The 122,478-nt window shown below is 40.8% G+C and overlaps 2 protein-coding genes and 1 long non-coding RNA gene across 3 annotated transcripts; 2 read left to right on the plus strand and 1 right to left on the minus strand.

The window, feature by feature from the left end:
- Positions 1 to 12,654: 12,654 nt before the first annotated feature.
- On the plus strand, positions 12,655 to 62,372 carry galm (galactose mutarotase). The gene is made up of 8 exons (XM_072265686.1): positions 12,655 to 13,058; positions 16,232 to 16,386; positions 38,896 to 39,102; positions 42,909 to 42,990; positions 44,349 to 44,490; positions 57,343 to 57,517; positions 57,838 to 57,922; positions 60,152 to 62,372. The coding sequence occupies exons 1-7, from the start codon at positions 12,872 to 12,874 to the stop codon at positions 57,916 to 57,918; spliced, it is 1,029 nt and encodes a 342-aa protein (XP_072121787.1). The 5' UTR covers positions 12,655 to 12,871; the 3' UTR covers positions 57,919 to 57,922; positions 60,152 to 62,372.
- Positions 61,719 to 95,478, minus strand: LOC140201494 (serine/arginine-rich splicing factor 7-like). Its single transcript, XM_072265687.1, has 9 exons — positions 95,371 to 95,478; positions 80,029 to 80,209; positions 74,145 to 74,321; positions 73,146 to 73,220; positions 72,987 to 73,064; positions 70,250 to 70,303; positions 63,382 to 63,429; positions 62,682 to 62,717; positions 61,719 to 62,130 (listed from the first exon to the last, which is right to left on the minus strand). Exons 1-9 carry the CDS (start codon positions 95,396 to 95,398, stop codon positions 62,076 to 62,078), a joined length of 732 nt encoding a protein of 243 aa, XP_072121788.1. The 5' UTR covers positions 95,399 to 95,478; the 3' UTR covers positions 61,719 to 62,075.
- A 456-nt stretch (positions 95,479 to 95,934) lies between these two features.
- Positions 95,935 to 104,485, plus strand: LOC140201495 (uncharacterized). Its single transcript, XR_011886880.1, has 3 exons — positions 95,935 to 96,201; positions 101,697 to 101,978; positions 104,437 to 104,485. It is a non-coding gene; the product is annotated as an uncharacterized lncRNA (long non-coding RNA).
- The last annotated feature ends 17,993 nt before the right edge of the window (positions 104,486 to 122,478 follow it).

The raw sequence follows: 122,478 nt of genomic DNA on the forward strand, positions 1-122,478 counted from the left end.
AGTGAGTGATGGTCGAAGGGTGTTTCTCAGACTGGAAACCTGTGACTAGTGTTGTCCCTCAGGGGTCAGTGCTGGGCTCATATTGTTGTTTATCATCTATATCAATAACATGGAAGAGAATATATATGGCATGATTAATAAATTTGCAGATGACACCAGAGTAGATTGTGTAGTTGACAATGAAGAAGGTTACCAAAAATTGCAGTGAGATCTTGATCGGCTGAGTAAGTGGGCCAAGGTATAGCAAATGAAGTTTGATTTGGATAAGTATGAGGTGTTGCATTTTGGAAGGACAAATGGAAGTATGACTTTACAGTGAACAGGAGGGCCCTGGGAAGTGTTGTAGAACAGAAGCACTTTGAAACACTGAAAGCGGAATTACAGGCAGAGAGAGTAGTGAAGAAGGCTCTTTGCATGCTGGCCTTTACAAGACAGGGTAGTAAATATAAAAGTTGAGAGGTCATGGTGTAGTTGTATAGGATACTGTCGAGGTTGCATTTAGAGTATTGTGTTTAGTTTTGGTCACCTGTTATAATAAAAATGTTATTAAACTGGGAAGTTTGCAGAAAAGATTTACAAGGATTCTGCCAGGTCGAGGGATTGAACAATAAGGAGAGGTTGGATAGGCTAGGACTTAATTCCTTAGGGCATAGGAGACCAGGAGGTGATCTGAAAGAGATGAATAAAATACTGATAAGGTGCGTGCACTCAGTCTTTTTCTTCCCGAACTGAGGAATCAAAAGCTAGAGGGTATAGGTTTAAGGTGAGAGGGAAATGATTTAATAGGAATTTGAAGGACAACTTCTTTAATTACACAAAGGGTGGTATCGATGTGGAATCAGCAGCCAGAGGAAGTGATTGAGGCAGGTATATGGATTGGACAGGTTTAGAAGGACGGGGGCTACATGCCTGGGTGGGGCACCTTAGTTGGCATGGACTATTTGGACTGAATAGTCATTTCTATGCTGTATACGTGACTATGGTTCTGAAGTGCAAAAACTGTGGGTTAAACAATTTCCCATTAGATATGAAGTCTGGATCCACTTGAGGAACGGCTTGCTGGAGGGTGGTTCAGGGTATGTGTACTACCATGCTTTACACCCTGGTTCGGAGAAACATTGTCTCATTTCTATATACATTATATGGTTATATACAGGTTATATATGTTATATACAGGTACAGTATATAGTTAAATGACAATAAACTTGACTTGAGTTGACAGTAGTGCCATTAAGAGAATTGAAGAAAGGAGGTGTTAGGGAAATGACATAGCATTGCTCGACAGTGGTCTTCACTGAGATTGGCTCTGTTGTATATCCATTGGTAGGAAAATCGACAGCTTGTATGCCAACATGAAACAGGTAAGATGGAAATAAATTTCCACAAGAAGAAAAATGTTGGAATTATGTCCCTCTTGACTGATGGAGTTGAACTCTTTAGTGGGGTTGATAAAGGCTATACACTAAATGGTGACTTATGCATCTTTCTGTTTCTCTTGGATTGTTTACGCTGTGAAGAAGATGTTTTCTGTGTATCTAGATAGATGGAATCTGCAAACTATTCTGAGATTTTCTCTGTGGTAGTCAGCAGGGAGATCTCTCTGTAATTTTGTAAATGGATTTGCACCCTTTGTTGAAGGTGGCCATGTTTTTGGTGTTTGAGTCCAGATGGTAAATCACCCTCTTCCCAGATACTAGCAATGAGATTATGGGCTCATGATTGAAGTTCTCACTGTTGAGCTTTAGAACCTGGCAGTGAAAATACCACCTGTTCTCCAGGTGTTTTTTTTAATCTTATTTAGAAATGGGCTTTTCAACCTCATTAGTCAAAAGTTGCAGCAAAGCTGAGCTGAATGTACTGTAGTAGGGTATAGTTCACATTAAGAAAAAAAAGGCACAGTTGAGAAGATCTTAAAGTGTTTCTTCCCATAGGCATTGGCTGCCTCTCTATATACTTGATAAATTCACCTCTGTTCTTGATGCGGTGTTAACGGGGTGTCTGGGCCATGGAAGACTTTGGCAGCATTGCACACATTGCCTTTGGAAAGTTACTGTCTCCTAATTTTCTAACTCTATCACCATCAGTTCTTTAGGCCAGGGATTTCTGTTGGGCCTCTGCTTTACTGTCACTATAGACCTTGAAGAATGATGGAGGTTCTTGAACAGAAATGTCTTTATTTGCAATTAATTAGTCCCAATTTCCTGATCATTTTTACGTAACCAGTGCTAGTTCTTTCTGGTGGACCAACCAAGGTACTCTTCACAGATGTCAAAAACAGTAGACTTCAGGTTAGTACCGCTCTCTGAGATTCTTGTTGACTGGGCATCAAAAGATTATCTGTGGAGGAGTGAGTGAGTTTGTGTGTGTGTGTGTGTGTGTGTGTGTGTGTGAGAGAGAGAGAGAGAGTGAGTGAGTTAGTGTGTGTGTGAGAGAGTGAGTGAGTGAGTGGAGAGAGAGAGAGAGTGAGTGAGTTAGTGTGTGTGTGAGAGAGTGAGTGAGTGAGTGGAGAGAGAGAGAGAGTGAGTGAGTTAGTGTGTGTGTGAGAGTGAGTGAGTGAGTGGAGAGAGAGAGAGAGAGAGAGAGAGAGAGGAGGGAGGCGCGGCGGTCTTTGGCAAATTTGGCATTGCAGGTGGGTGTGCAGCTGGAGCCAGGGTAGAAAACAAGGGTCAGGTGTGTGCTGCTACAGCAGTGGGGGTGGGAATATGGAACAGACGTGTGGTTAGTGTCAGAGTTGAGAACATGAGAGTGCATAGGGGAAACTGGGGAACAGGGACACTGGTAGGTATGTGGCCGGAGTTCGAGGTTGACAATGGGAGTACGTGCACAACTGGTGTTCAGTTGGGAACATGTGTGAACAGAGTTTGAGTTCGACATGTGAACCAGGTGCACAGTCAGGATTACATGCCACAGCATGGGGGTGGAATGCTGCAGAGGCAGGAACTTGAGCTGTATGTCTTTGGAATGTCGGAGGAAACCAGAGCACCCGAGGGTAACCCACACAATTGTGGTGAGAACCTACAAACTCCTTACAGCTAGCAGTAGGAATTGAACTCCAATCAATCATCACTGGTGCTGTTAAACAAATGTGCTATGCTACCAATCCGCCATGGAAGGTTATCTTCCTCCCTAAGGACGATTATACTTGCAATGGAATGCAGCATAGGTTCATTTTCTTAAATCCAAGAATGATTTTGATGTACAAGGAGTGATTAAGCAGACTGGGAGAATACTCTCTAGAATTTAGAAGTACGCAAGGTAATAGTGTAACTTGCAAAATTCTTAATGGGGCTTGACAAAATAGATGAAATAATTGATGTTTTGACTAGCTAGCTTCAGTCACAATAAAAAGGAACCCCTCATTCTGGACTAGATGAGAACAATGTTCTTCTCTCACAGTGTAATGAAACTTTGGCCTTCAGTATCCAAGGGAGCTGTGGAATGTATTCAAGACAATTATTGTTAGAATTTTAGATATTAAGCAATATAGGGTTAGTACAGGAAAGTGGCACTGATGTCTAAGAACAGTCATCATCTCTTCAAATGGTGGCACAGGTAAGTGAGGTTTGATTACCAGTCTCTATTTCTATGTGCTGATGGAATTGAAATACAGGTCAACGATAACCTGACTGAATAAACAAATAGGCACCTGAGGTATGGTAACCATCTCCCGCTTTTAATTTCTCAAAAAAGGGTGGGCTATTGTGATTAATCCTACGTATTCAGCTCTGTGAAATCTCTACAATCCCTCAATTCTGAATATTTCCCCCCTACGTTCCCAGTTCTCTTCACTCTAACAAAAAGTAGCTACGCCTTCGAACAGCATTAGTACAAGTGTTTCCTTCCTGTATTTGTGTCTCGATTCTGCTTTAATATGCACCTTAAAACTTGCCCTTTTTGACAAAACTCTGAGCATTCTTTCCACCTTGTGGCTCCAAGATAAATGTTGCTTGTTACAAACTTGAAGTATTCCTTGGATATTTTATTAAGAGTGCTACATGAATCTAAGTTTTATTGAGTCCTGATTCAACTTTGATGAAGTGTTGGTCTCCCTGAACATACATTCAACGGCCAGTTTATTAGGTACACCCATATTCCTGCTCATTAATGCAAATATCTAATCAGCCAATCTTATGGTAGCAACTCAACATATAAAAGCATGCAAACATGGTCAAAAAGTTAGGTTGTTGTTCAGACCAAACATTAGAATGGGGAAGAAATGTGATCTGAGTAACTTTGACACTGGGATGATTGTTTGTGCCAGATGGGGTGGTTTGAGTATCTCAGAGGCTGCTGATCTCCTGGTATTTTCACACACAATTGTCTCTAGAGTTTACTGAGAATAGAATGAAAAACAAAATAAACATCCAATGAGCAGCAGTTCTGTCTGAGTGAATGCCTTGTAAATGAGAGGAGAATGGAAAGGCTGGTTCAAGCTGACAGGAAGGTGACAGTAACTCAAATACCCACCGTGGTGTGCAAAAGAGCATCTCTGAACACACAACACATCAAACCTTAGAGTGGATGTACTACAACAGCAAAGGGCCATGAACACCTGCTGTATGTAATAGAGTGGCCACTGAATACATTGTGAAAATTCCATCCTCTTACTTATGTGGCTGTTTCACTTCTGAATACAATTGCCTCAAAAAACAGAGAACTGAAACACACTTCAATGTGACTTCTATTTTCCTGTGAAAACCAACCACTCAGTTTAACAGTTTCTCTACAGACAGAGGTAGGGAGCTTCTTCTCACCTTACAAGTGTACTTGTAACAACTACCTCAATCTAGAATCAACATTAAGAGTGAATAAAGGCAAACCGCATTCAACCTTCCACTCTTCCTAGCTTAGTAGTTCTGAGCTTCTCACAATTTACAAAATATTTTTTGATTTGGCCAACCTTTTACATTCCATGCGTCAATTTTTTCACGCACGAGTTCTATATTAACGTATTTTTACAAGAATTAAATGGGGTTACAAGAGTTGTATGGCACATCTGAACTCATGCGTGAAAAAATTGACGCATGATATGTAAAAGGTTGGCCACCCCTGGTTTAAAGAATAGGAGATCACACTTCAACATACTAAACACCAATGCATCATAACTCTCCCCACATAGTCAAATCCATACATTTTCCTTGACAATTTCATGTTCCCATCTATGCATTTGCTGTGTCACAATAAAAGTTCATCACAAAATTCTGGATAAAAAATGAACCACCCCCCATATCTTAAAAGAGCAAAATTGCAGCAAAGGCAGTCGTCAGTGATGGATTCCCCATTGTCTTTGGCCTGTCTGAGGAAAGGGTGTTTGTAGATCAAACTCTGTTCTAGACTCATGGTGTACAGTTAATTATTGTTACTATCCTTCTGTTTGTATCTACAATCAGGATGTCAAAACACTTGAGAGAGGCCACCAATGCTGCTTCTGCAAACTCCTCCAGATTCACCTCAAGGACAGGTGAACTAATGCCACCAGCACTGAGGCCCTAATTGTACAGCTTTAGCTTCACTGGGCAGGCCAAGTCACTCACAGGCCCGACACCAGACTTGCAAAACAGACTGTTTATGCCACTGAAAGAGCTTACCAGGTGAAGAGAGGAAGATATTCAAGGAAAGTTACAAAAATTTGGAAAGTAAAGACATCCTTTAGGATGTATTTTTTGAGGATATAACTAGTGGATAGGGGAGAACCAGTGGATGTGGTATATTTGGATTTTCAAAAGGCTTTTGACAAGGTCCCACACAGGAGATTAGTGTGCAAATTTAAAGCACACGGTATTGGGGGTAAGGTATTGATGTGGATGGAGAATTGGTTAGCAGACAGGAAGCAAAGAGTGGGAATAAATGGGACCTTTTCAGAATGGCAGGCAGTGACAAGTGGGGTATCGCAAGGCTCAGTGCTGTGACCCCAGTTGTTTACAATATATATTAATGACTTAGACGAGGGAATTAAATGCAGCATCTCCAAGTTTGCAGATGACATGAAGCCGGGCAGCAGTGTTAGCTGTGAGGAGGATGCTAAGAGGATGCACGGTGAGTCGGATAGGTGAGTGGGCAAATTCATGGCAGATGCAATTTAATGTGGATAAATGTGAGGTTATCCACTTTGGTGGCAAGAACAGGAAAACAGATTATTATCTGAATGGTGGCCAATTAGGGAAAGGGGAGGTGCAACGAGACCTGGGTGTCATTGTACACCAGTCATTGAAAGTGGGCATGCAGGTACAGCAGGCGGTGAAAAAGGCAAATACTATGCTGGCATTCATAGCAAGAGGATTCGAGTACAGGAGCAGGGAGGTAATACTGCAGTTGTACAAGGCCTTGGTGAGACCACACCTGGAGTATTGTGTGCAGTTTTGGTCCCCTAATCTGAGGAAAGACATTCTTGCCATAGAGGGAGTACAAAGAAAGTTCACCAGATTGATTCCTGGGATGGCAGGACTTCCATATGATGAAAGACTGGATTGGCTAGGCTTACACTCTCTGGAATTTAGAAGATTGGGGGGGGCAGGGGGGATCTTATTGAAACGTATAAAATTCTGGACAGACTAGATGTAGGAAAATTGTTCCCGATGTTGGGGAAGTCCAGAAGGAGGGGTCACAGTTTGAGGATAAAGGGGAAGCCTTTTAGGACCGAGATGAGGAAAAACTTCTTCACACAGAGAGTGGTGAATCTGTGGAATTCTCTACCATAGGAAACAGTTGAGGCCAGTTCATTGACTATATTTAAGAGGGAGTTAGATATGGCCCTTGTGACTAAAGGGATCAGTGGGTATGGAGAGAAGGCAGGTACAGGGTTCTGAGTTGGATGATCAGCTATGATCATACTGAATGGCGGTGCAGGCTCGAAGGTCCGAATGGCCTACTCCTGCACCAATTTTCTATGTTTCTATCCTCATTGACTCCTCAGAATCCCTGGGCCAAGACTGCACAAAGTGGAGAAGAAGCATTCAGAATGGCACTGAGAACCTTGTCCATGCATTGAGTGCACACAGAAGCCCCATATAAACAGCAGGAAGAGCAAATAATTCATCCAAATACTGGCTCTTCTCATCAGGGACTTCCTGCTCCATTCTGGGAAGTTTCAGGGTTCCAGAATGGTCTCAGTCACCTGCAGAACTGGAGTGACCGCCTAAGTCTAGTTCTCCATACTGTACTTCCTTTCAAGTCATTAATAGATATGATGAAATGTTGAGGTCCCTGTACCAATCACAGGGGAAATGTCCCATATGTGACCTGTATTCTCGTAATCCTATTCTCTGCTGTGAACCTTCGTGTATTGTCAAAATACAGAACTAATCCTATCAATCTGAAGGTGTGTCATTAAAGCAAAATATGATCTATGTTAGTGATTCTCCGAAGACATTTGACAATCTGGCCTTGCTTCAAAAAAGATGCACTCCACTCATTTCATCCTCTCTCTCTCTCTCATTTTTTTCCTCCATCTTTTCGCTCCCAACCCCTCTCCATCATTCCATCCCTCTTAATTTGTTCCTCACCCCCTCTTATTTGTACTTTTGATTCAAATGGTGAAAGGAAAGGAATAAAGCTTCAGGATACAGGGAACATGCCATGATTTTAATCTGGGTCATTTCCACGAGACATTGTTGACATTGATTTGCATTTACATGGAAAAACTATAAGAACTTACCCAGATGAAAATGCAATGCAGAACAAATGACGAATGCTAGAGGAATGGTCTAAAAGTAACTTTTAATAATGGTCTTAAATGAGAGAGTGATGCAGAATGGAAAACAAAAGGAAGTAGGTATGACAAGAAACAGATTTCTGTCCTAATACTGAGTGAGCTTTGTTGAGCAAGCCACGTTAGTGAAAAACCTGACACCAGACTCCCCAAAACAAGACAGAATATTCTAAGCTTTGTCACATGAATTTTACCTCTGACTCATGGCTTTCTCTGGCCCTTAACCTCTTAAAAGAGGAAGAGGAGCATTTGAGATGATACTGAAAGCCTCCATTCCCTCATCAGAACCCAGAAGCCCAGCACATATAGTGAAGGAATGCCCAACCTCACAAACCACCCATTCACCCACCCTATCATGCACCCCCTGCCCCATTTACAATGGAGCTTGTGATCCCACATTTGTATCATCATCCACCTCAGGACCCATAGTACTTAATGCTGGTGGTCCGATGAAAAAGGACAATTGGATTAAATAAGAGTCTGAAGAAGGCAAAGCCCTCTCGACCATTAAGTACATTTACACGGATTGCTGCCACAAGAGAGTAACATCCATCGTCAAGGACCTGCACCATCCAAGCTATGCTGTCTTCTCACGACTAGCATGGGGCACGGGGCATGAGGTACAGGAGTTTTAGGTCCCATACCATCAAGTTCAGGAACATTTACTACTCTACAGCTCCTGAACCAGTGTGGATCATTTCCTCATCACAACTCTGAGCTGATTCTCCAATCTACATGCTCACTTTTTCAAGGACTTTACAACTCATGTTCTCAGTACTCTTTTTATCATTTACACAATTTGTGAAAAACATACTTAAACAAAACTGAACAACCAATGTGCAAAAGAAGATAAATTGTGCAAATAAATGGGCAAAGGGGCAAATAGCCCACTCCTGCACCAATTCTTATGTTCTTCTGATAGTATGGACTATTCTTTACCAAAGGATCTAATCATAATAACTGGGATGTCTTTCTCTACTTCCACAAATCCTGCATGAATACAATTCTTGAATGTTGTGTATAGGTTTGATCTCTTTGCCAAAGAAAGGATATGTCTAAAGTGAAAAGAGGATGAAATTTGCCACATTGATTCTTGGAAAGGCAAGCTGTTACTTATGGAGAGATTAAGTAAATCAAGCCTGCACTCTTGAGTCTAGAATAATTGTATCTCATTTACAATCCTTAAGGAGCTTGACAGGGTCGATGCAGAGCTGAGTTTTCCACTGGCTGGGATGTCTCGAATCCAGGTCCAGAACTCTACGTGCCTTTCAGAACGATGAGTTTATTTTTTCCATTCAGATTGTACTCTACCTAAAGAATGCAATTAACATTTATTTGCTGACTATATTAAAGAGAAAAAAAAACAACATATTTTTGGATGTCAAGGGATAATGCCATTACTGCGGGAAAAGAATGTTTTTTTTGAATGGTGAAGCAGGTAAGATAGGTTGTATCCTCTGCAGCAGCTTCTGAATAATAAATCAGAAGAAACAATCACAAACAAGAGAAAATCTGCAGATGCTGGAAATCCAAGCAACACACACAACATGCTGGAAGAACTCAGCAGGCCAGGCAGCATCTATGGAAAAAAGTACAGTCAACATTTTAGGCCAGAACCTTTTGCAGGACTGGAGAAAAAGAGATGACGAGTAGATTTAAAAGGTGGGGTGGCGAGGGGAGGGGAGGGAGAATCACAATGTGATAGGTGAAACCTGGAGCGGGAGGGGTGAAGTAAAGAGCTGGGAAGCTGATTGGTGAAATACATACAGGGCTGGAGAAGGGGGAGTCCCATAGGGGAGGACAGAAGGCCAAGGAGGAAAGAAAAGGAGGGAGGAGCACTGGAGGGAGGGGATAAGCAGGCAAGGAGAATCCCTTTTTCCCCCTTTCACTTTCCCATCAAATATGCATGCCCCACTCTAGATCGGTTGTATCACTGCTTTGCACAGCAATCCCAACACACTGGAATGCAGGGTTACCAGATTGGCTTTTCCGGTGCCAAATTCCAGAAATCTGGCTTTTTCCCAATTTGGTTGACGTCAGAAAATTCATTTGGCTTTTCCCTGGCTTTTTTACATGCTAAAATTATCTGCACGAAAATTACATACCATCCTTTCTCTAAAACATTTTTCTTTAAGAAAAATGTGTTTTGGTCAGTTACATTTGGCAATATTTCTGCCACCAAGAGTCTGGGCAAGAAGGCGCCAACTGGCAAGTCAGAAACATGGTCACGTCCGGGTCCAGTTTGTCTTGGACCTCCGAACTGTTTGGATGTGATTTATCATCATACAAATTGACTGTGAAGTGTACTTTCTATACGTAATAACATTTTGTGGTGGAACTGTGACACCCTCAGCTGTTTTTATAAATCATTTATTATCAACACCCATGGTCATGTTGTCAAAGAAATGGAAAGCTTCTTATCATAAGTACAGTAGCAAATGGGAAGAAACATTTGTATGGGTCCAAAAGGCTGCTGATGGATCGGAGGCAGCTTATTGTAAATTATGCCACTGCACCATTGTACCAAGAGCTAGCAACCTTTCAAATCATGAAAAATCAGAGAAACGCAAGCGGAGAACTCCATCAAATGGCCAGACACAACTTAATGTAACAAAGACTCCTAGGCAAGATAATGATAAAGTTAAGGCAGCAGAGCTGCAAGTTGCTGTAAGCATGACCTGCCATTGTGCGATACGTACAATTGACCACCTGAGTGAAATCATAATAGCACATGGGCATGGGAGCACACTGGAGCACATAAAGTTACATAAAACTAAATGTGCATGCTTAATCAAAAACATCATTTCGCCTGCACTGAAAACCGATCTCATTGATGACTTTCAGAACAAGAAATATGCCATCATTATAGATGAATCTACTGACATTTCAACACAAAAACACTTGTGTATTTTAGTTGGATTTTTAAATGATAGGACAAAGGAAATCGTAATTGGATTTCTAGGTTTAATTCTGGTGCAAGAGGCTACAGGAGAAAACATATTCAATTTGATTGACGAGGAATCAAGATGTGGCCAGAGTCTTGCAAACTGCGTTGGTTTTGCATCGGATGGTGCATCAAACATGGTTGGGTGCAACAACTCCATGTGGTCTAGACTAAAAGATGTGTCTCCTTTCTGTGTACAACTCAAATGTATCTGTCATTCGCTGGCACTGTGCATTCAATATGCAGTATCCAAGCTACCATCAAATATTGGATTTTTGCTGTCAGAAATACCCAATTTAGAGTGATGAACACAGCTACAGAATTTGAGCTAACCCGAACTGTCCCCCTACCCTTTGAAAAGCCTTCATCTACTCGGTGGCTTGTGCATGGAAAGGTCATGTTTAATATTTTGATGAACTGGGAAGAGCTAAAGGCTTATTTCACTTCTGCTGAACTAGCCCAATCAAAGTTTGATACAAAATTCAAAGCAAGACTCCTAAAGGAAATGTTGTCAGACTACAAAAACTACTTGTTCTTTGAGTTTGCAACACCTGTTGTGCAGGAATTTGAAAGACTGAACAGCCTTTTTCAGCAAACCAAAGCTGAACCTCATGAACTGTACCAACAAATATTCTTACACCAGAAGAGTCTTCAGAACAGACTGTATGATGCCAAAAGACAGAAAAAAAAATTCATGAAGTTGATTTTGGTATCAAATTCTTAACAGCATGTAATAAGTTCCTACAGCAGAACAACAGTGCTGAGGCCCATCTAGAAATAAAAAATGTCAAAGAAAGATGTATGTCTACGCTAGAAGCTCTCAGTCGTTACATGTTGACCTCTGTCAGCGAGAAAGACATTTGAAATTTTATCAAAACTGAGCCCTGCGGTAATTTTAAATCAAGTTTCAAGGCCCATGTTTTCTGAGTTACCCTTTATACACCTTGCAGGAAACAACGTCAGCACTATTAAAAAACAATACAGAAAAATGCCTTTTGTGGATTGGAAAGAAGAAGCTCCATGTAAGAAAGACGGACTCCCTACAGACACTGAACAGTTTTGGCTTGGTGTACTTCACCATCAGGCATATAAAGAGGTTGCCACCTTTGCCCTTACTTGCCTAATAACCCCTGTCAGCAATGCTATAGTTGAGAGGATATTTTCTCTTGTATCCTCCGTTAAAAGGAAGGCAAGAAACAGAATGCAGCTGAATCTTCTTGATGCTATTGTGAGAATCAGGGCAGAACTATTGCTTTCAAGCAAATGTTGCAAAGACTTCACTGCATCTCCAGAAACGCTAAAAAAAAAATTCACATCCGACAAGGTTTATGCTGAATGTTCCACTCATTCCAGTGAAGAGGATGACCTGGATCTGGAGCTTTTCATGTGATGTGAGTATGAAAATATATTGAAATTTGTTTGGCTTTTTTTCGTGTGTTTTTTCTAGTATTGTTTGGCTTTACATTAAAATTTCAATCTGGCAATCCTGCTGGAATGCAAGAGACTTCAGAATAGTGGCTACAGCCCAGTGTGTTGCAAGCATAGTCCACTCCACCATGCAACCACCTACACAAGGAACTGCCTCAAGAATGTGGCATTCGTCACCAAGAAACAACACCGTCCAGATAATGCTCTCTTCTCACTGTACCACCAACCAGGGGGTACAGAAACCAAAGTCCAACAACCCCAGGTTCAGGGACAGCCATTTTCTTCCAACCATCAGGTTCTTGAAGAGATCTACAACACCCTAAATCCCACCTCAGCAATGGAACACTGTAGACCACCTCGTGAACTACTACCACCGACTTGTCTATCTTTTTCCCGCAGCGCGGTCTTGTTTTGGCCACGCCCTGCCTCCCACCAACTTTTGTATAAATTTATTTTCTGTGCGTTGCTCGAAGCTGCGTGCCGGTGTTGCTACAAACTTCTGATTGCTCCTCCCCGTACTGGAGCAGGTAATTCCCACCGGGCTGCCTGGCAGGATGTTTGCCATGCGCAGACGTCAGCCCGAAGTACAGCAAGTGGGGCTGGACAAAGGGCATTGCTCCACGTCACTCTACGGAGATTTTTATACAGTTCCTGCTTAACTGTGGATAGTTGCTCCTCCAGTTTGTCTTAGGTCGAGCAGATTTTAATAGAAGTAAACTTGCGAACTAAGTCGGCCGGGCCACATCGGCGAGCGCTGGGGGGCCGGGGTCGCCGAGCAACGGGGGCTCGCCATGACGCAGGTCAGCAGCGAGGAGTTCGGCGCGCTGCCCGATGGCAGGCGTGTGCGCCGCTTCCTGCTGCGGTCCGACTCGGTGTCGCTCCGCGTTCAGACGTTCGGCGCCATAGTGACGGGCCTGGAGACCAAGGACCGGCGTGGCCATGCTGCGGACCTCATCCTGGGCTTCGACACCCTCGAAGGTGGGCCCCACCAAAGTCCCCCCCCCTCCGACCACTATTGGCATTACTCTGAGGGGTGGGGTCTTTTTGTTACCCAGCAACCCTTTATATATGGGTCTTGCACTCACCTCATACTGTCCCTATTCTCCAGAGTTGTTGACCATTGTTGATCCACCGTTGCCAAGAGCAACGTGATGGAGATGCTTTCATCTCTAGCACCTTCTCCAGGTCACGTGAAATAAAGCACCACTAGATCATAAGACCTAGTAGCAGAATTAGGACGTTCGGCCCATTGAGGCTGCTTCTCCATTCCATCGTGACTGGTTTATTTGCTATCTCAACCTCATTCATCTGCCTTCTTCCCATAACTTTCAGCACCCTTACTAATCAAGAGCCTATCAACCTCCGCTTTAAATATACTGAACAATTTGGCTGGCACAGCAATCTGTGGTAATGAATTCCACAGATAAAGAAATTTCTCTTCATCTGTTTTCTAAAGGGATGCCCTGTTCTCCTCTGGTCCTAGATTCTCCCACTATAGGAAACACCCTCTTCACATCTAGGCCTTTCAATATTTGATAGGCTTCAATGAGATTTCTTCTCCTCCCGCGCCCCCCCCCCCAATTCTTCTAAGCTCCAGCAAGTACAAGCCAAGAGCCATCAAACACTTACATTAACCTTTTCATTCCCAGAATCATTCTTCTGAACCCCCTCTGGACCCTCTCCAGTGCCATTGCATCTTTTCTTAGATAAGGGACCAAAAACAGCTTGCAATACTCCCAAGTGCGGTCCAACTAATGCCTTATAAAACCTCAGCATTAGATCAGACAACATACACAAAATGCTGGAGGAACTCAGCAGGCCAGGCAGCATCTGTGGAAAAAAAGCACAGTCGACATTTCAGGCCAAAACCCTTCGGCAGGACTGGAGAAAAAAAAGATGAGTAGATTTAAAAGGTGGGGATGAGGGGAGAGAGAAACACAAGGTGATAGGTGAAACCAGGAGGGAAATGGTTGATGTAAAGAGCTGGGAAGTTGAATGGTGAAAAGGTACAGGGTTGGAGAAGGGGCAGTCTGGTAGAGGACAGAAGGCCACGGAAGAAAGGAAAGAGGGGAGGAGCACCAGAGGGAGGCGATAAGCAGGCAAGGAAATCACGTGGGGGGCGGGGAGGCATTACCAGAAGTTCAAGAAATTGATGTTCATGTCATCAGGTTGGAGGCTTCCTAGATGGAATATAAAGTGTTGTTCCTCCAACCTGAGTGTGGCCTCATCATGACAGTAAAGGAGGCCATGGATTGACATATGAGAATGGGAGGTGGAATTAAAATGGGTGGCTACTGGGAGATTCCACTCCTTCTGGCGGATGGAGCATAGGCGCTCGGCGAGGTGGTCTCCCAGTCTACGTTGGGTTTCACTGTTATACAGGTGGCTACACTGGGAGCAAGCCGGCTGGTGGTGTAGTGGCATCAGCACCGGACTTCAGAGCAAAGGTTCCCAAGTTCGAACCCAGCCAGCTCCCAAGTTTGAACCCAGCCAGCTCCCTTGCATGTTTTCCACCCGTGCTGGGTTGAGCGTCGAGCTAGCAACTCAGCCTCATAAAAATAAGAAAGCCTGCTAAAAAACCGCCATCATGACGGCGTCCTGATGACTCCACCCAGAGTTGAGGGCTTTCTTCTTCTTCTTCTACACCGGGAGCACTGGATACAGTATATGACTCCAAAAGATTCACAGGTGAAGTGTCGCTTCACCCTGAAGGACTGTTTGGGGCCCTGAATGGTAATGAGGGAGGAGGTATAGGGGCAGGGGTAGCACTTGTTCCGCTTGCAAGGATAAGTGCCAGGAGGGACATCAGTCAGGAGGGATGAATGGACAAGGGAGTTGCACAGGGAGTGATCCTTGCAGGAAACAGAAAGATGGGTGGGGGGAAGATGTGCTTGGTGGTGGGATCCCGTTGAAGATGGTGGAAGTTCTGGAGAATTATGTGCTGGACGCTGAGGCTGGTGGGATGGTAGACAAGAGGAACCCTATCCCTGATAGGGTGGCAGGAGGATGGGGGTAAGAGCAGAGATGCAGTTGAGGGCAGCATTGATGGTGGAAGAAGGGAAGCCTCTTTCTTTGAAAAAGGAGGACATCTCTTTCGATCTGGAACGAAAAGCCTCATCCTGACAGCAGATGCGGAGAAGTTGAGAGAAGGGGATGGCATTTTTACATGTAACGGTGGGAAGAGGTATAGTCAAGGTAGCTGTGGGAGTCGTGCGTTTATAATAGACGTCACCTCTTTACTTCATCGCTCTCCCTCCCAGTTTCATCTATCACCTTGTGTTTCTCTCCTCTTCCCCACCTTTTAAATCTACTCCTCATCTTTTTTTCTCCAGTCCTGCAAAAGAGTCTCAGCCCAAAACATCAACTGTACTTTCTTCCATAGAGGCTACCTGGCCTGCTGAGTTCCTCCAGCATTTTGAGTGTGATGCTTGGATTTCCAGCATCTGCAGATTTTCTCTTGTTTGTGCTCAGCATTACATCCTTGCTTTCATATTCTAGTCCTCTTGAAATGAATTGTAACATTGCATTTGCCTTCCTTATTTAACCTGCAAGTTATCCTTTAGGGAATCTTACACTAGGCCTCCCAAGTCCCTTTGTATCTCTGATTTTTTGAAATTGTTCCTCATTTAGAAAATAATCTGCCTTTATTCCTTCTACCAAAGAACATGTCCATACACTTCCCTACACTGTGTTCCATCTGCCACTTATTGCCCATTCTCCTACAATGTCCAAACCCTTCTGCAGATCCTTGCTCCCCCTCCATCCTCAAACTTGCCCACAAAGGCATCAATTCCATTATCTCGTTCATTGACATATAGTGTGAAAAGAAAGTGGGGAAAAACATATAACATGATTTAAGAATCCAAATCCTGAAACTCCCTCTTCAACTACACTGGTACCTTCAGTAGAAGGATTACAATAGTTCAGGGAGTCAGAGCTTTACCTTCATTAGTGGGGCAAGTGATGGTTGATATGCATGGCCTTGCAAGTGAAGCTCAAGAAAAATCTGAGTGGCTCCCATTGCTCATCTCAAAGAGCTGTGGGACACAGTAACACTTAAAAGAAGGGAGGAAGGGAGAAAAAAGTGTAACTTGTAAAGAACATAAAATTGTTATTGTCAAAAACAACAACTGTTTCATTTGCCTTTGTAGGCTACATTAACAAGCATCCCTACTTTGGGGCAGTGATTGGCCGTGTTGCCAACAGAATTGCAGAAGGGAAATTCAGCATAGATGGGAAGGATTATCAACTGCCCATTAATAATGGGCCTAATAGTATACATGGTGGCCTGAAAGGATTTGACAAGGTAAGCCTAATTTATTACCATACTGGCTGATGAAATCAGGTGGCACTGTATAGATAAGAGCTGTTAATGTTATAGGATTGGTTTTGGTGTGCTGACCTCTATCTTGTAGAGGCCAAATGCCAACTTCCTCATAGCCCCCATCTGGACTAGTAAGCTATGTGTTTTCCCGCATAGCTGTTAAGAAGATTCAAGTGAAGCAGTGTAACTGGACAGAACTGGTTCTTGTGTGCGAAAGGAAGAAAGGCATGTAGGAGATGTGGGACAGTTAGGAAAAGAAAATTCAAGACAACCCATAAATAAAGGGGCCAACAATAAAATGTGCCGCAGATCTGAGTGTGGAATCCAGATATTCAAGTTCAAGTTCACTGTCGTTCAACCATAAATGTGTGTGCAGCTAAACAAAACATCATTGCTCTGGAGTCCAAGGTGCAAAACACAGAACAGATATCACAAAATTATATTATCACATGTATGTTTCAATGAGATTACCTCATTCTTCTAAATTCAAGAATGTAGATGTGGTTATCTTAACCTTTCGCTATACAGCAAAGTCTGTCTTCTCAAGAATCAATGTGGTAAAATTTCACTGCACTCACTATTGTAAGCATGGTCTTTCCTTTTGGGTATTTGGGACAAATCTTTAAGAACAAAAAGTAATTTGGGAAATCACCAGGATTTATTTGGGACACCATGCCACTTAATTAGGACAGGAGACTGTTGCCATACAGATTCTAACCAGTGTCAGTCATACGAACTTGTGTGGCTGTTAGATGTTACACTGTGCATAAAGTGAACAGTTTTTAAATAGTGTCAGTTGCTTGTGTTTGTGTTCAAAAACAGTGATTTTTGACACTGATTTTTTGTCGATAATGATTTTGTTGGTGAGAAATAAGCAGTAAGACAATTCCAAACAATCTTGCTTACTGTGATTTCAAGCATTCAGGCTTGGGGATGCCAGATACGGCTGAGAGTGAAAATGAAACTATTTCACTACTTCAACAAGTTAGGACCCGCAAAGAACTTGAGGGCATCAACAATCAATTTAAATGTTAACACTGAAAGTGAAGATGTGGAGGATGCAATCGCCGATAGCATTGTATGAAGGCAGTCCATTACCTGCTCTAGGTGTCTCCGCTGATTTTGTCAATTGTGTACACTGGATGAATTTCTAATTTAAAAATTAGGAATTATTACACAATTTTATGGTACTGTAGTACTGTTAGTAGTGTTCTAATTTGTTCTGTATTACATTTAAATATGTAATTTGTTACTCAGTGTGTCTTTTTTTTAATCACAAACGAGAAATCTGCCGATGCTGGAGTAATACACAGAAAATGCTGGAGGAATTTAGCAGGCCAACCAGCATCTATGGAAAAGAGTAAAGACATTTAGGGCCAAGACAATTCATCAGGATTGATGAAGGGCCTTGGCCTAAAACGTTGACTTTTTACTCTTTTCCATAGATTCTGCCTGGCCTGCTGAGGTCCTCCAGCATTTTGTGTGCAGTACTTGTCTTTTTTTCCTGTTTTAACTATTTCCATGAAACTTCAGCTAATTGGGCCAAAGTGTACTGGTCCCGATGTACAGTAGATTTCAGTTAATTGGGTTACATCAGGAATAGCTTAAAAAGGTTTAAAAACAACAAAATACAATTTAACTGAGTAACAAATTATGTATTTGAATGAAATTCAGGACAAATTTGAACACTACCCAAACTAATACCGTACTATAGAACTGTGTATTAGTTCCTGATAGTTATCGATGGAGGAATTCATTCAGTGTACACTGATATGTTCTTTTGATTGATTGTAAATGCCCTGATTAACCGATGGCCCAATTAACCGATGGCCCAATTAACCAGAATCCTCTGTGTGTGTGTGTATGACTCTAAATATACCACCAACCCTGGCCCCACCATTCTGTGCAAAAACAAACTTGCCCTCATCCATCTCCTTTGAACTTACCTCTGCTTATTCCAAATTAGAGCATCTGTTGTCTCATATCAATAAATTGAATTATGCCTGATACTGAGGAAAAATGTATGATATTCCTGACATTTAATTTGCTTACTGTACTGACTTAGAGCAAAAAGCATTTCCTACATCCATAAGTTTTACTCCCATTAATGTCCTGGATCTCTCCAGGAGTTCAGTAAGCTGAGCATATATGGGTTTGCATATAAATTAGCAGTTGGTTCCCTTAAACGAACACAAGAAGATAGGAGATAACCATAAGATATAGGGGCAGAATTAGGCCATTCAGCGCATTGAGTCTGCTCTGTCATTTCATCATGGCTGATCCAATTTTCCTCTCAGCCTCAATCTCCTGCCTTCTCCCTGTATCTCTTCATGTCCTGCCCAATCAAGAATCTATCAACCTGTGCCTTAAATATACATGAAGACTTGGCCTCCACAGCTGCCTGTGGCAAAGAGTTCCATAGATTCACCACTCTGGCTAAAGAAATTCCGCTTCATCTCTGTTCTAAAAGGATGCCCCTCTATTCTGAGGCTGTGTTCTCTGGTCTTGGGACTCTTCCACTATAAGAAACAAACTTTCCACATCCCCTCCATCAAAGCCTTTCACCATTTGATAGGTTTCAATAAGGACACCCCTCAATTTTCTGAATTCTAGTGAACAAAGGCTGAGAGCCAACAAGCGCTCTTTATTTGACAAGCTGTTCAACCCTGGAATCATTTTTGTGAACCTCCTTTGAACCCTCTCCAGTTTCAGCATATCCTTTCTAGAATGAGGCTCCAAAACTTCTCACAATACTCCAAGTGAGGCATCACCAGTACTTTATAAAATTTCAACATTACATCTTGCTTTTATACTCTAGTCCCCATGAAATGAATGCTAACATCGCATTTACCTTCCCCACCACAGACACAACCTCAAAATTAACCTTTAGGGAATCCTGCAAAAGGACTCCTAAGCCCCTTTGCGCTTCAGTATTTTGTACTTTCTCTGCATTTAGAAAATACTCAATCCTTTCATTTCTTTTACTGAAGTGCATGACCATACATTTCCCGACACTGTATTCCATCTGCCATTTCTTTGCCCATTTTCCTAATCTGTCTAAGTCCTTCTGTAGCCTCTCTATTCCTTAAAACTGCCTGAACCTCCACCTATCTTCATATTGTCGGCAAACTTTGCAACAAACCCATCAATTCCATCATCCAAATCATTGATATATTATGATGAAATGCATTGAGAGGTCGGTCATGGCTAGAATGCACCCCTGCCTCAGCAAGGATCTGGACCCACTGCAATTTGCCTTTCGCCACAAAAGATGGCAGACACCACCTCAATGGCTCCTCACACAGCTTTGGATTACTTGGATAATACAAACACCTATGTAAGGATGCTATTCGTTGACCTTCGCTCAGCGTTTAACACCATCAATCCTACAGTCCTGATCAATAAGCTACAGAACCTGGGCCTCTGTCCCTCCCTCTTCAATTGGATCCTCAACTTCATAATCAGAAGACCACAATCTGTGCAGATTGGTGATAGTATCTCCTTGCTGACGATCAACACTGGCACACCTCAAGCGTGAGTGCTTAGCCCACTGCTGTACTCCCTCTATACCCATGACTGTGTGTGGCTAAGTGTAGCTCAAATACCATGTGTACATTTGTTGGTGATATAACCATTGTTGGTAGAGTCTCAGATGAAGATGAGAGGGTGCACAGGAGTGAGATACACCAGCTCTTTGAGTGGTGTCGCAGCAACAACCTTGCAACATCAGTAAGACGAAAGAGCTGATTGTGGACTTCACGAAGGGTAAGATAAGGAAACCTGAACCAATCCTCATAGAGGGATCAGAAGAGGAAAGAGTGAGCAAATTCAAGATCCCGGGTGTCAAGGTCTCTGAGGATCTAACCTGGTCCCAACATAGCAATGCCGCTACAAAGAAGGCAAGACAGTGGCTATATTTCATTAGGAGTTTGAGGAGATTTGGTTTGTCAACTAAAACACTCAAAAACTTCTATAGAGGTACAATGGAGAACATTTTGACAGGCTGCATCACGGGGGATGGGGGAGGGAAGCTATTGCACAGGACCGAAAAAAGTCACAGAAATTCATAAAATTAATCAGCTCCATCTTGGGTACTAGCCTCCATAGCACAAAAGAGCAAGTTGTGGACAGATGGAACAAACTCCAAGTTGTGTAGTTGAGAGTAGTACCTTAGAGACTTTTAAATCTAAACTCGATAGTTATTTCAACACACTATGTGAATAGGGGAAAGGCCTGTTCTTGTCAAAAGGTTTTTTACTGTTCTAATGTTCCTCTGTCAGGTCACCCCCCCACCCCCCCCCGCCTTTTTTTGCACTGTACTGACCTGCTACTGCCTTTAGTATTTGGGTAGTGGATTTGATTGAAGTACCCTCCTCTCCAGTTTGGCCACTGGTCAAAGCTGTTTTTCAGCGTATGGACCCGCTGCTGCCTTCTGTACTCAGGAAGTGGTTTTAATGGAGGTATGTGGTTTGAGTGAGGACAGAAGTGGCATTAGGGGATTTTAAACAGACTTGTAACTGCACTCCCATAATCCCAACTATCTCATTTTTGGCTTTCTACTTATGACATTTCCCCTCCTCCAGAAATGTTCAGTTTCACAATTATCCCTGTACTTGATGCTAAAACCATTACTTCTCCCTGCCCCCAATTACTCTCCGTTATACAGTCATTATCTTCACACCTTTATACCTCAGAAACAGATTTGAATGGATATCTTGAATAACTTGTTCAATCTTTCACAATCACATTGAGCTAGTTCTGAACTTGCCTTGCCTAAAAGGCTAAGAGTTGATTTTGATTGATTGATTTGAATTATAACAGTGTGGGAGGCTGAGGACATGGAATTAAAGTAACAAGTGACTGGAGCTTGCGGGTCAAATTCACATTCTAAGGTCATCCAGAAATGAATGGATAAACGAGCATACTTTGGTACTGTCAGCCATGCTTGACCAAACCAGTGTGAGGATGGAAGAACAAAGAGCATTTTTCAGCAGGCTTGGTATGTCTACACCTGCTGAGTATCTATATGCTTAACTGAAAAAACAACAAACCTGAAGGTAAAGAGTAGAATGGGAAGAATGTAAGTGAAAGCAAAACATTTTCAAAAATCATATGTCTGATTTGGCATCACTTGCTGCGTGAGCATTTATTGCCCATTCCTAATTGTCCTTAATAAGGTGGTGAGCTGCTGCAGTCCTTAGAGTGATCCCTAATGCCCACAGTGCAGTGGGGTATGGAGTCCCTGGATTTAGCAATGGTGCAGAAGTATCATTAACATTTCCAAGTTTTTTTAGTTCATTCCTTGGAAGGGGCTTCTCCCAATGAGAGGAAAGTTTTTTTGGTGGGGGTGGGGTGGTATGAGCAATATAGGGTGTTGCAGTTATCAGTGAAAAGTCTTGTATTAAAACATGGCCTTTCACAACTGTGGGACATTCATATGTGCATTACAGCTAATTTGCCTTTTGCCCTTCAAGTGCAAACAGGTTGTATTTCATGTGCTCACATTGGAAAGTATCACAGAAGCACAGTGGTTCCTGGAGCAATTGAGGAGAGCATCAGGGATCACAGAGAGATTGGTCCCCTCTTAGAGGTCAAAGGAGAAGGCGAATGAGGATGTGATAAGTGGCATCACATTGTTAGAATTGGGAGTAATGAAAGATACTTCAATGTATTTGGAGACTGCTGGGTGAAGTTGAGGATCTCATTGAATTTTTGGACGCAGGGGTCAAAGTAGAAGAGCAGGCACACTGTCCACAGACTGAGAACGTGGTCAGATAAACGTAGTACTCTGGGCATAGCCAGGCTACAGACTCACTGCTTCAAGGCCTCTGTTTTGATTATGACTCTGTGCTTTCTGTGTGGAATTTGTACCTTCTCCCCATTTGTGTTCTGCTGGGTGTTCTAGTTTCTTCCCATATCCCAACCATAGGCTGACAGGTTGATTGTGTGCCATAAACTTAACCCTTATTGTCAAATAGTCAAAAGGAGTTGTAGGGAATGGGAGAGAATGAGTTGTAGGAATAAAGGCAAGTAAGGGGAGGAGGAAAGTGACAGATAGATTTGGATGTGATGGGCAGAAAAGCATTTCTAACCTCCAGCATCTTCCCATCTCTAATACTCGGGGTAAATGCTGTGCTAGCATTTACAGATGATTGTAACCTCCTCCCTCCAAACACCACCGCATGTATTTGCAGTTCAGAAAGCATATGGGTGCACATGTAGGGTTACATGACAATAAGAATATAGAAACATTGGCTCGACTCTATATCGGTGCTTTATGAGAACCTATTTCTAGAATCATTTTAAAACATGCAGTGGTAGCAAGTAATAGAAATGTCAGGCCACAGTGTCTGTGGCTTTGAGTCACTCAGAAAGGTTACGTTTATAAGTGCAGTTGAACACTACACCCACCTGCAGTAACTCTGTATTTGCAAGATCGGGCTGCATTTTGACGTTGAAGGAGCGCAGTTACCAGCAAATGTGCAATAATCTCGATACCACTTTTTAATGTATCAGAGCGAACTGTATTATAACCCTCAAGTCCAACATTTGAACAAACATTTGGAGTTAGATTTGTAGTGGTGAGACTACAAAGTAGTGGGTAATTCAACCTAATCGGTCCGTAATGAGTGTTACCTCTCAAATAATCAGAAGTGGCCATCTCATATGCTCAGCATGCCCTGATATCTATTTCTTCATTTACATGTTTAAACTTTTATTAAATGTTGGCATGATCTCAAAAGTTGGAGCTGGATCAGATGGGAGTGGAGTTGAGAAAGCATTTTTCCACAGGTGGGTAATAAAAATCGGCATTTGTCCCTCCGAAAGGATATGTTTTCACTGAAGATTTCAGTAATATTGACAGATTTTTATTGACCAAGGGATATTCAACTAAGTGGAGAAACAATACAGGAAAAATATGGAAATGGCCCATAATCAATTACAATATCCAGGAATGTTTGACAGGAATATTGTATATCCCAATCTCATATTTTCTCTGCTAAGAACGTATTAGGACAGACAATGAAAAATGTAGTTTTATTTTTAACAAGAAAGGTGGTTTATAAGAAATAGGAGAGGCAGTTAGGGATGGAATTATGGAATTTTCTAATTAATTTTTCTAAGCAGGCAAATGTTTGGCTAAGTATCTTACATGTAAATGAGAGTCAAGAAGTGAAGAATCTCAAAGGACTTTAATTTGGGAGAGAAGATGGGACAAAGTCATGGAGGAACTTTAAAACAAGGGTACAACTTATAAATTTGAGGCAATAAGAAGGCCAATGCAGCTGAGTAAAGTAACAAACGCATAGGTGAGGATTTCAGCATCAGTTAATGGAGGTGCTGTGGAATAAGGTGTTGTTCTGAAAATGGAAGGAGGTTTTCTTGTATGGAAGGGATATGGAGTTGGCAGATATTTTTGTCTTAAGTATGACAACAATGTTTGATTCACTTTCAGGGAATTGCCAGGCAGAGGGGTGGAATATTTGGGTAGAGAACTCAGTTTGGTTTGTGGCAGGGATTAGGACAGTGTATAGTGTATACAGTTGGAGAATATTTCTGTTTATCCAGTATTGTGTGTCAAAACATGCACCATGAAGAAGTGGAGAGAGTGGTGCAGTAGAGTTGTGTGCTGGGCTGGAAAAAATGCCTTCATTCTGTTCTGTTAAGTTCAGAAACACTAGGGGAGCCCAGGTACTGCAAAGGAGACAGGAGCTGCAGAGAAATTATTGACAGTAAAGATAAAGGGAGACTTTAAATTGCTAATTGAAAAATAATCTCAGAGATAACAAAATACTGGAGATAATCAGCAGCACAGGCAGCATCTGGAGAATGATCAGATTCCTGCATCAGACAACATGTCTGATGTTGGGCAGAAGCACGCTAGAATCGTGGTTGAAATGACTGCATAAGAAGGATCTCTCTCCACAGATTATTCCTGTCCTGATGAATGTTTCCACAATTGCTTTTATTTCACACAAATGTCAGGACCATGCATTGAACAAGTATCTGAACAGGTACGGCCTGTACACAGCAAATCTGTTGAAATCAATCAACCCTTAACTGCCCTCTAATGGTCTGTCAAGCCACTCAATTCAAAGGGAAGTTACAGCAGAACAATGAGATACTGACCTTGCCTGAGTCACCCACATCCTGTGAATAATAAAAATTATCCACCTGTCGGTATTTGCTTACCACATCCTCTGTCAATTCATTAAAACCAGTTTCTCCTGTTAGGTGTTTTTATTCTAGTTTCATCATCATCCTTCTCCACAATAACTTAATATTTCAATGCACGGTCCTGACAGGAACGTTGATCATTCATTTGCCATGCTACCCGGCCTGCTGAGTTTCTTTTGCATTAAAGTCAACTCATTTCCCAGCGGTATATGCTGCTAGTTAAGCATGTAAGGCCACACATGAAGAAAATTCTCCTGAACACGTTTTAGAAAATGCCACAGAATAAATACCGAATACTTGAAATCTGAAATAAAAGCAATTGTGGAAATATTCATCAGGACAGGAATAATCTGTGGAGAGAGATCCTCCTTATGCAGTCATTTCAACCACAATTCTAGAGTGCCTCTGCCCAACATCGGATATGTTGTCTGATGCAGGAATCTGATCACTCTCCAGATGCTGCCTGTGCTGCTGACTATCTCCAGTATTTTGTTACCATCTCTGAAATTATTTTTCAATTAATGAGAGAGTTCAGAGGAGAACGGCTAGACTAGTTCAAGCTGACTATAAGGAAACTGTAACTCAAATAAACGTGTGTTACAACAGTAGTGTGCAGAAGAGCATCTGTGAACACACATGTCGAACCTTGTAGTGGATAGACTACAGCAGCAGAAAACCATGAACATACATTCAGTGGTCACTTTATTAGGTGTTGCTTGTACCTAATAAAGTAGCTGTTAAGTTTTGCAGTTCTCCAGCGCCAATTTGAGGAAGACTTAGAGAACAAAAGCCACCTTTTTGCCCACAAAACTGCTGTTCACTGGATGAGTTTTGTTTTTCGCGCCATTCTCTGTAGATTTTCGAGATTGTTGTGCATGAAAATATTACTCCATTTGACTTGCCAGTGGTAGTAGCAGCAAAAAGAACCACAGTATTGTGTATGGCTTTTGTTTTAGATTACTGTGAGCATATAGTGGTCACTGTCACACAAGGGATTCCGCAGATGCTAGAAGTATAGAGCAACACAAAACAGTGCTTGAGCAGCTCAGCAGGTCAGGCAGCATTTATAGAGGGAAGTGAAAAGTTGGAGCTTTGAGCCAAGACCTTTCTTCAGGACTGATGACTTGATTTTGTCAGAACCAGTCAATGCTGGTAAAAAAAAAATCAGGCAAGAGTAACGACTTAAGGAGTTTACAAAAGGAAACGGTGCATAGAATCTTGTAAATGTCTCATGATATCCCAGATTTGGACAGATATATAAAGAACAATCTGACCTTTTGGTGCAACACTGAAGAACTCAGCAGGCCAGGTACTCAGTACCCGAAACATCGACTGTTTATTCCACACCATAGATGCTGCCTGTCGTCCTGAGATTCTCGAGCATTTTGTGTGTTGCACTGGATTTCCAGCATCTGTCTTGCGTTTATGTCTTTTTGGTCATTAAACAGGTATTGCAACCCTAGAAAGTGCACAATTAGAAGTAAGTTTCCATTAAAAGCATATGCTATTGGGATATAAGATCTGACAAACCTCTACAGTGTGTACCCCAGGTGCTTCAGATTGCATGCAGAGCCTGCTACAAATTGATTTTGCACATTGACACTGTGCTGTTGCTCAGTAGATTTATGTCAGATATCACATCTTTTACCACACACAAAAACAGCATTGCAGTGGAAATACAAGATGTTGTAGATAACATACCCAAGTGCCTTCCGCCTCATTGCAAACAGGATTTGCACATGTAGGCAGATTTCATTTACAAAGCTGTATTACATTGCTTTGCAAAAAGATAGATTGCAGTGCCAAAAAAACAAATCTTCCATTTGTCGTGTGGCTGCTTCCACAGCATGAAGGGATGCTGGAATTCCTAATAGCCAATGAAATGGTTTAGAGCAGTAGTAATGGATTAATGTCAGGATCACAGCAGCTAATTTGTACATTAAAAACTCCCTCAAGGAAGGCTAAGATAACGTACAAAATGCTGGAGGAACTCAGCAGTCAGGCAGCATCTATAGAGAGAAATAAAGAGTCGCGATGAACGATTTCAGCCTGAAATGTCAGCTGTTTATTCCTCTCCTTAAATGCTGCCTGACCTACTGCAATTTGTGTGTGTTACTCTAGATTTTCAGCATTTCCAGAATCTTCTGCATTAAAAATGAAATAATAGTCATATCTGGTGTTTTGTGATGTCAGTTGAGGAATGACTATCAGCAAACCTACTGTGGAAGCTGTCATGCAACGACAGAAATTTTCAGTGCCTGTACACAAGGAAGCCATTTGGTCTGTCGTATTATGCCACCCAAAAGTGAATGTCGGGCTAATCCCATCTCTCAGCCTTTGGTCCTTAGTCCCATAATTTATGACTCTTCAGATCTACATGTAGCTGCTTTAAAGATGTGGTGAGGGCCTCCGCCTGCGTCACCTTTTCAGAATCAGAAACAACGTGTGTCGTGAAATTTGTTAACTTTGCAGCAGCATTACAGAACATGTTAAATATAGAAAAAACCTGAATTACAGTAAGTGTGTGTGTGCATTGAATAATTATATTAAATAAGTAGTGCAAAAGAAAAATAGTAAGTTCTAGTACCCCAGTCCCTGTTGAGCATAATAATTTTCATCAGCTTTATTATACTCCTATCACCAATTAGTTTAAATCTGGGCTGCCTAATTATGGTTCCATCAGCTAAAGGAACTAAGCTCTTTCTAATTACACTGCATGGGCCCTCATACTTCTGTGCCATTAAATATCCTCCGCATCTCTTTTGTGCCAATGGAAACGAGCCCGGCTTAGATAATCTCTCTCTATAACAGTAACTCTCCTGCCCAGGTAACTTCCATGTAAGTGTTCTCTGCACTCTCTTTAATGCAATCATATCCTTCCTAGCGTGGTGATCAGAATGTGTACAGGATTTTAGCTGCTGCTGAACTGTATTTTTCTCTTGTTCTAGCATGACTCTTGTAGACATTGTCTTGATCAAAATAAGAAAGGATCCCTATGTTTTTATGACCAACTTATCTTTCTGATCTACTACTTTGAAGGATTGAGGACATGATACTTCAAGATCCCTCTGTTCTTTTGCACTTATTGGTACCTGACCATTTACCTTTATCTTGTTTGCCTTGTATTACCACACATTTCTCCATACTGAATTGTGCTTGTCGCTTTCATCTTCACTGAGTGAGTTCATTGATAGTTTTGATTGTATTGTAAAACTTTGTACCATCAAAACGCTACCAAGTTTCCTACCATTGATAAGCTTCATAATTACAATTCCTGTATTTAAATCTGGATCATTTATATGTATTACAAAGAGTAAAGGGCCTTATACAACTCTAATACATGCAACCCTCCAATTACTAAAATTCTCAACAACCATTAGCCTTTGCTTTCTTGTAATCTGCAGATTTTAAGTCACCTTCCACTTTCCTTCAAATACTACTTGCTTCCTTGATTGATTTGCCATGAATGACTTTCTCAAGTGCCTCACTGAACTCCATGAAGTCTACATCAAATGTTCTAACTTTATTCACACTCATTGTTAAGTCCTCAAAAATTCAATAACATCACCAGACGTGATCACCATGCTGACAGTCCTGTCTCTGTTTTACTGCTGATGTATGCAGTCCTCAGAGATTTACTTAGCAATTGTCCTGTGACTGATGTCAGACTGAGAGACCTGTTGTTGTTCAGTCCATTCCTTTCTCCCTTTTTAAACAGTAACCTTCCATTCCTATTACACTACACCTATAGTCAAACAGCACTGGATAATTAAAGACAGAACCCGGTCTCTTCCAGCATCTGCAGATTTCCTCGTGTTTCCAGTCTATTTCCTCCCTTCTTTCATTAGTCTAGGATGCATTTTGTCCCGGCTTCATAACTTATTCACTTTTAAACTTGCTGAGCACACTAATAAATCTATTCTCTGGCTATCATTTCCAAAACATCACATTCCTCATCGATATTAATGGCTTACACATCCCTCTTCTGTAAAGACAGATGCAAAGTGTTCATTCAGAATTATATGCATGTCTTCAACTCCATAACCAAGCTGCTGTCTTGCTCCTGCCTTTATTAACTTCCTTTTCCTCCACATTTTGCTATGATCTCTGATCGTGTCACTTTCAAGTGTACCCTTACTGTGTTTCTAATTTCCTTTATAATTTCACTCCTGCACCTGCTACACCTCTGCAGGCTCCTGCTAGACAAATATTGTGGAGTGATGTTCTAACAAACTTTGCATGTTAAACTGTGTCTATCCCCAAGATCTCAATTTAGCAATTGGATGTTTCCTTTGCACCTCACAGGAGACCTGGTCACAGCAGGACTATAAGTGTTTGACATTCAGTCTGCCAGTTATCCGTCCTGGAAGTCAAGCTTTCTCAATGCTGTGGAAGGACTAAACCCAAACCTACCAAAGAACTAGACCTTCTCTAGAAGTGGGGAGTCACTGCAACATGCAAGAGGAGTTAGAGTAGTTCACGTTGATAATCCAGCTAAGGGTTAACAAATGCTGTGGCAGAGACTGGTCAAATGCAATGGCTGTCCAGAGGCAATCGAGGAATCTCTGTTCAGCAGACTGGATAATTTTCCAAAGTTCTCAGACAAAGAACCATGGAAGCTACTAGAACTTGAAGATCTGTTGTTAGAACTGCAAAAAATGAAGGTTACCTACTAGGTCCGAGTTTCTTGGACCCAGCAAGAGGAATAAATCCTATAGTGGAGAAATTACTGAACCTTATGCAAGAACAGTGGATAATTGAAGGGTTCAAGTATAAAACAAAGCATTTTGCCCCCTATCCATCATTTTCATCCTTTGTGCCGCCACGCAGAAATGCGAAATGCCCTAGGTTTGTGCTCCACTTCCGGCAACACCTCATTCAAAGAGAGGTCTCCAGCAAATGCATGCAAAACCAAAACCCCTATCAAGGTTAACGGAACTGAAGTAGAAAACTCTATCATGAACCTTGATAGATGATGCTCAGTCCGTAAGAAACTTCAGACAAAACCCAGTCCGTAAGAAACTTTACCCCTTAAGGAAATGCAGAGTATTCAGAGAAATACTGCTTATATTTCTTGCAAAGATGGTTTCTAAAGGGGCACTAAATATGTTTTAAGTGCTGTGCTCAAACAGTACACCAAGCAAAAAACTGTAAAGCTATCATATACCGCAAGGCTCAGTGTTGGGACCCCAGTTGTTTACAATATATATTAATGACTTAGAGGAGGGAATTAAATGCAGCATCTCCAAGTTTGCAGATGACACAAAGCTAGGCGGCAGTGTTAGCTGTGAGGAGGATGCTAAGAGGATGCAGGGTGACTTGGATAGGTTGGGTGAGTGGGCAAATTCATGGCAGATGCAATTTAATGTGGATAAATGTGAGGTTATCCACTTTGGTGGCAAGAACAGGAAAACAGATTTATTATCTGAATGGTGGCCGATTAGGGAAAAGGGAGGTGCAACGAGACCTGGGTGTCATTGTACATCAGTCATTGAAAGTGGGCATGCAGGTACAGCAGGCGGTGAAAAAGGTGAATGGTATGCTGGCATTCATAGCAAGAAGATTCGAGTACAGGAGCAGGGAGGTACTACTGCAGTTGTACAAGGCCTTGGTGAGACCACACCTGGAGTATTGTGTGCAGTTTTGGTCCCCTAATCGGAGGAAAGACATTCTTGCCATAGAGGGAGTACAAAGAAGGTTCACCAGATTGATTCCTGGGATGGCAGGACTTTCATATGATGAAAGACTGGATCGACTAGGCTTATACTCTCTGGAATTTAGAAGATTGAGGGGGGATCTGATTGAAACGTATAAAATTCTAAAGGGATTGGACAGGCTAGATGCAGGAAGATTGTTCCCAATGTTGGGGAAGTCCAGGACGAGGGGTCACAGTTTGAGGATAAAGGGGAAGCCTTTTAGGACCGAGATGAGGAAAAACTTCTTCACACAGAGAGTGGTGAATCTGTGGAATTCTCTGCCACAGGAAACAGTTGAGGCCAGTTCATTGGCTATATTTAAGAGGGAGTTAGATAAGGCCCTTGTGGCTAAAGGGATCAGTTTGTATGGAGAGAAGGCAGGTACAGGGTTCTGAGTTGGATGATCAGCCATGATCGTACTGAATGGCGGTGCAGGCTCGAAGGGCCGAATGGCCTACTCCACCAATTTTCTATGTTTCTATGCACTGAGTGCAACAGTCACCAACACATAACAACTGTTCTTTCAGGGCCAACGCTTTGGGCTACTACTGGTTCTAGCACACCTGTAGTGGAGCACAGCGGTAAGCCAGTTGAGCATCCATCAAATGTAGCTACTTACTAATGTACAGAGGTATGCAGGAAAGGCTTCCAAGGCAAATCGTGCTCTAAGTGTTTCTAGCCAACATCTACCCAAAGGGAAATCCTCAGCAAAAAATAAAAGCACATGTGAGATTGGATGATCAGAGCATTGTGTTTTTGGCAAAATTAACATTCTATGACATATTCAGTATTCACCAAATTCTGTTTCCCCATACACTTTAAATACTTATTCTGGAAGATCAGAAGTGCCAAAAGAAAAGCCAATGGATTTGTCATGGAGTTAATAAGTGGGGAGGTCTACTTACCCTTAGCTACCCTCATTGAGTGCAACAGGAATGAAATTCTAATTCCTGAAGCTGCACATAGTCATTTACATCTTAACGACATATTCGACAAGCTCCCCTACTTGTCTGTGCTGCTGAGATTCTACTGTTGCTTGGCAGAGACACCATCCATGCACACGCGAACAGTGCAATAGTCACCACAGTGCATCTTATGCCCAACAACTGGGCCTGGGTTGGGTCATAGTGGGTGAGGTGTGCCTTGATGGTGCTCATCAGCCCACTATCAGCATACTTAAGCTTGGAGACATGGTCCCCAAGTAATTTCAGACATGTGAGAGTAGAATCTCTATGAAAGAAAAGATTGTTAGAAAGTCGTCTAAGTGCCCGACATATTTACCCCTGCACAAGCAGATTTAGGCAAGCTGGTCTTCTGTCACTTGGAAGATGATTATAAGCTGGCATCTTCCATTGAAGATGAGGTCTTCCTTTGAACCATAAAGAAAAAGAGTTTAGCAAAAGCAAGTCAAACTGTTGGGTAGCTTACCTTCCTTTTTGCTCGCCATGACAATTCCTACTAAGTAACAGGGGACGGGTCCTTAGTTGACTCATGTCCCTCAGTTGCACATTGAGAAGGAATCCAGAAATGAAAGATCATTACATGGAGTTCATGGAGAGTCTCTTCAGGAACAATTATGCTGAGTTATCTCCTCCACCAAATCCTAACAAAGAAAACTGGTGTTTGCCCGATGTTGGTGTTTACCAACCCCAGAAACCTGCTGAAAAACAAATTGCCCTTGATTGAAGTGCACAGTTCAAAAGCATATCACTGAACAATATGCAATGTGCTCTCGCATGGTTTACACCTCAATGACAGTCCAGTCTGCTTGGGGTCCTTGTGCACTTCAAAACTGAGTCCATTGCAGTGATGACAGACAGATATCGAACAAATGTTCCACAGCTTCCTAGGGAGAGATGATCATTGAGGCAACGTCAGATTCTTGTAGTTTCATGACACCAACTGGACAATGAGATCCTAGAGTACTGCTACTCCAATCAGCATCCAGGGATGCAGGTTGACCTCGGATACTTGTAGAAGGGATGTCCCACTCCCTCAAGAGAAGCATGATCAGTGATGGCAGTGGTGTTCTTCCCTTCAGGATCTTAAAGGTTTAAAGATTCCAAGAACCTACACAGCAATTCCACTGTCTGCAGCCCATAAGAAAGAAGTCTGCATTTTCTGTGATGTGTCAACAAAAGCTATTGCTGCTGTTGCATACCTGAAGGTCACAAATACACTGGATATAATAAAATCAGATTAATTGTGGGCAAGGCAGAGCTTGCTCACAGACAAGATCTCACCATACCAAAACCTGAACTTGGTGCTGCTATTCTAGCATCTGAGATGGTAGAGATAATAACAGAAGAGCTGGACAATGAACTAGATGATACAAAGTTCTTTAGCGACAGCAAGGTTGTGTTTGTTTATATATTCAATGAAACACGGAGATTCTATGTTTATGTACAAAGTAGAACACAACATGTCAAGCAATCAACTCAGAAGAGCCAATGAACTATATTCCTACTGACCTCAGACCAGTCGATCATTCCACAAGAGGGCTCTAAGCTAATGAGCTCACCCTCTCCTCACGGTAACTGGCTCAGCATTTCTTGTTGACTCCCACAAGGAACATTGTTAAGGCCAGTATTTTCGAAGTGGAACAGTTAAAGACTGTGTAGTAAAACTGTTTTCAAGACCAGTTTCCGAGACTATTCTTCTTTTGCTAAAGACTTAAGAAAGTGATCATTTGATTTTTAGTTTCAGTATTTAAGTTTGACATCTTATGGATGGCAGGTGGGAAGTGTTCTGACCTTAAGAGGCACAGTTCATTTTGTATGTAAAATGTTTTTTATATCATTTCTTGCGGGTAATTTGGATTCAATTTGAAGCACACAGTGGAAAGACATCCACGTTCATCCTCTCTTTATTTGCCCTTGAAAGAGCAATATCTTTTCACAAGTAAGATCTCAGTAAATACCCTGAAGAAAGCTTCCATATCGGGTGATTTTTGAGAAGGTGTGTTTAACTCACTGAATAGCTTTGTATATACGCACTGCGAGAGCAGTAGAGAAACTGCATTCAAACAATATATACTGCATCGTTTCCTGACAAGAGCATTCCCTACAAAATGACTGTATCATGCATATCAATTCTGAAGAAATTATTCAACCAAGTATGTCCAATACATCAACATGTAAGTATAACTTCTTTCCTTCTGGTACACCCATCTCCCATTTGAGTTCCTGCTATCCTTTCTTGTCCTTATCCCAACTTTGTTACCACGGTGATCAAATAGACTTTTTAATTATGTCTTTCATCTCCCCCTTATACAAAGGCACGACTCCATTTACATCCTTGATTTTAAGTGATTGCTTTGGCAAGAATGTCTGCCACCTCGTTTCCTTCTATACCTACGTGGGCAGAGACCCATAAGAAATGGTTCTCTGCCTAGATCCTGCAGTCTCAACAGATGTTATCCAATCTCAAGAAGAATGTTTGGCCTACAGTTTGAAATACATATTTTAATAGATGTCAAAACCAAGAACGAATCAGAGCTCAGAAGTATATAATCAGGGTGTACTTCTTCTACCCATTCCAAGGCTAAAATGATAGCAACCATCTCAGGCGTGAATACTGAGATTTTGTCCAGTAATCTTGTCTTAATAGTCACCTGAAACTTTGGAACAGAAACAGAAACACCAGAACGACCTGTCGCTGGAAGATATGTAAGAGGCTATAATGTCTGCCTTGAATATATTGCTGAATTTCCTGTGCCACTGATAAGCAATCATTCTTCACCTTGATCTTTCCTTGAAGGCTATCAACCCACAGGCAAAGGGGAAAACCATGGAGGAGCGACAGAAAGGGGTACACTGGGACATAATCTACATTAAACAACCCAAGACTTTGTGCCCATTCATTTCCCATCCAACCAAAACTGGACACCTTACGAATGCAGTGCCCCAGCTCTCTACTAACGTTGCCAATAATGGATGATCAACTTTATGTCGTCTTACACTAACTCAGTAATCCATTAGTAATTGTAACCTGTGTAGATGTAAAGGTACTTCACACACTTCTACCAATAATGCCAAAATTGGGGATGATTTAATAGCATCACAACATAATCTCAATGCTTGAGCTTGAAATTTATTTAGGGGCTTCAAGGCTGCTGGTGAAGCTGACCCATAAGCAAGACATCCATAATTAAAGAGCAATCTGGTTAATACAATATACATTTGTTTGAATGACCTCCTACTCACACCTCGATCACACACAACCTGAGCACATTAAGGGCTTTTTTATACTTATTTAAAATTTTATTCATGTGCACCTTCTACGTTAGCCTTTCGTCCATCCACCTACCTAGAAACTTTACCATTGACTCTTGTTTAAGAGATTTACCCATATAACTTCAGATCAATTGTGGGTGTAATGTTCCTTTTAGAAAAACAAATAATTTGCACCCCGCCAACATCCCCATTTTCTACTTCATTAAAAGTTGCCTGTGTTTTCCTAACTATATAATTTAAATTCTTGCCTCTCTTCCACACTACACCATCATCAGCATATTATTTGGAAACGTCTGAGCCAACATTTAAGAAAATATAATTAATCATAATATTAAAAAGGAGTTGGCTACACACACATTCCCCTGTGGAGTCCCAATCTCTACCTCATACTCCTCAGACAATGTTGTTCCCACCCTAACTTGAATCTTCCTGTCACATAAAAAATCTTGAATCCATTTGGACATTATACCACCTATTCCCTTCTTTTCCATTTTAAGCAGCAACACTTGTGTCCATAACATATTATAAGCTTTCTCTACATCAAAGAAAATTGCTACCACTGATTTTTTATTAGCCTTACAAATATCAGATTCCAAACTAACTGAACCACTTGACTATGTCTCAGTGCTTTTATGTATTGAGTTGCTGCCATATGATTGGCTGATAAGATATTTACATCAACAAGCAGGTATACAGGTGTACCTAATAAAGTGGCCACTGAAAGCGTATTTATCCCTTGTGTAATATTCCTAATCCAGGTTTGGAAAAGAAAAAAAAAACTATAGATGCTGAAAATCTGTGGGGAAAAAAACAGAAGTTGTTTGAAACACTCGGCAAGTCAAGCAGCATCTGTGGAGAGAAAGAAAAGCAGGTTAATATTTCAGATCAATAACAAGTTCAAACAAAAGGTAATTGACCTTTAGATATTTGTAATTTTTGTTATTGACATTTACTTTGTTTCCCTCTTCACAGACGCTGCCTGATCTTCTGAGCATGTCTAGCGTTTTTGGTCTATATTCTGGTTATTGTCAAACATTGCTGATTAGCAGCACTTTACTATGTGCAGATTTTATAGAATCAAAGAATTTCTATTCTTTCCTTCATCTTTCCTACAACTGCCACTGCACTACACAAGTGCAATTAAAAAGCAGAAAATGACAATGATCCTCAGTAACTTAGGGTCAGTGGAAACCAGGACAATTTGTTAAATTGGATCAAAATCGGCATGGCAAGAGGAGAGGGTGTGATGGTGGAAGGTTGTTTTTGCGATTGAATGCCTATAACCAGTTGTGTCCTATGAGGAGCGTTGCTGGGATTCTGTTGTTTGTAATGTCTGTGAGTGATGTGGTTTTGGGAGGCATGATCAGTAATTTGCATCAGTAATCAGTAATCCCCACCATTGAGCACATCTATAAGGAGCACCGTCACAAGAAAGCAGCATCCATCACCAAAGACACCCATCATCTAGGTCATGCTCACTTCTCTTTGCTACCATTGGGAAAGAGGTACAGGAGCTTTAGGTGTCACATCATGAGGTTCAGGAACAGTTATTACCCTTCAACCATCAGGCTCCTGAGCCAGTATCAAAATCAGGTTTATTATCACCAGCATGTGACGTGAAATTTGTTAACTTAGCAGCAGCAGTTCAATGCAATACATAATATAGAAGAGGGAAAAAATAATAAATAAAATAAAAATAATAACAATTATAAATAAGTAAATCAATTACAATATACGTATAGTGAATAGATTAAAAAACCATGCATAAAACAGAAATACTGTATATTAAAAAAAAGTGAGGTAGTGTCCAAGGGTTCAATGTCCATTTAGGAATCAGATGGCAGAGGGGAAGAAGCTGTTCCTGAATCACTGAGTGTGTTCCTTCATGCTTCTGAACCTCCTACCAGATGGTAACAGTGAGAAAAGGGCATGTCCTGGGTGCTGGAGGTCCTTAATAATGGACACTGCCTTTCTGAGACATCGTTCCCTGAAGATGTCCTGGGTGGATAACCATCGTGGATAACATCACTCACCTCAGCATTGACCTGATTTCACAACCAATGGACTCACTTTCAAGGTCTCTACAACTCATGTTCTCAGTATTATTTATTTACATTCTTGTTTATTTTTTCTTAGTACAAGCTGGTAAAACCTGATGTATGGTCAGAGCGAAACACACTCATTTGTCAATTGCTAGGAACTTTCAAACTATCCTAGTGATGTTTAGTATTGTGGCTTTCTGAAGATTTACATGGATATTACTGTGTAGTCCTAATTGTTTAATGTTATTGTGTAGTGCCTTTTGGATGACACCAGTTGTAGATATTACTATCAGGACAGTTATACCTTGTTCACATGCTGAAGTCTTTCAATTTCCTCTTTTAATTCAGCACATTTCTGGTGTTTTTCACTTCATGATTTCTGTAAATTATGTGTGTTTGGAATGGCTATATCTATTAAATAAGTTGTTCTTGCTTGTTTATCTTATATTACTAGATCCAGACAGTTATTAAGAATTATCCTATCTGTAATAACTGATTGGTCATAATTGTGGTATTCTGACTATAAAACTGAGTTGTATTTATAGTAAGGTGTGATTTCATTTATGAGTTTGTATTTTAAAGCAAGCTGTTGATGTGTGATGTTTGCCACTTGTTTGTGCCTGTGTAAGTAATCAGATTGTGTTAAACTGTTACAGGATCCTGCAGTGTGTTGGATTATTTCTGGTTTTTATCAGCGCTTTCTACATTTATCATCTTGAATTTGTTGGTCTTTTATTATGTATTTTTGAACATTTTTTGTGTTACCCACCTGGTTCTGTATTGCCACAAGGAACCCTTCTGTTTCAGGGACGAGATCTCCAACTCTGAGCCAGGCGTTCGACACCTCCTTGTCAACATCTAGTCTGCTCAGATTGTGGGGATGTCTTCCGTGGAGGGCCATGCTCTTCCATTGGTTAACTTTTCCTTGTGTTCATTTTTTTGTGTTGTGCGCTCATTTACGTTTAGTGGTGTATACTTCTTGTCAGAATTGCATATGCTTGCGTTTTCATTGATGAAAGTCTATCCTTGTAAGTTTTATCTGACTGTGGTGTAGATTTTTAATGTCTGTTATTCCTCTTCCCCCTTCTGTCCTAAGTAGAGTACATCCGAATGTACATAATGTTTTCTGATATTTGTCATTTCAGTTCTTATTTTTCTTTGTAAATTTTCCATATCAGTTTCAGACCAAGATATTATGCCAAGAGGATACGCTAATATAGGTACAGCAAAATGTTCATTGCCTTTGTTATATTTTTACTGATGAGTCCTGTTTGACAGATTTGCTTAATCCTTGAAGTAAATACTGTCAGGAGTCTCCTTTATCATGCTATGATCTATTTTCTTTGCTTGTTGATATCCTAGATACTTATATGTTTCATATTCATTCATCAGGTGTATTTTATAAAATACAACTTTATAAGACATTGATTGTACCTCATGTGGAGTACTGTGTGCAGTTCTGGTCTCTACACCATAGGAAAGGAATCATGGTATTGATGAGGTTGCAGAGGAAATTCACCAGGATGTTGCCTGGGTTAAAATCCATTTATGAGGAGGGAGTGGAAAAGCTAGGTCTGTTCTCTCTGGAGCAGAGGAGGGGATGTGATTGAAGTACATACAATTGAATATAGATAATATAGATCTTCACTTGAATCCGAGAGAGATAAAACCAGAGGACCTAGATTTAGGGTAAGGAGGAAGAGATTTAGATGGGGTCTGAGGAAGAACTTTCTTCACCCAGAGAGTGGTGAGTATGCAGAATGCATTGCCAGATAGAGTGGTGAAAACTGCGTCACTGACAACACTTAACAAATATTTAGAGGCACAGTTGAATTCTTAGGCACAAAGGGCTATGGACAAAGTGCTGGGAATTGGGAGGTTTGCCCATATGGATGGATAAGGCTGATAGCTTGACTCCATGCCATATGAGTCTGTGACAGCATCTGTGTGGTTGTGAAGTTAGACAGCATCTGTGGAAGAGAAACAGTTAATATTAACTTCAACAACATCCCTGTTTCTCCTTCCATACTAGAGCCTGACCTGCAGAGTATTTACAGTATTATCTATGTTTATTTCTAGTATCTGCAGTTTTTGATCTATACTTCATAATATTTCATTTGTTGTAATGTGCCTGGCTGGCTAGAGGTTGTAGGAAGCCTCTGTATAAAATACAAGTCTGTCTTTTACTGTTGCAAAGTGTGTTGATTGTATTTCCCCTGCACCTACATTAGATCCGAATCCAATTTTCACAGCCATTTTGTTGACTAACTTGGTAGATAATTTTGGTTTCTATTTAATTTCTTAGGGTGAATGCATTTTTCATTATTATTTTCACTGCAGGTCCTTTGGACCCCTGAAGTCCTACCCAATGGAGTGAGGTTTTCAATGACAAGTGCTGATGGTGAAGAGGGATATCCTGGAGAGCTTAAAGTCTTGGTGACTTATGTGCTGGATGGAAAAGAACTGACTATTAACTACAAGGCTGAAGCCACCAAGACCACACCAATAAACCTGACCAACCATTCCTACTTCAATCTAGCTGGACATGTATGTTCATTTGATTTGGGGCAGCGCAATGGCGTGGCAGTTATCATTTCACTTTACAGCACCGCTGACCCTAGTTCAACTCCCACTGCTGTTTGTACATTCTCCTTATTACCGCGTGGATTTTCTTCCACATTCCAAAGACGTACAGGTTAGGGTTAGTAAATTGTGGCCGTGCTATGCCAGAGCCAGAAACGTGGCAACTCTTGTGGGCTGTCTCCCAGCACATCCTCAGACTGTGTTGGTTGTTCACACAAACTACGCATGTCACTGTATGTTTCAGTATTTCGATGTACTTGTGACAAGTAAACATAATCTAATCTAGTAAATTCAAAAGCAATAAGTAATGGAGTGATTGGATAGAGTGAAGGTAAAAGTAACATGTTTTAACTTGGCCTATGATATTGAATATTCCACACTGTTTATAGTCCATCTGAATGCCAAACCATCAAGTAGTTTAGAGCGAGGTTCCTAACAAGCACAGTATCTCATTATAACTTTCCTTCCCATATTCTTTGCCTGGCAGTTCCAAGATAGAAAAAGTAATAACAGGGGGCAATAGCCATTGATTGTCAGAGATTGTTTCTGGCAATCAGAAGATACTGCGGTTGAATGGGACACAGGCTTTTCCCACTCACTGGAAATACAGATATTGTTCAAAATACTAAACACAAGAAATTCTGCAGATGCTGGAAATCCAAAGTAAGACACACAAAATACCAGAGGGACTCAGCAGGTCAGGCAGCATCTGTGGAAAGAAACAGAGTCAACATTTTGGGCCAAGGCCCTTCATCGGGACTGGAAAGGAAGGGAGAAGAAGCCAGAATAAGATAATGAGGAGAGGGGAAGGAAGAGAAGCTGGAAGGTGATAGATGAAGCCAGATGAAAGGGAATAAAGAAGAAGGAATTTGATAGGAGAGGAGAGTGGACCATTGGACAGAGGGAAGGAGGAGCACCGGGGGGGGGGGGCGGTGTAATAGGCAGATGAGGGGAAGAGAAAGACTAAGATGGGAGCTAGAATGGGGAATAGAAAAGGAGAGAAAGGGGAGGGGGCAGGAATTATAGGAAGTTAAGAGAAAGCAGCATTCATGCCAGCAGGTCAGAGACTACCCAGACGGAACGGAATAGGAGATAAAAAGTAAAAATACTATTGAATTATGGGTTGATTGATGAATGGGATTAGGAGTAGGTGGGAGTAGAAAATCACTAATCTTGTACATCTCAGACAACTCCTGTCTCCATTGTGACTTACGTATTTCCTTTACAACAGTGTATATCATTCAGTGAATATTGATTTGACTATTTTATGCTATCTCCTATACTCCAGGTCATAACAACGGATTATTTTTAATTCTCACTACCATTCAGAAATTCTGCAAGTTACCCTACATGTGTGTCCACTGATTATTGAACCTTTCACAAGGAGTTTCTCTTCTTTGATGATTTTCTTTAAAAGAATTATAAATCAGGCCAACAGTCAGAGAAATTCTATGTATCTGGGATCTTCCCTTATGAGGCAACGAAGCCTGACCCCAAACTACGCTGGTGGAGTAGGCTCTCCTATATGCCAGGGATACCAGTTCCCAGTCTTTTGGGAGCACTTAATGTCAAGTTTGCTGAGGTGAGTGTTTCAAATCCACTCACATCACTGGAGAAGTGGCTGTCCTTGGGGTATGTGGCCTGGATCTCTGCAGAACCCTTAATTATTTTTAAGATGAGGGGACAGCTTCCTTTTTAGGATATAGAACAGGCCCTTCAGCTAACACTATTGTGCTGACACATTAACCTAATCCAAGATTAATCAAACCCTTCCCTCCCTCATAGCCCTCCATGTGTTTTTTTTCATTTGTGTGCCATTTTGTGCTGGGAAGTCCCCTTCCTCAACTTAGAAGTAATGATGGAATCTAAATGCAAATTAACTCATAATTGTAAAAGATCAATCAAGTGTGAAAAATTTTGTAAGGTAGGGTATTTTACAAATTGGGTTTATTTTCCTTAGCTCATAGTATTTAGTTCTCCTCTCTGCCCAGTCTCCACTTTTGGCTGGTATTTCATCATATTCCAAAGCTATTTCCAGGGCTCCACATGAAGACAAGATTATCACTAGGTACCATGTGGGCTTGTCTATGCTTTCTTACTGTTCATGAATTTGTAGGACATTGGCACAGTATTGATGAAGGAGAAGCTTACAATGGTTTGGACTCCATCTGAACTATGCTGTGGGACCAAGTTCCTGGCGAATTGCAAACCTGGGGCTTTAAACTGAATAATAGGGGACTGGGTTCAACAGATTGGAAAATATAGATAAAATAAAAAGGAAGGAGGGTGCAAGAGATGTTACTGAAAGGTCCAGAATAAAAATATAAGGCAAAGTTCAGAAAAGAATAAGAATTTAACTTCAGACAAATTTGAGAGGTGGGGTGGGGAATACAGGGATGAAGATGTTATATTTGAATGCATGCAGTATATAAAATTAGATAGTTGAGCTTATAGCACAGTTAGAAATTTGCAGGTACTGCAATGTGAACATCACAGTGTAGATGTGGTCATCACAAAGAAGATCATAACTGGACCTAAACATCCAAAGACACACATCTATTCGAAAGGACCAGCAAGTGAGCAGAGGGGAAGAGATGGCTTTATTGATGATAAATTAAATCATATCCGGAGCAAGAAGCAACATGGCATCAGACGATACAGAATACTTGTGGGTAAAGTTTTTAAAAAATTATTTAAGGGTATAAAAACCCTGATGGGAGTTATATACAGGCCTCCAAATAATAGCCAGAATGTGGAGTACAAATTACAACTGGAGATAGAAAAGGCATGTAAAAAGCAATGTTACGATGGCCATGGGTGACCCCAATATGCAGGTAGACTGGGAAAATCAGGTTTTCAATCAAGGAAAATGGCAGTTATGGATTTGGTGTTGCTTGATAAATCAAATTTGTTTAATGGACTTCAAGCAGAGGAATCCTTAGAAGGCCATGATTATAAAATGCTAGCATTCACCCTGCAGTTTGAGAGGGAGAAGTTAAAATTGAATGTACTGTATTAGGATTACGATTGAGTGAAGGTAACTACAGTGGCATGAGAAAGGAGCTGACTAAAGTTGATTGCAAGGGAGCACTAGCAGGGATGACAGTAGAGCTTCTGTGAGTAATTCAGACGTAAGATAATTTCATCCCAAAGAAGCAGCAGCTTTCTAAAGGGAGGACAAGGCAACTGTGGCTGACAAGGAAAGTCAAAGGCAGCATAAAAGCAAAAGAAGAGGATATACAATATTGCAAAAACTGCTCAGAATCTAGAGGATCAGGAAGCTCTTAAAAGCCATCAGAACGCAACTAAAAAGCAATAAGGGTAGAACATCTGAAATGTGAAGGTAAGCTAAACTAATATAAAAGAGAGGTGAGAATGGATATTGGACTGCATGGAAATGGTTTTGGAGAAGTGGTAGTGGGGAACAAAGTAATGGCAGATGAATTGAATAAGTACTTTTCATCAACCTTCACTGTGGGTGACACCTGCAACATGCCATCAATTCAAGAGAATTGGGGAAAGTGGGTTAGAAGTGAGTGTAGTCTTCATTGTCTAGATGGTTAAAAGCTGCCAGTTGTTGGCTATAGAAATTAAGAGATCCTTAGAGGCCAGATATATAGAGATCCCTAAATCTGGAGAGCTGGACGGGGTTACAGTGTGAGGGAGGGCTGAGATTGTGGAGGTAGTTGAACACCAGAATGGGATGAAATGCATTTTGCTGTAATACTTATTTTCAGCTTCAACATTTCTCTTTCTTCCTTCTCATTTAGGGAACCCCCAATATCTATGACCATGAAGTATCAATAGAAGCTGATTACTATCTACCGGTTGATAAGACATCAATTCCAACTGGTAAGAATGTACTTGTTACTCTTTTCTTTTCTACCCCAAATGGTAGAGGAGTAGGAATGTTGAAAATTTAAGTTTGAGAGATATAATTGCCCACCCTTGGCTTAGTTTGGCTTTTTGTTTTGCTTAAATGCATACACATTCAGCTATTCCACTCACTATTTCTCCATTTTATTGATTCTGTAGTGGGTAGGTTACCAGAATGAACCAGGGAATAAAAATTATATCTTATGAGGCATGTCTGAAGGTTTTGAAACTTTTATTTGAAATGTAAAAGATGCAAAATTAAATAGATATATTTAATATATCTTTATATATTAGTTGTGATCAGGTGGGCTGCAGCAATTGGTAGTTGTTCACAATCCATATTGGCTTGGATAAGGTGATCAAGTAAAATATATCCATATTTACTGACAATACAAGGCAAGGTGACAGTGGGCTGCAAGAAGGGTGCAGAGGATTCAGAAATATAAACCTTAAGTGAAAGGACAAGGGCATGGCAGGCTGAATATACTATGGAAAAACACTAAGTCATCAAACTGTGAGGGATTTAAAGTTGTTGGTGCTCAGAGGAGCCTGAATACACAAATCATAACACACAGGTATGCCATGCATTAGGAAAGGCAAATGACCTTTACACAGAAGACAACTGAATACAAGATTAAAGACATCTTATACCTACAGTAGAGTCCTGGTAAAATTACATCTGGAACATTGTGTACATGTCTGGTCTCCTTGCCAAAGAATATTCTTGAAATTGGGAAAGTTCGGCAATAATTCACTTGATTAATTACCAAAATGGCAAAATTCTCATAAGAAAGACTAAGGAGATGGTCCATATTCCATTGAACGTAGAAGAATGAGAAGTAATTGCATTGAAGCATAAGAACATCTCAAGCAAAGTTCGGTTTATACAGATGACCTTTCAAGGAAATAACTAGTTAACACTGGGTACAAAACATTGAGAGTGCTTTACAGTATTTAAAAAAAAATTAAATGATTTCCATTTATCGTAGCATCACGACCTTAACAAATGAAAGACTTCTGATGTATCATTACATATGTGACAGGAAATCTGGCAGTCAGTATGAATCATGCAGCTTCTACGATGGCTGTTGATTGGTAACCGGATAATCTTATCATCGCGATGTTTTTTGAGATAGTATTGGCCTGGGTGATGAGAACTTGCACAGTGTTCTTCAAAACACCTCATGAGAGCAGGACGGATGTTTATGTCAAGAGAAACAAAATCTTTTTGTAACCTAGCAATGATATTTAATCAGAGGCTTTCTGTTCTGTATTACAAATGTGGGTAAGCTGATGGTGCAGAACTTTAACATATATATTTCTGGTTCATAAAGGTGAAATTGCCTCAGTCGCAAACACTTACTTTGATCTGAGAAAACCTGTAGTACTTGAAAACCTCATTGAGAATAAGCTAATGGAAGGCTTTGACCACAATTTCTGTTTAAGCCTCTCAAAGCAACGATCACCTTGTGCAAGGTAAGCAGCCTAGTAAAAATTAACATCACCTTGAACTTAACAAAAAAATGATCAGTTTGTTTTCTCATTTTTTTCCACCCATACTTGTAATTATGCATTCTGTGTATTTTCTAACATGTAATTTTATTCATGTTTTTAAACAAATATACATGACTTAAACCTGCAACTCACTTGCAGCCAGGAAAGACAAAAATACAGAACTAGTGATGTTTACCGAGGTTTGTGTGTTGGTCTTAGACCATAGGATATAAGAACAGAATTTGGCCACTTGGCCCATCGGGTCTGCTCCACCATTCCATCATGGCAATTTATTATCCCTCACAACCCCATTCTCCTGCCTTCTCCGCATAACCTTTGATGCTGTCACTAATCAAGAACCTATCAAACAAATACACCCAATGACTTGTCCTCCACAGCTGTCTGTGCCAGTGAATTCCACAGATTCATCCTCTGGCTAATGAAATTCCTCCTTATCCCTGTTCTAAAGAGATGTCCTTCAGTTCTGAGGCTGTAAACCTCTGGTCCTAAACTCCCTCACTATAGGAAACACTGTATCAAATTCCTTTCTATCTAACCCTCTTATTATTCGATAGGTTTATATCAGATTCCCCTTCATTCTTCTAAGTATCGGCAAGTACAGGCCCAGAGCTATCAAGCACTCTTTATATGTTAACCCTATCATTCTCGTGAACCTCCTCTGGACATTCTCCAACATCAGTATGTCCTTTCTTAGGTAAGGGGCCAAAACAGCTCACAGTACTCCAAGTGCTGTCTGACCAATGTCTTATAAAGCCTCAGCATTGTCCTTGCTGTTATATTCCAGTCTTCTAGAAATGAATGCTAACATTGCATCTGTAATCTCTGAACTTTCTCCCCATTTAGAAGATACTCTGTATGTATTCTTTCTATGGAAGGGCATGACCATACACTACCCTACACTATATTCCATCTGCCACTTACTTGCCCATTCTCCTAATCTGTCTGAGTACTCCTGCTTCCTCAATACTACCTGCCCCTCTATCTATTTTTGTATCATCCACAAACTTGGCCACAAAGCCATCAATTCCAAATCATTGAGGTATAATGTGAAAAGAGGTGTCCCAAACACCAATCCCACTAGTCACCAGCGGCCAACTAGAAAAGACCCCCTTTAATCCTACTCTTCATCTCCTGCTGGTCAGCCAATCTTCTATCCATGCTAGTATCATTCCTGTAATAACCATGGGCTTTTATCTTATTTAGCAGCACCATATGCAGCACTTTGTTGAAGGCCTTTTGAAAATTCAAGTAAACGACATTCTCTGATTCTCTTTAGTCTATCTAGCCTATTATTTCCTCAAATAATTCCAACAGATTTGTTGGGCAAGATTTCCCCTTAAGGAAACCATGCTGACTTTGGCCTATTTATTGTGTTCCTCCAAGTACCCCAAAACCTTATCCTTAATAATGGACTTCAGTATTTTACCAACCATTGAAGTCAGGCTAACTGGCCTATAATTTCCTGTGGAAAGAGCGGAATGGCATTTTCAATTTTCCAGTCCTCTGGAACTCTTGCAGAACCTGGTGATTTTTGAAAAATCACTACTAATGCCTCCACAATCTTGTTAGCTACCTCTTTCAGAACCCTGGGTGAATTTCATCTTGTCCAAATGTCTTACCTACCTTCAAGCTTTTAGTTTTCCAAGCACCTTTTCCTTGCTAAGAACAACTAAACTTATGTACCTCTGGCCCTTGACACTTTTGAATTTCTGGCATACTGCTGGTGTCTTCTAAAATGAATATTGACGTAAAATACTTATGGAGTCATCTGCCATTTCTTTGTACCCCTTTACTGCCTCTTAGTGTGATTTTCCAGCAGTCCAATATCCACTTTTGGCCTCTTTTACTCTTAATATATCTGAAAAAAAATCATTTGATAACCTCGTTTATATTATTGGCCAGCTTACACTCATATTTCATTATTCTCATTGCTTTATTAGTTGTCTTCTGTTGGCCTTTAAAGGCTTCCCAATCCTCTAGCTTCCCAGTATTTTTTTGTTATAATGTATGTCCTCTCTTTTGCTTTTATGCTGTCTTTGACTTCCCTTGTTCATCACAGTTGCATCATCTTCCTCTGGAAGATCATCTACCTTATTCCAATTACTGCGTGCATTCTTGTATAACACCTTTAGTCATCTATTCATGACCCTTTTCAATGTTGCCCCCATGTTACTGGAAGTTAAACTTTTATCCCTTTCTAAACACTTTGTCTTTTCATTTATTCAGGAGACCTTCGTAATCTCTCCCACACTCTCCTTCCCTTTTGCTTTATCTTCATTGTTCCATTGTTGAACCTACTACTTAACTTAAGGATACACTTCAACCCATCCCGCTGACTGCAATTTTTCTCATTAATAAGGTAATACAGTGTAATTCACAATGAATGTAGTGTGCAGCACAGGTAAACAGTAAAACAGTGCAGTAAAGTAAAAAGTAAACAATTTGCTGTCCTAGTGATGTGGCCTCAGTGCTGAGAGGGTATTCATTAGCCAGTCTGGCAGTCCTAGTCCTGGTGCTCCTGTACCCACTTCCTGATAGTAGTGGTTCAAAGAGATTGTGGGATGGTTTGTAGGGATCCTCAATAATCCTTTGGGCCCTTCATCTACAACACTCCTGGTAAGTGTGACAATAGTGGAGAAGGAAACGCTGGTGATCCTCTGCAGTTTTTACTGTCCTCTGGAGGGTCTTGTGGTCCAATGCCTTGCAGGTTCTGTACCACACTGATGTAGCCAGACAAGGTGCTCCTGTAAGAAGTTGTGAGAGTGCAGGCAAGGAGGCTTGCATGCCTCAGTCTCCTCAGAAATTATAAATGCTGCTGTGCTTCTCGACTAATGAGGTGATGTGTGGGTCCAGGTTAGATCGTCAGTTATGTACACACCAAGGAACTTTGTGCTCTTCACTCCCTCTACAGCAGAGCCATAGAAGTGCAATGGAGAGTGGTCAACCTGCACCTTCCTGAAGTCCACACTCATCTCTTTTGTCTCGTCCATGCTGAGACTCAGGTTGTTGTTCTCGCACCATTTGACAAGCCTCTCTACCTCCTCTCTGTGTGCTGACTCATCATTGTTGCTGATGAGGCCAACGCTGTAGTGTCATCAGTGAACTTGATGATGAGGTTTGAGCTGGACCTGGCTGTGCAGTCAGCAGTAGGCTGAGCACACAATCCTGGGGGGCACCAGTACTCAGTGTGATGGAGCTTCAAAATGTTGCTGTCAACTCGGACTGACTGGGGTCTTTCCATCAGGGAGTCCAAGTTCCAGTTACCGGTTGAGTCCCAACAAGTGCAGTTTATCTACCAACTTCTGAGAATTGATCATGTTAAAATGCAGAGCTAAAGTTGATGAACAATATCCTGGTATATGGGACATCGCTTTTCTAGGTGGGACAGGACAGAGTAGAGGGTCAAGGTTATGACGTCCTCAGTGGACTTGTTTGAGCGGTAGGCGAATTGGAAAGGGTCCAGTGTAACACACAAAATGCTGGAGGAACATAGCAGGTCAGGAGCACCTATGGAAATGAATAAACAGTTGATGTTCCATTCCGAGACCTTTCTTCAGGACTGAGAAGAAAGGGGGAAGGTGCAGCTGGAAGATGGGATTTTATAAGATCCATTACCAGCCATTCAAAGTATTTCATGATTGATTGAAATCATTGCCACTGGGCAGTCATCATTTAGGCCAGTTACTGTTGCTCTTTCGGGCACCAGAATGTTGGTAGCTGCCTTTAAGCCTGCAGAGACAGGGGACTGTTTCAAGGAGATACTAAAGATGTCCATTAAGACCTCTGTTAGCTAGGCCGCACAGTTCCTCAGCACCTGACCAGGAATGTTGTTGGTACTTGTATACCAACTACCCCATCGTCTGCCCTATCAGTCTGGTTCCCATCCCCTTGCCAAATTAGTTTAAACTCTCCCCAACAGCTCTAGCAAACCTGCCTGCAAGTATATCGGTCCCCCTCAAGTTTAAATTTAATCCATCCTTCTGGTATAGGTCATTCCTTCCCCAGAAGAGATCCCAATGATCCAGAAATCTGAAACACTGCCCCCTGCACTATTTCCTCAGCTATGCATTCATCTGCCAAATCATCCTATTCTTATCCTCACTGGCATTTTGCACAGGCAGCTATCCAGAAATTATTACCCTTGAAATCCTGCTTTTCATCTTGTTCTCTCGATCCCTATACTATTTCTTCAGGACCTCGTTTCTTTTCTTACTTGTTGTTGGTTCTAATATGTACTACGACTTCTAGCTGCCTACCCTCCCCTTTAGAATTCTGTGGAGCCAATCCCAGATGTTCCCGACCTGCCATCTGAGAGACAACATATCATCCAAGTGTAACTGTCACAAACACAGAATCTTCATTCAGTTCCTCTAACTATGAAATCCCCTATCACTACTGCACTCCTCTTCTTCCTCCTGCCCTTCTGAGCCACCGAGTCAGATTCAGTGACAGAGACCAGGTTGCTGTGGCTTTTCCCCGGCTGGTGGTCTGCCCCAAAATCTTTCTGCATGTCCATTGATATCCTAACAATGCTTCCACACTTTTCTCACTGTCTTCAGTTCAGTCTCAGCTGGTCAGTTTAAGGGAGAGTGCATCTGTATACGTCCTTCACTACGTTAGGAATCCCAAAGTAGTATATAGGCAGTGACTGTTGAACTGTGGTGACTGTTACAGTGTAGGATATGTAGCAGCAAATGGTGCATTTAGGATCTGTCATGATTATGTAGCAGAATTTTGCTCATAGATTAAAAACTGGCGAGGACAGCACAGCACAGTACAAAGCCTACAATGTTGTGCCGACCTTTTAACCTGCTCCAAGAACAATCTAACCGTTCCCTCCCACAGAGCCCTCCACTTTTCTATCATCCATTTGCCTATCTAAGAGTTTCTTAAATGCCTCTACCACCACCCCTAGCAGTGTGTTCCACGCACGCACCACTCTCAGTGTGATAAAACTTATCTCTGACATCCCCCCCATACTTTCCTCCACTCACTTTAAAATCATGCCCCATCATATTTGCCATAATACATAGGGATTTGCTACATTCTCATTGGTGTTGTGCTATAAACCGACATTTTTCCCCCAAGTTCTCCCCTCAAACACTCTCGATGTTCATTGTTCAGGTCAAGACTTGATCAGTCCGGAAGCAGGGACTCAATCCCTTTCTCCCACAGATACCTAACTTGCTGAGTTCCTCCAGCAGTTTGTTTGTTGCTGCAGGTAATTTATCAACTTACAGATGTTTCAGCTTCTCAAGCACCTCCTTAGTAATAGTGACTGCCCTGACACTTACAGATTTCCAGCATGCTGCTCGTGTTATCCACAATGAAGGCTGACTGAAAATGCTTATTCAGTTCCCCTGCCATTTCTTTGTTCCCCATTATTACCTCTCCCGTACCATTTTCCAGTGGTCCAGTGTCCAATGTTGATTTTTAAATCTTTCCAATCCTCTAGCTTCCTACTAACCTATTGCTGTTTTGTATTGCCCTCTGTTTTGCTTTTATGCTGTCTTTGACTTCACTTGCCAGCCACGGTTGCCTCATCTTGCCTTTAGAATGCTTCTTTGCCTTTGGAATGAACTGATCTGTGTCTTCTGAATTACTTCCAGAAGTTGCTCTACTGACATACTTGCTAGTGCCCCCTTCCAATCAACTTTAGCCAGCTCCTCACTCATGCCTCTGTAGTTACCTTTTCTCAACTATTATACATCTGGTTTTAGTTTCACCCTCTCAAACTGCAGGGTGAATTTTATCATACTATGATCACTACTTCCTAAAGGTTCCTTCACCTTAAGATCCTTAATCAAAACCAGTTCATTATAGAACACCCAATTCAAAATTGCCTTTTTCCTAGTAGGCTCAAATACCAGCTCCTCTAAAGTCATCTAATAGGCAGTCTACAAGTTCCTTCCCTTGGGACCCAGCACCAATGTGATTTTCCCAATCTGCCTGCATATTGAAATTTCCCAATGCTATCATAACATTGCCATTTTTTATATGCGTTTTCTACCTCCTTTTGTTAGTTTGTATCTGGTTACTGTTTGGTGGCTGATAAATAACTCCCATCAGGATCTTTATACCTTTGCAATTTCTTAAATCTATTAAAAAGGTTCTGCAACTTCTGATCTAATGTCACTTAGTTCTAAGAATTTGATTTCATTATTTTACCAGTGGAGCTACTCGCCCCTCTGCTTACCTGCTTGTCCTTTCAATATGGTGATGTTCTTTCAACAAAGATTATTTGCTGCCCACAACGTCGTACCTGACAATTTCTAACTTTGCTACAAGCTCATCTACCTTATTTCGTATACTGCATGCATTCAAATCAAAGGATTTCAGAATTGATTAAGCTCAAGGAACTATATTCCCACTCTAATTATGTTCTAGTCCTAGTAAGTTGTCCTTTGGTTCTATTAAACTAAATTTTGGTAGTTGTCCATTTGAGAATGTATGGAGACCCTGGTTCATTGTCTTAAGATATGGCCCATGAATGCAGCAGCATTGGAAACATTTAAGATAGCACGGATAGGTGACGACCCTTTACATGCAGATCCAAAGTGAATCATCAAATATTCTTATTTAGGATTCTGACAGATGAAATCCACAGTCACAGCCCTGGGTACTTCTTGCAACATCATTTTAAGACACTAAAAAAAAAATTGATACTCAAAATGGATGGACCTGGACGGTATACTCAGGTCGCAACTGCAGTTCCCTTTTAAGAAAACAATAGTGGGGAAGATGCGCTGGTCTACAAGTACAATTAAAAAATAGAGGCCTTATAGACCCCCACTCCTAGCTATCCTGCTGGCAAATCTACAATCTCTGGAAAATAAAATTGAAGACTTCAGAGCAAGATTGAAGCACCAGAGGGACATCAGGAACTGCTGTGTACTTTGCTTCGAGGAAACATGGCTCACCACCACCATTTTGGATGCAGCATTGCAGCCCAATAGCTTCACCATTCTCTGTAAGGACAGGACAGCTGAGGCTTTTAAAGTTAGAGGAGGTGGAGTATCCTTTATGATTAACTCATTGTGGTGTAAAAACATGGTAGTACTGTCTCAATCCTGCTCACCTGTCCTGGAACATCTAGCAGTCAAATGTAATCCATTTTATCTGCTGAGGGAGTTTTCTGCCATCATCCTGGTAGCAGTGTACATTCCGCCCCTGGTCTGCATCAGGCAGGCACTGGAGGAGCTGAGCACTATGATCAGTAGTCACAAAACAGCATACCCGGATCCCTTCACGATCATTGCAGGGGATTTCAACCAGGCCAATTTGATGAGCTCTCTGAATAACTCCCACCAACAAATAACCTGTGAAAACAGAGGAGCCAACACACTTGACCACTGTTATACCACCATCAAGAATGCTTACCGTGCCATCCCACAGCACACTTTGAAAAGTCCAGTGGGCAGAGATTAAAGACTGCAGCACCAGTGGTGAGGACAAAGAAGATATGTTGAAGGGAGGTGGAGGAGAGCTTACAGGACTGCTTTGAGTTGGTAGGCTGGATGATATTCAGGGATTCATCTTAAAATCTGAATAAATATGACACAGTTGTCACCAACTTCATCAACACCTGTGTGGATGAATGGGTTCCTACAAGAACATACTGAATATACCAAAACCAAAAGCCATGGATGAACCAGGAGATTCATAGTCTGCTGAGGGCTAGATCTGTCGCACTCAAGACCAGTGATCCAGAACTACACAAGAAGTCCAGGTACAACCTACAGAAGGGCTATCTTAAGAGCGAAAAAACAATTCAGAATGAAGTTAGAGGCAGAATCGGATGCACGTCAGCTGTGGCAGAGTTTGCAGGCTATTACTTCCTATGAGGCGAAACCTAACATCATGAACGGCTGTGATGCTTCACTCTCAGATGAACAAAATGCCTTTTATGCATGCTTTGAAAGGACAAATAAAACTACAGCTGTGCAATCCCTGCGGCATCTGGTGACCCTGTGATCTCTGTCTCGGAGGCTGACTTCAGATCATCTTTCAAGAGGCTGAACCATCACAAGGTGTCAGGACCTGATAGTGCACCTGGTACTGCATTAAAAATCTGTGCCAACCAACTGGTGGGAGTGTTCAAGGACATCTTCAATCTCTCACTGCTGCAGTTGAACATTCCCACCTGCTTCAAAGGGCAACAATCATACCAGTGCCCAAGGAGAGGAGGGTGAGCTGCCTCAATGACTATCACCCAGTTGCACTCACATCTACTGTGAAGAAGTGCTTTGAGAGGTTGATCATGGCCAGAATTAACTACTGCCTAAGCAATGACCTGGACTTGCTATAATTTGCCCATCACCATAACAGGTCTACACAAACTCTTCTCCCTCCTGCCATCTGGCAAAGGGCACCAAAGCATTCGGGCTCTCACGACCAGACTATGTAACAGTTTCTTCCCTCAAGCCATCAGACTCCTCGATTCCCAGAGCCTGGACTGACACCAACCTACTGCCCTCTACTGTGCCTATTGTCTTGTTTATTGTTTATTGTAATGCCTGCACTGTTTTGTGCACTTTATGCAGTCCTGGGTAGATCTGTAGTCTAGTGTAGTTGTTGTGTTGTTTTACGTAGTTCAGTGTAGTTTTTGTATTGTTTCATGTAGCACCATGGTCCTGAAAAACATCTCGTTTTTACTGTGTACTGTGCCAGCAGTTATGGTCAAAATGACAATAAAAAGTGACTTGACTTGGATGCAATCTCACTAATATGCCACTCAGCCTTGGATCACCTGCAGAACAGCAGTACCTATGTCAGATTGCTGTTGATTACAGCTCAGCATTCAACACTATCATACCCTCAGTTCTAATTTACAAGCTCCAAAATCTGGGCAACATCTCTTCCTTACTGACAACCAATACTTGCGCACTTTGAGTATGTGTGATTAGCCCACTGATCTACTCTCTCTGCACACATGACTGTGTGGCTTGGTACCATCTATAAATTTGTCGATGACATAACTGTTGTTGACAGAATTTCAGATGGTGAAGGGGAGGCTTGCATGAGGGAGATAGATTAGCTGGGTGAGTGGTGTCACAACAACAACCTTGCACATAATGTCAGTAAGACCAAGGAATTGATTGTGGACTTCAGGAAGGGAAATCACCCGTCTTCATCGAGAGATCAACAGTGGAAAGGGTGAGTAATTCCAAATTTCTGGGTGTCAAGAAAGAAAGATCTTCTGTGTGAAGATCTATCCTGGGCACAACATACTGTTGCAATTACTACGAAGGCACGACAGCAGCTGTATTTCATTCAGAGTTTGAGGAGACTTGGTATGTCACCAAAAACTTTAGGAAATTTATACGGATGTACTGTGGAGAGTATTCTATACCGGACTAGTTGCATCACCGACTGGTATAGAGGAGCTAATGCACAGGATTGGAAACAGTCACAGTAAATTGTAAACTCAGCCAACTCCATCATGGGTACTAGCCTCCTCTAATTGAGGACACCTTCAAAAGGCGGCATCCATCACTCAGGACCTCTTCTCATTGCTATCATCAAGGAGGAGGTACAGGAGCCTGTAGACACACACTGAATATTTCAGGAATGGCTTCTGACCCTCTGCCATGCACACAACCTCACCATTTTTTGCTCTCTTTTTGCACCACTTATTTAATTTTATTATATATACTGTGCGAAAGTCTTAGGCGCAGGTAAAAAATCTGTAAAGCAAAGATCCTTCAAAAATAATGAGAAGTTTCTAAATAAACTAAAACAATATTTGGTGTGACCACCTTTTATCTAAACTGCTTCAATTCTCTGAGGTACTTGGTGTGCAGTTGTAAAAGAAAATTGTTGCTAGGTTGTTCCAAGCATCTTGGAGAACTTGCCACAGTTTTTCTGCAGACGCTGGCTGTCTCACTTGCTTCTGTCTCTCTAGGTAATCCCAGACAGCCTCGATGATGTTGAGATCAGGGCTCTGTGGAGGCCATACCATCTGTTGCAGAACTCCTTGTACTTCTTTTCACTGAAGGTAGTTCTTTATGGCCTTGGCCATGTGTTTGGAGTCATTGTCCTGCTGCAGAATGAAAATGGACCATTCAGGCACCTCCCTGATGATATTGTGTGATGGATAAGAATCTGCTTGTACTTAATTCTAACCATTTGCAGAAATGCAGCCCAAACCTGCAGGGAACCTTTGTCGTGCTTCAATGTTGGCTGCAGACATTTGTCCGTGTAGTGCTCTCCAGCAATTCTATGCACAAACTGCCTTCTGTTTGAGTCAAAAATTTCAAATTTTGGCTCGTCAGCCCTGAGCACTTGCTGTTATTGTTTAGTACCTCAGTCCTTGTGTTTTTGTGCATAGGTGAATTTCTTGGCTTTGTTTCCACTTCAGAGGAAAAGCTTTTTGGCAGCAATTCTTCCATGAAGATCCCTTCTGACAAAACTGCTCTGGGCTGTACTTGGTCTCCAGTGTTCTGTGCTGTACTTTTTCTGATTTAGAAGGGACGTCAGTTTGATGTATCTCTTGTCTGCTGCAACAATTTCCTTGGTTGATCACTGCCTTTCTGGTCTTTAATCTTGCCAGTTTCTTTGTGCTTCTTCAGAAGTGCTTGGACAGCACATCCTGAAATTCCTGTTTGCTGCAAAATTTCTGCTTGGGAGAGATCTTGCTGATGCAGAATGACCGCCTTGTGTCTTGTTGCTATGCTCACTTTTACCAAGGTATAAGAATTGATGATTTGAGGGTTAAACTGTTACATCTCCCACACCCTCACCTTTTAGTCTGGTTGTCCTTCACCCAATTTGATTCCTTCTACATCCGTTTCTGTTTCATTTAATCAGTTTAGTTCATTCAACTCTTTATGTTATTGATCATTAGCATCCTGTTTGTTATCTTTACTTAATTATGCACTGGGCTGTACACCTACATTCAAGATCTTACTTGAAAAGTGGTCTATTACTTCCATTAATAAAATGCCAACATTTCTCGGTAACATTTAATTTTATCGAAAGTGAATGTTTGGAACTCTAAAATTTGCTCATTTCTACTAACGCACTAGATTAGATTAGATTAGATTATGAGGACACGCAGTCCTCTTTTATTGTCATTTAGTAATGCATGCATTAAGAAATGATACAATTTGTTCCTCCAGAATGATATCACAGAAACACAAGACAAACCAAGACTAAACAAAACTGACAAAACCCACGTAATTATAACATATAGTTACAACAGTGCAAGTAACACCGTAATTTGATAGAAGAACAGACCATGGGCACAGTAAAAACAATCTCAAAGTCTCTCGAAAGTCCCATCATCTCACGCAGACGGCTGAAGGAAGAAAACTCTTCCTGCCATGAGCTTCCAGCGCCGCAAACTTGCTGATGCAGCATCCTGGAAGCACCCAACCACAGTCCGACTCCGAGTCCATCCAAAAACTTCGAGCCTCCGACCAGCTCTCCAACACCAAGCACCATCTCTGCCGAGCACTTCGACCCCAGCCCGGAAACAGGCAATAGGCAAAGCCGAGGACTCGGAGCTTTCCCCTCCGGAGATTTTCAATCGCACAATAGCAGCGGCAGCGAAGCAGACATTTTAGAAGTTTCTCCAGATGTTCCTCCGTGCTTCTCACGGCTGTCTCTGTCAAATCAGGATTGTGCACGGCATTTTACTTCACAAATACAATATCAATTCAGAGCGGCCGCGCGTGCTGCGTCGCGCTGCCATCTTCTCCTCCCCTCCTGTTGCACTAATGCAGAAAACAAAAATTAAACATCTAAAACAAAATTTATATAAAAAATCTGGTGTGCTTAAGACTTCTGCACAGTACTTTGTTTCTTATTGTAATTTATAGTTTTTAAAAATTATATATTGCAGTGTACTGCTGCTGCGAAACAACAAATTTCACGACATATTAAACTTGATTCTGATTCTGATAACTGCCCTGGTAATTTTTAGCATTGCATTCTGATATCTAGAGTGGAGTTAGTACCTGATACTCACAGATAGTTTGATAATAGACTTACTTTATGTCACTATGTACTATCTTGAGATTCATCTTCATACATTCACAGAACAAAGAAATACAATAGAATCAATGAAAAACTACACACAAAGACTGACAAACAACCAATGTGCAAAAGAAGACAAACTCTGCAAAGTGAAAAATAAGTAAATAAATAATACTGAGAACATAAGTTGTAGAGTCCATAGGTTCTGGAATCAGTTCAGTGTTGAGGTAGTAAAATTATCCTTGCTGGTTCAGGAGCCCAGTGATTGAAAGGTAATAACTGTTGCTGAACCAAAGGCCGCTGTACCCCTACCCATTGGCAGCAGCGAGAAGAAGGGATGATATTGATGGATGGATGCTGCCTTTTTGTGTCAGTGCTTCTTGTAGATGTGCTCAATGGTGGGGAGGACTTTGCCTGTGAAGGACTGGTCTGTATCCACCACCTTTTGTAGGCTTTTCTTTTCTTGCACATTGGCAATCAGTCAGGATATTCTTCACTGTTTATCTTCGCTCTTCAATGACATGCTGGATTTTTCGCAAACTTCTCAGAAAGTAGGGGCGCTGTTATGCCTTCTTTGTGATGGCACTAACATGCTGGTCCCAGGACAAATCCTTTGATATGAAAACACCAAGAAATTTAAACTTACTGACTCTCTCCATCTTCAATCCCCCAATGACAGAGAACATATCTCCAAACCCTATCTAGGTTTTAATCATTTATGGCCATGTCACAAGTCTTCGAGCTACTGGTTGCTTAATTTCTTGAGGCATATGTCAGCTTGGGAAATAAATTTGAAATATACTTAAGAATTTACCAGTGAAAACTTGTTTACAGAGTGTATCATCAGCCAAGTGGCAGGCTGCTGGAGGTTGAGACAACACAGCCTGGAATTCAGTTTTACACTGCCAATTTTCTTGATGGGAGCTTGAAGGGCAAAGGAGGAGCTGTATACCCTAAGCATTCAGCTTTTTGCTTGGAAACTCAGAACTGGCCTGATGCTGTCAACAAGGTTAGTTTCTGGGGGTGGGCGGAAAGGTGAAGGTTGAGGAGGGAGAGGTGAGATTAAGTGAAACATTGAAGATGAATTAATTTTGTTAACCAAAGTATGTCCTAAAAAGTTTGTATTCTTACTTCTCGACAACTTCACCCTGCTAAAGTGAAAAATGAATGTTAAGTTTGAACCTATTGCAATGTGTTGTGCAGTGACTTGCATGATAGCAGCTCTGATACAGTAAAACACATCTTTCAGAAATTTTAAGTGAGGATATTTGTACAGATCACAGGAACCCACCCAGACCACCGATTCTTTCAAATGTTCTTATATTGCAGAAGAATTTCCCAGATGCATTGCTGAGACCTGGTGAAGAATATAATCACACAACATGGTTTACTTTCTCTACTGTGAAATAGTAATGTAAGTAGCTACTGTTTATTGCTTTATTTGAATAAAAGCATTCTGAGACAAAGAAAAATAAAGGTCATGCTTGGGTGGTGTGGATTTGATGGTGGGAGGAAGGACCTAATATTTCAACAGTTAAGAAACTGAATCACATTTCCTGATTTGTCCGTAAGAGGGAGCTTTTATACAGATATTTTTTTAAAGACTTCCTGTAAATACTTCACACTGCACACTACCTGCACTTCATGCTGTGGCCACTACTACAACATTGGCTTTTAACCATGGTCATCGCTCAGATCTCTCATCCACTGCCTCCTTACCCCACACTGCTCATTTCTATCTCCTACCCGAGATCCACAAACCTGAGTGTCTTGGTCTGCCCATAGTTTCTGCCTGCTCCTGCCCCAAGGAACCCATGTATGCATGCCTTGACTCATGTTGTTCTTCTTGGTTGTCTCTTCCCACTTATATCTGCGATACTTCACATGCTCTCAATCTCAACTACTTTCAATTTCTTGGCCTTGATCACCTCACCTTTCACTATGAATGTCCAATCCCTCTACACTCTGTCTCATATCAGGAATGCTTTAAAGGTCCCTGCCTTTTTTCTGGACATTAGACCTAACCAGTTCCTCTCTACCAACACCCTCCTCCATCTGTCGGAGCTGATCCTCACCCTCAAAAATTTCTCTTTCAGCTCTTCTGACATAGTTTTTTCACTACCCACAACAGTCCTTGTTCCAAGCCTACTCTGGTAGTGCTCCCCAGCTCATCCTGCGCTATATTGACAACTGCATTGGTGCTGCTTCCTGCGCCCATGTTGAGCTCAACAATTTCATCAACGTTGCCTCCAACTTCCACCCCACCTTCAGATTTATTTGGTCCATCTCAGACAGCTCTCTCTTCTTAATGAGACAGACTGTCCTTGCACTGCTGTCTTGACTACCTTTCCCACCCTGTCACGTGTAAAACTGCCATTCCATTTTTTCATTTCCCCCATTTCTGGATAAGACTTTCCATTCCAGAACACCACCTCCCTCAAAAAACTGGGTTTCCCTTCCTCCATCATCAATGTTGCCCTAACTCACACCTCCTCTATTTCCCAGATGTCTACCCTCACCCCATCTTCCTGCTGCCATAACAGGCATAGAGTTCCCCTTGGTCCTTATCTACCATCCCAGAAGCCTCTCATCCAGCACATCATTGTTTATATTTTCAATAGGATACTATCCCTCCCCCTCCCACTCTCTGCTTTCTGCAGGGATTGCTGTTTATGCAACTCGTTTGTCCAGTTGTCCCTCCCCAGTAATCTCTGTCTTGGTGCTTATCCCTGCAAGCAGGACAAGTGCTACACCTGCCTCTACACATTTCCCTCACCACCATTCAGGGCCCTAAACAGTGAGGGAGCATAGACTGGTTGAGCACCTTTGCTCCACCACAAAAGGCAGGTTTCTCTAGTGCCACCTATTTTAATTCCACTTCCCATTGCAATGTTGGTCCATGGCCTGTCACATTGAAGCTACTCTCAGGTTAGAAGAACACCACCTTGTATTCTGTTTGAGTAGCCTCCAATCTGACGCTGATTGCTCTAACCTCCAGTAATTTTGCTCCCTTCTCTTTTCTCATTCTGGCTCCCCTGCACATCACTACTTTCCCTTTCTCCCATAGTCCACTGCCATCTCTTATCAGATTCCTTCAGCCCTTTACCTCTTCCACCTATCACCTCCCCACTTCATTCCCCCTCCCCACCTAGTCTCATTAATCACCTGCCAGCTTGCACCCCTCTCTGATGAAGGTCTCGGCCCAACACATCGTTTATTCCCCATCAGACCTGCTGAATTGCTCTAGCATTTTGTGTTACTCTGGATTTCCAGCATTGGCAGAATCTCGTTTTTAAACCATGGTTCATTAAAAAGCCCCAACAGCAGAGGAATTTGGACTATGATGGGTCCTTTTTTGCAAAGGTGGCACTAGAACAGTGAGTTTGAATGGTATCATAGATAGATGTTCAACTTTAGAACATCTTATCCAGGTTCAGTTGGTTTGGAGTGTACTTCAATTCAGCTGATTACCATGTGCATTATTGCATCATGCAACTACAACAGCGGCCTATAAACCAGATTGACATTTATCTCCTGAAAAGGGCCTTTAAAAGTGTTACCTCCTGCACTTCGTTGTTTATTCATTCTTCTAAAAATACCCTTTTGTCTTTTTAAAACATCTTCTCTTTTTTTGTCTCTCCAGTTTGACTTGTGTACAGCCTGCAGATGTGAAGACAGATTTGCTGACTACTGCGGAGCTGTAGGCAACCATTGCTCGACACTAATTGAAATCTTGCCACGAGGAGGAGCCCAAGAATATTGTCTAGTTAACACATTGATCTCTATTTTGCAAATTCTTTCTAGAAACATGTAACAGTTCATTTTTAAAACCATCAGGAGCATTTAAAACCTCTAGATTTTTAAAATGTAATTATTGACCTGAGATGGGCTTGAACTAAATTTGCTAACTTTTTTTTAAGAATGGCAAAACAAGATTTTCAAACCATTCGTATGGATTGCTTGAGTTACTACTATGGATTATATTGGCAGTACTTGATCTCATGGATGTTTCTCAAAATCATGGTAAGGATAGCTTTTCTGTACAGTACAAAGCTACTTTTAAATCTGCAATCACAAAGGTGAAGAGCAGAAAAAAACTTGCAAGTGGTAATGATTTTAAATTAATCTTCAAAGGGGAATTGGATAAATATCTCAAATTTCTAGGACCATGGTGTAAGAAGAGATAGCCACTGGAAAATGAAATAGAATCAATCAAGAACTACAAAACCTTTTAAGTTAATGGGAGAGATTGGCTCAGCTAGGTCTTTATTGAACACGGGGGGGGGGGGGGTGGCAGAAGAGGGAGAGACCTTAAAAATGTCTAAGATTATGAAGGGCACAGCTAAAGTGATGATAAATCTTTTTCCCAGGGAAGGAGAGCAAAATTAGGGTGCATAGATTTAGGGGCATAATTGGGGACCTTTTCATGGAGTAGGTGGCAGGTATATGGAACAAGCTGCCAGAACAAGTAGGTTTTATCACTTTAAAAGCACATGTTGGGGCAGGGCCTAGAGGGATATGGACCAAACATGGGAAATTGGGATTAGTTTGATGGGCACTATGGTCAACCTGGACTCATTTGACAGAAGGGCCCGTAGTGTCCTGTGTAACTTTTTTCCCCATAGTTGCTGCCTCCAGCATTTTGTGTATGTTGCTTGTATGAGCGTGGTTGTTTTCAGTTGCAGGAGTCTGATCACATGTAATCATTGGTTTGATTGCACCTGTGATTTCTCCAATAACTTTAAGTAATTCCTAATACTTGATGGTGGGTGAGTAACTAAAATCTTTATCTAAAGGAAGTCAATACCAATACATAATGCATCATTATGTGGCCTAGTAATGCACAAAGTACAAGATCCTGTCTAGCCCTTCCCTACACTGATCCCAACAACTAGGAATATTGCCTCCCACATTAGTGCTGAGGCTAAAGTGGGTTTTCAACTTTCTCCAATACACATCAGCCCTTGGAAGTTACACTGAGTTACTATCCCAGAACCAAAGCTTCTACAATGGTAATACTCTCATCAGCATTACCAGATCTACCCTTGTGATCCTAAGATCTGTACTTGTTTTCTTGTCTGCCGTAAACATTATTGCTCAATTTCCTGAGCTACTCCTAATAAGGCAAACTTCCATTTCACTATCATAAGTAAGTGTATTTCAATGAATGCCATGATTCTGTGCTGGATACATAATAAGAGACACACACACACTTTTCAGGACAATTTGTTTATTTCTATTTCCAGATACAAAAATGTGATACACTTCGAATGGTTTGAGGAATCTGATATTACAACAAAAGAATACAACACAGTTATGCAGGGAAAAATGCAGATCACTCAATTTAGTCTCTATAGGATGTGTACTTCTTTAAAAAATTTCCTACCCACGCCATATTTCCTCCACAAAAGGGAAAAAAAGGAAGCATGAAAATTAAGTTAGAAACAAGCCCTTACATTTAAAATCAAATCCAAACCCCCACAAAAGAACCAGAGGTTGCCCGTACAACTTCAAAGAATGTAAACAAAAAAAACATTCATTCTAAAGTTTAGCTTTGCCAGTTGCACTTAGTCATTTCTGTCAGGACTTGCACTTCTACGAGAATTTTCAGATGGTGTGCGACTGAGGGAGGGAAAAAAAATTAATTAGAACAAAATTTTAGGGGTCCATTTTGTTTGCAACCATGTATATTTCAGTAAACTGTCAACCAATCAATCCCCATTGTAAATAATTATGGTCTTCTACAGTTAGTTATCTGGTACCAAGGTTTTTGCTGATTTATAATTTCAGGTGACAATGTTTTCAAAAAGTTTTTATTTAACATATCAATGTATATCGAATAAAAGCAACATTGCAAAATTCAATTAAGTCTATTAATATCAATACAGAACTTAAAGGTCACAATTACTTTGTCAATCCTTTTTGTACTACTAAAACAAATTATAGGTGTTAAGATTAAACAGATAACATTCATGCTATCTAGTAATGTCAGTTTGTTCAAAAAATATTAAGAGCTTTAAATATTCCTTGCATCTAAATAGATCTTACTGGCCTAAACTCAGACATCTTTATAAATGAGCTTACAGATGAGAACCTTAATGCAAATAATTATAGAGACATAGGGAAGTAAAAGCTAGTCTTTTTGTGTATAAATTGTTAGCATAATTCCTTACCTTCGCTTTGGTGAATGTGATCTAGAATTTGAGCGACTGTTTTTGGAATAGAAGATAGAGATTGAAGTTAGTTAACTATCCAAAAACCAACAATAAGATTACTAATAGGCAACGGAATAGAGCACTCCTAAGGCCAAGACCAACACAGCAGTCACAAATAAAGTTCTCTATTCAGACTGAACAAGCCTTAATTGCAAAGAGATTCTACAAATTAAAGATCTCCCCAGAATATCTTCATTATATTGAGTTACGGCATTTTGTAGGCAATAATGCATGGAACTATTAATAACTAGATTCAAATGCCTGAACTCAAGGGAAAGAAAACCTGAGAAGAACATGAATCCAGCCCAAAATGAAATCTCAGAGTTGAAGTAACATTCAGTAGGGACTTGGATATTGCAGGAAGCACACAACCACATTCAAAAAATTAACCAATTGCAAGTCTATCAGAGTTAGTCCATCTAAAGTATTTTCACCCTCAAGTGCTACAAAACCTGAAATAATCAATCCATACCTTGCAACTCACTCAAAAGCGATTTTAGATAGCTAACAGATCAACCGTTAAGGCTGTTGCCAGGGAATAAAATGCAATTTAAGAATACTGGGAATTTCAATGGGGGGGGGGGGGGCGGGAGAGAAAAGAGAAAAATATCAAAAGACAAGCATTTCAAATAGAATGAATATTGCTTGATCTTCTCACCTTCGAACAAGGGAGCGAGACTTGGATCTTCTCAGAGGCGACAGAGATCTGTATTAAAATGTTTAATTAATATTTGCTGTACATTATATTCAATACATATAATGATAAATTTTGTACAATTACACAAGTCTCAACAATAATTTCCCATATTTGGCATCATAAACCAACATAAAACTATCACCAAGTTTGCATAACAATGAATTACGTATACATGACCAGGATTACTGCAGATGAAAACTAGTAGTTTGTATCTGGTTTACAGTTCAAATAAAACCTAGTCTAAACCATAAGTCAAATTATTTGTCTAATCAATTCCAGGACTATGCAGTGTTTAGATAAGCTGCAGGTATGTTTTAAAAAGCCATTCATTGGTAAGTTAAGATGTGTGGGGGAGGGAGGGAACTACAAGATTCTTCATAATCGAGTTCTCTGTAGGTAAAATTCCCACTGAACCACCAATAAATTGTCCATTTATCAAAACTACAACGTGTATATGTTTCATTCAAATTACATTAGCAAAATGATGTATTTATCTGGCTTCTGCATAGTTTACCATACCTAAGAGAGAAGAAAAATCAAGATGTGGCATCAGAATGTAATTAACTATTGAGAATTGTTTCTTCCCCTACATGTTGAGGGGGTTTGCTCCCAGTAAGCAAAAGGTGCAACTGAAATTAGGACTTAACACCAAATCATTACCAGGGCAATTAAAAATTATAAATAGCCAGCTGGAAAACAAACTACTAATTAAATGAGGACAGACAGGGAAAGACATCTGACATATTGTAGCTGTATCATGCAGGAATTGAGACACAATGATTTCAGCAACCAGATCTGCAGCAAGTATCTACAATCTGCAGAACTCTGCCTTAGTCAAAATAGTCAGTGCTTTAGACTCTGCTACAGATGCAAGGGGGAAGCAACTTGACCATTTTGTTCCAGAGGACAGTTGCACCACTTTGGTCAACTACTGCAATTACTACAGAAAGTGACTGACAAGTAAAGCAGGTACGAGTGATGGGTAGGGAACAACAAAAGAGCCTAAACTCTCGTCCAACAATAAATGGTTCATACAGAATACATGAATGCGAGTAAGCTCAGGAAGGAGGAAAATGACTTAACACAATGGTCAGTCATGAAAGGGGAAACAAACAAAAAATTGTGTGGCAACAGTATAGTTAGGCACAAACTATTCTACAGGGCCATGAGAACAAGTCACAAAGGGTGTATTCTGTACCGTCAGGATCAAGGACACCCCAGACTAAAAAGCAATTTGCACTATTGCAGCAGTGCCTTTCTCTAACCTGTTATTAATATTGATTGGATTTAAAGGTTCTGCTGAGAAAGAATGAACAGCTAGATTTTAAAATAAAAAGCAGACTCAATGGTAATAACCTCTGCGTTATTACCTCCACGTCATGCAAAGTGGCATCAGATTAATAAGGTCAAAAACTTGAGTGTATAGCTCACAGACTGGTGTGGGAGAAAATGAATTTCAGTTTACAGAGAACTGGCACCTGTTCTGGGAAAGACAGGTCTCCCTTGAGTCAAGCTGGAGTTAGTGCCCCAGCAAGTCCAATAACTAAATCTGTATAGAACTGTTTAAATAGTTGGGGTGAGTGGAGTTTAAAACAAAAGTTAAGAATGAGAAAGGCCAAGACAGTGTAAGGTAGCAACACAGGTTGCTACCGTAATGAGGACATGACATGAAAGAACAAAGCATACGAACATGTCTGCACCCGCAAACAAGGTCAGGGTGACTGAGTAATGCAGCAGTGATAGATAGCACTGCCTCACAGCTCCAGAACCAGGTACTGCTTGCACACAGCTTGAACATTCTTTAGATCAGAGGCATTCTCTCCCGTTTCCTCTCATGGTTCAAAGACATGAGCTCCAAAGATACAGCTCATGGTTGGTGGGTGTGGAGAAGCAAGAAAAAAGATGGGATTAGTGTAGATGCATTCCTGTTAGTTGACATGGATGTGATTGGACACAGGACACGTTACAATGCTGTATGACCATGACTCCATGATTCTAAAAATGGCAAAATAGCAAAATGAAAGTTCCATGAACATTTATAACAAGGGCACATGAATTGTGGTACAAACAAAAATGGACATGATCAGCTGAAAACAATATTCTACAAGACCAAAAAGAACTTGAAAAGGTTGAGGTAGGTCTGTTAATAAAGGACAAAAATCACCACATGGGTGCAAAAACAAAGACTGGCTGAGAATCTGGTAGAGGTAATAAAACCTTCATTAAAAAGTTACACTAGGAGTATGAATCAAGAATTATGTAAGCAATAGGTAATCATAGGTAACTTTAAAATCCACCTAATCTGGATGAATCAAATTGATAAAGGTACTCAAGAACAAGTTCAATGAGTGTATTCAGGAAGAATCCTTAAAATGTTCCCAACAAGGGAATGGACCATTTAGATCTAGTGATGAGACAAAACATGATACAAATTAAGGTTTTAAAAAGATATGAGGAAAGGAGTGATAATTTTGCATTTCACATTCAGTTTGACAGTGGGTAACCAGAATCTGAAACTAATATTAAACCTGGTGTTAGAGGTCACAAATGAAGGAAATGCTGCTAAAGTAGCCCAAGTAAGTAAGTCACTACATCATGTGTGAATTGCAGCCACTCTGCACCAGTGGTGAAATACCAATAAAGCAGGTTACTTTGTTCTGGATGAGGTCAGGCTGATGATTATGAGCCATTAGAACAAAGAAACAAGCCAAGTTTCCCTGGATCTCCTTCCTCCTGACTTTCTGAATCAGCCTACCATAGAGAACTTACCAAATGCCTTACTATAAATCCATACACACCACATCCTTAAAGAATTCAGTTAGGATCCTGAGATATGACCTGCCCCTTACAAAAACATGCTGACTATCCCTAATCAGACTATGCTTCTCCAAATACTGGTAAATCTCATCTCAAAGAATCTAATTCCCAGGGTTATTCCTACCATTTCTTGAACAAGGAATTAACATTTGCCACCCTCCAATCATCCGTGGTCAGTGAGGACACAAGGACCATTGCCAAAGGTACAGCAATCTACTCCCGCACTTCCTCTATTAACCTGGGGTATATCCTGTCCAGCCCTGGAGAATCAATTCTCAAACACGAGGAAATCTGCAGATGCTGAAATTTCAAGCAACACACATAAAAGTTGCTGGTGAACGCAGCAGGTCAGGCAGCATCTCTAGGAAGAGGTACAGTCGACATTTCTGGCCGAGACCCTTCGTCAGAACTAACTGAAAGAAGAGCTAGTAAGAGATATGAAAGTGGGAAGGAGAGGGGGAGATCCTAAATGATAGAAGACAGGAGGGGGAGGGATGGAGCCAAGAGCTGGACAGGTGATTGGCAAAAGGGATATGAGAGGATCATGGGACAGGAGGCCTAGGGAGAAAGGGGAAGGGGTGAAGCCCAGAGGATGGGCAAGGAGTAGAGTGAGAGGGACAGAGGGAGAATATATATAAAACGCATGGGGTGCTACCTAGATGGAATACAAGGAGTTGTTCCTCCAACCTGAGTGTGGCTTCATCTTTACAGTAGAGGAGGCCGTGGACAGACATATCAGAATGGGAGTGGGACGTGGAATTAAAATGTGTGGCCACTGGGAGGTCCTGCTTTTTCTGGCGGACTGGGGTGATATACTGCATCCGGTGCTCCTGATGCGGCCTTCTATATATCGACGAGACCTGGCGCAGACTGGGAGACTGTTTCGCTGAACACCTACGCTCTGTCCGCCAGAGAAAGCAGGATCTCCCAGTGGCCACACATTTTAATTCCACGTCCCATTCCCATTCTGATATGTCTACCCACGGCCTCCTCTACTGTAAAGATGAAGCCACAGTCACGTTGGGGGAACACCACCTTATATTCCGTCTGGGTAGCCTCCAACCTGATGGCATGAACACTGACTTCCCTAACTTCCATTAATGCCCCTCTTCCCCCTCGTACCCCATCTGTTATTTATTTATTATATATACTGTTTGTACATACATACATATATATATATATACATACACACACACACATTTATATATATATATATATTCTTTTTCTCTCTCTCCTTTTTCTCCCTCTGTCCCTCTCACTATACTCCTTGCCCATCCTCTGGGCTTCCCCCTTCCCCCTTTCTTTCTCCCTAGGCCTCCCGTCCTATGATCCTCTCTTATCCATTTTGCCAATCATCTGTCCAGCTCTTGGCTCCATCCCTCCCCCTCCTGTCTTCTCCTATCATTTTGGATCTCCCTCTCCCACTTTCAAATATCTTACTAGCTCTTCTTTCAGTTAGTCCAGACAAAGGGACTCGGCCCGAAACGTCGACTGTACCTCTTCCTAGAGATGCTGCCTGGCCTGCTGCGTTCACCAGCAACTTTTATGAGAATTAATCCTAATGTTTTTCCTAAGTTCCAAGATTTCCTTTTTCTTAATGTCAATATGTTCTAGTCTTCACTTCACCAGCAAATCTGTTGGGGCAGTCTACTGATATCTGGTGCTCCCAACGCAGCCTCCTCTACATGGGTAAGGAGCACCATAGATTTGAAGACCACTTTGTCAATTTCCCAGTGGCCAATTATTTTAGACCACAAGCAGAATTATGCCATTCAGCCCATCAGGTGTGCTCTGCCATTCCATCATGGCTGATTTATTATTCATCTCAACCTCTGCCTTCTCCCTGTAACTTTTACTTCCCTGACAAATTAAGAACCTATAAGGCTCCACTTTAAATATATCCAATGACTTAGCATCCACAGCTGTCTATGGCAATGAATTCCACAGATTCGGCACCCTCTACTAAAGAGATTCCCACTGATCTCTGTTGTAAATAGACATCTCTCTATTCCCCCACCACAGAAACATCCTCTCCATATCCACTCTATCTGGGCCTTTTAACATTCAATAGGCTTCAATGAGATTCCCCCACACCTCCCCCCCCCCCGCCATTTTTTAAAACTCCAGCAATTATAGGCCCAGAGCCAAACACTTCTCATATATCAACCTTTTCATTCCTGGAATCATTCTCGTGAACCTCCTCTGTACTTTTCCAATGCCAGCCCATCTTTTCTTAAATAAAGGGGCCCAAAACGGCTCACAATACTCCAAGAACAGTCTGATCAATGCCTTATCAAGCCTCAGCATTCCATCCTTGTTTTTATACTCTAGTCCTCTCAGAATTGATTTAATTCCATCCCCCATTCCTATTCTGACATATTGGTCCATGGCCTCCTCTACTGCCACTTTCAGGCCGGAGGACCAACAGCTCATATGAGCTTTTCCTTGTGGATAGCCTCCAAACTGATGGCATGAACACCAATTTCTCCAACTTATGGCAATTTTCCTCCTAGTACCCTCTTCCATTTGCTCTGCCCCCCAACCCCATCTGTTTGTCACTTCCCCGGTCTCATTCCTCCTTTCCTTTCAACCACAGTCCACTATTCTCTTCCATTATTCCTTCTTCTCCAGCCCTCCACCTTTCCTACTCACCACCTCCTAGCTTCTGACTTCATCCCCCCCTCCCCCACCCACCTGGCTTCACCTATCACCTTCTAAGCTTGTACTCCTTCCCCTCCCCCCACCCTCTTATTCTGACTTCTTCCCACTTCCTTTCCAATCCTGATGAAGAGTCTCGACCCGAAACGCCAACTGCTTATTCATTACCATAAATGCTGCCTGACCTACTGAGTTCCCCCAGAATGTTTTGTGTGACAGCCTATTTTATGTTGTCTTCTCAAATGTCAGGTCCTCTCACTGGTGAATACTAAAGCAAAATATTCATTAAGGACATTCCCTACCTCCTGACTCCAGGCATGTTTCCTCTCCTAGCTCTGATCAGTCAAACCCCAATTCTAGTCATCTTCCTGTTCCTCATATAGGTGTGCAACGCCTTGGGGATTTTCCTTAATTCCACTCACCTAGGCTTTCAATGCCCCCTTCTCACTCTGTCCATTCTTCAACTCTTTTCCAGCAACTTTGTAACTCTAGAGCCCTGTCTGATCCTTGCTCCCTAAACTTTATCAACTGTTCTGTCACATGCAATGGTCCCTCTAGTAATCATATACAAACTATTTACATATATGACAAACAGCAAGGTTCCCTGCACCAAACCCTGTAGTACACAGGCTTCCAATCACAAATACAACTTTCCACCATCAGCCTCTGCCTCCTATTTCAGGCCACCTCTGGATCAAATCAATTCTAACCTTTTGGATCATTTCCCATAAGGAATCTTGTCGTGGGCCTTTCTGAAGTCATTGGGTATACTTAAGGCAGGAAATTCAGGCTGAGAAAGAAATAGATCAGCCATGAGGAAATGGTAGAACAGACTCAATGGGCCAAATGGTCTAATTCTGCTCCTATACCTTATGGTCTTACACCACTTGGTTGCACATGCTTCAAATTTTGTATTTACATCTTACAAACTTCCAGTTTAATAGAATAGAGATGAAATCTAAAATTGACAGGCTAGATGCAGAGAGTATGTTTTCATAACTAGAGTTCCAGATTAAAGGATACAATTTTTGGATAAAGAGCTAGCTTTTTAGGGCTAAAAGAAATGCTTCACTCCGAAGATTGTGAACACTTCAAATGCTCCACTTTAGAAGACTGTGTATGTATTCATACATGAGATCAAAACATTAAGCGTAATGTTAGAAATGGGCCAAGGTACGAAATAGGCTAAGATACTGATCAATGGTAGAGCAGGCTGAAAGCACTGGATGGCCTACTCCTGCCAGGTATTTATGTTCAAATATCAATACTCACTACAGTGCTGCTAGCACTCTTCACAACTGTATATGCCACAAATTAATTACAACAAAGAATACTACATGAAAATCAAACTGACCTGCTTCTCTGCCTTGACAGAGACCTGGATCTGGACCGTGACCTTGATCGAGACCTTTATAAAAGACCATTTACAAAACTAAAATTCACAGATATACAAATGAGGTAAAGCTAACTATTACAAAAGACATACGGTACTTTAAGTTAACTTAGAAAAAAACATTTACCAATCCTCCCAAAGTGCCTCGATGTCATCTACAGTTGACTCTCAATTATCCTGAGTAATGAAGGGGTGCGCCTCGACGGATAATGCAAAAATACAGATAATGCAAAACACATTAAAAAGGCATTGGAAATTCTTGCACAGTACTTTGTTGTTTAAAATACTTAGTCCTGTTTGTTTCATCAATTGACTTGCCTTGGTGATACTCATCTGTAACACTTCCAGAAACAATTCTTTATTCAAGAATGCAACACCTTGCTGCTCTACAGAACCAAACAAGCTCAGTAGTAGCCCAAGATTTTAAATCTGGAAGCACAGGTTTTTAAAATCTAGAGCACAGGCTTCCCCCTTCACCCACCACCCTCACAGAGTTAATCTGCAAACTGGGGTAAATCAACCACTGGATAAGAGAGAGTCGACTGTACTTACTCCATGAGTTTACTGAACTCCAGAAAAGCCTCTACAACAATCTTTAACTGCAGCAAATTTCATCATTTGTTCTGTCGACTCTCATGACTGCTTAAAAAACCTGAACACAAGATTCTGCAGGTGCTAGATATTAATGCTGGAGGAACTCAGCAGGTCAAGTAGCATCTAGGCAGAGGAATAAACCATTGGTGTCTTGGGCCCAGACCCTTCTTTAGAACTGTAAAGGAAGAGGGGCAGAAGCCAGAATGAAAAACTCAGGAGAGGGGAAGGAATACAAACTGGAAGATAAAAAGTGAAACCAGGTGAAGGGAAAAGAATGGGTGGGGGTTAAGAGCACTGTTCTTTATTTTTAGTCTTTCCCTGCCAGATGTGGCGATTCTGCTGGATGTGACTCGTTAAACTCTGACTGTTCCTCTTACAAAGAGGAAGAGATCATCAACCCCAAGCCAATGAAAATCAATGGGGATCTGTAGATGCCACCCCACCTCCAATTGCTCAAATTGGTTGATGCTGTACTGACTGAACCAACAAAGTAAAAATGTACCAGGACTCATCTTTTCAGAGTGGCTTGGTACAAACACTGAGGAGCTCATTAGCCATGAGGTGGAGGAGGCAGATGAGAGATGAGGCAGCTGAGAAAGTGGGGAGTGGGGGGTGGGGGGGTGGAAGGGAAGAGTTAGAAATAAACTTAGCCTGGTTGCACAATTTTCTCTCTTGGACAAGCACATTTAGAAACCTCAGTTCATTAGACTGAAAATTTTAATGCTTTGCCTATAACCTGATTCTTTTTCATGAAACTAATATGAAGAACTTTCAATTAAAAAGAAAACAGTTTAAAAACAGAAAGTGCCAGAGGAACTGAACAGATCAGACCGTATCTATGTGGAACAAGTAGTCGATGTGTTGGGCCGAGACCCTTTTCTGAACTGGAAAGGAAGGGGACAGAAACTAGAATAAGCAGTTAGGGGAGGGTGGGTGGGTAGGAGTGAAAGGACAAGCTGAGGAGCGATAGGCAGAAGAATTACGGGGCTGAAGCTCGAATCTGATAGGAAATTGGACCATGGAAGGAAGGGAAAGGGGAGGGGTACCAGAGGGAGGTGAGAAAGAAGGGATCAATTATTGGTTTTAAAAGAACCTGACCATGAATGTGTTGTCTGTCTGCAAACATACAAACGTTTGTACATTCCAATTGTACACAAAGTTCAGGGATATTTCAGATACAGCCATCCATTTTCTGAATTTCATGAAAACTGCAATCATACACCAAAATTTTCTTCCATTTTAAAGAACATTACAACTGAAGCCACTTGCCATATCACTTTAATTATCCCATTTTACAATTTAAGACCCAAAACAGGTATGTATGGAAGCAGACACATGGAATAAGACTACTATGATAGAGAAGTGAGGACATCAGACCCGAGTCAAACTGCTTGCTTGTGCTGTATTTGTGATTCAAACAAAACCATATGAAGACCCAGTATTTTGAAAGTATAAGTAAGGACTCACGCCTATTCGATATTTAAAATATCATACATACATTCAAGCATGAACTCAGCAAACACACACTTTCAGTTTTCAAAAAACTGAAAACGCAGGAAACTTAGGCCATTGATTAGAAACACTAACTCAGCTTTTCCTCTCTCCACAGTTGCAGGCTGATTTACTACTTCCAGCATTTTTTTTTAGGTTTCTTGCTGTGTTTTGCTTTCCAATGAAATGCATTGAACACTAACTCAGCTTTTCCTCTCTCTACAATTGCAGATTGACTTACTGACCACTTCCAGCATTTTGTTTTATTTTAGGTTTCTTGCAGATTTTTGCTCTCCAACAAAATACTTTAATACATGCTCTATCACCTAAATACATTTAAATTATATGGATAATTTTGTACCAGTTCAATTTGCTCCAGTCAAAACCTCAATTGTGTATCAGTCACAACTGAAGCACTAGTATTTCTCAACGTGCTTCCAAGGATGGCAAATCATCAGTACTTGCTTTGACAGTATTTATTGTTTTAAATTAAGATTGCTAGACGCCTTGTAAGTTGTACTTAACTGAAATGATCAATTAATCCAGAGTTCAATGTATTTTCTTTTGTTTTTGACTGTGGAGAAAGGGGAAGTAAAGAATGTATTATACTCACCTGGACCTTCTAGGAGAGAAAGACCTGGACCTCCGAGGAGAAAATGATCTGGACCTCCGAGGAGAAAATGACCTGGACCTTGACAAAATTTGAATAATTATTACATTTTAGAACACAAGCACATCATTCTTTAACACTAAACCTCCATGAAAGACATACCTTCTGCCACGGCTACGGCTGTGAGAACGAGAATATCTTCTTCCACGTGATCTTGAACGTGACCTAGTCCTGGACCTGGTTTAACAAAAAGAAAAGAGTTAAATTTAGCTATTTCAGCATTATAATCTTGGAATACCTCTGCTGGAATCAAAATAAGATTGCTACAATACAGTGTCTGTCAGTTTGAAGACAATGTGGGGACCTACATATATGTTTTTAGATTAAATCTACATAACGTAGATCCAGTTAAAAATCATTACATTTCTTTTAGCATTTTGTGCATTGTAAAAACACTTGTAAGTGGTACATAAAGTAAACCTTGCAAGTTTGCAGGTCAGTCGACCCCCTCTTTGGACCAAGGTCAAGCAGATCTAGGCGATCTAGAAGTATCTATCAGATCATCGCAGCATCTAGATGTTCTTCAATCTAACGACGATCAAACTGACAGCCAAATGAGCCAAAGTGAGGCTTGATTGACGCAGGATGTTTGTCTACGAGGGAATGCGGTCAATCTGGTGTTCCTCTAGAAAGGGGCCCAATTGAAAGCCAATTTACAGCATAACGGCGATCACCTTGTCTCATTCTCAAACATTTTCTGCCCTCAAAAGAATCTTAAAGGTGAAGCTAGTTGTAGCAGGTTCTCGAGGGGATCTGGCCTCATGCCAATCACCGTATGCTCTAGGCGCATCAAAACTGTTGGATTTGCTAGATGCCTCAGCCTGATATCATGAGGCTCACGACATTCTGAATCGCGGTGACTGACTCAAACGAAGAAACCTGAAAGGTTTGGACCAGGTGGATCATTAATATTCAAAACATTCACAGTGAAACTCAAAGTCAAGCAAACAAAAAAGCCACAAGACCTGATTAGCACTTAAATGTAAAGCAGCAAGCAACGATAAAGCACTGCATTTTTATTCAGATTAAAATAAAGTTGCTTAAGTATACTTAATATGCTTTTAAGCGTTATTAATAATCATTGAGATTGGTATGTCATACCTGCTCCTCCTACGTCGGCTATAGCGATGACAGTCATAAGCATAATGACCCTTTTCTCCACATTCATAGCATCGATCATTTGGGTCAAAGGGCCGCCGTGCTGGTGGCCGCTCAAAGCGTGAGCGGCGTGGCATTCCTGTTGATAATTCCACTCGAACACGCGAACCACAAATTACCCTTAAGTTAAAGAAATTACTATTTAAACAGGCATCTCCATATATAGCATCAGTGAAAATGTGCAACTACAATACGGCCCTTATTATTGGAACTTAAAGCATTCAACATTATATCATGATGCATACAATGAGACATTAATTAAGCTTCTGCAACCATTGGTGCTTATCTATACAAAACAGGCTATTATGATCTGTTTGCCCCAAAGTCCAATTCCATAAACAATTTTTTTTTTGCAACAGTGATGTGAACATTTACAGTAAAACTTCAGTACTTCTCCAAGCTGACTCATCTGATATGGGGGAAAAAGTCTGGAAAATAGCTATAGGTCTGACCAAAATCTCAGGAGAAACAATATACTTCTTCCCCACAGCCCCACCCCCAAATAAATCAGAAGATTCAAATTCAAAACCATCAAATCGAAGTGTGCGTGTTTGGGGGGCGGGGGGGAGAAAGGGAGGTAAAGAAAGGGTACCTACCTCCCTCAAAACTTAGCGAAAAACCAACAGGAACATGGCTGAGACAGAACTTAAAAGAACAATTTATAAAAGAAAAAGGCATTGATGCTACTAAGCTCTTCATTAGGCTAAAGGGTAGCAAGCACAATAACTTTATCCATTCTTATGACTGGAATACAACTACATAGACAGAAAAGTTATTCAACATAATTTAACAAAATATTATCTCTCACAGGATCCTACCTTTAAGAAAGGAGATTAATTGGGTAATAAATTGCCTCAATAACTTTTTCCATTGTCATTGAACAAGTACTGTTCACATCAATTTGAAGTTTAGGGGCAAAGTTTAGGTGATAAGTTAGGTGATAGAAGACACAAGGACACTTCTGCTGAAAAATAATGTTCAACTATGACTGATTCCAAAACCACAGTGGAATGATGGAAATCCAAAGTTGTCTTTACAAAAAGTACTTTAATGACATTTACCACACAGGCAGCATTATTGTGAAAATTATCTAGGAGAAAAGCAACAGCAAGGGATACCAAAGAAAAAGGTATATATAGTCTTTTATATACACACACACACTCACTCACTCACTCAGGGAGCAACAGTAGAGTTTCACCCTGGGAAAGCTTTCACTGCTAATGTAATGTAGAAGCCGTGTTTGAGTTATGCTTAGAGATAACTGGTGCTTTGGAATGTGAGACATCCAATCAGGGGAGCAGGTTTTTGTGTTGTGTGCCTGGCACTGGTGTGAGCTGGGGTCCTTTGTTCAGTGGAAGATGAAGAGTGAAGACGCTGGAAAGAACCGGTCGTAATATTCGACCCAGTGGAGGGCTGTGATTCAATGGAGCAAGGTGCCAAGGTCTACTGAGGATCGGTGAATACGCATGACTTCTACAACTTGTGCACATTTGACTGTTTAATTATAATGAGCCCTTTTTGTTTTTTTTCTTTCTTTACTAACCCTTTAGTTAAGATTCATAAATATAATTCCTTTAATCATGTGCATTTGAGTTGTAATAGGGTAGCAAATTACACAGCATCCACACGAACCGGGGTTTGGGGTGGGAGAGCCGACTCAATCTCACTGCTTTGGTGGGACCGGGGTGTATTCCCTAGACTTACACAGTCAAGGAAACCAGGTGGATTTCAAGAGTTTACATATTTAGTCATGGTAAATCTGTAATCATGTGGAATTGCCAAGACCATTAAATCATGATTTGTAGGTGACTAAATCAATTTAAATACCATTTAATGAGACCCGACAAAAGGTACAGAAGTAAACTACATTGTTCAATTAACAATTCATAGATTGCTGTAGAAATGTCTGTAACTATTCACCTCCTGACATACTGTGCTTTGTAATATTCATACAGTTAGAAGCTTTCAAGTATTGCATGTACCAAGGGTATACCAACACACACTATTGACCAGTTGAACTTGGTTCTTACAAGAAACAACTCACTCAAACCAAATTCCAATACAACTTTAAACTTACAATGTCTCTGTGACAGTTCCTAACATTTCAGCCACAAACATTAAAGCAGAATGCCCTCAGCTATGCACACAGTATTTTGAAGGGAGAATTTTCCAGTGGGTGACAGTGCTGCCACCCGTGAAAATATACATTTTCATCATGCTCCCAAACCTGTGGCAAATATTCAAAAACAAGACACAAAGCCCAGGTGCTTATGCAGAATGTAGATTCAGAGGAAGCATTATCATGTGATTCATTCTATACTCAAACTTCAGTTATAAAACATTAGCACAACCATAGAAGCAGATCACTGCTATAAAACTGACGAAGTGAAACCCAAAATCTAACAGAAGGACATGAGTCATAGTTCAAATCTTTTTAAAAATGCAGCTCTGTAGAAATGTGGACCAGTTATACATAACAAGAATTTCAGAGACAGGCACAAGAAGCAGCTAAGAAAGTAAGCCGCCAATACAACTGAGCCACAAGAAATATGTTTCTTTTTAAACTTAGATGAAGTAAATAAGCTTCAATTCATAGAGAAACTATACCCTTAAGCAATCTCAGAATATGTTCATATTAAGTCCAATTTCCAGAAGCAAAAGCTGGATCAATTGGGTTTTGTATCACGATCTATTATTCAAATACTACTTGCTATGCTGAGGTAGCCCCTGTAATGCTACAAAGACCCAAAACTCCCATGTATCATTATATATCTGTTATAGATTGTAAAGATAACAATTCCAGATCAACAGTATAATTCTGCACTATCACAATTTAGCAAGTATGTCTCTGGAAGAGAGAAACAAATTACAGAATTTTGCTGATTCCTGCCTTTTATAGGGACTTTATAGCATAACCCAAGATTGGCAAGAAGTTGATCAATGGCCATTGCCAGATTATTTTAAAGCAGCACCTTTTGTGAACAGTTCCAGCTTTCAATTCTAATAATGTTCTCTTTTCGATGAGATATTGTATAAAGAGAGCTTTGCCAAAATTCTCCAAAACCTAACCAAGGTTCCACAAACTGCACAAGGATAAAAGTTCACACAAAGATAAATCAGTTTTTTCATATCACCGGAACCAACAAAAGCAAGCCATCTTGTATTCCTTTCATGTTGATTCAATGGAAATTATGTATAATCCAAAAACAGCCACTGCTTGATTTGTGTAACTAATTACACCAATGCACTGTTGCACAGAAGTTGCTCATGAGATATCAAGTCACCGAAAGGTCTCAACCAAGAAAAAGTTGGGAATCTTGGATCAGCATTAGTGTTCCAAATAGCCAATGGATCGTAAAGCAGTGGGTAACTGTTTCAGCAGCTACTGTCATTTCTTCTCACCAGAGACCATATAACACACAGTATAAAATCTAACAGGAGTCAAACATTTTTAACAGGTACAGAAATTACTCAACTGCATAAAATTTGACTCAAAGGATCTCAACCAGGTAGAAGAGCAGTCATGAACATCTTCAGTTACTGGACATGTCTGAAGGGAAAATAGTTAACTGCTAGCGTACCAGTACATGACACCTGAAAAATAGCTTGCATTTCCACAATTGCCACATCATAAGCGTTAATATGGGCTCTGTTACAATAATGACAACACTCATGGTTTCTTTTTCTGTACAATGTTGCATTATAACAACTGAATATTTCACACATATAACATTTTACACATTTGTTACTCTGACAACCCCCCCCCCCAATATTTAAAGGGGAGCTAAATCCAAATGTCAGTAGCATTATTCTCTTCTTATTTAAAATTACAATAAATGGCCCTCAAGTTCTTTATCCTCTGATCAGAGCACACAATGCCTAACAACTATACCCTTATATGATGCAAGTAAGGTTCTGCAGGCGAATGTAAGTTTTCACGCTACTACTTTATATTTCTATGAATATCTTTAGGAGGGGAAAACTCCTGCCATTCAATACCTTAAAATAGATAAGTTTGTTTATCCGGTACTTAGCCAACAGGAATTCTCATTAACCCCGCAAAAATTTCAAAGAATATGCATGACCTACATAACACTTTGTTTTATGCTCAATTTTATTTCATGTAATATGTAAAATTAATGAAAAGACATTTTTAGATTAGTTACTTTACACAAGCAGTGCAGTTGTAGGCTAATTAGCAACAACAGCTTTGGCCTTCATGTGATGATGATTGCAGTTATTTGCTTGATTTCTATTTTTGCCTTGAATATAGAATTACACTGTAAAACATTGTTATTTAAAAGGATAAGGAGATGACAAGTAATTTGGCAATTTATTTAAATGTGTATGCATAGACCAAGACCTGATTGTGGGCTTCAGAAAGGGTAAGACAAGAAAACACAAACCAATCCTCAGAGGGATCAGAAGTGGAGAGAATGAGCAATTTCAAGTTCCTGGGTGTCAGTACCTCTGATGAGCTAACCTGGATGCAACATATTGATGCAGTTATAAAGGAGGCAACACAGCAGTTATATTTCATTAGGAGTTTGAGGAGATCGGTTTATCAACTCGAACACTCAAAATCTTCTACAGATGTACCGTGAAAAGCATTCTGACTGGCCACATCACTGAGGTAAGGGAGACGGGCTACTGCACAATATTGAAATAATTTGCAGAAACTTGTAAAGACGAGGGAACACTAACCAATCCTCATAAAGGGGTCAGAAGTGGAAAGAGTGAGTAATTTCAAGTTCCTGGGTGTCAGTATCTGAGGAGCTAACCTTGTCGCAACATATCGATGCAGCTATAAAGGCGGCAAGTCAGAAGCTATATTTCATTAAGAGTTTGAGGAGATTTGGTTTGTCACCTAAAACATTCTACAGATGTACCGTGGAGAGCATTCTGACTGGCTGTATCACCATCTGGTTTGGGGGGGGGGGGGTTGCTACTGCTGCACAATGAAAAAGTTAGGGTACAAGCCTCCGTAGTATCCAAGATATATCCAAGGAGCAGTGCCTCAGGAAGGCAGTGTCCATCATTAAGGATCGCCACCACCCAGGCATGCCTTCTTCACACTTTTACCATGGAGAAGGAGGTACAGAGCCTGAAGGCACACACTCAGCAATTCAGGAACAGCTTTATCCTCTCTGCCATCCGATTCCTAAATGGATATCGAACTCATGAACACTACCTCACTGCTTTTTATTTGTTTTGCACTACTTATTTAACTATTTAATATACATATATACTTATTATAATTTATTTTTATTTTATCATGTATTACATTGTACTGCCGCCGTGTTGGGCACGTGGCCAAGTGGTTAAAGCGTTCGTCTCGTGATCAGAAGATCACTAGTTCGAGCCTCAGCTGTGGCAGCATGTTTGTGTCCCTGAGCAAGGCACTTAACCTCACACTGCTCTAGTGTCTGTGCGAGGAGTGGCGCCCCACACAGACTTCCAATCTGCGCCGTGTAAGGCATGAAAATGCCTGACACAGGCCTCTCATGGTCTGAGTCCACATTCCCTCCCACCGCCGCTAAGTTAACAAATTTCACGACCTATCAGTGATATTAAACTTGATTCTGATTCTATGTGTATTTGTACAGTAATGTTTTCTCAAACAATTCTCATTCAATTGGCAATGCCCCCGTGCCTCTATAATTCTCCATGGACACTGATGGCTAAGAGAGCATACTGTGACAAGTGCATTCTGACCAGAAGTTTCAAATAAAACTGAAAACATTCATATTATGCAATAAAAATAGCTGGTAATAATGAAAGCAAGACTTTACCAATGGGGTTTAGCTTCCCTTTAAGATTTACTTACTTGCCATCCAAACCACGAACAGCATCTTCAGCATCCCGAGGCTCCTCAAATTCCACAAAAGCAAAACCAGGGGGATTCCGTGCTATCCAGACAGTCCTCAGTGGCCCGTAGTAGCTGAATGCACGCTCTAGTTCCCCTTTACCGGCACCTGTTCCCAAGTTACCTACATAGACCTTGGTTTCTGTTGAGATGCATACCAGATATTATTAGAATCTGCAAAACAAAACACTAAATAAAACTGTTTTGAATTACAAAAAAATTAACTATGTGATTTTCAGAAGAAAACTGGACTTTAAAAGACAACAAAAATACATAATTATAAGAATATATACACCAAGAGAAAGGATATACGGTACTGTGCAAAAGTCTTAGGCACATATAAAAAAATCTGTAAATCGAAGATGCTTTCAAAAATAATGAAATGAAGTTTCTAAGTATCAAAAAACTATAAAACCCAGTAAACAGTAAAATAAAATCAATATTTGATGCGACTACCCTTTGACTTTAAAACTGCATCAATTTTCTTAGGTACAGGGTTATGCAGTTTGATAAGAAATTAGCTGGTTTGTTCCAAGCATCTTGGAGAAATTGCCATGTTTCTTCTGCAGACTTTGGCTGTCTCACTTCTCTCTCTCCAGCAACCTCAGACAGCCTTGATGATGTTGAGATCAGGGCTCTTTGGAAGCCATACCATCTATTGCAGAACTCTTTTTCTTTGCTGAAGATAGTTCTTTATGACCTTGCCAATGTGTCTGGAGTCATTATCCTGCCGCAGAATGAAGTTGAGACTGATCAGATGCCTCCTCTGATGGTATTGTGTGATGGATGAAAAGCTGCTTATGCTTCTCAGCATTGAGGATTCCATTAATTCTGACCACCAGAACATCAACTTCATTTGCAGAAATGCAGCTCCAAACCTGCAGGGAACTTCCACCGTGCTACTCTGCTGGCTGCAGAAACTCATCCATATAGCTCTCTCCAGCTCTCCTACAAAGTGCCTCCTGTTTGAGCCAAAAACTTCAAATTTTGACTCACCTGCTACCATTGTTCAGCGTCCCGGTCCTTGTGCGTAGGTGAATCCCTTGGCTTTGTTTCCACTTCAGATGAAAGGCTTTTTGGCAGCAACTCTTCAATGAAGACCTCTCCTGACAAGACTTCCTCAGACTGTAGAGGGGTGTACTTGGGTTCCAGTGGTTTCTGTGAGTTCAGAGCTGATAACAGTACAGGACATCTTCCAATTTAGAAGAGACATCAATTTGACATCTGCCGTACTCAGTTTCTGTGGCTGACCACTGCCTTTCTATTCTTTAACCTTGTCTATTTCCTTGTGCTCCTTCAGAGGAGCTTGGCCAGCATACTTTGAAACTCCTATCTGCTGCAAAATTTCTGCTTGGGAGAGACCTTGCTGTTGTAGGATGACCACCCTTGTGTCTTGTTGCTATGCTCAATTTGCCAAGGTGTAAGAATTGATAACTTGAAGGTTAAATTGTCACATCTGCCACACCCTCACCTTTTAGTTTGGTTGTCCGGTTTGATTCCTTCTAGACCCATTTCTATTTCAGTTAATCAGAATAGTTCATTCACTTCACTATGTCATTGATCATTAGTACCTGTTAATTATCTTTGTTTAATCATGCACTGGGCTATATACCCACAAAGTAATCAACTTTTAATTTGAAAGTAAACTATTACTTAATATGTAACTTTCTTTAACAAACTATTTAAAAATTCTCTGTAACATTACATTTTTTGAAAAATAAATGCTTGGATATCAAATTGCTCTTTGCTACTGACACATTAATACAAAAGACAAAAAAAATCAAAATACAGGGGTTCCCAACCTTCCACAGACCCGTTAATGATAAGGGTCCATGCTTGGGAATTCCTAATCTAGAACAAAATTTATTTTAAAAATCTAGGGTGCCTAAGACCTTGCACAGTACTGTAAATATCTCAGTGACAAAAACATTTTAGAAAATGGCATGCATATAAAGTAACTTATACTTCAAATTACACTTTCATTACCTTTAAAAATCCATAAGCACTCATGTAAAATTACTGTAAGAACAACTGAAGTGCAGCATCAATGACAAACGCCTTTGCCCTACATGGTTAAGTTACCTGTCTCATGAGCTGCATCAGATTTATTTAATACAAGGTCAATGTGAAACCAGATAGCAGTAGCTCAATATTACTCAAAGTAAAAAAGAAACAAAAATAAAATTGATTGGAAGTCATACTAGAACTGAAGATAATTGGGAAAATAATTGGAAAGGGCTTCATCTAAATGAAAAACATGATAAGTTCAGACACTAAGATCAACAAATGTATCTCTTGCATTCATGAACTGGAGTGAAGATTCTAAGAACAAAAGGCTCAGGGTAAGAAAAACAGTCTAATTAAGTTGATAGTAGAGATAAGCCAGCAGCAACATGCTGCGCCGTGTATTGATGCAGAAGTGATTCTCCGGATTTGCATGGTTAGCAGAATCCTGATACTCATTTGGTTCAGCACCCACCTAATACAAGGTTACCACTTTGAGCTCTCTATACCAGGTCAAAGCACATAAGTAGTCTGGGAAAACATTTTGCTACAGTATCTGTAGTATTTAATGAAATATTTGTTGGCTGTCCCAGTTAGAGGAGACATTAAACATCTTTCAAACATTAGACAGCCATGAAAAACATGACCCATCTCATCAGAAGTTCCCCAATGTTTTGACCAATATTCCTTCATCAGTCATTGTGGAAGGTAACACTAATTTATCTTTAATAGACTTGCTTAGGAAATTAAAGGGAAACACAACAATCAACATTAAGTCTGGCGGTAATGCACCATTAAGCTGGATGCCAACCGCCGTAAAACAAGATACAGACAGGCAGACAGAACATTAAGTCTATAATGAGCAGTAACAAGAAAAAGTTGCCTGGTATTTCAATTCACTTGAACCTGGGTGACTGTATTAAACTAATAGCCAGAAGTATAAGCAATAACTAAACAACAAAGAGAAGTGGGAAATATACCACATGACCCATTGCTCTTTATTACTGACAGTCTAACACCATTAGCGGTGAATTTTCACATCTTACATGTTGCCTTAGGAAAAGAAAACTACCATTCAATATTATACTTTCTGGAATGTAATAAGGAAATTCAGAATATACTATTCCTAACTTCATGCTCCATAGTCTGCTGCCTACTCAGCATAATCAATAGAAGTCTGATTTGATGCAAAACTTCAGGATTTTATCAGCAAACTTTGGTGTACAATGTTAATTTTCTGCATGATTTTTATATGCTATATTTACAACTCAGCAAATTTTTTGGCTTCAAAAGGACTAACTAGATATTAATAATTTCAAACCCTAATTATCTTTAAAATAATTTAAAGTTAGGAGTTTCAACTAACCACAATCCTACATATGTACAAATCCTCATTTCAAATTGAAAATTGTTCAAAAGTAATTAAAAATGTGCTTTATCCTTCCTATTTTATTCTTTGAAAATTCTTCTATGTGACAAGATCAATGGTGCGAAATACCAGAGATGACAATATTAGAAAAGGTAAGATGCAGAGACTGTTGGAATTTTGTGGGCTAGTATAAGATCAGTGTTGAATACTGATTATTTACAGTTCATAATTTTTCCAAATTAGTAGTCTAAAATTTCTAACTCCAAGATCAATGTCCACCATAAATATAAATTGATAATTAATCAAATATTTTATTTCAGTAGTGCAATCACATGTTCATTTTATAACCTAAACCTTGCAGACATTTTTCAAAATGTAGTTTAACACTTGGTGGTTGATTGCATCCATCTGTCTTGAAGGACAATGGGTGATGATCATCACAGGCTGAGGCAGAAGGTATGGAGATCCTGAGATTAGATTAGATTAGATTAGATTACGAGGACACTCAGTCCTCGTTTATTGTCATTTAGAAATGATACAATGTTCCTCCAGAGTAATATCACAAAAAAAAACAGGACAAACCAAAAATTAACACTGATAATACCACATAATTATAACATATACTTACAGCAGTGCAAAGCAATACCATAATTTGATAAAGAGCAGACCATGGGAACAGTAAAAAAAAAGTCTCAAAGTTCCGATCGACTCCTGATAGTCCCCAATAGCAGGCGGCAGAAGGGAGAAACTCTCTCTCTCTATGCCATAAACCTCCAGGAACCGACAACTGTCGATGCATTGGAAGCACCCGACCCGAGCCAACTCTGAGTCCATCCAATCAGCCCTTCGACACCGAGTACCATCTCTGCCGAGCGCTTCGACCCCGTCCCAGCCGCCGAGCAACAAGCAAAGCCGAGGACTCGGGGCCTTCCCCTCCAGAGATTCTGGATCTCACAGTAACAGCGGCAGTGAAAAAGACATTTCAGAAGTTTCCCCAGATGTTCCTCCGTCCTCTTACGTCTGTCTCCATCAAATCACAATTGTGCACGGCACCCTACTTGACAGATAACAGATATCATTCCCCGGAGTGGCCACGCAAGATGCGTTGTGCCGCCATCTTCTCCTCCATTCATCAAGATCCCTCTCTCGGTCTCATCAGTGTAGTCCAAAGGAAAGCATATGAAGCAATACATGTGGCACCAGCTTGGCTGCAGGAGCTGCCGGAAAGATATTCAATGCTGTCCAGGTGCCTCAGGGGCTCCACTCCAGATTTGCCATCAGCGTTTATTCCCATAGCCTTCATCTTTCTCGAGTCTGCCCACAAGGCAGTGGGGTTATTTACCCATAGCTAGGGATCTGGTTCATGAGCACCAGGGCGTGTCTACACACCAGTAGGCCTTCATGCTACATGTACAGGGGCCAGACCATGTCCCCCTCCTCAGTAGTGCAGCCTGAGTCCAAAAGGAGTTCAGTTTCCGTATGTCGCCAGCAAGGAGACATTACAGGAGGCTTACTGTTGGACAGGCTATAGCCCGGCAGGGAGAGACTTACACATTGAGCTCCCCTTTTTGCAAGACTGTCAGCCAGCAGCGGAAGCTGAAAGTGAGAGCAACATGCACAACCCACTACACTACCACACTAGGTGCATTTAACTTACCAAAGTCATGGAATTCCCAAATTTTGTCCCTACTTGGAGCCTTTTTAAATTCATCTCAATAACTACATCGGAAGAGTAATATGTTTTTTACTGGGTATATTGTGGATTGATGAACAATTCTGTCACAAAACTTCATAGTATTTCATAGCACACTAGCAAGTGGGTGAAGCAATAGTCCATTAAAAAGAAATGGAAGTCACCACTGAATTCATATCTGCCCACAAAGCTCCAGCAATCTCTGGTTTAAATCAGTATGTCAACACTACACTAGAAACATCAAATGACATCAGCTTTGACAGTAAAGTATCCAATTTGAAAGTGTTTTATCAGGTGGATACAGTAAATTCAAATCCATTAAGTATGATCTTCCACCAAGCTAAAATAACATAAGCAAGCAGAACTGTCTCTGTGTCTCCCTCACTCTCTCTCTCCCAATGTTCTTCATTTATTCCTGAGGCAGGGTGAATTAAGTTATTAACTAGATATCTTGGACTACGAGGGTGAGAGATGAAGGCAGCTCTAGATTTTATCATATTGTTTGGTTGGGAGATTAGATGGAGAAGCAGTTCATATTCCTTGCAGTTAATTCATTACAGAAAATCACTTTAGCCTCTCAATAGCTTACCTGACAATCTGGGCTAAATTAGAAGGCATAATGTTGAATTCTTGAACTACACAGCTGGCTAAATTGAGCTAGAATGGTGATAGGGAAACAAGTGCTCCAGTGATTTTAACAAGGACAATGATTATTTAGGGATCTTCCCTCACCCCGACTCTCCCAGGTAATAATGAAAAGTTCAATGACTGATATTTACCAATTGAATTACATTCAAGTAAATTTCAAGCTCTTTCCAAATTCCTGCAAATTCTTTAGAAATTCAAATATTCTTGGACAAACATCAATTCTCCCTTATTTACATCTGCACACAACTGGTTTAAACTAGTCAAGAATAGTTACAGAAATCCATACAATATGGATGCACAACTTTAAAGGTATTCACATTCAATTTTACTACTTTTAAATACCACACCCCTTGGTAACAGCAATTTAAAAATCCAATCATTGGAAGTTAGCAATAGCATGAGGTCCAGTTTTCTACATCCTAATTTTCAGATTTAATATTTAAGCCCAAAATAGCTTAATGAGGACCTTTGTTCAAAAATTCATTCACACAATAACAGAGACAAACAAGATACTTAGCCTTCCTTCAGTTATCTAAATAATCCCAATTCTGGTCACAAGAGGACAGGGGAAAAAAATCTACAGTGTTACTCAGTCCATGTAGATAATGTGGACTGAGTTACAATAGACCACATAGACTTACTTTGGTAACAGTATGTATAACAACACACACAAAATGCTGGAAGAACTCAGCAAGTCAGGCAGCATCTAAAGAAATAAATAAACAGTCGACATTTCAGGCCAAGACCTTTCTTCAGGAAGATGCCAGGATAAAAAGATGGTGGGGAGGAGGAGAATAGCAAGAAGGTGATAGGTGAAGCTACACTGATGGTGAAGATAAACAGCTGGAGAAGGAATCTGATAGGAGAGAAGAGCAGACCATAGGAGAAAGGGAAGGAGGGGACCCAGGAGAGGTGATAGGCCAGAGTAGAAAACAGAGGTGGGGGGGGGGGTTTACTGGAAGGAATAAATTAATATTCATGTCACCGGGTTGGAAGCTACCCAGTCAGAATATAGGTGTTGCTCCTCCACCCTGAGGGTGGCCTCATCATGATACAAGAGGAGGCCATGAACCGACATGTCGGAACAGGAATGGGAATTGGAAATGAAGTGTTTGGCCACCAGGAAACATAGCAAATAGGTGCAGGAGTAGGCCACTCGGACCATCGAGCCTGCACTGCCATTCAGTATGATCATGGCTGATCATCCAACTCAGAACCCTGTACCTGCTGTCTCTCCATACCCCCGATCCCTTTAGCCACCAGGGCCATATCTAACTCCCTCTTAAATATAGCCAATGAACTGGCCTCAAATGTTTCCTGCGGCAGAGAATTCCACAGATTCACCACTCTCTGTGTGAAGAAGTTTTTCCTCATCTCGGTCCTAAAAGGCTTCCCCTTTATCCTCAAACTGTGACCCCTCGTTCTGGACTTCTTCAACATCGGAAACAATCTTCCTACATCTAGCCTGTCCAATCCCTTTAGAATTTTATACGTTTCAATAAGATCCCCCCTCAATCTTCTAAATTCCAGCGAGTATAAGCCTAGTTGATCTAGTCTTTCATCATATGGAAGTCCTGCCATCCCAGGAATCAATCTGGTGAACCTTCTTTGTACTCCCTCTATGGCAAGAATGTCTTTCCTCAGATTAGGGGACCAAAGCTGCACACAATACTCCAAGTGTGGTCTCACCAAGGCCTTGTACAACTGCAGTAGAACCTCCCTCCTCCTGTACTCGAATCCTCTTGCTATGAATGCCAGCATACCATTCACCTTTTTCGCCACCTGCTACACCTGCATGCCCACTTTCAATGACTGGTGTACAATGACGCCCAGGTCTCGTTGCACCTCCCCTTTTCCCAATCAGTCACCATTCAGATAATAATCTGTTTTCCTGTTCTTGCCACCAAAGTGGATAACCTCACATTTATCCACATTAAATTGCATCTGCCATGAATTTGCCCACTCACCTAACCTATCCAAGTCACCCTGCATCCTCTTAGCATCCTCCTCACAGCTAACACTGCCGCCCAGCTTCATGTCATTCCCAAACTTGGAGATGCTGCATTTAATTCCCTCGTCTAAATCATTAATATATATTGTAAACAACTGGGGTCACAGCACTGAGCCTTGCAGTACCCCACTAGCCACCACCTGCCATTCTGAAAAGGTCCCGTTTATTCCCACTCTTTGCTTCCTGTCTGCCAACCAATTCTCTATCCACATCAATGCCATACCCCCAATACCGTGTGCTTTAAGTTTGCACACTAATCTCTTGTGTGGGACCTTGTCAAAAGCCTTTTGAAAATCCAAATATACCACATCCACTGGTTCTCCCCTATCCACTCTACTAGTTGCATCCTCAAAAAATTCTATAAGGTTCGTCAGATATAATTTTCCTTTCACAAATCCATGCTGACTTTGTCCAATGATTTCACCGCTTTCCAAATGTGCTGTTATCACATCCTTGATAACTGACTAACATTTTCCCCACCACCGATGTCAGGCTAACCGGTCTGTAATTCCCCAGTTTCTCTCTCCCTCCTTTTTTAAAAAGCAGGATTACATTAGCCACCCTCCAATCCTCAGGAACTAACCAGAATCTAAAGAGTTTTGAAAAATTATCACTAATGCATCCATTATTTCTTGGGCTACTTCCTTAAGCACGCTGGGATGCAGACCATCTGGCCCTGGAGATTTATCTGCCTTTAATCCCTTCAATTTACCTAACACCACTTCCCTACTAACATGTATTTCCCTCAGTTCCTCCATCTCACTGACCATCGGTCCCCTATTTCCAGAAGATTATTTATGTCCTCCTTAGTGAAGACAGAACCAAAGTAGTTATTCAATTGGTCTGCCATGTCCTTGTTCCCCACGATCAATTCACCTGTTTCTGACTGTAAGGGACCTACATTTGCCTTAACCAATCTTTTTCTTTTCACACATCTACAAAAGCTTTTACAGTCATTTTTTATGTTCCCTGCCAGCTTTCCCTCAATCTTTTTTCCCTTTTCTAATTAAGCCCTTTGACCCCCTCTGCTGGACTCTGAATTTCTCCCAGTCCTCAGGTGTGCCACTTTTTTGGCTAATTTGTATGTTCCTTCTTTGGAATTGATACTATCCCTTGTCAGCCATGGGTGCACTACCTTCCCTGGTTTATTCTTTTGCCAAACTGGGATGAACAATTGTTGTAGTTCATCCATGCGATCTTTAAATGCTTGCCATTGCATATCCACCGTCAGCCCTTTAAGTATCATCTGCCAGTCTATCTTAGCTAATTCACGTCTCATACCTTCAAAGTTACCCTTAAGTTCAGAACCTTTGTTTCTGAATTAACTATGTCACTTTCCATCTTAATGAAGAATTCCACCATATTATGGTCACTCTTACCCAAGGGGCCTTGCACGACAAGATTGCTAACTAACCCTTCCTCATTGCTCAATACCCAGTCTAGAATGGCCTGCTCTCTAGTTGGTTCCTCGACATGTTGGTTCAGAAAACCATCCCGCATACATTCCAAGAAATCCTCTTCCTCAGCACCCTTACCAATTTGGTTCACCCAATCTACATGTAGATTGAAGTCACCCATTATAACTGCTGTTCCTTTATTGCATGTATTCTAATTTCCTATTTAATGCCATCCCCAACCTCACTACTACTGTTAGGTGGCCTGTACACAACTCCCACCAGTGTTTTCTGCCCCTTAGTGTTATGCAACTCTACCCATATTGATTCCACATCCTCCCAGCTAATGTCCTTCCTTCCTATTGCGTTAATCTCCTCTCTAACCAGCAACGCTACCCCACCTTTTCTTTCCTGTCTATCCCTCCTGAATATTGAATATCCTTGGATGTTGAGCTCCCATCCTTGGTCACCCAACTATATCATATTCATTAATAACTATCTGCACATTCAATTCATCCACCTTGTTACGAATGCTCCTTGCATTGACACACAAAGCCTTCAGGCTTGTTTTTACAACACTCTTAGCCCTTACACAATTATGTTGAAAAGTGGCTCTTTTTGATTTTTGCCCTGGATTTGCCTGCCTGCCACTTTTACTTTTCACCTTACTACTTTTTGCTTCTACCCTCACTTTACACCCCTCTGTCTCTCTGCATATGTTCCCATCCCCCTGCCACGTTGTTTAAATCCTCCTGAACAACAGTAGCAAACACTCCCCCTAGGACATTGGTTCCAGTCCAGCCCAGGTGCAGACTGCCCTGTTTGTACCAGTCCCAACTCCCCCAGAACTGGTTCCAATGCCCCAGAAATTTGAATCCCTCTCCCCTTGCACCATTTTTCAAGCCACGTATTCATCCGAAATATCCTCCGATTTCTACTCTGACTAGCACGTGGCACTGGTAGTAATCCAGAGATTATTACCTTTGTGGTCCTACTTTTTAGTTTATCTCCTAACTCCCTAAATTCACCTTGTAGGACCTCATCCCTTTTTTTTACCTATATCGTTGGTACCTATGTGCACCATGACCACTGGCTGTTCATCCTCCCACACCAGAATGTCCTGCAGCCACTCAGAGACACCCTTGACCCTTGCACCAGGGAGGCAACATACCCTCCTGGAGTCTCGTTTGCGACCACAGAAATGCCTATCTATTCCCCTTACAATCGAATCCCCTATCACTATAGCTCTCCCACTCCTTTTCCTTCCCTCCTGTGCCACAGAGCCACCCATGGTGCCATGAACTCAGCTGCTGCTGCCTTCCCCTGATGAGACATCTCCCCCAACAGTATCCAAGTAAGTATATCTGTTTAGCAGGGAGATGACCTCAGGGGACTCTTGCACTACCTGCCTACTGCTACACTGTCTAGTGGCCACCTATTCCCTTTCTGCCTGTGTAGCCTTTACCGGCAGTGTGGCCAACTCACTGAACGGCCTATTCATGACTTTCTCAGCATCACTGATGCTCCAGTATGAATCCAATCGCAGCTCCAGCCATTCAATGCTGTCTGCCAGAAGCTGCAGCTGGACACATTTCCTGCACACATAGTCGTCAGGGACACTGGTAGTATCCCTGATTTCCCACATGCTGCAGGATGAACAAACTACAGGGCCAATCTCAGCTGTCATGACCTACCCAATATGTTGCCTCAACTTCTGAAATGTGGATGTGGAACGTTGCCGACTCCCTCGGAAGTGGTATGGGCCTCACTGGGAGCAAGCTCCTCCTCAGTCTCTGCTCACTTCAGCCAAAGCCCTTTCACTCCGCTACCACTCACTCCATTGCCCGCCAGATAGGAAGGTCCTCTTTTTTTTTTAAAAATGCTCGGCACTCACCCGGCTGATGTCATGCGTCTGCGCAGTGGTACCGCTCTTTCCCTTGGAGTTGTTAAAACAACTATTCCTACAGCCCTAGCTCACATAATGAGCTACAGCCTCGCCACCTTCCTTGCTTTAAATAAAATACCGCTGCAGACTGTTCTCCTTTTAAAGGAACTTACCCGGCCTTACCTCACTTAGAGCGAAGCTCGTCCTCAGCCTCTCGAGACAAAGCCTCCCTACTCTGTCTCCCACTACTCCGTTGCCCACTCCGTCAAACTGCTCTCTTTTAAATACTCCCGCTGCCTCACAGTCCGACTTACACGTGCTTTACCTTTACCTTTTGGGAATCCTGCAGATGGCCTCCCAAGTCCCTTTGCACTTCAGTTTTTTGTATTTTCTCTCCATTTAGAAAGCAGTCAGCCCTTTCATTTCTTCAAAGTGCACGACCATACACTTCCCAACACTGTATTCCATCTGCCATTTCTTTGCCCATTCTCTCAAGCTATCCAACTCACTCTGTAGCCTCTCAACTTCCTCAAACTATCTGCCCCTCCACCTATCTTCATAATATCTAAAAACTTTGCAACAAAGTCATTAATTCCATCACCCGGCATATGTCAGATTCACTTTAGAGCTGAGTACATGCAGAGTAACCATCAACTGCTTATTTCCATATTAAATCCAGAATACTTGAGAGCCAACATAAAAGGTTTCTAGAACAGTGTATAAGTATGCATGCATTTAACTCCTGAAAAAACTGATTTTGATTTTTGCAAAAATCTCTAATATTGTGATGCACAGTGAATATCAGAAATCCATTTTTTTACCAGAAAATATTTGATCATAAATAACAAATGTTTGTTTAAATATGCAATATGATATTGAAAACTGATCATCTGAAGAGAAAGATTTTGTCAAACTGAAAAAAAATCTTTTCTCGAATATACTGGAAAGTGAAATATCAGTAACCTAAAGTCAAAATTAGGGTATCTAACCTTTCCATATAAGCCACAACATGAATTATAGACTGAAATTGGATTTAACATTGCTTAGCTATAGATTAATTATTCATATTAGAGGTTCCATTGTGTAATTATGAGTGCAAAGCAAAAGTAAACCATTTTTCATATTAAGGAGATTTCATAATACTCCATCCCACAGTATTATACACATCCTCACTGGAAAAGTGAATTGCAGTTTAAACTGCAATATGCAGCAATTTACTGGAAAATAATTCAATGGTTAAACTTAATTCTTAAATGTTTCAGCACAGAGGTGTCTCTACAGTTTCTCAGTTCAGTAGCGAATTCTGCATTCCAGTAAAAGCTGAAAATGTTGTCAATGGAGTATGAGAATAAAATTACAAAATATAAAGATTTTGAGCACAGATGGCTGAGGAATCCAGTATACTGTATCTGCCATGCAAAGCCACCTATACCAAATCCTTCCCAATTTAAGAATTTATATAATGTCTACCATTACCACCAGAATGTCCCAAAATGCTTTACAGAGAATCAGAAAGTTTGTAAGCTGGAGAGTTTACTTTTGATCTCAAATTCTGCCCATAATTCTTCATTTTCTTTTTAAACAATGATTTCTGGCTTAATTCTTTTTGGCATAGAATTCCTTTGGAAGGAAACTTTCTTCATCTCCCTGCTAATCCTTCTACCAACTGCTTTCAATCTACCCTATTTGCGTATTTTACTCCTCTGCCCAGGGAAATTCTTCCTCTATCCAGATCCCTCAAATTTTATACAACTCAAATATAACCCAAATTATTTCATCCCAAAACAATATTTTTGACTATATTTTCTTATAGCTCCAGTCTCCTAGCCTTCTGCAATTTTAGTGCAATCACATTTTTCCTGCAAGGTGACTAGCTTTCAGCCAAATGTTTTTTGAACAATCTTCTAACCCGACCTTCTCCCAACATTCTAAAGCTTTTATTCTTCCCTTCCTTTACACCTAAACCACATGGGTAATATTCCTAATCTGCATATATTCTAATTCTTTTAAACATATATTTTTATGTATTTAGATTTAAGTCATATTACAATGGAGCATACACTGAACCCCACTGACAACAGCCAATCATTACCTGCTGCTTCCTGTCACAGTCAATTTTGGATCAATGCTGCTTTGGATCTAAATTCTTGAATTCTATAGGCCTTTTATATTTTTGACTAGCCCATGACAGATCAAAAATTTTACTAAAATCTATTTAGACATTAATTACAGTGACCCATTCAACCCAGGTGACCTGATTAAAAGAATTAAGTTAGCCCAATACAATTGAGACATAAGGGACTGCAGATGCTGGAATCAAGCTGCATCTGTGGAGGCAACAGGGTGGTCGATATTTCAGATTATGACCCTGCATAAGGACGGAGGTGAGGGGGAAGAGAGACACTAACTGTCGATAGTAAGTGGAACCAAACGTGGGGTGGGGATTGGGGTAGTGGAGACAGTCGGTGGGCGATAAGTGAAGACGGATAAGGAAACAAGAGGGAGATGGAGTCAACTGGGGGAGGAGGAAGTTCCAGACCAGATAAAGGAGGGATTATGGGTAGAGGGAACCAGAAGGGGAAGGGGATAGGAAGGGTGATGGGCAGATGGAAATGGGAAATATGATAAAGGGGGAAGATGTGGATGTGTTGTTCCTTTATTTGCGTGAAGTGAAGACGACAGGGGAGATGGGTTAGTGTGGGAAGGGGAAATTAAATGATATGCAACCAGATAGGAAAATAACCATTGCGCACACATCGAGTACCAAATGCAATAGACAAAGATACAGTAGGTTATGTGAATTGCTTCTTCGCCTGGAAGTGAGAGGGTTAGGTGCACACTAGGGAGAATGCTCACTGGCCAGGGGGCCAAGGATGAGGAAAAGAATCAACAGGTGATGAGACCTTCTACCCCGAGGGTTAACTACCAGATGCAAAGACAAATGGGATGAAAAGTAGCCCCCTACTCTTTAAGATATTTTCATGCAGCCATGAAGACTTGCCCACAATCGCTAACACTTTATTTACAACGTCTATCCATAGTACAACACTGCCAACACACTCCTACCCCTCTCCTATATTACCTGCAATGTATTTTTTTAAAATATACTTAACTACAATACAAGAAAGAGCACAACCAATTTGAGCACAGCAAGATCTTGTACACAAAAATAAGATCATGATTTACTGCACGGATAAGAACGTGGGTCGAGGCTGGTATATTTTTGCACTTGATCAGAAAATTTCTTTGGAGATTAGTTAAAAGAACAATATTCACGGAAATATAATAGGAAACTATACAGTACTAGTTCAACGAATAACAAATGGGAGTTTATAATGAACCATGAAAAAGTTCAGATTGAAATGTGAAGTTAGAATCAGCACGGACATTACAGGCCAATAAAGTACTTGTATTTTATTCTATTGGCCATGCAAATTGATGACAATCTTATTTCAAGACTGAATGTCTAATTACCAATTCAATTGCAAAGATACAAATAAAGATGCCAAGGTAGCATGAAATGGTATATATTTTACAATGTTATAAACTCCGCTAAATTGGAGCATTGAAATAAATCAGGGTTTGAAAAGGCCTCGAGAGGTCCAAGATCTAGGACAGAAATTATAAAGACAGATGGACGTAAGCAGTGGGTCGTTTAAGGCGGACAAAGGCCACGGTAATACTGTATTATCGCAGATGGAAACGAAAACAGTTAATGGTCAGCAAGAACCAAACTGCAGTTTGTGGGGTACAATCGCCCGGCGCACTGTCGATGCTCCGTTTGTTCCTCCTCCCACATCAAGGATGGCCAAACCAGCTACAGTGGCTGGTGAGACAAGTGTACCCGAGTCACTGGCAGCACAATGCCCCCCGAACTTTTGGCCATGTCCCTTGGAGCATATGGGAGGGGGGACAGCCGGGCCGCTCGGGGCCCGCCAAGCAGCGCGCGAACACAAGCCGCTTTCGTTTTCGGTTGTTCACCCTCCTCCCCTTCCCTCAGCCGGCCTCCCGATGCCTCACGCAACCCCGGCGCTTAAGCCGTCAAGTTACAGCGGACTTCAGTGAACCGGTGAAACTGAGGAGAGGGGGGGCCAGTGGAGTGGAATCAGCCGCCATTACGCGGCTCCGGACCCCGCCATGCCGAAGAAGCTGGCGTGCCAGCAGCGCGCCGATGGCAGCTTCCGCACCGCCGGGCGATTGCTCGGCGGTTTCCAGCCTCGGAGGCCGAGACGCCGCCTCGTATCAGTGTTCAAATTTGCTATCTGTGGTACTCCTTCAGTGGTAAAGGGGGATTCTCACCTCCACCGCACCGGTTGTATCGGGACATAATAACACACTCACTCTTCCCTCTGCCCGTTCGCCATTAACTGAGGGCGAATCCCGTCCCGCCTCCGCCGTTTGCGCATGCTCAGCGGACGGCGCGCGCATCCGGGGCTCCGCGCGCCCGCCCCCGCCGCGCGTGCCTCCGAATAGACGGCAGTTGGGGATGGAGATCACGTGCGCTGCCCGCTCGCGCGCCTCCATGTTGATCGCTGCCCCTTTCCTTTTCTTACCCCTCACCTTAAAACATGCTCGCCTGCCCAAAATGGCTTCTGCCACGGCGCAGGAGTCGGAGCGATAGGCGTGCGTCTCCTGACTTGTGGTTTCAGGGTCGGCGGCGTCGGGGAGGCCGAGTTAGCGCCTGACGTCTCGGAAGCTCAGCCGAAACTGGTTGCGGCCAGTTTTTGCGCGCACTGCAGTTCTGCCCTGCGCCGCTGCGGGGTTCGCACTGATTTAACTCTCATCCTTCGCTCATAATCTTCTGGCTACACTTGCACATCCTCTATACTTAAACGTGCAATTGCAAGCATTAGCAATTAAACGTCTGAAAGCTATTTTTTATGTAACCGGAGCAAAGATCAGTCTGCACGGTGACAACAAGTACCCAAATTATTTCTCTGCAATTAACCCATCATTTTATTTGGAGTGCTCTTACCCATGGAAACATACCATGAGATAGATGAATCGCCCATTGATTTGTCTTCCTGTCACGATTCTGAGCCGGCGGATTGAGATTCACAGGAACCTTTTCAGATTGATTTATCGTTTGCGTCAACAACCGGCAGGACTGGGGAGAGAGCAGCCCTGAAGGTCAGATTGCTGGAAATGCTCAGCTGGTCAACCAGCTTCAGTGGAGAATGTTAAAACTCCTTCATAAGCCCTGATGCAGGGTTCCTTTCCTCCCGTCCAGAGTTCAGACAATCTTGGTAAATTATCACCAAAGCCTCTATGCCATTTCCTTCCATACCCTGGGATGCATTCCATCAGGACCAGGGGACTTGTCTATCTTCAGGCCCACAAGTTCGCTCAGCACAACCTCTTTAGTGATAGCTATTGTATGGAGGTCCTCACCTCCCATCGCACCCATAACATCTCTCTTTGGCATGTTAAATATGTCCTCCACAGTGAAGACTGACACCAAATAAGTCATTCAAAGCCTTTGCCATTTCCTTATTACCCAATATCAGTTACCCCTTCTCATCCTCCAAGGGATTTACGTTCATTTTAGCCACTCTTCCACTTTACATAATTATAAAAATGTTTACTATCCATTTTAATGCTTGCTTAGTAGTTCTTTGTTGCTTTTTAAAGTTTTCCCAATCTTCCAATTTCCCAATACTCGGTGACTTTGTACGCATGAGCTTGTAGTTTGATGCCTTCTTTTATTTCCTTAGTTATCTCTGGCTGGCTCTCCCCACCCTTACTGTCCTTGCTTTTCACTGGAATATACTTTTGTTGAGCACCGTGAAAAATCTCTTTGAAAGTCTTCCACTGTTCCTCAACTGTCCCACCATATAGCCTGTGTTCCCAGTCTACACTAGCCAAATCCTCCTCATCCCTTTGTAGTCTCCATTGTTTAGGCATAATACATTGCACCCTCCAATTATATGAGAAACTCAATCATACTGTAATCACTCTTTCCAAGAGGATCCCTAACCACAAGATTGCTAATTTTACCTGTCTCATTGCACAGGACCAGATCCAAGATAGCACGTTCCCTTGTAGGTTCAGTAACATGCTGTTCAAAAAGCCATCACAGATGCACTTTATGAAGTCCTCCTCAAGGCTGCCTCGACCAACTTGATTCACCCAATCTACAGGCAAGTTAAAGTTCCCACGATAACTGCTTTTCCATTCTTATATGCCTCAGATATTTCTGTTTATTGCCTGTGCCACTATAATGTTATTATTCAGTGGCCTATAGACAACTCCCACTAGTGATTTTTTCCCTTTACTTTTCCTAATCTCTACCCAGATGGATTCAACATTCTACTCCTTAGATCTTATTTTGTCACTCACTATCACCCTGATCTCATCTTTAATTAAGTGTGCTACCCACCCTCCCTTACCTTCCTGCCTATCCTTCCATATTACCTGATATCCTTGGATATTTAATTTCCAATCCTCTCCACCCTGCATCCACGTTTCTGTATTGCCCACTAAATCATACCTCTTAGTACTGATTTGTGCCACAAGTTCACTAACCCTGTTTAGAATACTACAGGCATTCAGACACAGTGCGCTTACACTAAATGTGCTTTTAAAATCTTGTAATCTTTTACTCTTTTGTATTTGACTTTTCTTTACTCCACCCTTATTTTTCTCTTTTTTTATCTTTTGCTTTTACTTTATCCACACTTTTCTCTTTTACTTTATCTATACTTCTCCAATCTGTTGAACCCACCCCCTACTATTTAGTTTGAAGCCCTATCCACAACCCTAGTTATGTGATTCACTAGGATCCAGGTCCCATCACGGTTCAGGTGGATCCCTTCACATTGGTTCAGCTCCCTCCTTCCCCAGTACTGGTGCCAATTTCCCATGAATTCAAACCCACTTCTCCCACACCAATCCTTAAACCACGTATTTAACTCTCTAATCTTCTTGACCCTATGCCAATTTGCATATGGCTCAGGTAGTAATCCAGAGATTACCATGTTTTTGGTTATGCTTTTTAATTTAGACCCTAGCTGTTCAAATTCCCTCAGCAGAACCTCTTTCTTCATTCTGACTGTGTCGTTGATACCCACGTGGACCACGACAATGGGATCTTTTCCCTCCCACTGCAAATTCCTCTGCAGGTCAGATAAAATGTCCCAAACCCGGGCACCAGGCAGGCAACACAGCCTTCAGGATGCTCTATCCTCGCGACAGAGAACACTGTCTATTCCCCTGACTATACTATCCCCAATTACCACTACATTTCTCTTCTTTCCCCCCTCTTAAATGGCTCCCTGAACCACGGTGCCACAGTTAGGTTGCTCATCCTTCCTACAGTCCCCACCCTCACACAGGGAACAGGAATCTCAGACCTGTGGGACAAGCTCAAGGGCTGAGGCTCCTCCAGCACTGTCTCACTACCCGCCTCACTTGCAGTCACACCATCTTGTCCCTGATCATAGACCAAATGGGGGGGGGGGGCAGAGAGAGAGAAAAAGAGTAATGGGGGACAAGGAAATGACAGATGAATTTAATATGTACTTTGCAACAGTCTTCACTGTGGAAGAAACTAGCTGGATGCCAGAGGTCCAAGAGTGTCAGGGAGCAGGAGTGCTATTACAAAGGAAAGAGTGCTAGGCAAAACTTAAAAGTCACCTGGACCAAATGGAATACATCCCAGAGTCCTGAGAGAGGTTACTGAAGAGATAACGGATGCATCGGTCATGATCTCTCAAGAATCAGTTGATTCTGCCACGGTCCTAGAGGATTAGAAGATTGCAAATGTCACTCTACTCTTTAAGAAGGGAGGAAGGCAAAACAAAGGAAATTATAGGCCTGTTAGCCTAACCTCAGTGGTTGGGAAAGTGTTGGAGTCTATTATTAAGTATGTGGTTTCAAAGTACCTGGAGACTAATGATAAAATCAGTCAAAGTCAACAGGGTTTCTGTAAAGGGAAATCTTGACTGACAAATCTGTTAGAGTTCTTCGAGGAGGTAACAAGCAGGGTGGACAATGGAGAGGCAGTGGATGTCATTTACTTGGATTTTCAGAAGGTGTTTGATAAAGTCCCACACGTGAGGCTGCTTAACAGGATAAAATCCTATGGAGTTACAGGAAAGATACTGGCATGGATAGTGGAATGGCTGACAGGCAGGAGGCAGTGAGTGGGAATAAAAGGAGCCTTTTCTGGTCGGCTGCCATGACTAGTGGTTTTCCTCAGGGATCAGTATTGGGACTGCTACTTTTCACATTGTTTGTCATTGATTTGGATAATGGAATTGATGGCTTTGTGGCAAAGTTTGCAGATGACACAAAGATAAGTGGAGGTGTAAGTAGTGCTGAGGAAGCAATGCGATTGTAGCAGGACAATAAATTGGAAGAATGGGCAAAAAAGTGGCAGATGGAATTCAGTGTTGGGAAATATACAATAATGCATTTTGATAAAAGGAACAATAGTGCGGACTATTATCTAAATGGGGAGAAAGTTCAAATATCGGAGATGCAGAGGGGCTTCGGAGTCCTTGTGTAAGACTATCAGAAAGTTAATTTACAGGTTGAGTCTGTGGTAAAGAAGGCATATGCAAGGTTGGCATTTATTTCAAGGGGAATAGAATATAAAAGTAAGGATATAATGCTGAGGCTTTATAAGACACTAGCCAGGCCGCACTTGGAGTATTGTCAACAGTTTTGGGCCCCACATCTCAGAAAGGATGTGTTGTCATTGGAGAGAGTCCAGAGGAGGTTCAGGAGGATGATTCTCAGAATGAAGGAGTTAAAATATGAGAAGCATTTGGCAGCTTTGGGCCTGTACTCACTGGAATTTAGAAGAATGCCTGCGGATCTCATTGAAACCTACTGAAATGCTGAAAGAACTAGATAGGGTGGATGTGGAGAGGATGCTTGCTATGGTGGGGGTATCCAGAACTAGGGGGCACAGCCTCAAATTGAGGAGTGACCCTTTAGAACAGAGGTCAGAAGGAATTTTTTTAACCAGAGAGTAGCAAATCTATGGAAATCTTTAGTAACTCTGCCGCAGACTGCAGTAGAAGACAACTCTGTGTATATTGAAGGTGGAAGTTGATCGTTTCCTGATCGGTCAGTGCTACAAAGGATAAATGGTGTATGGGGTTGAAAGTGATCCGGAATCAGCCATGATGGAATGGTGGAGCAGACTCGATGGGCTGAATGGCATAATTCTGCTCCTATATCGTATGGTCTTATGAATTTCTATCAGTTTAGGTGAATATAAAATATTGTACAGGTAGGAAATGGTCACTGGTATAAATACTATTTACCACACACCCGCCTCCAACAAAACTATGCAGGGCATAATATAAATTAAAAATTAATGGGTATTTTAAGAAAGTTTTTGCAATTACAGGCAATTGTAATCATCTCATATCACAAAGAAATGGAATTTGCAAAGGCAGCCACAAGGATGAATTAATAAACAAAATTTGGAATTCTTTCTAAGAGTATTATGTTGATAAACCAGACTGCTTCAGATGTGGTATGATGTATTGAGACAGGATTAATAATTTCACAGTGAAGGATTGCCTAGGAAAGTGTGATTGTAGCAGGTAGAATTTCACATTCATTTTCATAGTGAGGAATGTGCGCCTGAAACTTGTATCCTAAACTTAAAGGCAAATATAATGTATAAAGTCATGGTTGTCTAATGCGGTTTGGGAAAGCAATGGGTAATAGGCTGATTACATTTAAGGAAATATTTCAGAAATCTCAGCAATGGTTACGTTCCATCAAGAAAGAAAGGGCTTCACAGTAAGGTCTCATCATCCACGGCTAACTAAATTTACTAAGGTTTCGCATTAAAAGAAAATGCATAAAGTACTCTGTTGCTGGGATTAGTAGCAGGCCTATAGTAGTTGGCAAAATTTTATAAACCAACAACGTATGACTGAAAATGATAGGCCTATAAAATAGAATATGGAAAAATTCTATTGAATAATATAAAAACAGTCAGTAAAAATTTCTGTGTGCATCAAGCAAGGATAGACGCTGAATCAATTGGTGATTCCCTTCATAATAAGATGTGGAAATTAAGAATGTGAAGTAGGGATGTGACAGAGATCCAAAGTAGTTATTATTATCAATCAATAATTATTTTAGTTTGGTCTTCATGATAAAAGCCAAATAAAACATCGCAATGATAATAGATAAAATCAAGGAACCATACAAATACTGCACAGATTTCTGAATGGACAATGAACCAACCCATGAACACTACTTCACAACTTTTGCTCTCTTTTTGCACTATTTATTTAATTTAACTCTTTTAAATACAGTAGATTCTGGTTAATTGGACTATCAGTTAATCGAGTAATTTATTATTTGGGACAACTCTTAAAGAGTAAAAACTCATTGAGAAAACAGCCAAGATTTCCCTTCATTTATTTGGAAAACCATGCCGCTTAATTGGGGCAGACTACTGTCGCCAAACTGTTTCCAGCTAGGGTCAGTCACATGAACTTTATGGCTGTTAGATACTACAATGTACTTAGAGCAAACAGTTTTTAAATAGCATCATTTGCACATACTTGTATTCAAAAAATAGTGATTTTTGTCACTGATACTTAGTAAGAAATAAGCAGTAAAGCAATTTAAAATTGTTTTGTTCACTGCAGTTTCAAGCATTCAGGCTTGGAGACGCCAGAAACGGCCAGGAGTGAAAATGGAATGATTTCTCTTCTTCAAAAAGATAGAAACTATAAAGAATTTGAAGGTATCAACAATCATCTGGAATGTTACAATGGAGAATTGGAGGATGCAATCGTCAAAAGCATTGTGTGAAGGCAGTCCAATCTCTGCAGTAGGCATCTGCTACTCTCCCTGGTTTAGTCTGCCTGTCAAAGTGATGGACCAGGGCATGGCTGCTGACACATGCAAACAGTTATTTGAAGCCACAGGTGAGAGCTGGGTGTCCGGTGGGGACCAAAGGTGAATGCACTGACCCAGAATGGGCACAACAAACTCCTTCACCAGAGGTGCTACTACCCCCCCCCCCCCCAGATGCTCCATACACACCAGCGACACTGGATGAATTCCTCCATCAATGACTATTGGGAACTATTACATGGTTTTATAGTACTGTAGTAACATGGGTTGTGTTCTAATTTGTTCTGTATTTCATTTAAATACCTCATTTGTTGCTCAGCTAAAAGGTAGTTAATCTTTTAAACTATTTCCATGAAACATAATTGGGCCAAAATGTACTGGTCCCGATACGTCCCAATTAACCAGAATTCACTGTATTTCTTTTTGTACTTATAGTTTCTAAAATATATTCCACTCTACTGCTGCCACAAAACAACAAATTTCACAACATAGGTTAGTGATATTAAACTGATTCTGATTCAGGATGGAGGAGCTTAAAACAAGCTCTAAAACTAGAAAAAAATGTATAAGCCAAATGAATGGGGCTACAGGCCAATGAATCTCCTGATAGTCAGTATCCCAGGGCTAAAGAGGAAGTGGCAGCCAAGACAGTGGAAATGTTGCTGATAATCTACCAAAGTTCCTGGGGTTTTGGAAAGATGCATGTAGGGATACTACAATACAAGAAAGAAGGGAGGCAGAAAGTAAACTGACAACCTGTTAGTTTAACATGTGTCACTGGGAAAACACGAGCAACTATTACTAAAGAGCAGGACATTTAGAGAGTTATAGGGCATTCAAGTAGCATGATTTTACTAAAGTGAGATTATGTCTGACAAATCTCGAGGATGGATCAAATAGTTTGGATAAAATGCAAGCAGTCTTTAGCTCATTGAAACCCTGTTTACTGCACTCTTTAAATTCAATTAGATCTTTCTCGTGTGCTCCCCTCAAATTTACCAGGTTCATGGGAAAATTTGTTCCGTGTAATTTTAAAAAGGCGTCGTTGGGTGTTAATAGTTCTGACACCACCAAATTTATCAGCATGCCAGATTAACTTCATGGGTGTACTGGTTAAAGAGGAAGCAAGTGGCTTTGTTTCATTGTGTATAAAATATATTGCTGGCACAGTAAGTGTATTTATCTGAATGTAAAGGCATGTACTAATATATTCTATTTCCTGTTTACATTTTTATGAATAAAATTTATTTTGAAATTTAAAAGATTAATGGAGTTATATAATACTTCTTAACCACAGAATTGCTGCTTTCAACCTTTTGGTGAAAAATTACAAAAGATGTTAGCACATTATGCAAAAGGAGTCAACTACATTCACTCACAAAAGCAGACAGGACTTGGTTTAAGGCATTTTCCAAGTGACAGCACCCCCGAAGACAGAACTATCCTCACATATCAGCTTAAAATCTTTGAACTCAGGTCCGTATTGTGGGACTTGAGTTTGACAGACACGGAGATGAGCATGCTCCTAGTGGACCTACAGAGTGTGATTTAATGCATAATCGCCATTATACATCAAATCATCTACTGTCTACAATTTGGCATGTTATTTGATGGATCGCTAAATTTTTTTGCAATTAAATTGTTTTATATATATAAAAAATACATTGTTCTGGCTGGAGGCCACCACACCAACAAAGCATTCACTTCCTCTAAGTAACATTCATAAGCACATTTTCTGCAGATTGACCTTCTTTGCTGGATTCTGGCAGTTTATTAAAATAAAATCAGGAAATGCTGGAAGTACTTAAACTCTTTTGGAACAAAGGCAATGACAAGCAATTTTTAAAATCCTTGAATTAAAATAACTAATAAATTGACTAATGTAAATCAATAAAATTAATATATTGTTATAATTCCTCTTAAGACATATCCAGTCTACAACAATGGAAAATTTACATCTGTCTAGTAATTCCATACTCAAGGCACTGTAAGGTGCTAATATTGGTCAGTGACTGCAACTGTTTGATCACTGGGAGTTTTGCTATTTGAATGGTTCAATCAGGAGGAGGCCCTAGTACAGTACTGGGAAACTGCATTTCACAGTAATGACCTGTCTTATGGACCCCCAGGGTCCTAGTGTCCTTCATTGTTCGTTTTCATTCGACAACTTAATTAGCCTTTTTCATGACCAGACACAGTTTCTAGAAAGAGCTCAGGAGGTTTAGTTTTATTGGTAAGGTGAAATGCTGTGAAAGGGACAATGAAGACGTATCAAGAAAGAGAGTGGAAAGGAAGCCTGTAATGAAAATTTTCGGAATGAATTTACTATGCAAGACAGTGAATGATGCATTCCTATGTACATGTAGTAATTTCATTTAAAAAATAATGATGGTAAACCTGCTAAATGTTTTCTGTTGCTTCTCTGTGAAGATGGGAGCTTCGTATTGCTTTTAATAAAGTTCAATTTACTTTGTAAACTCTGATCATTTAAAATTTAACACAATTATAAAACCTATTCTCTCCATTTAGGAATGGATGCAAATGCTGTCTGCAACCTGTTAACTCTCACAAACAATTTGTCCTGGTCCCACCACATGGATACCTCATTGAAAAGGACACACCAGCGCCAACTGGTTGTGAATGCAGCTCAGTCCATCCCACAAACCAACAGCCCCTACAGTAACTCCATCTACACTTTCTGCTGCCTCAGGAAAGCAGCCAACATCTCCCCCTGTTATTCTCTCATCCACCACATGTGAACAATTTAATCTTAAATCATTGAAAATAACTTCAAAGTTCCAGTGACGTCATCGTTCAGAATGGCAGCTTAAATCAATAGCTCCTCTGGAAAAATGCATATTTTGCCCCATTAATCCATCAAATATAAGATCTTTCGAAAATATCTGAATTGATAAAGGGGGCAAGAATGGGGAAAAAGAATGGAGATTAAAAGAAGCACCACTACGGAGCCTATGGAAGAGAGAGGTGCAGCGTGCGGCTCTTGTACATGTGCACATGGTGGCGAGGCTGATGCGGGTCCTCGTTCAGGCGAAGCGGCAAATATGATAAAGATTCTGGAAGAGATAAGGGAAGTCCAAAAGGATATAAAACAGCAACTAAATGATATAAAGTCAGAGCTCGCCAACATCAATCACAAAATAGCAGTGGCAGAGACTCGAATTGAGAAGGTAGAAGATCGTGTGCAAAATGTGGAACAGATACTAAGTAAGACGATAAAAATATTAAATCAACAGGAAAGTAAATTGCTTGACCAGGAGGGAAGATCGTGACGGAAAAATATCAGGATTTATAATGTTCCCGAAGGAGCGGAGGGATTATCGATGATAGACTTTGTAGACAAGCTGCTGTGGGAAGCGCTGGAGATTCCCTCGACTACGGAGATTGAAATTGAGAGGGCACATCGTTCACTCGTCCCACGGTCCTCCGGAGACAGAGAAAGTAAACCGCGCTCAATAGTACTTAAATTTCTTCGATTCAAGAGCAAGGCGGAGATTCTACGAAGGGCCTGGGGTAAGAAGAAGGTGTTTTGGAACGGGAAGTTAATATACTTCGATCATGATTACCCCCCCCCCCCCCGATGGTCCTACAAAAACGGAAGGAACATTATGAAGTAAAACGAATATTAAAGCAAGAACAGATTAAATTCCAAACCCTGTACCCTGCTAAACTGAGGGTATTTTACCAAGAAGGGATACGACTATATCAGATGGTGGAAGAGGCGACTACAGACATGAAGAACAGAGGACTCCGTTAGCGTGGTCAAACCAAGGGAAAGTCTGGCTGAGCAGTTGTCCCGAGCTGCTTGGGAAATAGTAAGAGAACCAAGAAAGCAAGGGACAGGAGCAGGACAAGAGAAGGATATTAGGAAGAGACTGTGAGTTCTCTGAGGACAGCCCTCACCTCCTCCAGAAGAGCCATAAGGTTTGGCTAACTTTAAAAGTGCTGATAAGCCAAACGGAAGCAAAAAATAGACGGTCATATACCTATCTCAAGAAATACGTATTATAACGTGGATTTTATATTACTCAATTTTTAAAAATTCATTCATTCATTCCTTTTTCCCCACCTAAATGAGAATATATACATGGGAGGAATACACAGGGAAATCATTTCTGTGTAATGGACATAGACTTTTTTGAACTTACTTTTATAGGTACTGCAGCGGGGGCCCTCAACTCACAGGTAGGAGGGGCTATCCCCCCACGGCTAGACTTTTCTTCTAGCTCAACCCAGGGTCACCTAGAGACCCCAGCCTTGGAATCACAACTTCATTACCTTGTTTTTTATTATTCGTGTTTTTTGGCTCTTATTTGTTCAGGGAGTAGATTGATTAAGTTATATTCTGCAAATTTCAATGATATACTAACAGATAAACACACACGGCTAAGGACAAAGTAAAATTCATTTCTTTTAATGTCAATGGGCTGTTGAATCCAATCAAGCGCAGTAAAATTCTATCAAAAATGAAAAAAGAACAAGCTCATGTAGTATATTTACAGAAAACTCATTTAAGTGATAATGAGCATGGAAAATTAAAGAGAATGGGCTTCACTAATTTGTTTTGCTCCTCATATAAATCAGGACATAGAAGAGGAGTTGCTATTCGCATCTCAAGCAAGTTAAATTTGGCAAAAGTATTCGAAATGGGAGATAAGGAGGGCAGATATATTCTGGTAAGGGGGAATATAGATGGAAATCCAGTTACTTTATTGAATATATATGCACCCCCAGGAAGTGGTATTAGTTTCTTCCAGAAAATTACTAATATTATGGTAACGGAAACAAAAGGTCTCTTGGTATGTGAGGGAGACTTAAATTTACAATTACAACCAAAGTTAGACTCTTCTAATAGAAAAACTTATGAAACAAAGTCCTTACATAAGAAAGTTAACACTCTTTTTGAGGATGTTGGTCTAATTAATATATGGAGGGACCTTTTCCCCGACAGAAAGGATTACACTCATTATTCTGCCCCCCCCCCTTTCCGTATATACAAGAATAGACTATTCCATAACATTTGGAAAAGATAGAGACAAAATAATCTCCGGTGTAATTGGGACAATAGATGTAAGTGACCATGCACCTATATATTTATATGTTGACTTTGACCTACAACCAAAGAATACTATTTGGAACCTAAATTCAATTCTACTCAATGATCCCTATTTTAAGGAACAAATTAAAAAAGAAATTGGTCTTTACTTAGAATTCAATGATAATGGAGAGGTTTCACCTCCCATTCTATGGGATAATATCTGAAGGCTGTCTTAAGAGGGAAAATTATAGTGATATCTTCATATAAGAAAAATAAAGGAATAAAACATTAGAGAAATTACAAAATAAGCTGAAGGAACTAGAAAAAACACAAATTGAATTGGCACAGGATACACTAGAGGAAATTTTTAAAATTAGGAATTAAATTAATAGTTTGGCTACACAAGAAATTAGAAAAAATTTAATGTTTCTGAAACAGAGACACTATGAAAGTGGATCTAAATCTATGAAAATGCTGGTGTGGAAACTGAAAAAAAAGATAGCAGAAAATACAATTCATGGAATTAGGGATCCAAGAACAAAAGTGATAAAAAAAATAAGCTAAGTGAAATTCAAGAAGCTTTTGAAATGTTTTACAAAACTCTATATTCCAAAGTTCCAGGGGATGCATAACCCAAATTGACACCTTCCTGAATTCCTTAGCGTTTCCCACTTTAAGCAAAGAACAAAATAGAACGATGACTGCTGACATAACTGAAGCTGAGCGAAAAACTACAATTAGCAGGCTTAAATTAAGCAAGTCACCAGGATCAGATGGATATACGGCAGAGTGGTATAAAGAGTTTAGAAGTGCATTAATTCCTGTTTTACTCCCCACACTGAACTGGGCCCTAAGACAGGCGCAAATGCCACCCAGCTGGAAGGAGGCGATAATCTCAGCTATATCAAAAGAAGGCAAGGATAAACTGTAATGTGGGTCGGTCATTTAGACCAATATCTGTTTTTAATGTGGATTATAGAATATTTACCTCCACCATGGCCAAATGATTAGAAGAGTTTCTACCCACACTGGTACAGTCCTGACGAAGGGTTCCGGCCTGAAACGTCGACCGATCTTTTCCACGGATGCTGCCTGACCTGCTGAGTTCCTCCAGCATGTTGTGAGTGTTACATAATGATCAGACAGGTTTTATACAACAATGCCAAACACAAGACAATATACGAAGGACATTGTGGATCATATAAAAAAATGAAATTGAAGCAATAGTGATAAGCGTGGATGCTGAAAAGGCATTTGATTCGGTTAATTGGAATTTTCTTTACAGAGTTTTACATAGATTTGGTCTACATGACACAATTATTAAAACTATACAGGCACTATACGACAATCCTACTGCCAGGATTAAAATCAATGGATATTTATCTAATAGTTTTACCCTAGAAAGGGGCACCAGACAGGGTTGTGCATGGGCACCGCTACTCTTCGCATTATATCTGGAACCATTAGCTCAATACATCAGACAAAATGAAGATATCAGGGGAATTACTATTAAAGGGACGGAGCATAAATTGGCCTGTTACGCAGATAACATTCCGATCTATCTAGGGCAACCAGCATACTCTTTACCTAAATTGATGCAATCCTTTGAACAATATGGCCAATTATCAGGATACAAGATCAACATAGATAAAACCCAACTACTTTCATATAACTATAGTGCGCCAAGAGAAATTGAAAGTAGATATCCTTGGGCATGGCAAACAGAGTCCGTCAAATATTTGGGTATCATTATGCTAAAAGGTTTGGCAAAATTATCAGAATGCAATTATCAGCCTATATATAAGAAAATTAAGGAAGATATAACAAGATGGAACCTAATTCTTTTTCTTGGTCTCAGTTCAAGGGCTGAATCTATTAAAATGAATATACTGCCCAGACTACTATATCTCTTTCAGATCCTACCATTAGAGGTTAACCAAAATCAATTCAATGAATGGAACAAGATGCTATTAAGATATATATGGCAAGGTAAAAGGCCTAGGGTTCATCTCAAAGCTTTGCAATTAGCCAAGGAAAAAGGGGGATGGGGCCTACCTTTGCATAGAGATTATTACTTTGCAGCACAATTGAGAGCCGTGATACACTGGTGCAACCCATCATATAACACTCAATGGAAAAACATTGAGGAGAGGATACTTTCCATCCCCATCCAGGCAATTTTGGCTGATAACAACCTACAAAGTTACATAAATAATATTGACAACCCGTGGGTGAAATTGACTCTTAAAATATGGAAAACTATTATAAAAGAATATAAACTAGAGAGAGGCATTGCAAAACTTAAATGGTGTGCATATGACTCGGATTTTACACCGAATAAACTAGATGCTAGATTTAGGGACTGGACAGCTAAAGGAATAACAGCTATTTACAATATAATGAAAGAAGGAACACTGTTCAGTTTTGAAATGCTCAAAGAGAAACACATTAGAAAAACAAAACTTTTACCGGTATTTACAGATGCGACAGTATGTTAATAGGACGATTAAAAATGTAACCAAGGCAAGTACATGTTTGATAGAGCTATTTAGAAAAGCATATAACTCAGACAACGGTAGTAGAATAATTTCAAGCCTGTATAAGGGTTTGTCAAATCTTAAAACACATTCGACTTCATACATTAAAACAAAATGGGAGAAGGAAGGAAGGATAATAATATCTGAGGAAGACTGGACAATAATATGGAGATATCAATGAAAATGTACCAGTTCACAGAAATGGAGGGAGCTCGGGTGGAAAAACTTGATAAGATATTTTATTACAGCCTCTCAGAAATCCCATTATGATAGTAACCCCCCTGTTTGCTGGAGAAATTGTGGAAATCAAAATGCAAACCATTATCATATTTTCTGGGAATGCCCTGTTATCAAAGACTACTGGAGTGGGATACATAAAGCCCTACAAGACATCTTTAAATGTGAAATACCCTTAGAGAGTAAGACCATATATTTTGGGTATATACCTCAAGAATGGTTGAAAAGAGATAAATATTTAATGAATGTACTGCTGGTGGCTGATAAAAAGACCCTTACCAGGAAATGGTTATCACAGGAGAGCCCAACTTTACATGTATGGATGGAAATTACAATGGACATTTACAAAATGGAGAAGATAACAGCATCTGTTAATCATAAGTTGGAACAATTTTATTCATACTGGTGTGACATGCCTCAAGGAGATCTGTGATTTTTTTTGTGAGAATGATGTAATGGTCTTTTGGAGGTCCCCTGATGTAATTTTCCCGCCGATGTGAGGTCACGTGATGACATGAGCACCACAGGTATATAAGGGAAGACCCCAGATGACGCAGATAGTTTTTTAGTTTTTAGATTTCCAGCTAGAACGTACTGTGCCTCCGTTTCTGTTGCATATTTGTTTTTATGACGCAGTTTCATTTTTAAAGCGGTTGTTACATTCTGGTGCAAGGTACAATAGTGCTGGATTGGCAATTTTTACTAGATGTGTTGATGTACCTTATTCTAGCAGTAGTACGGGGGAGTGAAGACTTTATCAAAGTACAGGACCCAAAGGATTGAGAGGAGTTGGCATCGTTCGGCAGTTTAACAAAGGATTGACTTTATTGAGTCTTCGTTGAAGGAGTAGTGACCTGTATCGAAGCTAACTCTTGCCAAAAGAGCAAGGAGTTCATGTGGGATTTGCTGTGTAGAAGAATTTAAGGTCAGTTGTTTTAAACTGTTTATTTCCGGCATCGTGAATCCTGTGGACAGAACCAGCAGGAAAGTCACGTCTATGAAGAAATCCTTCTCCAGAGAAGTCTCTCCCAATTGAACGTATAAATCCGTTGGACTTTCGAATTTACCATTTTAAGAACTATATCTGACTTTACCGCTTTAAGAACAGTTTTTGTATTTAACGCTTTCAGAACCAGTGCCCAGTGACGGTTTGTTGAATGGCTGCATAGCGGTTAACTTTCGGTTAAGGTTTTCTGTTTTTTTATCGTTTATCCATGTTTAATAAATGTTTGGTTGTTTTTATATAACCTGTCTCGATTGATGTTCATTGTTGCTGGTTACATAACATAATCTGTGGGGGCTCGGCCGGGATGTTCCCATTTTGAGTTTAAGTGCTGGTGATTGCCATTTTGATTTGGAAAAGGGAAATACCAGATTTTTTTTTAGTTTGATTTGTGTGTGAGTGGTATTCAGCAACAATGGATATTGATGGGTTTGTGGACACGCCTGACTCGGGGTCCTTAGTGAATGTGAGAAAACCTGAGGTATTGGAGATTGCTAGGAGGTTGGATATTAAAGGAATTATGAAGATTTCCACCAAGGCTTTCATACAGAGAAAAATCGCTGAGCATTATATTACTTTGAAATTGTTTGATGAGCAGGTGTTAGATAGGTTTCCAATGAGTAATCTGGAAATGCAGTTACATCTTGAACAGTTAAAGTTTGAAAGATTTAAAGTGGAAATGGCTGAAAGAGAGGCTAATAAAAAAAGGGAATTTGAAGAAAGAGAACCTGAGAACCAGAGGAAATTTGAGCTAGAGATGCAGAAATTGAAGTCTGGGAATCAGTCTTCTGGTTCTACAAAACAGTTTATTGCTAGTCGTGAGGTTATTTTGGCTCCTCCATTTAATGAAGCTGAAGTGGACAAATATTTCCAACATTTCGAAACTGTTGCTCTGGGTTTAAAGTGGCCAAAAGAGCAATGGCCAGTGATGTTACAAAGTGTAATTAAAGGTAAGGCACAACAAGTTTATACAGCTTTAAATGCTGAGCAAGCACTGGATTATGATATTGTTAAACAGCATATATTAAAGGCATATGAGTTGGTTCCAGAAGCGTATAGAGAAAGATTCAGAAATTTGAAGAAATCTGTGGAAAAAACTGATGTGGAATTTGCCTATGAGAAATCTGTGTGTTTTCAGAGATGGGTTTCCTCTAAAAATGTGAATGGGGAGTATAATAAATTAAAAGAATTGATTTTGCAGGAGGAATTTAAAAGAAGCATTCCTGTTGAAGTGAGAACATACTTAAATGAACGGGACACTGCTACGTTGCAGGAGATTGCTAAATTAGCTGATGAGTAGGTTTTAATTCGCAAGAATACATTTTCTCCAGGTAAAATTTTTAAAAGGAATAATAGCACAGAGAGTCAAGGTAAACCAGAAATTAAACCTGAAGTTAGTGAGAAAAGTAAGGATGAAGGGAGACATGTGAAGGAAAGACATTTTGGTATTATTTGTAATTATTGTAGGAAACCTGGACATGCAGTAGCTAATTGCTTTCGATTGAAAAAGAAAGAGAAAGAAGTGGTCCCAGATGCTTGTGTGCAGCATATTGAAAAAACTGTAAAGCCACAGGGTTCAGAAAATACTAATGAAGATATGTTAGAGTCTGACCAAGTTAAGAAGGGATATGAAACTTTTATACCAGAAGGATATGTATCCTTTAAAGAAGGATCCAATTCAGTACCAATAAGAATACTTAGAGATACTGGAGCGACTCAATCACTAATATTAGACAGTGTGCTAAAGTTTAGTGATGAGTCTGACATTGGTGAGGTAAATTATATAAGCGGAGTTGGGAGTGCCCATATGCCAGTACACTTACATAGAGTAAATTCAAGGTCAGGATTAGTTAGAGGGATTGTTAAAGTAGGACTACAATCCAGTTTACCTGTGAATGATGTTTCTCTTTTGTTAGGGATTGGTTTAGCAGGTGGACAAGTTTTTCCTGAAGTGCATTTGACAATCAATTCAAATTCTGAGGAACCACAGAGGGATTTTAACACAGATTCTTCCTGTGTTGTAACAAGAGCTATGGCTAAAAAGACTGATGTAAAGAATGAGGTTGTTACCCATGACAGTTCAAATCAAGATTTGAATTTTGAGGATGTATCAGAAACTTCCTTACCTACATTATTTGATCAAGATTTTGGTGGTAAGTCTGAAGGAAGATTTGTCTTTATCTTGGAAGGAGATGATGGCAGAGCAGGGTGGAGATCCTGAGGTAGTTAGATTAAAAGAACAAGCTCTTCCAGATAGTGAAATTGAAAAAGTACCAGTAGGATATTATTTTGAAAAGGGAGTATTAATGAGAAAGTGGAGATCGCCTACAATTCCTGCTAGTGAGGAATGGGAAGTTAATCATCAGGTAGTAGTTCCTAAAGTTTACCGAACTGAGATTTGAGCTATGGCTCATAGTATTCCTTTGGGTAGTCATTTAGGTGTAAAGAAAACTATGAACAAAGTTTCTAAACATTTTTATTGGCCTAGTTTAAGACAAGATGTGGCGACATTTTGTAGAATGTGTCATACGTGTCAGATTGTGGGTAAACCTAATCAGGTTACTCCAGTGGCCCCACTGCAACCAATTCCAGTATTTGGTGAGCCGTTCACAAAAATCATTGTAGACTATGTAGGTCCTTTGCCAAAAACTGAAACTGGACATCAATATGTATTAACTATTATGTGCACAGTGTCTAGGTTACCAGAGGCAGTACCTCTTAGGAATATAACAGCCAAAACTGTGACAAAGGCTCTTATAAAATTCTTTACTTATTTTGGGTTGCCTAAGGAAATACAATCGGATCAAGGTAGTAATTTTATGTTGGGATTGTTTCAGCATATAGTTTATAAACTGGGAGCGAAACAGATTATTTCCTCAGCCTATCATCCAGAATCACAAGGAGCCTTGGAGAGACTTCATTCTGCACTAAAAACTATGATTAGGACATATTGTGTGGAAAATGAAAAGGACTGGGATGAAGGTATACATTTACTACTTTTTGCAGTAAGGGAGGCAGTACAGGAATCATTAGGTTTTAGTCCTTTTAAACTTGAGTTTGGGCATAGAGTTTGATGACCTTTGGCCTTGCTGAAGGAACAGTGGATTAATAATAGAAGTACACACTAATTTGCTAGATTATGTTTTAAAATTTAAAGAAAGATTGTATAAAGCTTGTAGCTTGGCCAAGGAAAATTTAAAATTAGCTCAAGAGAAGATGAAGACTTGGTACCATAAGGAAGCTAGGATGAGGTCATTGAAGCCTGGAGATAAGGTGTTGGTTCTTTTCCCATGCAAATGAACCCATTACCAGCTAAATTTCATGGTCCTTATGAGATTAAATCTAAGGTAAATGATGTAGATTACGTGGTAAAAACCCCAGATCAGAGAAAGACAACACAGCTGTGTCATGTAAATATGATAAAACAGTATTATTAGAGAGAAGCTGCTACTATGACTGTTATGATCAATAATGAGTCTGATCTTGATAAAAACTTAATGGAGGATTCATCTGAAACTCATTTTAAACCCAACATTATTTCAGCCAGGTTACAAAATTCAAAAATTCTAGAAAATATTGACGAAAAATTAGCTCATTTACAGCCAGAGCAGAGAGAGCAGATGAAACAGTTAATTTTTAAATACAGAGATTTATTTCCACACGTCCCTAGAAGAACCACCATAGCTACACATGATGTAGATGTTGGATTTGCAAAACCCATAAAACAACATCCGTATCGAATGAACAGGGAAAAATGTGAACTTGCTGAACAAGAAATTAAGTATATGTTAGAGAATGATATTATTAGACATTCTAATTCGAATTGGAGTTCACTGTGCGTTATGGTGCCTAAGCCAGACAATAGTATTAGGTTTTGTACAGATTACAGGAAGGTAAATGCTGTGACAAAAACTGATGCATATCCAATCCCTAGGGTAGATGATTGTGTGGATAAAGTAAGCTGGACAGGCCAAATTCCTTACAGAAATTGATTTGTTAAAAGGTTATTGGTGTGTTCCATTGACAGATAGAGGTAGAGAGTTTTCAGCATTTGTAACCCCATCTGGGTTATATGAATATAATGTTCTTCCATTTGGGATGAAGAATGCACCAGGTACTTTTCAGAGGATGATTAATAACGTCATTCAGGGATTAAAAGATACAGATGCCTATATTGATGATTTAGTTACAGGATACAATACATGGAAAGCACATATTACTGCAGTGGAGAAACTATTTGAGAGACTTTCAAAAGCTAACTTAACTATTAACTTAGCTAAAAGCGAATTTGGTCATGCCACAGTGACTTAACTGGGTTATGTTGTGGGTCAGGGGAAATTAGCACCTGTTCAAGCGAAAGTTCAGACAATTTTAGAAGTACCCACTCCAACTGGTAGAAAAGCTCTCAGAAGATTCTTGGGTATGGTAGGGTATTACAGAAAATTTTGTAAGGATTTTGCGAACATTACTCTTCCATTAACTAATCTCTTGAAGAAAAATGAAGTTTGTTTGGACAGAGTCTTTTCAGGAGGCATTTGATAAATTGAAAACTATAATATGTAATCAACCTGTACTTAAATCTCCTGACTTTGAAAAACCATTTTCGTTAGCTGTAGATGCTAGTGATGAAGCTGCAGGAGCAGTGTTACTTCAAGGAGATGATGGTGATGAAGTTGATCGTCCAGTAGCTTATTTTTCTAAGAAACTTAATGCCCATCAAAGAAATTATTCAATAATAGAAAAAGAATTGTTATCTCTCGTTTTGGCTTTACAACATTTTGAAGTGTATGTTGGTACTACTCAAAGACCACTCACAGTTTATACCGATCACAATCCATTAGTGTTTTTGAGTAAGATGAAAAACAAAAATAGAAGATTATTAAATTGGAGTCTAATGTTACAGGAGTACAATATTTTGATCACTCATATTAAGGGTAAAGATAATGTGATCGCTGATTTTCTGTCTAGATGTTAAATGTACAATGAAAATTTGTTTTTATGGAGTGGTATTTTAACATTTGTAATACTCCTACTGTATATTAGTTTGTAAAGTGCTGAAAGATAAGACTGTATATATTGTGTATGTTGTAAATTTTATACCTTTGTATTTTTTTGTATAAGTTGTTAATTGTTAAAATTTTATTCTTTAAGAGACCAACATTTTTTTTGGAGGGAGGTGTTACATGCCTCAAGGAGATCCGTGATTTTTTTTGTGAGAATGATGTAATGGTCTTTTGGAGGTCCCCTGATGTAATTTTCCCGCCGATGTGAGGTCACGTGATGACATGAGCACCACAGGTATATAAGGGAAGACCCCAAATGACGCAGATAGTTTTATAGTTTTTAGATTTCCAGCTAGAACATACTGTGTCTCCGTTTCTGTTGCGTATTTGTTTTTATGACGCAGTTTCATTTTTAAAACGGTTGTTACGTTCTGTTGCAAGGTACAATAGTGCTGGATTGGCAATTTTTGCTAGATGTGTTGATGTACCTTATTCCAGCAGTAGTACGGGGGAGTGAAGACTTTATCGAAATACAGGACCCGAAGGATTGAGAGGAGTCGGCATCGTTCAGCAGTTTAACAAAGGATCGACCTTATTGAGTCTTCATTGAAGGAGTAGTGACCTGCATCGAAGATAACTCTTGCCAAAAGAGCAAGGAGTTCATGCGAGTTTGCTCTCTAGAAGAATTTAAGGTCAGTTGTTTTAAACTGTTTATTTTCTGCATCGTGAATCCTGTGGACAGAACCAGCAGGAAAGTTGCGTCTATGAAGAAATCCTTCTCCAGAGAAGTCTCCCCCAATTGGAAGTATAAATCTGTTGGACTTTCAAATTTACCATTTTAAGACCTATATCTGACTTTACTGCATCTGCAGAATTCCTCACGTTACCGCTTTAAGAACAGTTTTCGCATTTAACGCTTTCAGAACCAGTGCTGAGTGATGATTTGTTGAACGGCTGCATAGTGGTTAACTTCTGGTTGAGGTTTTCATTTTTTTAATTGTTTATCCGTGTTTAATAAATGTTTGGTTGTTTTTATATAACCCGTCTCGATTGATATTCATTGTTGCCGGTTACGTAACACTGGAGAAAATGGTTTAAGTACATAACACCTCAGAGGCCTGATTTTATTCTCACAAGTCAATGAATATGTTGTAAAAAAATCACTCCCTACTCTGTACATAGTTTTCTTCTTTCGATTTTCTTTCTTTCCTCTCCTTTCTATAAGTGTATACCTCAGATAAATATTATGTGGAGATTTGTGACAAATATGATTATATGATATATACGTACAGTATCTGAAATACATCTTATGGAAATGTTTGTTTGATGATGAAATTCAATAAAAAATAAATTACAAAAAAAACTTCAAAAACGTAGTCTGCAACTTTCTCATGGGATAAACCATACTAATGATCCAGAATAATACCAAAGGATAGTCATGAGAAATGTGCTTTAATTTAACCATATAACCAAATATTGATATTTTTTAATCCTTTCTGAGAAAAGGGACTCAAATACCATTGCTTGTTTAAAGTTGACCTTAAAGGGAAAAAGCTGGAATCTAATTATTTATGGGAGAGAATAAGCCTTATAGAAAATTACCATGTTTAAGTAAAGCAAGCACAGTTTTCTGGAAGTAGGATCTGTTCCAGGTTTTAGAAGGTGTAAGTGCAAGTTAGATAGTGAGAATGAGTCAACGTGGAACCAGAACTACATTCCATAGGATGTTAGAATGACTTATCTATTTCAATTTTAGAGAATGTCAGGCATCAGCTTGGGCAGGGGGATTTGTCAACTCCAATGACATTCAAGATTCAACTTTGTTTATCATGTGCACATTGGAACATATGGTGAAATGGATCATTTGCATTGAAAACCAACACAGCTAAGGGTGAGCTGGGGGCAGCCTGCAAGTGTTGCCACACATTCTGGCACCAACTTAGCAAGCTCACAATACTCACAGAGCACAACAGCAGCAAAACAAGCTCCATCCCTCCTTTAACCCCAGGACCAGCCTCCAGTCTCCAGTATCCGGCAGAATCAGGCTCAGGCCTGCAGACATTGGCCTTTGGACTCACAAAGATTCATAGCCTCGGCTCTGGCCAATTAGCCTCAACTTCCAGACTTCTGATTCAATTCTTATTCCTCAATCCTCAGCATCGACACCAGGACACGCCGATCACCAAACACTAGGCCTCAATTTCCAGACTCGTCAATGACAGGACCCCAAACACTAGGCCTCGAATTCTGGACCCGTCAATGACGGGACCCCGAACACTAGGTCTTGAACTCTGGTGTCACTGAATCGCGAACCAGACCTCATTCCTCCCTGCCTGCACGGAACTCCAACAACCCACTGACCTGGGGGACCCTGATCCACTCTTTACTGGCCCAGCATCTGACATCCAACAGCAGATGCCCCACGTCTGCATCACTGGCTTTTGAATGCAGAGCGGGGACTTAGAATCTGGCCTGACCTCTAATTCCCCCCACATCCCCATCCCTAAACCCTAACCTGACCCCTAACTCTCCTTTCTGACCCCAAAACCATCCTTACGAATTAAAAAACAACTAACCCACCACCAGAGATACCTTCCCCTCCCCTCCGCATTTTTGAGCAGCCAATTCCCTGACCCATTCTCACTAATTACACCCTTCCCACAGGACTCTCCGGTGCAACAGCGGGACCTGCATCTCCTATCCTTTCACCATTTCCTGCCGGTCTCTCCAGATGACGCAGGAATTCACTTGCACCTCTTCAAGTCTACGGAGTACATAGATGGTGTGCAATGTGGTTTCCTCTACAATGGAGAGATCAAATACAGAATGGGGTAATTTTGTGGAGTACCTACAATCAGACCACAGACCATCTGTTGCCTGTCACTATAATTTTTCATCCTGCTTCGACTGTGACGTATCGGTCTGAGCTTTCTGCATTGTTATAATGAAGCTTAAGCAACACACTCCATCTCTCATCAACATAGCTCTCCAGCTTAATTTTCAGATCTACCAACTTGCATTCTTTGGGTGCACAGCTTCAAGAATTTTGTGAGTTCCCCTTTGACAAATGGTTCCAAATGCAGAAAATTCAAGCAACTTTTAAAAGACTTTTGACCAAGTGGGCAATGCTTTTATGCATTGAGATGCTGCCACGTGATAGGCTGATTGGATATTTGCATTAACGAGCAGGTGTACAGGTGTACCTAATAAAGTGGCCACTGAGTGCACCAAGAATGAGTGCAATCCAGTTTCTGGGCATTTACTAGGAGATTTATCAACGGCTGACTGCAAGTCCCTGATTCTCCCAAAGCTTGTTATAAGGTAGAAACTACGAGGTGAATAAAAGTCATTGATGCACGTCTGATAATCCACACGGCTGAATGTATAATAATTAAACTTTTGAAATGAAATTAAAAAACGAAAGAGTCTACTCAGAAATTTCATCATGGCCAATTTATTAACCCTCTTAACCCTATTCTCCTGACTTCTCCCCATAACCTTTGACACCCTGACTAATCAAGAACCTATCAAACCCCACTAGCACCAGTTTACCCACCATTGGCATCACCATCACCTTCGGCTAGTGGCTTAATAGAGGGGGTGATAACCCCCGGTTCAGCCAAACTTAAGAAATCTCGTTTGGGTGGATGCTGCGTGATGTGTCTCCCTGTTACAAATCAGTACCCCAAAATAACAAACAGTACACAATATGCCATTAAACGATTAAGCTTTATAATTCTTACTTTGACTATATGGTTAGTAAAGAAATGAAAAAAAGAAAAAAAGGGCCCAATCTTATTAAACAGTCTGTTGCGAAATGTTGGAGCTCACTGATAAGTCGATCGTCCACCATCGACCTCCTCCGATCGTCGCAGCCCATCGGACCCTCGCTCCAAGTCCTCCACCCCATCTGGCGGTCTACCAGCTCTCTCCATTCGCGTCTTCTCTCCTCATCGCTCCCCCGGCAAAAGACCGCGAGAAAGGCCAGCAATATCATGAAGAATCCCACCCAGCCTGCTGATGGTCTGTTTATCCAACACTCCCATCAGGCAGGAGGCGCTGTAGAATCACCAGACTCAGAAACGGTTACTTGCCCCAAGCGGTAAGGCTGATCAACACCTCCACCCACTAACTCCACCGCTATTTCCTGTCAATCACCTTATGTCCAGCCTCACATCACTCAATGGACAGGTAATCAATCTAAGTATATAGGCTATCTTATGTATTTATATTTACTGTGTTTTGATATTATTATTGTGTTTCTGTGCTGCATCGGATCCAGAGTAACAATTGTTTCGTTCTCCTTTACACTTATGTTCAGGAAATGACATTAAACAATTTTGAATCTTGCTATAGGAAATATCTTCTTCACATCCACTCTATCGAAGCCTTTCAATATTGCAAAGAATTCAGTGAAATCACCTCCTCATTCTTATAAACTCTAGCGAGTACAGGCCTCGCGCCATCAAACACTCCTGGTACGTTAACCCTTTCATTCCTGGATCATTCTCATGAACCTCCCCTGGAACCCCTCCAATGCTGCCCATCCTTTCTTAGATAAGGAGCCCAGAATTGTTCACAATATCTATCTAGGTTACTTAAAGGAAGAGACACAAGTAGGGAGCTGGGATAAGCTGAGCTGGCAGAATGTTATGCTGGTAACAAAGAGGGTTCATAAACAGAGGTGACAGTTTGTTGTACAATGTTGTAAAAGGAGCAAAGGATATTTTGGAAAGATGGTAATGTGAACCATGGAGAAAGTTTCTAACTAAGGATATAAGTTTTAAATTAAGTGCATTGGGAAATTTGGAGTGAAATGAATCTTGTAGCAAGGTGATGGGGAGCTGAGGGCTGTACCCATGTGGCAGTGATTTTGATCTTCTGTGTGTCCCCTGTGCATGAAATTAAACAGAATAAACATGCAAACTTACAAATGTGGATGATAGAGAAATGGCTTTGCAACAACAAAAGTGAAGATGGATACGTACAGAGTGTGACATGTCCTGGGAAGGTGACATCTTAGTGAATCACGGAGCCAGACATATGCTTAAATAATTAAGACACTGTATGATTGCAGAACAAAAACAAATCTGGAAATTGTTAAAAATGATCAACTGAACTCGGAGAACAGATTTGGTTAGCATGCAATTAGTAACCCTTAAAAGCAACGGCAAGTGTCCAGAGTGAACAGTACCACAGAGTACAGGCCCTTCGGCCCACAATGTTGTGCCAACTTTTAACTTACTTCAAGATCAATCTAGCCCCTCCCTCCATCCCACATAACCTTACACTTTTCATTCATCCATGTGCCCATCTAAGAGTCTCTTATATGTTCCTCCTGTATCTGCTACTACCAGTATCCCTGCAGGGTGTTCCATGCATCTACAACTCCGTGTAAAAAAATCTTACCTCTAACATTCCCTCTATACTTTTCTCCAATCATCTTAAAATTATGCTCCTTTGAACTGGTCATTTCTGCTCTGGGAAAAGTCTCACTCGATGTATGCCTCATTATTTTGCACATCTCTATCAAGTCACCACTCATCCTCCTTCACTCTAAATGAAAAGCCCTTGCTTGCTTAACCTTTCCTCATAAGATGTGTTCTCTAGTCCAGTAAATCTTCTCTGCACCTTCTCTAAAACTTCCACATCTTTGCTTCAATGAAGCTACCAGAACTGAACACAATATTCCAAGTGTGGTCTAACTAGAATTTTATAAAGCTGCAACATTAACTTGAAGCCCTTGAACTCAGTTCCCTGCCTTCTTAACAACCCAATCCCCCAACTGTGAAGGCCAGCAGAAAACATGCCTTCTTCACCACCCTATCAACCTTGAGGGATCTGAGGACCAGGACTCCAAGTTTCCTCTGTTTTGCCACACTGTGAAGAATTCTGCCTTTAACCTTGTGTTCTGCCTTCAAATTTAACCTCCAAGGTGTATCACTCAATCTGCCACTCTGAGCCCATCGCCCATCTCTGCAGGCTGACAATGCCCTGTTGGTTTGTTTGTTTATTGAGATACAGTGCGGAATAGGCCCTTCTGGCCCTTTGAGCTGCGCTGCCCAGAAACCCCGATTTAATCCGAGCCTAATCACAGCACAATTCACAATGACCAATTAATCGACCAACTGGTACATTTTTGGACTGTGGGAGGAAACCGGAGCACCCGGAGGAAACCCACGTGGTTACGGGGAGAATGTACAAACTCCTTACAGGCAGCGATGGGAATTGAACCCAAGTTGCTGGTACTATAAAGCGTTGTGCTAACCACTACACTACTGTGCCCCCCCCACCCCCGGTTGCCTATGGCGCTACACTACATTGATTGGCCTAGTCTCAAACAATAATGAGGTGGCCTATGGGGAAGAAGTAATCTCTCTCTCATACGGTGGTGTCAAGAAAACAACCTCTCCCTCAATGTCGGAAAAACAAAGGAGCTGGTTGTGGATTGCAGGAGGAATGGAGACAGGCTAGCCCCTATTGACATCAATGGATCTGGGGCTGAGAGGGTGAACTGCTTTAAGTTCCTCGGCATCCACATCACCGAGGACCTCACGTGGTCTGTACACACCAGCTGTGGGGTGAAAAAGGCACAACAGCACCTCTTTCACCTCAGACGGTTGAGGAAGTTTGGTATGAGCCCCCAAATCTGAAGAACTTTCTATAGGGGCACAATTGGGAGCATCCTGACTGGCTGCATCACTGCCTGGTATGGGAACTGTACCTCCCTTAATT

This window comes from Mobula birostris, chromosome 8 (assembly GCF_030028105.1).
Source record: "Mobula birostris isolate sMobBir1 chromosome 8, sMobBir1.hap1, whole genome shotgun sequence".
NCBI classification, from domain to species: Eukaryota; Metazoa; Chordata; class Chondrichthyes; order Myliobatiformes; family Myliobatidae; genus Mobula; species Mobula birostris.

Excerpts from the sequence above, each read along its gene's own strand:
- galm (XM_072265686.1), top strand. The coding sequence starts at position 12,872 with ATGACGCAGGTCAGCAGCGAGGAGTTCGGCGCGCTGCCCGATGGCAGG. Across the intron at positions 16,387-38,895 it reads GCCTGAAAGGATTTGACAAG|GTCCTTTGGACCCCTGAAGT; the intron begins GTAAGCCTAATT and ends TTTTCACTGCAG. Across the intron at positions 39,103-42,908 it reads ACTTCAATCTAGCTGGACAT|GGAACCCCCAATATCTATGA; the intron begins GTATGTTCATTT and ends CTTCTCATTTAG.
- LOC140201494 (XM_072265687.1), bottom strand. The coding sequence starts at position 95,398 with ATGTCCCGATACAACCGGTGCGGTGGAG. Across the intron at positions 70,304-72,986 it reads TTCTCTCCTAGAAGGTCCAG|GTCTCGATCAAGGTCACGGT; the intron begins GTGAGTATAATA and ends TCTTTTATAAAG. Across the intron at positions 62,131-62,681 it reads TCACATTCACCAAAGCGAAG|TCGCACACCATCTGAAAATT; the intron begins GTAAGGAATTAT and ends TCCCTCCCTCAG.